The following is a 144,179-nucleotide window of genomic DNA, read 5'->3' on the forward strand; positions in this document are numbered from 1 at the left end:
ACGTTGAGGAGAAAATAGTAAATAGATGGGCAATCTTAACGAAGTTTTTTTTCTGTCTAATCGTGGAAGATCTTTTCTACAGAGCTTATCTACTTTTGTGACCACATTCTCTACAATGACAAACATCTCGCTTTATCACTGACTTACTATCTATGTTCAGGCAATATACCTACCCCTTATTTTCCTTAAGGGTTTTGCTACATGACGCCTTGCATTTTTCTTTGAAGATGAAAAGCACTATAGCCACATCATACTTTTAAGACCGAGGCCCACAGTAAGAATTAACGAAGTATTTCTGGAGATAAATTAATAAAGGATAGTGCAACTTATTTGAATAGATGGTGTGCATTTTCAGATGTACAAAAAGAACGTCAGTCTTAGATCTTTTCTTTATTCTACAGTTACTTGGCATTTCACAGCCAAAAGTAACACAAGTCCTCTCTTGATACAGTCAGGGACCTGTGGAATTCCTTACTTCCATTACCATTTTGATCTGCAGGTAGAGGCCGTCGGTGTCCTGACTACAAGATCTGTATTTGTTGAAAAACATTAAACACAAAGCAGAAGGAGCAGGTCTTTAGCTGGTTGATTGCTTTTTCCTTTCCTGCAATTCTTTGCCTTGAACATGTTTCACAACTGTTATGGGTGCTAAGCTATCTAATGAGCCCTGAGTAACTATAAGAGACACCTGCAAAATCTGAGCTTTTGCCAGTCAATTACATTTCTTTCCCTATAGACCCACATGCTCCCATGCTGCTAGTAGAAGCAACGAAAAGGAAAGCCATCAGAACTTGATGTGGAGCTTGCTGCAGATCTATTGCAGTGACCATTTGGATCTCCTGCTGAGCTCACTTCGCTAGCACCAGACAGATGGGGAGCACCACAGAGCAGGCAGCGTGTTCCCTTGGACAGGCACCGTCTCTTTGTGTCTGCCCAGCAGCGCTGTTACCGGTGGGCACGACTGCAGCACAGGTAATGATAATCCTGCGGTGCTTATCCCCTACCTTGCTGCAGAACAAGGAACATTCATCAGGCATTGTCCAATGCAGATGAGAAGCAACACCTGCTTTAGTCTCCTTCGTAAAGCTACGTAAAGCGGATAATAACCTAGAAAGAGACAGTAATGGGGGCAGAGAGATTGGAAGAGTGTGAGTGAAGTACAGGAGAGCAAGAATGCTCTTTTTAAAAGCCAAAGGAGCTTAATTTCAAAATGCAATGTTGGCTAACTACAGAGAACCTTAAAAACAATTAGAAATAGCTCTATACAGACATTTTATAGCATTTTTGTTAGATAGTTTCCTGTTTGAATCGTTTTGTTGATCTTCTGTATTTCAGTACAGAAGCTTTGATCATGTTGCGATCGGTGAACACTGCTCAGTGAACAACTGTGATTCACAGTTGCTTGTTGACATTCGAGTGGAACCTGACCACGAGTTTCAATGTCAACTGCAAGTGATATGAATTCATTCAATAATCTTGAAAAGTGCTGGCTTGTAGAGCATTATGCAGCTCACTTAGCAGTGCTTATATACCAAATGTTAAAGAGTAGGAGGATATTCAAATGGTATATTATTCTCATCATATTGTTCCTTGCCCTGTCTCAAACTTCCTGCATTATCTTGCACAAATTCGTTTCACTTTTTCAGTTAATCTCCCAAATGGGGATAACACTGCAATAGTGTCTCCTTGGCTGATGAGGCAAAAGCACCAATGAAGATAAGGGCTGTCAGATAAACCTGCAAGAGACGAGACTCTCAATCAAATCCAAAATGTTTCCAGTTGAACACCTAATTGTTTCAAGTTAGGAAACTCCAACGTTTACAAACCAAGGAGTCATATGGAATAAAATGCAAGAAAGTGAAAATTACAACAGATATCAAATACAAGCGTCCCATCTTCTTGCAAGAGGAGCAAACAAGACATGCTTGCTTTGATTAAGAGTTATCAAGAAAATGAAGCAGACCTTCAGTTTCCTCCCACTGCTTAGTTACAGGTAAATTAAAAAGCAAGGTTAAAAAGCAAACAGCAGAAACTTGGGTGTATAACATTGCAGCCCTTACTGCCCACTGCCACTTCAGACATGTACTTTAACCATTATCTTTTATTCTGTGTGAGAAAACAATCTTTCATAAATTAAATAATTACTCATACAGGATTACAACTCTCCCCCTTTCACAGGAATCTGAGTCACGTCTGACATGTTTTTACACAAACATATTTTATGGTAAATATGAATCAGATTACAGTGTGAAACAGACTGTGATTGTTATGTGGCTACTAAGGTGGCTGTAGCTGGCCACCAAGTATCATGCCACTACAGAAGCACACTCCAGGGATACTTAGTTCTCTCTCAGATGATGGAGCATGAGCCTTAGCTGGGAGAATTTCTCTCTTTATTCCAGAGGCCTGTAGAAACCCCAAACTATTGTGTGTGCTGCCAGAGAACAACTTAAAAGACCTAAGTGACAGGAAGGGATAACGAAGCATACCTGCACTTGGCACCTGGTGGACCTCATCACCGCAGCAGATGGAATTGGCGAAGTCGTTGACGTGTGCAGTTTCAGAAAGCAAGAAGTCAAAAATCAGCAATAACCCCATTGCCCATTATCTCAGCAGTCCTCAGATGCCCCCGTGTGACTCCTGTGTGCACTACAACGCTTTAGTTTTAAAGATGACCTCTAAAGAGCGCGGTTGGGGAAGGAAAGGTCTTGCAAGTAAATGGAGTTTGCATGAACATGTTACATTTTATGTTCACTGGTGAATTGGGGAGCACTCAGTTCTTCCCAGAGTGGAGTCCGGGGAGAACACAGCTTACTTGCCACAGACAATAAAGCACACAAGTAAATCTGTAAGTCTGAGGTTTTAAAGCAGCTAGAAATATTCTTTCTGTAGATTGGAATGACCCCAGTCACTTAACCCCTAAAACATATAAAAGATTTATTACATTTTATGAAACATCTGGATAGAAATCCCATATCTAAAAATGTCTCAGAGTACAACTACTTAGTGAATTAGCATCCTTAAATACTACACTCACTTAGAGACAACCCAAAAATATTCAGTGCCCTCTTGTGGTTTGAATTACGAAAGAAAAATTCCTAAGAGGAACTACTGAAGTTTGAACAGTCTCGTAACTGAGGTGGCACATAAATCGCACCTTCCGTGACACTACTGCCACAACTGTTACCCTGGAGAAAAAAAGCCACCATCTTCCTACTGGCTTCTGTCCACACCTGCAAAAACAGAGAACTTAATGCAAGGCTTTCTAAAAAACAAGTGCCTATTGCTGTTAAAGAGCAGATCTGCCTGAGATGTTTTTGATTTTAAACATCATCCTGGTCTCTCCAATCCAAAAAAATATCCTCCCCCCAAAAGAAAACAACAAAGTAAATGCTTCTAGCATTCAAAAAAAAAAAAAAATCCAACTAGTAGGACATTCAGATTCTTTCAAACTGCAAACACATTCTGATAAATATAAACTCCTCCAGTCATAGAAGTAAACATGGCAGGCGAACTCTGGAAATTATTGATGCTAAGTTCCTTAGTTACTCTATTTACCCCTGAGGCTCACATCAGCCCCAAGATATTGAGGGTACAGCCAGAGGGCCTTATAAAACACACAGAATATGAGACAATACTTAGTAGATAAGTAATAAAATCTTAGCTATTTAATTGCTGATTACTTTAAAAGACAGAAAGGGGAGTGGGAGGGAAACAGGCAGGGTAAACTTATGAGAATTGCTGTAGGCAAATACATACAGAGGAAAAAAGAGAGAGAGAAACACAAGAGTAGAGAAAGAATATAAAGTAATAGTGAGGAACACTTTTCTCAGTGACAAAGCGTCCTCATAAGCTTAAGCAAGTTCATAAAAACAGTATTCTGTCACTAAGCCCTGGGAAATGACCTGCAGCTTCATGGAGCTGAGGAATGCATCCTAAATGTGTACAGAGGATTTAAGGCAAAGATTTAAAATGGAATTAGATGCTTTCCACAGAATGCATTTGGCAGTGATGATTTTCTCCCCCCCCCCCCTTTTTTTTTTTTCCTTTTCAATTTCCTAACAGCTTGGGAGACGGTGGGGGTATAAAAATAAAATTTACTTTCCTAGCTCTTTCCTGATCATGTCCACAAAAATAGAGATATATGACTGGGGGGAGGGGTGGGGGGGGGAGGGGGGCAGAGGAAAATGTTACAGATAGAATAAGGCTGGTTAGGGCTGGAAAATGAAGAGATTAAAAGTGGTCCTTCCCAAAGCAGACCTATAGTTTAAGGAGAGTAAGAAACAGTACAGATCTACTTTACTCATGAGGGAAAAAAAAAGTCCACACTTTGACCCTACTAAAAGTCTAGCAATTCACTGGGAAGTGGCAATTTTAACATTATTGAAAAGCCTTCTCATAGTAGAGGCCCTGAATTTTGTCTCCTATGTGTTCTCAAACATACCCGCAACAGGACACAAGAGCAAGTTTAAATGCACACTGTACTGAGAACAGACCATGTAGTGTTTGTGCCCTTTCATTGCTAGTTTCTCCAATTCTAAAAGAACCCTGAAGATGCTTTTGTCAGATATTCTTGTAGCTCTGCTTGCCTACAATAAAACAAACCTTGGCTGCCAGGTTCTGTAGTCATTTCACAAATGGCACGGTCTTTACAAGACATAGAAAAGTACATATCTCTTAAGAGCGTCCGTGAATTAGTGTTTGTTTCAGCACAAAACAAAAGATATAAAAAATACACTAGGTGTACTTTTTTTATAGCAGAGTCCTCACAGACACTCATGTGTTCAAATCTCACCGGACTCAAAAGCCCATCTAAGAAGAGGGACACATGAACGCTTCCCAAATACAGAAAACCTTCTAGCCCTGACCACCTGTCAGAAGATGACCTGGGTGCACAAAGTCCCTCTCTCTCCTTCGAAATGAAGCCCTGGCTTAGGACTGGAGCAGGACAAAGAGGAGTTCTGCAGAGCTCACGTATCCTATAACCAATGTACTGCCAATGAGAATTAAACACGTTGAGTGCATTCTCTCTAAATAATGAAATACGCATTGCTATAATAAAAGAAAATTAAATGGTATCTCTAGCAAAGGGCTTACAACCAGATTTACGAGATACAATAGCCCATTTAGAGTTCAGAAAACTACATTCTACGGGGAAAGGAACAATAAAATAATAAAAAGTAAATTTACAATTTTTTGCTATATTTCTAGCATTCAAAATAATACATTAACTCAATTTCATAACCGTATTAACATCTGTATATCCTTAGAATGTAAAAGCACAAAAAAAACCCCAAAGGATTTTTCAGCTCAGAAATACAGGGCAGAAGGATAAATCATCTAGATGCCACCTTGCTGGTCCAATACTGCAACCACCCCAAAACTTATTGACAATTCTTTCCTCAGAAAAACATTACCTCTTCTTAGCAAATCTACCTTTAAATAACAAGGTTTTGCTATTGGCCCCAAGTGTTACATACCTCTTTCTCTCTCCTTTTAGGAGGTTATTTCTGTATTAAAATCACATGGGACAGCAACATATGAACATGGGAGGCAGAAAAGAAGCATGGATGAGTTTTGTCCAACCTATCGTCTTTTCTGCTCATAAAAAGATCTTAAGATGTGATATAAGATAACTTGTCAGCTCACGAGAGGATGATGAGTCACAACTCTTTGGTTCCAGCAGCATAAGCACCATTCTAATCATTTAAAGTGTGAAGGCATAGAACTGACCATGTAATTAAGTTCAGAAAACATCTGGAAAGGAAGAAGTAGCATCAAGGAGACTGATCATCTTTATTATGCAACAAAGAGACAAACAGAAAATAAAATACTTTAATAGGAGAAAAAATAGAAGGTACAATTCAAACATAATATACCATATTGAAACCATACACAATGCAACGTGAACATGAAAACATTGTTAAACAGCGATTTTCTAGTAAAGATTGCATGTTTCAAGTACAAGCATCACCCATCACAAATACACAGCTGTTTGTGTACGTCCGAGTTTCAGTGAGAAAGATCATGACCAGCAGCAGCATATTTAAATAGATTGTTTCATTTTCATTAAACGCTTACCTAGTGAATGTATTGATGTAATCTCTTCATACTAAAAGTATAAAATCCTAAGCAAGGCAGCGCCTGCCAATACAGATTTTAACATATGCAAGTAAAGAGCATAAACATTTTGCAAGGTTTTTTTATTGCATTTATACACATTTGTTGCTTTAAAATGTGTATTCAAGTCTCTCAACATTTAAACATGACTAAAATGCTCAGCAACTGTGCATCAAGTGAGAACTAATTATTGCTATAGAAAAATCTGTTTCCCAGAGTTTTAAAATAGGTGTAATTTCATTTGCAATTCTCAAGACATGTTCAAGTAATAGAAATAGCTAGTTCCAGTGTCCATGAGGCATTCTGAATCTGTATTGGCTGTAGGCATTTATTACCAGATCATATAAATATTTTATTGAATCTAAAAAAGTTAACTAAACTTACATATAACTATTAAATTCCTTAGGAAATGTATGCAGTAATAAAATCACCACGGTATGCGTTTTTATTTTAAAAAGCTAAAACTTTAGCAACAGGCTATCTTGAAATTCCTTTCTGTCAAAGGGTACTATTTCATAGTTGGCTTTATAGAGGAAAAAAAGAAAGTAAAAAATCCAAACAACCTTTACAGTTGGATCAGTGAACCACTCCAAATCAGTATGTGGTCACACAAGCACTAGAGCTGACAGACGAGTGAGAATACGCAGACAAGAGTACTGGGGGCAAAGAGGGAAGTTGAGTATAAGATCAAGGCATGGCCTGCTGCCAAAATACTGTATTAAGCCAGTAACAAAATGCAAGACATGTTAAGTTGTTATAAAAAGGATATAACCTTTAGACATTTCTGAAATAGCCAACTTTCTCTGTATTTTAGCCAGCTATGCCTTCAGTAATGTTTTACACTCTTAAAAAACAGAAGATAGAAATGTCAAGATACAGTGTACAGTGTTTTAGTTCCAATGCTCAATATATTAGAACTAAGATTCAGTTCTGAAACCCATTACATTGCAGAATGAGGCATTTCAATCTTACCAGTTTTAGAATATGAAATATCCCAGTATTTCATAATACTGGGATAATAATCATAATCTATTTGGAGAGCAAATGGGAGCCAGGACACAAGAAGCAGATTGTACTTTGGCTGCACAACTGTTATTAATACACATAAATCACCAACTAGACCAGGAAGATTACTGGGGATGGTCTCCACCATGTATACAATACCCATTAAGAACAGTAGTTTGACTATGGGCTATGGCAACACAGGATGAAGAGTCAGTCCTAAAAAGTATACATTCAGAACAGTCTCTATTTAAACGTACAAAATATAAGCTGTGCAGCTTTCTTTCCCCTTCTCCCCATTAGTATTAAAGACCTTAAAGTTTTTTACAAGCGGATTTTCCGTTTGAATTCAAAATTGCATTATTGCTCTGTTTTCTCCGATTTTACTGATGGTCTTGCTGGGAATGTGGAAATCTAGAATAGGAACTCTTAAAATACGTTGGTAACTATTTTAGAGCAAGTTTTTCTTCTCAACTGTTTTTTCAAAGCCTTTGGATACAGGGGATGTCCAAGCTTTAAACAGTCTTACCAAAATAAACAAGTTCATTTCTGAGTGTTGGTAGTTCTGAAGCTAGTTAGTTCTCTAGTTACACAGCCTTCCATGAAAGACAGAACAGACCAAAACTTGAATTCCAAATGCAACAAAGAAGTTCTTAAAAAGCTCCAACAAAATGAAAAACTAGCTGGTCACAGTCATATACCGAAAAAGTGTACCTTTTTGCATGTCATCTTGAATTGCTCAGATGAATGTATGTCATCTTCCTTAGCAGTTGGGAGTACCGGGAAAACTCCTCACCCATCACGTTAGTAAGCAAGCGTCCTATTTCCGTTATGCTCCAAAAGGGGAAAAAATAGATGTAATTATTCCTAGGCAATGGCATCATTCTTTCTCAATGAAAGGTGAGGAAAAACCTGCTCTGCATTGTTGATCTATAGAAAACAATTTTTTCTATTTCTTAAGTTGTTGTTATTTTCATTCACATAGTATTGGTAAAAACAAACCACAACATCAAGTAAAACTTTGTCCTTGGGCAGGAGAAGAAAAAAAAATTATCATCTCATAGATATCTTAGCAGATGACAGCTGAACTTAAGGAAACTCAACTGTGCAACAGAGCATCTTTGCATGTCGTTCTAAAGATACTTTCAAAGTTGTGAATTAAAATATCTGACATTAATAAAAGAAACCATGTAATTAACAGAGTAGTAAAAGTTCAAGAAAATCAAGACAATCAATCCAAAAAGGTCCCTAATTCCACAGGGACAGATCTCAATAAAGATGTCAAGTTTGAGTTTCAGCAAAATCATTTATGAAAAGTCCTTATGAGCGTGGATAAAAGTTAAGCCTGAAAAGTGGTTACTGAATACCATTTTTATTAATATACACTTCAGATCACCAACAGAATTAATGTAATTTTTCTTTCAGATAATCAGTAAGATGAAGGGGGGCTATACTTTAAAAGTTCACATGACAGGATTCTTGAACTGCATTTTGGTATTGGGCTTCTTCATCAAGCTGAAGATTCTAAACAAAATGAAAACATCATCAAAATGGACAAATACTCAAGATGTACCATAGTCCTTAGCTTAATCATTCATTTTCCACATTTTTACATAGGAATTGGCACCTAGATGAAGACTCTCCATGTTTATGAGTACTAGATGACTGTTTATATTGCACAGTATCTTTTTAACCAAGTACCAAGAGATACATGAGACAGGAGAAGAATCAGACAGTGGGACAAGGCTCATTAAGCAGAAGGGTCCATCTTCTCTCCCTGGCTCAATTACATTACAAAATAGCCAGCTCAGGAAAGCTGACTGTGTCACGCAATTCTTATAACAGGGCTTCCAACCAGCCATAACATCCTCCATTAATAAAAACAAAATGTGATCCCCAGACAACAGTAATCATAGATTGTTGAGAATAGACTGCTTAAAATGAGAAAGCAAACATGTATCACAAAAGACAAGTGGTTAACACTGCTACTTTTGAAGAGCTATCTTCCAAGATGTTAATATGCCTTTTTAGCGCAATTCTGGCAGCTTCCCCCAATCAGAACTCCAATCACCAGTTTTACATGCGCAAACATGCAAGATGCACTCATGTTAAAGAGCCCAATCCTCCATATTAATCTCCTAGCTCATCATGCCTTTGTCACAAATCACTCAACACAAAGAACAATATGCATCATCTCTGCCACCTTTAATCAGTGAGGCTGCCTATGCCTCAAATACTATGCTCATCCCACACAAAACTCAAGCAGTGTACCCCAAAGCCTGTCAAACTCTGTAGAAACTACAACACAAACCCTCCAGCTCTCTGATCCCACATGCGGAACTCAACTGGTTGGCTTGACCTACGATCCACCCACTGACTACATCTGTGTATGTAGTTCTGCATCTACTCCAAGGTCATTTACTCAAAGTGAGCCTGAAAGAAGGCAACCAGAACAATGATGTAATGACATATCTCTTTTTCACATTGCAGCCTCTCTCGCAACATACTGGAAGAGAGGCTGTAGCAGCTAGTCAAGCTGCACTTTGAGTCCTGAGAATTATGATTTAGCCATTTCTGCCATAAAAGGTCAAAAATGTCTATAAAACAGAGTAGCATCTATTTTATTTCCCCCAGAAACAGCAGTAATAAACTGTTCTGGAGGAACAAATAGTTCAGATTGAGAACGCTAAGCTAAAGATGTAAGTCATCAGTTTGGAGCAGAGCTGTTGACAAAACCTATTCCCGGTAGCACTTCATGTTGATAATAGAAAGTTCAAGAACAGACAGGCCTACTTCTGAGTTCTGTACAGAGCAGGAACATAGCATGTCCAGAGCACAAACAAGTTTGGTACAATTTTATTTGGCATTTTTATTTATAGAAAAGTTACCATTTATTCCCCTACACATCAAAGAAGAAGCAGCTTACCACAAATTCTCCGTAGTCAAACCGGTGTCTTAGATTTAGATGGCTAACAAGATTTCTAGTAACCTGGTTAGTATCTGCCCAAGGAAGAGATACACAAATAGGACAGATCTGAATTTGGAGGGGACGGGGAAAGAGAGAGAATTAAAAAAAAGTTATTGGTAATACAGAATGCATTAAAGACATGTTCTACAGGAATAACTAGTCTATTACTCATCCACTACCAAAATACAGTAAAGATGTTCACATAAAATCATAATTCTAAGTGTTCTTTTCCTCAATTGTGTAATGTTCAAAAATTACATTTCAACTTGCCAAATTTCTTAAATGTTTCTCTTAGGACTGGGGGATTATCATGTCTGTCTGGCACTCCTTTTGTCAATTTCTGTTGCTTAGAATTTAGAAAAGAAAGTGATTACCGCATCCTACTTATTGTTTGGGAGGATTTTCATACAATTGAGATGATCAAGTAAGCCGAAAGAAAAAATAACACACCGTATACAGATTAAAAGAATAGAAAACCAAACAGATTTTTCTCCTTCACTCCCTTTGATTACCTTGGATTACTTTTCAAGTAACTGTAGGTTTCACATGAAACAATAGTTTCATTACAAATGGGATTCCATAGAAACAGATCTGAATTACTAAATGAAGAAGAGTAAAAGTGTCAGGCTCAAAAACTGAGTTTGTTTCACATCAAGATAAATGAGACAGCTAAGTCAGAAATGCCTTAGAACCGACAAGAAGCTGGACAAGAAACTTTTTCAAACAAAAGTCACTCCTCAAGTTAAATGCACTGCATTAAGTATATTGTCTTTCGCAGACCACAGTGATCCTTACAGATATAGAGTAGCTATTGCACATTTAAAATTGTTCACATAATTATAATGCAAGTAGCTTAAGAAGCATACATAAGCAACTCTACTTACTACAGGAACTATCTGATAAAGATGTCTATTATTACAATGATCCAGCAAGCGTTGTCTGGTAAAATTGGCTTCCTGACACAGGGGGCATTTGAAGGTTGGGTGTCCACTGTAAACAGAAATACACAGTATTAAACAGAAAAGAGAGTTTTAGAAATAGTGTTACAGAAAGCTTAATTCATCTGTTATCTTGTCATTGTTTTCCTTTATTTTGATAACAACAAAAAAACCCCACTCTCACTGACATAGTAGCAGATCTAATCGAGTTCCGGTGCTACTTCCAAATTCAATTTTAAAGCACATTTATTATTTGTACGTCTAAATCCATTCTTCTGAGACTTAGACTTTACAAAATTCTTTTGTTGCAATTGCAGCTGCACCCTTTTCTTACTTACTGGTAACACCTTTCAGTGCAAATCCTTCAGGAAATTACTGAAAAAAACAAACTCTAATGTATAGCTGCAAATGTAGAAGAAACTACAGGGTTTTTTTAATACAACTTGTTGTAGGTGCTTATGTGTGGGGTTTTTTTAAAGTTAATAGAAGCTTGCACTATGACTGTCTGGATGTATTTCAATAATAACTATAGAAAAATAAGCAGCCTACCTTGTTTCTCCTTGAAGTATTTGATTATTAGCCATCTCGCCATTATCAGATATTGCATCACTCCTGCTACTTTAAATGAAGTCAAGAAAAAAAAAACAATGAAAATTGAGATTATTTTACTCCACTATCAAATTTTTTAAAAGTTTAACAGTGACGGGGGTGGGGAGGGAATCCATTAAGTCCCATGAATTTCAAGGCAAAATATATAATAGCACATATTTTAACTCTCAACTTTTCCTTTGGATCAAGGTATGTTTCAGTATTTAGTTACCATGGTGACCCTTAGCGGGATACTACACAACTTTATGGGGAAGTGGTATATAATATAACAGACATGTAGTCAACAAGAATAGTAATGGAGATTACAGCCAAGTAGCTCAAAAGGCATTATGAACTATGTGAATACAAGATAGGTAGCACTTTCTAAGTGTTTTGACTTAGGACTATGTAAATAGGCATTTAACTGCCATGTATTTACACAAATAATTTACAACTTTCAACTACAGCAAGAAAAATTACCTTACGCTGTGCACAAAATAAACTATTTCCTAAAGTAAGAGTGACAAACAGGACCATTTCAGAAAGTAAATCTGACCCTATATGCACCTCTAGCTAAGCCAGAAGAAACTGCTCAGACATGCTGATCATCCTAAGAACACGAATATTTACAATCACAAATATGATGACGGTATATTTTTTTATATTTCTGTGATACTATAAGCACAGATATTCTACTGTGGCATAGTCAATAAATAATGCTATAACAATAGCCAGACACTTCAGTGAAACATTGCTGCAACTAGTTCTGGTAACAGCTTAAACTTCCACTTTCAATATTCTGATGGGTTGAAAACCAAACACAGAGAAGTTCATACTGCTAAAAATAGAAAATAGAAAAGCAGAGTAAATAAAGGACAGGCTATATATAATAAAGCCCTGTGAAACTAGTATGTAAAAAAAGGTCTTCAAAAATAAACAAAAATCCCCAACCAAACCAGATACATCAGTCAGAAGGTATGTAAAAGTAAAGTTCTTTAGCTTTACTGCCTGAAAACAAATGGTAAGTGGCGTTTGTATTTTATAGTGTGTAACATACTGGAGTTCCTTACATGTTTCGTAAGAGATCCGTTCAAAATAAATTCAATCAGAAGGCAAAAGCTTGCACAGTAATGTTTTGAAACAGGACACCCACTAAAACAGACTTAGGAAAGGGGAGGGGGAATAAAAAGAGAAGGAAACTTCCCTGGCGCTAAATATTATGAAATCTGTTACAAAGGCAGCTGCTCAAATGCTGTCAAGGCAAGGAAAGCACGCCACAAATACTATACACTCTTTAGGAGAGCCCCTAGAAGACATTCCAAACCATCATGTAGAAAGGTTTTCTTCTGTATGCTAAGAGTAAAGAAAAAGACCAGGAAAAACTGTCATTTTGTTGAAGCACAAAAATATGGACAATAATTATTACAAAAAGAAGGCATGCCCTGGAAAAAAAAAGCTTTCGAGGGGGGGTGGGTGGGGGGTGCAAAAAGAAGAAGATGCATTGTTATACATAAAACTCCCTGATTACCTGTTCCCTGTTGAATCTTGGGAAATCTGTAAGTTTGGAATAATAGAGGAAACACCATATTCATCCTGATACTTCTTACACGTTTTATAATGTTGTCTCATCCACGAAAATCTAACCTGTAAATGAAATGCCAAATTATTGAAGTTATACTAAACAATCCAGGGATAGAAGGAAGAGATAATTCTGCCAACAGAAAGTAACGCATGCAGGAATTGTATAGACATCATATGCAGCAAAAACCAGAACTTGTGTCTCCCCTCTCAGCATGAACATTTTCCTCCCCGACAGGAGATCTTCGATTCCTTTTTCCATAGAGCCTCTGTCACTCTGTGAGACTGGAGAACATTCCCACTCCCCAAACCCCCAACAGCCAGGCAACTGAGAGAGCTCTCTCAGGGGTCAAAGATGCGAGTAAACTCCATTTAACTGAAACAAATTCACAGGAACTACACCTCCTACATCCAGGATCAATAACTGATGAGCTACGACAGACAGGGGCCATGAGGATGGGATAAGCACCACTGCTCCTTCAGTCTTCTCTGGCCTGCTGTTACCTTGTGCAGAGCAAAGATCTTTTTGCATTAGGTGTGTTCTGAGAATACATAACTTTTCTCTTTCAGAAAAAAAAAAGAAGGGGAAAAAAAAAAGGTGAATTAACACCAACTTACAGCTGCCTATCCAGCTTAAATGAAAGGTAAGACAATGAATTGCTTAGATTTGTCAGAAGACAGCTGTGCTGGACATGCCCTAAATCAGAATTTCAGGTTCAACAGCACTGTCAGAAAGTGCTTACAGGTTCAGAGGCTGAACAAGATCACATCTCGTGCATCCGTGCCTAAATTCCATTATAGTTCTTCTGGGGATCTGTTTGGTTCTTCCTTCCAGTTTACCAACTTGTTATTGTTTCTTTCTCCTAGCTTTTCATCCTAATGAATCATGTGGAACAAAGCAAGCAGCTCAGCTTTCCGCTAGTGCTGATTTCCACATTGGCAAAACTAAGTCCCAAGTGAAACAAAACAAACATGAAGACAACTACCAGGATTTGATGCAATTTGATGTAAACAAAATGCGTGGCTGAAATCCTACACCCATTTATATCAGAAGAGAGATTACTCTTGATTTCAGTGGGGGTCAAGATTTCACCCGATGTTCTGAAAATAATGACCTCTTTACAAAGGAAACAAGGGGAATGTAAACAGACTGATGGGGCAAGGGGAAATTACATATGATTGTGTGTACACCGAGAGTAATCGACCCATATTTTTTGGTTTTAAATTAAATTTTACAGTAGCTCTAAGCACTTTCATTTCCATAGAGAAAGTTTCTGAGGTTTTCTATATATCTGCAACTTTCATTTTCAGTTGCCTAATTTATCTTTTGCTGGTTTTATACTTATATCCAGTTTTCGCATTGTTTTGGGGAAAAACTAGCACTCCACTTAAAAAGTCCTTCTAGACAATACAAGATCCTCTTTCAGTTCACACTTGTTAGGCATACCTAGCAGGCACTGCACGCCTAGTATATGCACAAGCCATATAAAGCTAAGTTCAAACTGCTATAGGCTCTTTAGCTCCAAGACAAGAATGACACACAGTAAAACTGTGTCTGGTCAAAAATAAGAAAAATTTATCCAACTTTTTGTAAAGTTTTACTCTACCTGCTTCTCACAGCATCTACAGCCCCCAGAAGCTTTCTTCATACTGTTTTCAACATCTAGAGCCCTTTTGGGATATGTTCTTTCTTTTTTAGTCACGCTCCCCCGGCAGAGAGGACAATGTGTTCCACTTTCTCTGATAGCTGTCAAGAAGCACTTCCTGCAAAACCTAAATTAAAAAGTTACCACAAACACAGGTCAGCAAAGCGAAGAGAGTTAGATACTTTGTCCTGGAAGAGAGCTGGGTGATTATTAGGGAAAAAAGATATATATCATAGTAATAGTCTACTGAATACAAATCTTTATAAATATAAGCAAAATGAAATAAAGGTGCTTACAAAGAAGTATACGGAAATCAGGGGAACTTGGCAATGAACTTTAGGTAAAGATCTTACTATTTACTGACTGTACACCCGATTGATCATTAATGAGATATTAAATGGTGCAGCAGACACATGATACTGGAAAATCTTATCAGAGTAACTCCTGTTTATTGTCCTAAAGCAGAGCCAAAAATACTGCAAAGCTTCATTTAGCATGCGTTTCCAAAGATTTCAGTTCATCAGCTTTCGCAGTTCTCCTCGGGCTTTCTTCTCCTCGTGTTATCAACTGCCAAAGCTATTTTGCTTCTCTCCAAAGCAAAGCACTTTGTAATTAAATGTTCCTCTGAAAAATGCATGCTTTTCCACTATGAATAGATGAACTGAAAAGAGAGAACAACTATGCAATGGTCCTCGTCTGAAAACGAACAGGAAACGATAAAGTTAAAACCGCGAGTTAGGTTAGATGTGCAAGATGTTTTCACCGGCTGTGAAACTCGGCCACCACCGACCAGGCGCCCGGGGTCTTGCTTCAAGAGGTGGCTTTCCTAACTGACCCGTCCTCATTCGCTACAAAAGAAAGAGGCGAGGGAAGGCTAGGGCAGCACTTCGCATACAAGCAAACCTTACAGCCAGCTCTCGGCGGCGGCGTGTCAGTGCCCGGGGCGGCTGGAGATACCGAGCTCCGCGGGTCCCGCTGCGCGCCCCGCCTCCCGCCGCGGCTGGCTGCAGGCCGAGGGCCGGCGCGCTGGGGCGTGGGGGGGCAGAAAAGTAAAAGGCAGGGAGCCGGCGGAGGCGAGGTAAAGGCTTGTGGAGGGGGCGGGAGGGAGGAATACCCACACGTGCTGGCAGTTCGCAGTCCTCACAGGCGTTTTGAACACCTCCTGGCAGACGGGACAGTAAAAATCGTCCTCGCTGAAGCAGGCTGCTGCTGCTGCTGCTGCTGCTGCTGCTGCCGCCGCCGCCGCGGCCGTGGCGGCGGCTCCCTCAGCCATGGCAACACGTCAGAGCCGCTCCGTGTGGATCGGCGACAAGGAACAAGCCCCGCCCTGGCGAGCTGAGCTGAGCGAGCTGAGCGCCGCTCCCGCGGGGCGCCGCCGGGCAGGGACACGACGCGGGGTGGAGGGCGCTGGGGGTCCGGGAGAAGATGGCGGGTGGGCACCTGGCACCAGGTGGGAGGCCGGGCTGCGGCGGAGGCGGGTGGGGGAGCGGGCCCGGCCTGCGCGCCGCACGCCCCGCCCCTCCCTCCGTCTCTCCCCGGCCCGGGAAGCGCCCGCGCCCCCGCCCCCGCCCCGCGCTCTACCTGGCGGTGCCCGGGGAGGGAGCCACTGCGGCGGCCGCCGCCTCCCAGCGGCCCCGCCGCAGCTCCGGCCCGGCTCCCGGCGGCACCCACGCCCCACCGCCGCTCTCCCGGGGCGGGCAGGGGCGGGACCGGGGCCTGGGTTTCCATGGCGATCGCCTCCCGGCCCGGTGGGGCTGCTATGACACGGCGGGGCAGCCTCCCCTCCCTCCCTCTCTCTGCTCCGCCCTGCCCGGGAGGCTTCCCCGCTCCGCCTACCGCTCTGCGCCGGCCCCACCGCCCTCCTGGGGCCCGTCGATGCCGCCGCCGCGCACCTCCCCTTCCGCAGGCGCCGGGGGCCGCGGCGCCGCCGGGTAGGGACGAGGGCCCGGCGCCGGCGCGGGGGCCAGCTGCGGCGGCAAGCGGTCCCACCCCTCAGCGTGTGCCCGCCGGGGCCGGGGGCCGGGGGCCGACGCCGGGGCCCCGGCGCCGGTCCCCGGCTCAGGCCGATCACCTTCTGCACAAATAAGGCAATAATGAAACCGTTTCTGCTCTGTTTTTCGTTTATTTATAGATCGACTAATACCAGCGGTAATTTTATGCGGTAGTTTCAGTGGTATTAGTAATATTTGGGCCAGGATTTCTACCTCCTGAATGATACTGACAAAATCTTAATTCAGCAGTATGGCTATGCGCTTTTCTTCCAGAATAAGGAATTACAAAAATATCATTATGGTGAAATCGTAATGCCAACATATTTCTCCGGGTAGAGGAGACTTTGGACCTGTTAAGCGCATCTTGCACTGGCCTCCTTTGAACATAACTCTTGGCAGGTAAACAACAAACAAAATGCTGGCAAAATTTTAAAAACAAATGGATTTGTAGAGATTATATTTTTCCAGAATATATTAATCTGTGAAGATTATGTTAAGTCATAATAAAAAAAGATTCAGGCTAGGCCTGGTCTCTCACCCCCTATCAAAGATGTGGGACAAGGGCTGAGGAGAAATGGGTCCTTCACCTTCATTTTCCCTGTCTCCTTGGGACTGCAGCTGTCCATACCATAGCTAGATGTTCAGAGGAGATCACTAGGTGGGGAGATTTCTGAGACCTGTGGTTCACCTATGCCTTTAGCCTCCATTTCAAAATTATTTAGGCTTCAGATGTCCATCAGAACTGCTTCTTGTACCTGCCAGTGATCAGCAGCAAGAGGCAATGCCCACACCAGCATCTGGGCTCGTGGTTTGGAGGGGAGAGAGGGAACTGCAGGAAAATGAAGCTGAAGCTCAGGTCTCTCTTCAGGTGAGAATGAGGGGCGAAGCATCCTGTGATTCTGTGAAGGATGCTGCTTCTGTTTTCTTATTCAAGATCTATCCCAATTACTGTTAGCTAAAAATGTTAGTATCTTCCTAAGCAAAAGCAGAGACAGCAGAGCATAAGCCAATGACTGCCTTAAATACCTTCTTTTTAGACCACATGGAGGCAAAATTTGAATACCTCTAAGTACCAGGAGATCTGAAACACTGAAGGAAAGCACATCCGAAGTGATGGGCCTGACGTAAGAGTTAAGTTGCCTGGGCTGGGATATTTACTGCCCATGCTTCAGGTCAGGAGAAAGTCTGGTGGAAAAGGAGAAATCCCTGGGCAGGGACCTCCCGGGAGAGGACAGGCCTGGGATTTGAGACATTGCGACAAGATGTCCTCTTGTAACTGTGGCTGTGCTAGCTCAGGAGGTTACTGCTCCCCTGTGCTCATCACTGCTCTGTTAGAGGCTGCTAAGGGTTAGCTGAGCTGTTCATGGGCTGGCAAAAACCCCTACTATTTAAAGTGATTAACTGATTATCTTCTTCCCTGAAATGAAGTAGGAAGCCAGGCCAGTAGATCTGAGTAGGCATGACAGATAATGAGCGGCAGTAACCTCTTCAACAGTGCAAGTACAGCCAGAAGACAACACAGAACTACACCTAAAGTGGTAAATAGCCTGCAGAACGCTTCTTGTGTGTTTTTGTGTCAGTTAGGACTATACCCCAGCTGTATAGCCAGCTTCAGGTGTGCCCTATCCATGCCGTGACAGTGCATTAAGAGGAAGAATTACAGAAGCCTCAGTTCAGATGCTACGCAACCACCTTGCGTTACTCATTGGGAGAGAGGCAGCATGGCCTTCAGCCTCAGCGCAAGAGAGGCTGGCAGAGATGGGCTTCCAAGTCTTTTCAGTCTTTCTGTATGACTTCAGCAAAGCATGTCCTTATGCCTCAATTTCTCAATCTGTAAAAGGGGAGCAGTTTTTAATCACCAAATAAGGCTGCTGTGAAGTTAAATTAATTACTGCAGGTAAAGAGGGTTACGTTCTTTGAAGGCAGGTGTTAAACAAAAGCAGAGATTTATTACTAAAGGAACATGATAGGCCCATTTGAACTTTGTTTGGGAGACTGCAGTATTTATTGATTAGTAGCTTTTGGCAGGGGGAGAAATTGCGCGGATGACCTCAGGGAAGTAAACTACAGGAAAGTGTGTGTGAAGGCATTCATGCTCTTGCTAATGTTATTGTAAATCTTGATCCTTTAATAAAGCTGTGACCTTGGAGTTGACAACTAGTACGCCACGGAGCAATATATAGCATGGCACCAGCCTTGTAAATCTTATGTAGTTTTTGCCATTGACATAGACAACATGTAAAGAGAAATCGGGCAGCTGAGGTTTATGAAACACATTTACTTGAAGGAAAGCATTTTAAATCAGACTTTTTAGATCAAATTAAACCAATGGCCCTGCCAAATTTTTATTCCTCGTGACAAAACACGTTTGTGAAATGCAATCTCCGCAGTGAAAACCTGTAGAACTGCTCATAAAATTTTGCCATTTGCAGGGGGCAACTGCCACTGAAGAGGTACATTTTAGATCACCTTTGCACAGCTATTGTACAACTTTGTACAACTACTTTTTGTACAACTATTATTTTGGTTGCTTTCTTGACAATGCTGCTCCTGCTGCAAGAACAGCACATTTCTTTGCCAATACGAAAGGGGCAGGGATTTGTTCTGTGGGAGCCCTTAAAGATGGATGTGAGCAGAAGGGGAAAGAGAGAAAGCTGTGTAACTGCAGGGGGATCAGAAGGTGCCACGTGCAAGGGGAAGGACATCTTTTGCTCTTGCCAGGTGTATCTGTATCTCTACTGACAAAGAACACTTGGAGCCACAGACAAAACGAAGGACAACACTCCTACGGTATAAAAAGTTCTCTATACATTTTTGGATGTGCAGGAAGCCATAAATCCAATAAGTTTTTCCTTATATTTTTGGCTACTTTGCTTTGGCAGACCAGATTTTTTTTTTTTTTTTTAAGTTACTCATGTTCCCACAAATTCCGCCCTTTGGAGAAGCGCTGTCCATCTTTCTGACTGAGGAGTTTTCATTCCCAAGGACAGTTCTCAAAGAGAAAGCAACTCTCCCAGGCACATGAAACATGAATCTTTCTCTTCCCAAAAAGGAGCCACTTTCTGATTCAAAAAAAACCTAGTAAAGACCTAAAGTCTATTGGGAGTTTTCTTGTTAACATGTTACCATGTGATTAAAGCTACTTTAATCACTGTACGTGCTTCTTTGCATGAACATGAATTTTAATTTCTTATAGATCAACTGCATCTTTGAAAGATACTATGTTATACTGTACATGTAAAAAACTATACATACTTTTTTTAACTTACATAGTAAGAATACAGGTTAGTTAAAAGACGCTGTCAATCTCTTGAACAGATTTCTATTTATTATAAACATAACATTCACTTCTTGCTATCCTTTCAAGATGGCTTTCACTTACCAACTTTGCTAATTTTGAGTCTCATCTTGCACTGTAAATGGAAACTTATGTGCAGTCCTTGAAAGTAGGTAGTATGCCTGATACTGTTTTGAGGGGGCATTTGTTCCAGTTTGTTTGGTCCTGTAGCATCTGAAATGTTGCTGTTTGTCATCTGCCTCCAGCATTGCATTGTCATCATCAATGTACACAAGACTGGCCTGCTCCTGGAACGGAGCTGCAAACAAATAGGAGAGGCTGCCGTCAAAGCCAGTATATCTGTATACTGGACCAGCAGGGAGTTCAGGACCATTGTATTTTAGGTAGAGAAACTGACAATATTTTCTTTTATCCTTACAAAAAAAGAACGTATTTTTTAATGAAACTGAAATTTAATTAGGAAAAATAATTTAAAAACAAAACAATGCTTAAGGAAAAAAAAAATTAGGTCCATGCAGGTTACTAACACTCCATTAATTGCAAAAGGCTAAATTTTAATGAGCGTGTTTATCTACAGAACATGTTTTTCCACTCTTCTGCAGTAGTCCCTACATGCTGTTTGGATGATTCACATGCACATATTCTAAGAATGACCCATCTAGAACTCTTTCAACAAGAACTTCTCCAATAGTATTTATCTCCTGAAACAAAAAAAAAAGGATATTTTATTGAATATCAAGATAGTAATTAATGTGTTAATAGATTTAATTTTGACTGCTTGAGTTACCAGTTAACAAAATACTGGTTTCAGTGGGTTTACATCCACGTTTAAAGTTTACTGCCTAACTTTCTACTCCTTAGGGGTAAACACTGCAACATAAAGCAAGAGAAATCATTACGAAACTTGAAATAAATGAGAATGTCAAATGCAGAAACAGATTAATTCAGTGATTATGCAAAACAATGCTTTTTATTAAAGAGTCCAATTTGGTGATGCATGTTATATACTTAAGTCTTAGCTGTTCTTTATGAAGCTATATATGTATGAGCTATCATTAAAGTGCTATCATACGTAAGTCTGTTTCTGCCATGTGCATGAATTATAGGTTCAAATTATTAACGTGGTTTTTCACCCCTGCCCTCCATTTGGACATCATTTTCTTTAGTACTTTTGCACCATTTGAAAAAAATAATGTTTTATATCTGTCTTTGGGATTTTGTCTGGATGAGTATCAAACATAAATACAGGAAAGCACTAACTAATATTCTTGGGAAATTCTAACAGTATGTTAATGCTTGTGCTGCATTTTCTATTTTATAGCCCACTCAGACAGCAAACAGCTGCAGCACCTTTCAGAAGTACAACTGTGTCATCTTAGGTTCTTACTGAATAAAAACGGATTGTTGAAACAACTTTCATTTAAAGTATGTTTCCATTTGAGGATCTCCAAGTGTTTTATAAACATGAGCCAGATGCATAATACCTGTTAAGAAATGAGAGAACGGAGTACCTTTCCCTTGTCCCAGCGTTGACAGCAACAGAACTGAGGACAGAATCCATAAGTTGGCACCTCTGAGTACCAGACTATGCTCTTTCTGCATACATCTGCCACACTTCGTGGTGCAGTTACCTGCTCAGTTGTTTTCATGACTTCTTGATTGTAAAAGGTAAAGAAATCAAGTCCAGTAGTTTGCAAATACCATTACTCACTATGTAGTCTTCATAATGGTGTGTATGTCTGAGTTGAAGATGCCTTATAAAATTTCTGCTGACATAGCTTGGATCTCTCCCAGGTGTTAAACAACAAATTGGACAACACTGTAAGTAAATGGAAGGAAGTAATTATTCAGTTTTCAGCTTGGAGTTCTTACAAAAGAAATATTATCAGTGTTTAAAAGAAACAGAAATGTGAAATAAGTGGATCTGTTACGGCCAAATGGCATTCTCCAAGCAAGACGAATACTGCTAGGCACCATGCACTTCCAGATCAGCTGTCAATTATGCTAATCCCTGCTGTGTAATTCGTGTCTGCAGACATCCCAAGGATTGTCAACCGATATAGATCTGATGGTTAATATATTCCCTCCCACTACTAACAAGAGAATAGTCATGCAAAAGCATTTGTTTTATCCAAAACAAAATTTGTTTATCATCCAAACAATTTATGTATCTATTTGTTTATCATCCAAATAATAAACTAATAACAAATAATCCTTTTTTTTTCTCATCCAAACCATTGTTTGGACAATAAAGTGCTACAAGAAACATACAGGATTCCTCTGGTCATCAATAACAAATTAATTCAACTGTGTGGTTACAACAGAAGTGCCTAAAACACTTCATCAAAAGAAAAACTGAATTATTTCCTGTGGGTTCTCTGTAATATAAAAGTTGCAGTTGTTGCAACATGTATTTCTTCAAGCAATATCATGATAACTGTGCGCATGCTAAAAAGATGATTACCATGGAATACACCATGTGTGAATGTATATTGTGTGAATATACTATTTGTATACTAAAAAAAGCTTTATGATACGTTATGGTAATAAACATTATGATACAATTCACAAAAAAAATCCTATGCCTTTTTTAGAACTAAAACTCTAACGTGTTCATTCTAAGTTTGAAACAAAAAGGTTGAAACAGCTGTGCCAAATCACTTTTTCAGGTACTCCTGAAATCCTGAAACAGGAACTCCAAAGACATTTCAGAATTCAAGGGAAGGGTCAGTGTGTCAATAGCAAACAAAGAAGTGCACCTCTCAGCATGTTCCCTCTCTTTGCTTTGTATTAACGATGTGGTGTCTACACTTTATAAACCAACTAAATGCCAATATAGTCAAAGTAGTTATGAAACCTGTATGACTTAAGAGATCACGTTTTAATTTCCCTGCTTCTAATTTTTACATTATTTGTAGGCAAACATAGTTCTGAAGATTGTTTTTTACATTAAGTTTCAAAGAAACGTGCAACAGAACGACTGTAAGGCTGTATAACGCATATTACTCGCGAGTCTCTCAGGATCAGCTTGTATATGCAACTCTGGATTTAATAAGGAATTTAATATTTTTCTAAGTTTTAAGGCTTAATTCTGCCCTACAGCTACACAATACAGCTATTTATGAATAAGAGCATATAGAGTGATAGATGTGATAAAAATTATTGACAATTATTTCAGTTGACCAAAATAAATACAGAGTCTTATTTGAAAAATACAAAATTTGGCAAAATGTTATGCATTAAAGCATTAACTCTGATAAAGGTGAACACAGTATACATTCGTGAGTGAATACTTACTTTAATTTACTGGGAACTCTGGCTCCAGGCTAACTTACTAATACGATCATGGTTAAAGTGACGAAAACTAACCTGCAATGTAAAAGGGAATGGAGCGGGTTTCCCTCATCCCACCTGCTGTGGGAAACAGGAATGTCGGTTGATTTGTCTACAAGTCCTTCTGTCTGTAACCTCTCCAAAACACCTCTTCTGCGAGATGTGAAAATCGGAGTCTAAAATGCCTTGGCAAATAACGATCAGGGAAGTAAATTATTCTTGTCGAGATCTGAGTCTACACCCTATGGACCTCAATCCTACAAATAGGGTCGCAGTAAGACCTTGCAGCCTTATGGACCTCAAAATTAAGCTATTTTATGTCAAATTCTCTTAACTTTAAAAAAAAAAATTAAAAACCCCACTACAACAGACTGCTATATAAGGCCACATAAGCATTCTAACCCCAAAACCCAGGTGAGAATACACGGCAAATGCTGCACGTGAATCTGAGTTAGGTCAGTAGAAATGGCACATGTGGGATTTAAAAGCGGGGAAGTCACGGAACCTGATAATGCTCATTGTCTTGGCTGTAAGTAACTGTGTGTTGTATCCGTTGTAAGACTTCCTACACCATTTTCAGTGCTCCTACCAGTGCTCACAATGATAGGAGTGCTAATATTTTAAATATTATGTGCATGCACACTGGTCTGTGAGAGGGGGAGAGGGAATGAATATAGGTATGTTCTTCTTTCACTGTCAAAACCAATTAAACAATTAATGTATTTTCTCTTTGACTAGTCTAATATCTCCTATCAGTCATGCTTGCTAGAATTAATCAGTTTAACATGTGAATTCAGTAAAATATATACTTAGGTACATTACCACTGCTCTCCTTTCTGATCTGTGGTAAGTGAGACAGTGGTCCATTAGCTCATCCTCATCTACTTCGCACTGGCAATAAGGACAGGAATATCTGGGAATGAGAGGTAGTATATTGTTAGTGGCTGGAGATACAACGGATACATTTTTAGTACTACAAGCAATAAAAGAAGTATTCAGATTTATTTGGCCAGATATCATTAGAAGCTTCTTTTGCCACAGCTAAAATGCAGCATGGGTGTATGACGTGTACCCGGGTGCGACGTACGCTTTGCTGGCAAAAGGTCAGCCTTGCTAATGGATGCTGCGAACACTGCACAGAACTGTGCCAGCATGTCAGGATATTGATCCAGAAAAGCACTCTTAACATAACCATGACCTTAGAAAATAACGGATGAAAATACCGAACAGTACAACTACAGACATTTGATAAAAGCATAATTTAATTGCTGTGATACACTTGGAGCATGCGTGAACAAACTACCAATACTCAGGAGCCCTCATTAAGTGTCAACACTTTCTCGCAGAGGAATCCTACTTAGTTTTCAGTACAGAGTATGGTCTTGCTGCACGGTGGAGACACCGTTTTCAGGTTAGTGCGGTTTTCAAATGTGTATGAGTAAATGTTCATGCTTTTCTGACCATCAAAAGAACAGTAACGGAGAGGGCGATAGGTCTTCTTAGCAAGCAACCTGAATAATATGTCATTTAGGAATTCAAGTAGCAAAGAGTATAGGCTCTTTAAATTACATATACCAAAAAAGCATTTTAATAATTATATCAAAATTGTTCCTATTTGTTAATGGACAAAACTAAAGGGCATTGAACTTCAAGACCTCAGTCATTCTAGAATTGCTACACACCTAATCGATTGCTCTAACAGGTCCTGCCCTGAAAGAGAATGAAAGGGACAAAGAATTTGAACTTTTGACATATGAGACACATATATTCTGTAAATATATATATTCTCTCTATATACTATAAATATATAAATAAGAAAAGCTGTCAGTCTTCTTAATTCAAAACTATTTCTGAAGAACAAATTATTAGATGAGAGCCAATTAAATTTAGATTATTATTAGTCTTATTAAATTCTGGAAATAACCAACATTTTCAAGGAGTTTTATTTGAAAGTAAACATAATTCTTCCCCAAGAAAAATATTAAAAACTGCTGACTTGTCAAAATGCTGTTGTTTCTACAAAACCGGTCACATGGAGCTAAATTCTATCAAAATCATATTAACTGCAAGTAAAATGTATTATTTTGTAGTCGTACACACACAAAAAAAATTAGTGTCCATTTTAAGCACTATTTGAGTATTATGATTTTAAAATATTAGTAAAGGATTCATGTTCCATTCTATAAAACAGGAACAAGTTCCAATTTAAACAAAAAAAATCTGAGAATTCTTTGACCAGTCTGACTTTACTATGTTGAGATAACAAAAAGTGCTTTTGCAATGTCATCATCACTAAGGTCTACCTTGTTACAGCATCTCCAAGCTCCTGTAGAGGTCCATATTTTCCTATATATTTTTCACAAGTTCTTAAATGAGCTCTCATTTCACTCAGACATACCTAAGCAATGAGAAGAAGCAGCTTGTTACGCTTTATACCATGACACATTCACGCTAATACATCACTAAATATTTTCTAGTTCAAAGCCTTATTACAACATTGTGGCTATACCCAGGGAAGAATACGCATCTCCTTCTGCTACTGGCTCAGTTTCTCACGCATTATGTTACTGGCTCAGTATTGCTCTAATACATTTTATAATAATAACATTCCTCTTATGAGAGTAAAGTGAATTAGAGTGAAAAAATTATTAGTTTGTGGTGATTTTATTTGATCCTTATGTTGGCCCTTAATATTTTGGAATGAAATTAGGGAGGCAATAAGGAAACATTTCCAGTCCAGGGAGGGGGACCCTCCCAGTTCACTTCTCGCTCTGTTTTTAGTGGTGAAAATCTAGACCAACTCTTGTTAAAAACAAAAATTTTCCAACTTGAGGGCTGGATTCTGACCTCAGTGAAGTCATCAGCAAAACTTTTTACAGATTCGCTAAGAGTAAGATTTGGGTTTTATATTGCTGCTGCTACTGGCTATTTCCTTTAACTCAGAACCTCTAAATAACAAAACTGGTGAAGCAGAATCATGATGTATTTCCTATGACGAGAAACAATATGAAATGATAAGAAGTCAGCATGTTGAGATATTAAAATATTATTTGCACAGAAACAGTGCAGAGACATTAATATTACTTATAGGTTATTCTGTATTTTTAACCTTTAAACATTGGTGACCGGTTCCAGTGAATCTTGGTGAAGAAATTTAAAATAACCCTGTCTCAGATGTCGGTGCCACGGCTCCGCTACAAATATCATCCTGACTGCAGATGCAGCAGAACGAAACACGCTCATGCCTCAGCCACTTAATTGCGATTTCCGCTCCCCGAGTGGAAACTGCAAATGAAATTAGATTTATACTAACACAGCAATCATGCGTTAGCGTGACTGAGACACTGCAGGAGCATTTGCCAAGGGTAGTCTGCCAAATATCAGAAGCAACATACAAAGGTGTCTTGACACTATAAAGCACTAAATGCACTCTTCTTTTCAACGTATCTTAGTGGCCTCACTGATGGCTTTACGCAAGAAATACAGCCAACACTTTCAGCCGTAAGATTATAAACCCCTGCAGATATCCATACTCAGGTCACTTCTTGTGCGCTGCCACTGAACAGCAAAAGGCAGTACTTAAGCTCCACTAAGTATTGAGAAGCCTAGCAAAGCCATAGGTAGCTCAGCACTTCTTAACATACCTGTTACAATCGAGTTCCTTCTGCAAAACCCGATTTTAAAAAATACTGAAATTAAATTCAATATTTAACTATTGTTAATATCAAGGTGTTGCAGTTCATGCATTTCATTGTTAGTTTTAAGCAAATCTTTCCCAGATAGAAAATGCATGGCAAAAAGGTAAAGGTTAACAACAAATAAACATTTTTGCTGCTTTTCTTATGTTCTCTGTAATTCCCCTGCAAATAGCAGTCTTTCTGAAGTTCACACATTTACTTGCTGGTTTACATTTAGTGGTATTTTCACACTGCTGTGGCTAGACAAGAAAGATTTAACAGTATTGTTTTGCAGTTAGTAAGACAGAAGAAATTATAAAAACCAGATGTGAAACCATTCAGAAAAAAAAATGAGTGTGTGTCACATTTAAGCTGTACAATCTCCTCCCACAAAACAACACAGGTATAAAAATATGAGAGGAGAGCAGGACTGAAGAGTGTTCATTATACAGAAAGAGGCACAGAGTAAATATTCACAAACGTGGGAGAAAATACTTGGGTTTATATGAATTTTCAAGTAAATGTATATTAATTCAATCTTGGTTAACTTTTTCCTACTGAAAACCTTTTCCTTCCTGTCCTCCACCACAAAGTCCTGTTAACCTTTTACTCTGCACCTTGTTTTGATGAAACATGATTAACATGTTCCAGTTCAAACAGTAGCATTTAAAACTTCGTTTGCATGCGAGTAAGTGATGTTTCAAAAGCTTTACTTAGATTTAAGGAAAAAGGCTCAGTTTAGGTAGGTTTACTGAAGGGGGGGGCGGGGTGTTTGGAGGGGGAAAAAAAAATCACAAAATTTTATATCTTTGTCCTGTATTTTAACAAATGCAATTGTGGCCAGGATTTTTACAATTAGGTAATCCTAGTATATAAAAAAAAGTGATTTGTCCTTTCTCCAGCCAAAGCCAAAATAGGGAGTCAAGAAGATTCAGCTCCTCATAGGTTTAGGCTTGAGCTTAATATTTGCAATGGCACTGGCAGAGAACTTGATAAATCACAAAAATTTATTCTTCCATCATCATGCTGGTGGAGTTTCTCTGTTTAGACACGCTCTTAAAAAGGGTTCTTAATAGTGTTAGTTCTCGTGCATGAATACATCTCTGGGATTATTTAGTAGTTAATGTTCAAGCCTGCCAACCTGTGTGTCGCATTCTGTGCAATTTCGGTATGTGCTTTCCATCTTCTTGGTAATATCACTGGCTGGAATTCCTTCAGAAGGAAGATAAGCACGGCAGTAAGGGCACGTCCACGCATTATTCTTTAAACTTGCAGAAATACAGGAATGGCAAAATCTATACATAGAAAGAAACAAAACCAAATGTGATAATCCCCCCAAAACATGCTTCAAGTAAGGCAGGGTATACAAAAAAAGAACTAAAATTTTGCACAACATAAGATCCCCAGTGTAACATTGCAAGGTATTTGTTCTTCTTAGGTTGTATTGTTAAGAAGATTGCGGGTATTTTTCCTGCAGCACTACTTGCGTTAAGCAGAGCACTGAAAAAACACAAGCTGAGCATCCTGGTACCACTGAAATGTATGTGACTGTGAGGACTGATTTCAGAGCAGAAGCGAGGAACTCATCCCCTGTGGGCCAGGCAAAGCCTGCAGTCCATGATTTCAAAACTTGCTATTACAGCAAAGATTATTTCTTTTTTCTACTGTTGCTGCTAGACAATGTCACAAATACGCATACTGATAGCTTACTGGAAGTCTTCCTGAGCTCATCAACAGAAGAATACTCCATGCTGCTCCTATGATGGACAAGAATCCAGGCTGTTAAGATGAGGGAATTCCTCCAATACATGATGAAGTCAGGAGTCGGAGAGTTACACTCTGAGATTTTAGGCAGCAGTCGCAGGGAAAGTGTTAGGCTGTTGTGTGGTAAGCGATTCGCTGACCTAGCCATCACTGGGCTTGGACTGGATAAAGGCATACCTACCTCTGGGAGTGTCTTAGCCACTTCACTTCTCTGGTTTTAGGAATAAAAGCAGATTGGATTAGTGGTTACTGCAGCTGCTTTTGAAAGCTTTTTGTCAGTTACGGATATGACGGATAAGCTTTGGTTAATCTGCCTGTAGAGGTTTGAGACATCACTGCCCTTCACTATCTGAGCACCATTGCAAAGCCCCAGTGCTAATGGGACAGGAGTCAGCCTTCCTTTGCATTAGATTATGGCTCCCCATCACGTCGAGATAGGGATCTGAAGGGTCTCAGGTAGACTGACAGCCTGGGGCTGCAAGGAAGGACAAAAGAAAGGATGCACACTGACTGCCGGCCCCTCTGGCTTTGGAGGAGCTAGAAGGAGCTGCTGTGCCAGACTGCAACCCACAGTGAGCACATTGCTCGGCCCGGGTGAGTGTGTGGACAGCAGATACCTAAGGGCGAGGAGGTGGCAAAAGTCCTTGCACCTCTATGATAAATTTGCACTTGTGCCCCTCTGCTAAGTACCACAGCCCTACAGCAGAAGCGGCAGGAGCAAACTTGTGCCTGCAACCCCCGCTGCATGAATGCAAAATTTCACTGAAATAAACTTCTGACTTTGCACTAAAACAGGTAAGGAGCAGGAACATCTTCTGTTTTGCCTGTTCTGCTTGGAGATTTAAATGCAGTAGCTTCCAGAAGAGAGGCACCTAAAACCATAAATCACTGCAGTCATGGTCGGCAGATCACTCAAACCAGCAAGCACTGGTGGTCATGCTGTGCCAGTTTAGGATGTTGCCACTCACGCCATCCTGTGCTGTCCCTCTCTTGAACGTTACCCACCTTTCCTTCTGTCTCCTCTCCCAACCCTCCAGCCCAGCAGAAGGTATCACGTGCTTATCTCTCAGATAATTCTACTCCGTTTGGCATTTTAGTGCAAATCCACCTGCTTTCCCAGTTGCTGAAACGCTAACCTTTGCACCAGAGCTGCTAAGTCACAGGTCCACATTGCCCACACCAGCTCTGCTAGGCAAATAGCGACTCCAGCAGAGGAGCGGAGTTGGAAGCTGAGGCAAAACCTGCTTAAGCCGCTGTAAAACGACTTGCCAAGCTTGCCAGTGCACTCTGCAACAGCATTTCTAACGTACTTAACACCCTGTGATCGATCTATAGGAGGATTTCAGGTGTAATCTCTTCTTTGGAAGACTTCTTCATGTAGCTCCATGGAGCCGGAGCCGTGTAAAATACAATCAAAGCCTAAGTCAGACGGAAGGTGGTATTTTGCAGTTACTTCACAGAAGTATAAATGACTACACAAAGTGCAAAAAGAGTACAGCCAAGACCCAGGATGCTCCCTGTCCAAGCATAAACTCTGAATTGGTACACACGGTTTGCCCTCGGGCAGGTTTTAATTTAGATTATTCCTGTACTTTAGACAGGGTTGAAAAGGTTTCTTTGTTTCCCTGACAAACAGAAGAGTCTTCTATAAATAACCCTGTACAAGGTTCACACGTGCTGTTTGAGACCTTCCCCCTGTTAATGCTACAAAATATAAAATCAGATTACCCTTTGCCAGATTGTTCACCCTCCCCCTAAAACTGTTAGTAGCAGAGGAATACATAAAAAAGGTAATATAAAGGATACAAGGATTGACAAGGAACACTTACACCCACGCATCATGCACAAATAGTCTTTTGTTATTACTCAGTGATTTGTTCTATTGACAATAAAAACAATTTGAAAGAATTTCAGGTTCAGCAACAAAAAACCCTCCACCTTTAACCCAATTTATCACTCTGCTTTATTTGCTCAGTCCATGCCTAAACAGGTAAAACAAATAAACAAACAAAACTTAAAACAGTGCAGGTAGGTGAAATAAAACCTAAGCGTCTCAGGATATTGACCCTGAACATTGCTGAAGCCCTGCTTCCCCCCCCCCCCTTCTGTTTACCCTCCAAACAATTGCCTCAAGTCTCTAGTTAGAGGCGGCATAACACTTCTCACATCCAACAAGAGATAATACATTAGTTCTTGAAGACACTGAGGATGCTGTAAAACAGTTGCGTTTTTTGACATACATACACGTGTATGTCTCAGCTCAGGAGCACGTCATTTTCCATGATCTGTGACCTGGAATAAATAATAAAAACAATCCTTCCCAGGTGAATAGCAGAAAAGGCACAGCTGCTTAGCTGGATCTCTGTTGAGCAGGAACTCTGCAAAGTTGCCTATAGTTTCTGAGGCCAACAAGTGGTCCTGGAAACTGAGAAGGGGCCAGAAACATGCTAGGAATCCTTTTATCATTTTTAATTTTTGTTTTCTTTTTTTTTTTAATTTTTCCAAAATTATTCGTAAACACCAGCTTAAGCCATGCTCCTTATTGCTGTTATCACTAGAAGGATGCCTGTGCCAGGTGCCACGTTTGTAAAGTGACTCATTAGCAGATAGGTCATGTTCTTGCATTTTACAGCTGCGTATGTTGCTCTCCACTGATCCTAGGTGGGATCGTTATGCTACGCTCGCATCTGGACAAGACTGAGATTAGGGGCGATAGTCCAGTTACGGCTCACATTAAATTTGTGGTGAAGATAACCATTGGAAATACTCGCTTGGAATTTGAACCAGACGAACACATTCACTCTACAACAGCTGGTTTTACCCATTGATTGTTTAAGTGCTCCAGAATAACTGGCCTTACCCTAAAGCAGCTATCCCAAAATTGAATTTCTGGCATATCCTACCCTTAGGCAGATTTAACTGGGATGAATCTAGACGTATTTAACAGGAAAAAAAATTGAGCGCAGGTGTCACAACCTCTCTCTGCAGCCAGCAGAGAAACAGGCGCAACTCAGTGACTCAATCTTAAACGGGCTGACCTCGGCGCTGCTCACCTGCGCCCGCCGCCTTCGGAGGGCTCTACCCCCACCTATGTGTAAATTACTGACGAAACCCGATTGCTCTATTTTCGGTCAGTTCAAAGCGGGCTTTCCCCCTCTCCCCCGCCTTTTCCCTCAGGCCTCTCCCCGGCCGGGCCAGCCCCGGGTGTCCGCACCCCGAACCTCTCCCATTGCCAGACCCCAGGGGCGCTCCGCCGGCAGGAGACGTCCCGGGGCCGGGGTACGGAAAGCCCCTTCGTCCGGGGTGGCGGCGGTTCCGCCGCGGGGCTCCGGCCCCGGGCACTTACACGTGTCCGCAGGGCGTCCGCACCGGCCGGTGCAGCACCTCCAGGCAGACGGCGCACTCGAAGGAGGGGGCGGGCGGCTGCGCCGGGGCCGGGGCCGGCTGCTGTTGCCGCCGCCGCTCCCCCGCCGCCGCCCGGCCCGCGCCCCCACCCAGCGCCGAGCCCATGGCGCCGCCGAGCCGAGCCTCCCCCCACCTGCGGGAAGCCCTCGCTGGCCGCCGATCGGCGCCGCCCCGGCACGGAGAGGGAGCCCCGCGGCGGCCCCGCCCGACCCGGCCCGGCCCGACCCAGCGCGCCTCTCCGCCGCGGCCCCGGCAGGGCGCTCCAGCCCAGCGGGAGCTCAGGTAGCGGCAACGCTCCCCCGTGCTGGGGGAGTGGCGGGGGGAACCCCCTTTTTTCAACAGACTTTTACTTCTCTGAGTGCAGGGGTGCTGCGGCTGGGGAGGGGAGCGAGGTCTTGAAGTATCCACGGGGTAGGCGGGAGCTTGAGTTTTTCAAAGCCTAAAAAGTGTCAAAATCAAATAAACACAGCGTATTTGTTGTGCTTCCCTGTAATGCATGCTTAGAAAATACTAGTATTTTTAAGAGAGGTTAGAAAGCTGGCAGTGATGCTGGTTTAACTACCAAGGCGTGTGACTGTTGAGGACAGATGCAACAGACAAGGCACTTAAAATAGTGGTAGGTAGCGGTAGGTTGTCTTGAAGCTGACAATTCAGTCGATTACTTTTAAAAATAAATTTCCATTAGCACTGGAGATGGCATTTTCTCAGATGTGGACAGCAATGGCCCACATTCATTGTGCCAGCACGATGGACTGTCAAACATCACTGTCAAAGAAAATAGGGAAAGATGTGTCGGCTAAAAATGATAAACAATGACAATAGATACTTGGAAGAAATTTCTTTTGCTCTCTCTATTTGTAAAGGTTATGAAGGACCTTGATTCTCTGTTTTACCTGTTTTCAGCCTCTTCTTCACCTAGTACTCTGCTGATAGCTGTGATGGGGATGTCTGTGGCAAACACCACCACGGGGCAATGGAAGACATGAGGCATGTTCTTGTGTTGGCAATGGACACAAACGTAGCTTAATTTTAACAGAAGTTAAGGTGCCCAAGGGCTGCTGAGCCGTGGAAACAAAGCTGTGATTTTTCTTGATGTGTTCTCTCATGTCATGCATGCCGGTGGAGATGGGGGCTTCTCTGCCCACAGTGGAAATGACTGCCGGAGGAATGTGAAAGACCCAAGGGAGAATACTAGAAGGAGTTGAACATGTGCAAACATCGCATGGTAGCCTTAATGCAGCTGTCAAAGCAACCTACCAAAGCAACTGTTGGGTTATTTTTGCCTGTTTGATGAATAAAAATAAACGCAGATTCCTTCTAGGTGTCCCCAAGTATGTGAACACCTGCAGAACAAAGGTAGTATTCCCACTTATTTCTACAAGTACTGGAAACGTTACGATACCTTTAGTAATGCACGTAAGTGAATTGGGATTCACGTGGCTAAAAGTTGTATCTGCTCTATTAGGTACAGCTGGAATAGGTTGCAATATATTTTGGGCAGTGTCTTTTTTATTATGACAGATTATTACTTTTTCCTTTAATATTGAGGAAATTTGAATATAGAAGCAGAAAAACTAATATCTGTGCATGTCTCAATATATGTATATATTTTCCAGTATCCAATGTATTTTCTGTAGCTTAATATTTTTACAGCAGCAAAGTCAAGTATGACCCACTTTTGAGTAGGAAATAAAACGGGAAATGCGGTAGATTTGGCAACTCCAGGATGAAAGCATCATCAGCAAGTTCAGTATCTTTCAGTTTGCATCTGGCCTGCAGTAAAACTAGTAATCTCCTGACAAAGTGATTTTTGTGGAAATTTCCATCACAAATTTGGTTTTGGAGCAAGATATCACCATTTTCTGGGCCCAAACTCTGCAGTGATGATTATCTCATGTAAACAGCTTTTACAGTCATGTTATTAACTTGCCAAATCAAATATGTAATGACAACAGGAGGATAGCAATATTTCCTGTGCTTGTACTGTTTACTCATATGCTACCCCACTGATGAATAATAAAAGCAGATCTAAGAAGAATTATATTCTCATCTTAGGTAAAAACCACAAAAATCAGGACAGCAATATGCATTGTTCTAGAAACTGCAACAAAATATGTTCCAGCATATGTGAAATCTTGTCAGTCAGAATCAAGTCAATGGATTTCTTCTGTCAGTTACTGTTTTTCTTTAGTATCAAATAAATCACGAGGAAAATGGTAATATCATGCCACTGGCTGAACTCTAATTTTGTCTATTGCTGCGTTACATTTGGTGGCACTTGGTTAAGATTTAGATCTCAGTTATACCCAAATTTAATTTCTTTGCATATCATTGCATTAATAATATAATGTGATAGAATGTCATTAGCCACTGTAAGATAATTAAGTGCAAAGGTCATAAAAGAAAATCAATCAGGGACTAAAACTGTAAGTTTTTTCTGGTAAATCAGACACTCGTTTAAAATCTGACTTAATGTAAGTATGAAAAATGTATGAAAAACATTAAATCATGAAGGATAAAAGTAAAATGCTTTTTAAAAAAGCATAAAAAAATCCAAATAAGCCCTTAAGTGCCTGTCAGTAATCTGTGAAAATAAAAACGGCATTGTCATTGTTGACATATGGAGAATGGAAGTCTCAAGAAGACAGCAGTAAAACTGATTTTAGGAATTACGGTAATTTTCCAGTACCGAATAGGTGGCATACAAACACAGAGACCTGACCGTGGTGGGAAGGGCTGGAATGATCACAAGGCTGGAAGCTTGTGGTGGCGTGAAGATCAGTACTCACAACCAATTACATCAAATAAGGGCAGACAGAGTACAGGCTCAGCCAAGATCTGTTACATGTGCACATGTTTATGGCTGAGTAGGCATTTACAGCTGTGTATGTATTTACTTAGATACACACATACAGATAAATTGTCTACATCTGCTTGATTAGTTTCCTAGAAAAAAAAATAGTTAAGAAATAAGAAAATCTGAGAATGTATTAGAGAAGAAACTTAACAATATTAATGAAAATCAGGGTGTGTGTCAGAAGGCATTATTGGATAGAAAGTGTTCCACAATACTTTAAATATTAAAATGAACAATTTTATTAAAACCCCTTTCAGGAAAAGGAAGGAAAGACAATAGTTATAAGTAGATAGCAATCACAAGTATGTCAATAAAAATTACCAAATGAAGTCAAAGAAAATTAAAGCCTAGTAAAACTAGGGATAATAGAAGGAAATCTAAAGTATAAACGAAGGTAAAACAGCAGCTAAGGCTCGGTACTAGATTGATAGGAGAGTGCCAAGTGCAAAGAAGTGTTCAACAGTTAGCTATGGTGTTTGGCAAGGAGCAAAAGGTTGTATTTATATCTAATCAGGCTATTGGATAATTTGCCTGCCCATAATGACAATATAAGTATTAAACCATATTAATTAGGAATAAATAATCTAAAAGGAAGGCAGAGAGAACTTTTACCTAATAATCCTAGAAGAGTTGGCTATCTTGCTGTTAATTATTGTTAATAATTCTGAGCATACAGTGGAAGTCCTCCAATGCTGGACTCAAGCGACATGGTTGACCTCATAAGTTATAAAATGTAAAAGGTGAAGTTCGGTCAATAAAAGCATATTGATGCTCAATAATATGGTTTTAGAAATAGGACTTGGCAAGCTGAACTCAGGTTGTTCTCTGATGAAGTTACAAATATAATTGGTTTTGGTAACTATGCTGATGTAATACACTTCTGTAGAATATTTAACTTAGTCTTTCATGGCCTTCAGACTAAAATAAATTAGCATTATGTAGTATGAATAAGGTACACAGGAAATAAGAAATGCTATATGACAGTTCTTACAAAGTAGCATCTAAAACATACATACCTGATCTTAGATAATATTCCTATGAATAATCTGGAAACAAATATAAACCCACTAAATGGCTGTATTTGCAGATTCCGAAAGCACAGATGAAGTGATAATCATGATGGTAATGGAAATTGCACAGTGTGATCTGGATTCCAGGATAAATGGGACTCATTCAAAGAAAGTGAATCCTAAAAAGTCAAGTGCAAGCTCATATATCTAGGGGGGGCGGAAATTGTACTATACTTCTAGAAGAGTAACTAGTGGCCGAACACAACCGAGCAGCAGGGTGGAGAAGCAGTGTGCGCTTCCCTGATAGCACTGCTATCAATGAAGGCCGATGACTTCTGGTGGAGATAACAACAGTAAAAGTTGAAAATGAGGATATTTATTGCATTAGATTCACTGCTCTAAGTGCAGAACAAGTGAGGGAACCTCTGTTTAATGCGACTCACCTAAAAAATTTCACCTAAAATTTTTTTTCTTAATCAACAGATAGAATTAAACCCTTCAGCTTAGTTGTTGTTTATCTGAGTGCTGTGCACTTTTCACACAAATTTGAAAGAAATAGCTGCGGTACACCACTGTTCAACTAGGTCAAAGTTGGGCATTTATTGATTCATATCAGACGGGTTTTGGTACTCAGACAAAATTTCAATATTTGTCAGTTCTTTATTTTCTATTTTGAGGGCTTTGAGCATCGTTAAGCTAAGTATTCTGGAGAGTCACAAAGCTTTAAGGGGCTTGTTAGCGCTGGAGTGACAGCGATGCTCATTCACGAGTTTTTAGACTGATTCCCCAAAGAGATTAAACAATATCCTCATCTTCTCTGCGTATATGTAAATCTGTCTGGCAGCGCCTGCCCTTGCTAGAGCCTCCACCTGGTGATGGAGCTGCTCTGTCGAGACTTGAGCCTTCTCCCGTACCTCACCCAGAAACGGTCCCAGCCCCATCTGTGACCCCTGAGCTGCCGTAGCTGCTCCAAAGGCCAGCGCGGAGCCTCCCCAGCACCTCTGCAGAGGCACCCCGGGGGCCTCGGGGACCAGACGTCCTCACCCCGTACTCCCGGCGGGGAGGGCGTCTTCGGGCTGGTTGTTGGGGCAGGCCCAAGGAAAGAGGGAGAAATACCTTCTCTAATGAGAATACCTTCTTCTAATGAGAAGGCTCTAGCAGGCAATAGCTCGAAGAGGCTGAGCGTGGCCTGCTAGCTGGTTTTATTAGCTCTGCTGGCAACAGCAACGGCTATCAAAGCCACGGTATTTACTGAACACAGTCTCCGTTGAAAGGATACGAGCATAACCTTGAGAGAGAAGAGCTGGGAACATCGTAACATGATAAAACACTAAATAGTTTTCCCTCTTGGGCTCTTAATGTGGCTTCACTGTTCCTTCCATCAAGGCATAGCATATTTCAGATAACCCGTGCCCACAGATAATCTGCACAAAATTGTGTTAAGGACATGGGGGTATTCGAAGGGGGTGAGACACAGGGAGACAGTTCCCGAACAGAGGCTCTGGGATACGTTTCCCCTGGTGTAACCTGTGTGTGATATAACGAACACTGCAGCTGAGCCACAGAGCATTTTCCCACCCACACATAAGCCACGGTTTTACAATTGAAAATACGTGTTGAAGCACAACAACGGATGTTTGTTGACTGGCCTAAAAAGAGCACACCGAGCTGGCTTTCCTCCTTGTTCCCTTGTCCTAATTAAAAATGCTAAGATTGTAGAGGATTTCCTCGTATGAGTTTCCTGTCATTTATGCAAGTCAAAAAGAGGCAAGTATTTCCCACTCCCAAAAGGAGACACTGGAGCATGCACGTACGTCAGGCAGCCGTGCTGTTGCCTTGAAATGTGAATTTCAATTTCAGTGAGCTTCCTTACGTGATGACCCTTCATCTATTTACCTGATTTTAATGAAACTGTGGTATAAGAAACTAATCTTTGACAATGATATTATTCGGTATAGCTTTCTAAAACCTTAATGTCTTAACCTTTGTTAGAGTGAGTCATAACATCAAGTAATTGGGTAAGGTCAACTGAAGTAGGCACATGCTGCCTGGTGACAGTATGTGTTGCCATGAAGCTGGTTTTATACAATCATGGTGTAATCTCTAACTCCTGCTTGTACCTTGAGGAACTATAGAGTTCCCCCAAGGAAAACCCCTATGAATTCAGCTAAAAAGATAAGCCATACAAGCACAGATATTTTTAATGGTTAGCATTTTAAGAGAAGCTTTAAAATCTTTTTGTTAATTTATGAAATTACTTAGCTTCCATGCTTCTTTCATGGAAAAGTGGCAATGAGAAAAACCCGTGCCTGAAATTTATTTTTTGTTATCAACATATAGGAAAATAATCTATTTAAAGCCAAATAACTTTAAAAACTTCCTTTGGTATTTTGATTTCCCTGTTCCTTATAGTTGTCTCAAGCTCCGATCCTATCTGTAGCTGTGGCTTCCACACAGATTCACCGACCGTCCCACCGCAGCCACAAGGGCCTTCCCTCCTGCCTATCCTTCATTTACCCACCCTCAGACTATTGCTCTGTCCTCTTCATCTAACTGAGATTTGGGCCCAATGCTTTTCCCCTGTGGTATTGCCCTTCCAGGTGCAGCTTTGTACACTGGTATGTTTTTTCCCCCCAGTGTTTCTTTGCAAGCTAGTAACCCACGTCCGCTGGCTTAGCTTCCTAAGATTTTTCCATTGCTTTTTCATGTAGTATTGCCTGACCAGTAGCGCTCACGGCTTTCCTGATCAATTTGAAGTAGAAATTACTTGTAACGAGTAAATTGATTTTCTTTCTTTTTTTCCCCATGCGAGAATGCATGCTTGTGCGAATGTTCCATTTTCTGTGTACCTGCACTGCATTTTTCCCTAAAGAAGCTTCCCCCGGAAAGGGACCGGCAGGCCTGCGTCGGTGGCTGGCTGAGGGATCTAGACCGCTTGTTCCACCAGGCTGGGTTTTTGGAAAGTGGACCAGAGCGAAAAGAAGCCCCAGGGGCAGCATGAGCAGGGGGGAAAGGGGAGGCAAGCTATTTATTTAAATTATTTAAAATATTTAAAAAGAGTGTAGCCACACAGACCACACTCAGATTAGAGGCGTTACACCTCTTTGCCAGTCTCAGCTGAGGAGTGTATGATGACTTTGATGAAGTATAGTAGGTGTAGATCTAACAGGTAATTTCTGTTGCTAAGAAATGAGCTCATTAATTTTTTTCACCTTAAACGGGAACAAAAGTTGAAATTTTGAAATCTCCTACCAACTGGCATTTTGGGGGGAGAAAACAACTTTGTCTGAAGTCATTTGGAATGTTTACTTTTAAAAAAGCTTCTGTTTTGACTTGGCAATGTCATGCTTTTGGTGTGTAATTTATGCTGTAATGTGAAATACCTTTCTGAATTAAATGGAATTACTAAATGTAAAAACTTAAGCAGGCTGTTTGGAAGTGGTTCGAAAGTTTGGACTTTACCTTGCCATGGCTGGTACAGGACACAAAACGTGGAAGAAAAAGAGATTATCTCCTGTGATCATGTCTTTCCAATTTGGGAGCCAGCACTGTCAGACTCAATCTAACACACTCCTTTTCCTTCCTCCATTTCCCTTCTTTCCCAAACAGCAAAAATATAATTATCCATTTGATTCTAGTTCCTAGCAGGGAGGATGGTTCTCTCTCGTGTTGGCATTGTGCTGCCTGGAAGCTGCTGGAGTGGAGTGCTCTGACTCTGTCTCCCCTTTGCCCCCCTTCTCTTTCCAGGCTGAGGACTACATATCCCTATAGCGATATATCTCTCTATATAGATATATAGGACTATATCCCTACAAATAGTAGAGGAACAATCACGTCTTGCGCACTAAATTTAGTGACTCCTGGGATAATTCAGATCAGAATTAATTCCTTTATGCTTCAAATGATAATGTAGCAATTGAGAAGTTGAATAACATTGCAGAATAGAAGTAGTAGGTCTTACATGCAGCAGAAAGATTTAAAGCAGAATAATAAATATCAATAAACAAAATTACATGTTCTTTGTTTCCCTGTTGTCAGCCCTTTGCCTCACCCTCATAATCCGAGGAAGCAGCTCTGGTGCTTTCAGTGCAGACAGTAGCAGATGATTGATGTTATCCCCAAAATGGAGCCGAGAGAACGTAATATATGGCTATGTCTACATTAGCAAGTAGCGTGTCCTAAGAGGAGTGGATTTTGTAGACTGGAACAGCTGACACTTTTCAGCTTGTGGACTGGACTCCCATTAGCAGTTTGAGTGCAGTAGCTGTGCCCATGGAAAGCATTTTCTAGTTCAGTTACATCTAAACCCATTCCTCCATAGAACCCAAAGTGCAGTGAGCAAGCATGCTTCTCATCCAAACCAAAATAGTGCCAAAGTTATATCCTGCGTATTGCCTCTGCAGGTCCCGTTCATGCTGTCTAAGGAATGTTTCATCAACTCCAGGGTGGTTTTGCAGACGGCTGAGGTCACTCACAGCCCAGGCTTCCTTTGAAAGGGCTGGTCCCACCTCCAGCCCAGAGCCATGGCCCCTTTCTCCTGTTTGTGCAGCTTTGGCCAAGTGGTAAGCTGGGCCACTTCTTAAAAATAGGGTTAATTTTCAGGTGCGTTAGTTCATTGCTCCAGGTAATTACGTGTCCACTTGTGAAAGACTTATGGAGGTACAGAGGGGTAGCACGAGGTGGAGAGCAACTGAGGAGGGTGGAACTGCCTTTTTTTTTGCTAGTACGTGAGGCTTAAGTTGGCTTCAATTACTTGTGAAACTATTCCATAAGTAGACACCCACATGATGGCTCCTAAGATAAATAGAAATGCCCAGTAGTTATTTTTATTGCTGATTTTATTCAGCAAGCACTAGGGTCGAAAGAATTATTAAACTGAGTAAAACTCATAGATTTTACATGCTATTTGGACTGTTTTGTCTTTCCCTAAACTCTCCAGACACACAGAATGAAAGGAACATGTAACTTGAAGAAACCTTTTCCAAGAGAATTTTTGATAGTGCCATTAGTAAAAAAAAATCTCTTGAGTAGTGTTTCTCCTTCACTTTTCTACTGCTCTTCAATTTTGCTTGCCAACCGTGATAATTTACAGTCACGGAGAGTCTAAACAGTGTACTTTCTAGGAATACTGCAAATTCTATTCATTAGAACCCGAATAACAAAATGTTGGTTTGGAAATATTACTTCTTACGCCTCTTTGCATACAATAAAGGCAGTTTTAAAAATTTCTTTCTCTTCAATCAGCCTGTGGTGTGATAGATGAATTCCATCTCTTGACTATTGTGACTGTTAAATTTTAGCAAGCTTGAGACGGCCTTTCTATGGCTACTTAGTTGTTTCTAATGCATCAAAATACCTTTTGCAGTGAAAATCTGCACTGTTGGTTCAAAGACTGAATTTCTTTAAATGATGAGGAAAAGTTTATTTAGTCTTTTTGCTTTGTTTGGTCTCTTAAATGTGGTAAAAGAAATCTGTTTGTGGGAAGACAGAGAGGCGATTCTAATCATAGGAAAGGCAGGAAATGTCAAATTGATTTTATCCCCTGGAGTAGTATCTGGCGAACAATGGAAAACTCTGATGTTATCATCCCAAGGAATTTTATTATTATTGTATGACTTTGCACTACATAGCACTTTATTTATGTAACTAAAAACCTGGGAGAAATACTCTTTGTGAGCCAGGAAAACACTGATTGCTAAGTGAGAATGTACTGTTTGGCTCATTTTCATCTTCTCTTTCTGTCTCCAAGACTAATTACTTAAGTATGTTGAAAAGCAGAAGAAAATCCAGTTGAATACAACAATAATGTGCCACCATTCCCTTTTGAGAAAAAAGATGAGAAAAATTTAGTATTAAGATGTCTTTGCAAATTCCTCTGCATGAAGCACATTGCCGTTTGACTCAATGGTAAGAGGTAACTGAATAGCAAAAATTTGTAAACTCAGTATCTCAGCTCTTTTAACAACACAGCTTGCACAGGTAACATGAAAATTTATAGCTTCTCTGTGGACATGAGTAACAAAAATCCATATGCTAGAAATATTGCATCTGGTCTTAAACTGCAATCAAACCCGACTACATTAAAAGCACCTCGAGGACATGATGGCTTCTCAATCCCGCCCTGCTGCTGTCCATGCTAGCAGGCAACAGCACCACTGGCAGCGGCCGTGGCAGCCCAGGGCGGCGGGGGGCATCCGTCCCGCTGGTGTCATGCTGATGACAGAGTGGACTCGCAAGTTGCCTTGCAATGATTTATAGGAAGGTCAGTTTTCATACATGGCATGGTACGGTCTAATTTAATGTAAATTTTTTGCAAACTGAACTAAAAAGGTAGGTTTGAGTCAGGATTTATTTAGTATTTTGCTATATAGCATGGTATAAAAAAGAGAGCTTTATGTTAGATAGAAAATACTGTTTATTTTCATGGCATAGCAAGGAAAAGCTTTTTTTTTTCTCTTTAATTTAGAGGCTTTTTGTGTGAATTCACCTCAGGTGAACAGGTGTAGTATGTTCATGATTACATCATTAAAAGTTCTGAAATCACAAATCCACTTGATGATGCATTTTCACATCCCCAGCTCTCACCACATTTAAGTTCTCTAATTATTGCCCCAGTGATTTTTTTTTCGTTTTCTTTAGATGGCTTAAATTTGACATCACTCTGACAGCTAAGCTCAGTGAAATCAGAGTAGAATCTAAGGAACTGGTTTTAATCAACTGGTTTTAATTCATACTTTTAGTTATTTGCCTACCTTTCTGTGTATGTATACTGTAACCAGAGCTTGCCTCACATCCACATGACATGTACCTTCGTGCTTTCGACCACCTACAAGTTGAAGCTGTGTACTACCCATATACTAAGCCATATACTCCAGTATACACGTTGATATCGGGCCACGTTACACGTAGGGCTTTTGCACGTGACTAAGACTGCAAAAATAAAACTGGTTTGGGGAAATTAGTTCAAATGGTGCCTACACATTAAGAATCAGTTCATTAGTCCTTTGTTAATTTAGCAACTCAGTTTCATCAAGTGGGGGCAACATCCCCAGGAATTCCTCTGACAAAGGCCCCCCCAACATCTGGAAGATTATTCAACTACAATTTAAAGAAACGTACAGCAAAGATGACTGATTTAAGGTAGAAGTCTCTGAGATCATTAGGAAAAGAGAAGGGAAGTGTGAGAGAGAATGTGTGTGAGAGAGCGAGCTTCACTTTTTCTTACAAGGAAAGTGAGAAGAATTCCTGTCCCTAAGTTTTGTGGTGAGTGCAGCCAAGGTCCCTGGTGCTTGAGTTTGGACCTGCTTGCTTTCCTTCCTTTCTTCTTTTCTTCTATTTCTCTCTCTCTTTTGTTATGTGCAGGCCCCATATTTATATGAAAAACTTACATTGATTCTTGTGGAGTCTTTTTAGATTTACATCTGTTAATTGAAAAGAGGCTCTTGGGGCAATACCAGCAAAGAATAAAAGATTGCTGTTAATCCTGGGCTGAGTCAGGGGAGTGGTAGATGGCTGCTTCTATGGGGAACAAAAGAGAGGTTCTAGAGAACTATTACCTTGGAATTCCCACCCAGACCAGGATCATCAAGAGCTACCAGCTCTTCCTAGCTCTCCCTAGGTACCGGGAGTTGTTCACAGGAGCTGTATTATCATGCCTGGAAGGAGAACTGCATGACCACACATTCCCATCCCATGCCCATCAAAGGCATTGGGATCCCCGAGTTGGCAGGGAGAGCGTCCCATTGATTCGGAAGAGCTGGAGACTGACCATCTGCTACCATCTACCCCTCTTTACGACCCACCCTGAGGCATGGCTGGGCAAACCTTACCGTTTAACCCTTGCAGCTTCAGATCCAACCTTCTGCTTCAGCCAGCGTGTCTGAGAGCCAGAGGATTGCCTGGGCCGTGTTCCAGCCACCATGGGCTTGGTACATATGGGCTTGATACACACTTGAGGCCCCTGGCACAGTTCTTACTGCCTTGCTGTGTAAAATCTTCCTTCAGAATTGTTTTTTTCCTCGTCTTTTGGGAAAACGTGTCTTGATTCAGCACAGGATGAGTTGTTCTTTCTTCTGTCCATGTGTGTTGCTTTTGTTCGTCTTGCAAGCTGCAGAAGGGCATTTCAAGAGCTTTTCCTGATCTATGGGAGACAGTGAAACTCAGAGGGCTACTTGTGCATGGCAGACTGCAGGGACCACAGCCTCAGGCACCACGGCCTCACTCTGGCAGCAGTTCACCTTCCACACCAGTGACGCTGGTGCAGAACAGCTAACACAGAGGATCACATTGTCCAGGAGGCTTGTGAAGGCCAGAAGCAAATCCAAAAGCTGAGAAATCAGGTTCCCGGATTAACCTTGAGGAGTTACCACATGATACCTAACTGGCTGTAAATCTACACTGGTACCTAACTTGCAATGATTTTTTTGTGTATCAGTGTGGTTTATTAAAAAAACCTCAACCAACCAACTTCCGCCCCCAATAAGTAGCTTTTTGTGTGATTTTAGCTAAATCTTAAAATCTCCCTTCAAGTTATGCTGGAGTGAATTGCTGTTCAAAACATCACTTCTGTAACTCTGCAAAAGCTTGAACTGAGCAAAAACTCAAATGTACTCTTGAAGTTTGCAGGGAGCTGGGTGTCCATGATGTAAACTTTCAAGGATGTAGTTTAACCTGTAACTAACTTATAGGGAAACAGACATGTTCCATATTCGAATAACGGCAAATGAAAGCATTGGATTCAACTTCAGATTGCAGCATTTGCAATTCTATATTCTTTTTCCTGTCTTAAACCTACACAATACAAATACTATTTTATTAACAGGTGAAAAAATACTTTCAAATAAACTTCCTCAGCAGCAGCTCAGTTCAGCAGAAAGCTCCCACTCTCTGGCTTGGTGATCTGCATAAATTCTAAGGACCAAATTCCTGATCTGGGTAACTAGAAAATGTGTACATGTTTTCATACACAGAGAATAAATTTTGAACACAAAAATGTATGTTTAGAATGCAGAGCTGCTCTAATGAAAAAACACAATGCATTTACAATTTCCCTCTGTAATTGCTACTGAAGATTGCTAATAGCCACATGAAATTTGAATTTCTGCCCAAAATTTGAATCGAAAATTGAATCTCTGCCAGAAAGACATAATGATGGTCAGAATTTTAAAATATTTTTTCAGGTCAAATCATGTGTGAACAGGATCAGGACTTCTTCTGATCCACTTCAATCTACCAGACGTAATTCGTGTACTGTTCTGAAGCAATGGATTAAGAGGAATGGGGGAGAAGCACTGTTCTTCCAAAGCACCCATGTGGAGGTCATACTTTAAAGACACTTTAAAGTATCTGTGAAAACATTAGAGTAGCTCTGGGGAATTTCCAAATGTGGATAAGCCATAAATATTTGCAAAATGTTGGCCTTCACCTTGTTCTAAAAATCTATCAAAGCCAAAATATTTTTTTCTGCAATATTTAGTAGGTTTTGAATAACATTCCTAGGACTTGCTGAAAAACACCAAGTTGTATGACCTATTAGTTTTTTTCTTACTGCGGACATTGAATTAATAACTAATTTTTCATTCACAGAGAAAGTTGCTGATGCAATTGATGTAGATGAATGAGTTAACACTGATTTCCAGATTACTGAATTTGTTAGGGAAGACAGATATTATTTTTTCAAGTTTTATTTGGTTTTCAATTAGGATGTATTAATTCTGTAATATCAACTATAAAAATAACCTCATCTTCCTTTTGCCTTTTTTTTTTTGGTTCTTATACACAAAGTTTTACCATGGAAGTTAGTTGCACATAAAGAATACTTCTGGCAGTGGGAGAAATAATGAGGCTTGGCTTCTTACGCCTTTGTAAATCATGCATCTGAAAAATAATGTGAGAGCTCCCATTGAATCTAAGTGATAATAACATCTCTGCCTCTGATATTTGTATTTAGGAAGAAGTGATCTCACGTTTTAAGTCTTCCCTCAGAGTAAGCTCTCTCCTGTACTTACCTGGCTCACTTCAGTAATTCGTAAAAACTTCCTGGCAGGCCTGTCAAATACTTAGAAACTGGCTAATGATTTCCAAACTTTCCTGACGAAATCATGCTCTATTATAGTGTTGTACAAGCCCTGTCCTAAGGACCGTCCCTGACAGCATGTTAAAATCCAACCGTACTACAGTACTCTGTATTTGTAAAGAACGTATTCAAAATTACTCATTCTTAATTGCCACTAATAATCACTGTTGTCTTCCTTCCATGTCACTTCTTCACTCAGGATACAAATGTAAAAGCAGGACTTTGTATAATAGCATGCTTTAATAGGCGAATCTCGAAAATGAAACTATTTTGCATTATTTTCATTTCATGCATACAACTGAGCAGTGACAGGTCTGCCAGAGAAACCCCAAACAACTCTTTACTTTTTAACCATTCTGGCTTTTTTTTTTTTTTTTTTTATAAAAACTCCAGAACTGTTTTTCTGGGGGGGTAATAGCTCTGCATTAAACCCCCCCTGAATTCTCACCGCCTAGGAAAGCTCTGCAAAACCCTGGCTGATCCAACTTCTCCCTCCTCCTCCACCTCGTTTAATAAGCAGTGCCTCCGCCGGACGAAAACTCGGCCCTGGCTGCCCAGCCACGGCGGGGGAGTTTGCGTGTGGGGTGAGGCGAGCGGTCTGCGCTGCGGGGCGGCACCCCGGGCGCTGAGCCCCGAGCCACGGCGGGGGCAGGGGGGAGCGCAGCGGCTGGGAGTAGGGGCCAAACGCCAGCCCTCGGCCTGCCGCAAACCAACTTCCCGGCGTCAGGGCGAGCCCCCGGTGGCAGCTGCCTGCCGCCTCAGCCAGGTGACGGCCGTTGCCGGCGGTTGGTGACGGCTCCCCGCGCCCACCCCCTCGGAACGCATCAACGGCCCGTGGGGGGGTTGGGGGGGGAGCACACACACAAACCCGCCCTCGCCCGGCCACCGTCGCCTCCCCCTTCTCAGCCGCTTCCGCCCGTGCGCGCCCCGCCCCGGCCCCGCCCCTTTCGGCCAATCACATGAGTGAGCGCGGGGGCCGCCGGGAGCGGGCGCTACCCGAGGGGCTCGGCTGAGGCGTAACATGGCGGCGCTGGCCGGTTGCTGAGCGTTCGGTGGCCGTGGCGTCGGGGCAGGAGCGGGAGCCGCGGGGAGGACAGCGGCGGGCGGACCCGGGGGGGGGAAGCCGGCGGGGCCGGGCGGAGAAGAGCGGAGGAAGGTGGCGGGGCCGGCTCGGGCCCCCGGGCGGCGGCGGCGGCGATGGCCCAGTGCGTGCAGTCGGTGCAGGAGTTCATCCAGGACTCGTTCGTGCCCTTGGTGGCCGCGCTGTGCAGCGAGGAGGCGGAGAGGCTTACCCGCAAGAACAGCCTGAGCTTTGCCGAGCTGGTGAAGCCCTTCTGCCGCCTCACCTCGGAAGGTCGGTGCCGGGAGCGGAGCGGGGAGCGCGGCTTGTTTACACGGGGCGGGGAAGGCGGCGCCGCTCCCTTCCGCCCGGGGGGCTCGGGGTCCCGCCCGACCTGCCGGAGCGGCTGTCGCCGCGCCTCCTCTGCCCGGCGAGGCTGAGCCGAGCGGGGACGGGAGGAGAGACCCTTTCCCCGGGCGGTGGCGGCAGCTGCCGCTTGGTCGGGTGTTACCGGGAGCTGTGACAGGCTTTGCGGAGACGCGCGTTTGCCGGGGTTGCCCCAGGTGGCTGTTACGTCTGTTTCATTTTATTTGATCTATTCTTCTCTGTGGAACCTTGGAAGTTAGGCTTCTCCTGGAGACATCACAGAGCGCACTGCTGAAGAGAAAGCTGTCTGTAAATCTAGCTCTTCCAAACGGATTTTTTCTTTCTTTAAAACGACTTTACTGTTACTTCTCTAATACTTGTACCTGACTCGTGTTGTAGATCTTCTTGGATTTCACAGTAGTGGTAAGACTCTTAGTAAAGTACCTAGTCGCTGAAAGTACGGTTGGTCTTTCAGAAACATTAATTGTAATTTCAGTTGCAAGGTTTTGCGTTCTCTGACCTGTAGTTTTATTGTATATACTTTTTTGTTGATGTTTCTGTAAGACCTGTGCAAAGAGAAGGTGGGAATTGAGCTGGTTATGTGGCATAAGTGAAATGACCATGTAAAGTAGCAGTGATACTGGAAATTGACCACTTAAGAGAAACAATAAGATTCTCTTACTGCAATGCTTTATCTTACTATTTTTTTTTTTTTTAATTAATTTAACTAAGCTATGCTTTTCAAGCCACTGCTCATCAGGATAGGATGCAGGACAGCAATTGGAATAGAACTGCTTGTTGGAATAGCAATGCAGTAACACTTGTCAGATTTGGTTTCTCACAGACACTTAGATCAGACTTCAATCTCTTCATGTCATGTGTTGAGGAAACAGTGCAAGAAGATGAAGCTTGTACTGTCACTTGAGTTAGATTTTTGCATTGCTATTTAAAAAAAGGGCACCAACTTAATAGCCAGTACATGTTAAAAACTGCCTTAATTCTGTGGCAAGTCTTGATAACTTATTAACCATAACTTGTTCATAAACGTTTTTCCCTTTGTTTAGCAACACTCATGAGCTATGTGAGAATGCAGCAGAGAAAAATAATAAATGCTGAAGCTGACATCCTTGGAGTTCTGAAGTTACCTAAGTATCTCTTTAGATTCTTTGGTGAAAGGCCTTCAAAATGCATCTAGCAAACAAAACCAGGCAGACTATTCAAAATGAAGCATTCACTGAAGAGTACTTAATTCTGTTGTCTGTATTCTGAAGGCAGCAAACAAGTGATATTTTACACCATGATATTCAAATGAAATAATTATGGTTCTCCATTCCAGCTATTGTAACACTTAAGGAACTTGCAAACCTGAATCATCCTCAGTATTCCCTGTGTAAATGCAGACCTCAATAGTATGTCGATGCTTATAAACCAAACTAGTCTTCACCCTCTTCTAATAAAGGAGTTAGTTATGGCTAAAGATTAGACTCCCTCCCTTGATATAACGTAAGACTTCGAGCTTATTACTTGAGAGGCTGATGCTGACTCGATTTCTGCATTCTTCTAAGAACTTGTGAAGGAAAGCTCCGCTGTTTGATTTTCATAATTTTGTAGTAATTTTTGATGTTTCTGTAATTGGTCTTCTGCAAGCTCTGTCATGTAATAATATAATTGAACACCCTCATGAACTGCACACAAATCCCCGTGATACAGTTTTAATTTCCCAATTTTGCAGCTGTGGCCATTGTGATGAATCTTTGAGAAGAGGCATCCTTGCTGTTCTGTGTAGGCTGCCTAACTTCAACAGTCTGAACGATCCCGTTCAAAACTTGACCCGAGGGTCAGGGAACTAAGAAGCTGAAGCTTGGTACAGTGGGTTTCGTTGCTGCACTACTCTCTGTGTATTCTGATTGAACAGGCTGCAAGCCCAGCTGCAGTTCTTCACTCCAAGTATGACTTCCTCTTCTAGCTTCATGGAAAAAAACCTTCCTGCATACTATATGTAACTTCTTGTGGTGAAAGCCAGTGTGCGTGAGGGTAGGGAAAGCAGTACTAGGCATTTTCTTGAGGCAGAAGAGTAGTTCAGTGCAATAAAATTTCTCATGAATTTGCCTAATGGTAAGCAATTTCTCTAGCTCCAGAATTTGTGAAACATGCTTGGAGTCTGCACAAACACACTTGCATAGTGACACTGTGAACTGTATCCTGTGCACAAGACCCGGAAACATAGGATACGTTCTTAAATTGCTCTACTTAATAGGTTTGACCAGACTTAGTAGTAAATTTTTTCCATGGTGCTTTTCATGTCCAATTAAGGGGAAGAGAGGCATGATTAATGATCTGTCATGGTACAGCAAAATGTGTGTATATGCACATGCCTCCACAACTGTGTGTTTCACTGCTTATGATTGTTTTGATGTCTTCACTTTTAAGCACAGTTTTTTCTTAATTACTTGATTAATACTCCTGTCTTTACTTAGTGGCTATTTCATTGAATTTGTAATGTAAAATTGAGTTGATTAGTATCTAATCTCTTTAGAAATAAGCTGTCCCTTGTACTTGTGCAAAACTTTAAAGTACATGCGTTACTTCCTGAACTCTTTTATAATTTGAAGAGCTCAGTCACTGGTTTGCTACTGCATTTTAGAGTTCTGTTACAATACAGATTTTTCTCTGAAATTTAAGATTTACATAGCATATGAGCCTGCTGAAGGCTGCATGTTCATCAGCATTCTCGCTTAGAGAAGCAGTGCAGTTATGAAATGAATCTCTGATTTATGTGGAAAACAGTTTTGATATACAGAAACTAAGCTGATGCAGTTATGAAATGAATCTCTGATTTATGTGGAAAACAGTTTTGATACACAGAAACTAAGCTGAGCTCTCTACTGTGCGTGTATCAATTGTCCTTCACACATTAACAGAGATGTGAAGGCCCAGACCACCGCTTGATTCTTCAAGTAGTGTTGCACCACATGCTTCTTGTGGTTGCTCAGTCCAAGGAGACCAGATTATATATAATTTCAAGTAGAACCCCACAAACACACATACTGTAGATGTGTGTGTGGGGGGGCACCTGCACTAATCAATATTAATCTACTCATCAACTTCTGCCTATCGGTGACTAGCTAATGTTGGTGTAGCCAAAAATACCCTTGCAGTATAGCAAATTGTGATAGTAGGAAATCCTGAGCACAGGTTCAAAGTGCTCCTTACTGTAATTTTTAGCTTCTTGACTTACGTAAGTAAGTCACTTCTTGTTATTGATGGAGAAATGGTTAAAAAAGCGAGAGAACAACTTTACTGTCCTGGTAAGTCTTGACTTTAGAGAAAAACAAAACCAAAACCCTCCCCAAACTTCCATTTTTCTTTGATAAAGGAAACCCAAAGTATATTGTGGGTTTTATACCTTCACATTTATTCTCAAAGTGGCGGTCTTTCTTAACTATTGTGTATGTTAGTAACAATTGATGCCTAATTTAACAAATGTATATATTGTATAGGTAGGATTTCTTTAAAATAGCATCCCATTTTTAAAAATACTATCTGAACTAATACTGTCTTGGTGTGAGGGAGAATTATAGTGTACACTTCAACTAGCAAGTGTCACTTTAAGATAGCCTTGGTTACTCTTAAACCAAAGTGTTTTATGTCTTTAAAAAGAAAGGGGGGGGAGGGGGAAGCTTCTGATAACTGTATCTGATTCTAAGCCTTAAATATGTGCTGGAAGTAAGGAGGTATAATGAGAACACTGCATTTATTTGATGAGCTTAGTTTGATGTTAGGAATTCCTTGCTCATGAGTGTTTTAGTCAACATCTGAATATTTTCAACTTCTGATGAGAAGGATCTTGTTCTGGTATATGTTACTACTCCCACTTTTGGCAAAATACTTTCTTTTGAAGTTCTTATGAACGCTTGAAGGAAATGTATAACACTATAAACTTTTTATTAGGGATTAAGGTGAGAGCTTTGTGGGGTTCCAAGTATGTCCTTTATGTCAATCCTTAGGAGTGCACATAATGCTAGAAGCATCATCTGCGTCGTGTATGGAAATGTGTTTGCTTTTCATTATTATGGCTAAGAGAGACACCAAGGATGAGTTTTAGTGTTATAGCTGCACTGATAAAGGCAAACTGGTTTTAGTTGTTTGTCCCTCCCACTTCCTTTTATATTTGATCTTTTCAGTCATCATGTGGCAGTAGGGTTGATAATTTACCTATATGATAAGATGGGGGGGGAAAAAAAAGGAATTCCCCCCCCTTCGGCTTTCTGATAGAAATGCTGAGCTGGATGAATTAAGTTTAGCCAGCACAATTGCCCTCCTCTGTGTTGATACAGCCTTATGATGAATCAGTTCATTCTGAAACTTATAGCTGAAAAAACCCACAGATTTTTAGGTCGTTTTGGGCAGGATCGGTTCTCTAAACTGCTTCACTGTGTTTTCCCATGAGCTTCAGTGCTGGCTAAAGGTTGGGAGTGAATGTGTGACTGAGGAGGGTAGAACTGTGCCAGTCCAGACTTGAACTGTGATAGAACTGTGACTTGAACTGTGATAGAAATCTGCTTTAACAGCTAAGATGGACTGTAAACACATCTAGTGTGATCTGGCTTGGGCTGTGTAGTGGTTACTTCTGAAAAGGCTCATGGAAAAGGTGTGCAGTGCTCTCCAGGCTGGAGGGAACCGAAGACTCTCTGTTTCAGACCTTCATGGTGTGAATTTGTGGTTAGTTGAAGACGACAAGAACAAGAATTTTCCTTTGTGCTGCCCTTTATATGCTACAGTGTGATTTGTGAAAATAAAATGCAAAGGAGTTGAGGGCTGTACTGTGGGGCATATGGTAGCACCAGGTGTCTTAAGTAGCCATACTCAATGTGTCCTGCCTGCACTTGTAGTCTGGCTTGCTTGGTGGTGCTTGTGGTTTGAAAGAGGGAAAATGACATGAAAAATCAGAGCAGACCCAGAATTGAAAATGTCCGCTGAAAATGTCATGAATACTTTCTTTAAAAACAGATGGCTTGAGGGAGCAAGTTTCACAAAGATTCTACAAAGTGAACTCTGCATTTACAAGTCATGTGAAGCTCAAATTATTGCTTATGGTAAGATGTAACTTTGTAAGATACAAAAGAGATTGCAGCCTAATCAAATTTTAGTGAAAAGATCAGAGCTAGCCTTTAAGTAGAAAGGTGGGCCAGTACACATAAGTGTAAAAAAAATCCTTAGTTTTCTTGTGATTAATCATTTTTTGCTTTTCAGGAGACTGAGACTTTTTTTGAACAACAACAAAACCACCAAAACAAAACCAGAGCAGGTTCTTAAGAGCAATCACGTGTTATTAAAGAAAAAAGTGAAATTTGCCTGTGGTGATTTTTTTTTTTAAACATATAGAAAATAAAGGCACCCGATGTATAGCTGTCAGAATTATATGGGATTTCAACTTTAACTTTCCGTTAAATACTGTTGTTCATTAATCATCTTGCTGGACTTTGCTGCTGCCTTGTCCTTTAGGCTTGGCATTGACACCTTTGCATGGGCTTGGGACTCTTTGGTGGTGTTTTCTGTCTGATGGCTTTCTTGGAGAAGTTGGTCTTAATGGGAGGAAAATATTTTTTGGATAATTAACACAAAGCCAAACAAGCATAAGCTACTGTGTGCTAATAACATAAGGCTGGTATCACCCTTTTAAAGGCTCATTTTAATAATGAATCTGTTTCTTTTTTTGAATATTATTTTCATTGGTAACAATCTACTTCACTTTTTCTAAATAAGCACCCTCTCCACACCAACAACTTATGTGCTTGCCAGCTGTTTGTAGTTCTGTCATAAACACTAGGTCCATGGACACTTTCGCTGCATTGTTGGGATTTTTTTTGAGGCTGCATGCAATAATCCACTATTTGTCTGGAAGAACTCTTATGCATAATTCTGAAATCAATATTTAATACTCATAAGACTTTTTCTGGTTTTTCAACAAGCATTTAAATGTGAATCAGGAATTGACTTTGTTTTTAATTGATTAATTTTAACCAAAAGTTTGTCACTCAAGAAATGTTACTTCAATAACATTCTTTTAAGATAAATCAGTTGTGTGATGCTGTTTGGAGAACAGGGTAGTTCTAAAACCATTTCTTAAAAAAAAACAAACCAAAAACAAAACAAAAAAAGAACCAACCAAAAAACCCAAACCAAACAAATTAAGATAATCACACTGTAGTATTAAAAATGAAAGGATATGTTCATTTTGGATGAACTAATACTATGCTATCCGTCTCAAGTTTCTCGAATGCTATTATTGTGTACTGGGGTTTTCTTGGAAACTGGTGATTCCTTGGAACATGAGATGTTATGTGAAATCCATATGTGGTTACTATAGGCTTTCTGTGCAAGTTGAGTACGTTCCACAAGGAAGGATGTGCAATAGAGTAGGGCATGGGTTTTGAGTACTCTGAGTGGATATTCTTATAAGCTAAGATCCTATGCTACCTTTTAATCAGTCTGCCTAGATGAGCCCAATGTTGAACATGGAGTGGGGGGAAGGCAAGAACGAAAAATTACTTCAATTTTGATACTCAAGTATTATGGACTGTTATCTAAAATCGATGATGGAGAGGTTTAGCGAAGAAAGTAATCTTTAAAAAAAAAAAAGAAAGATCTGTTGGAGAAATACTAACTTATGGTAACTATTTTAATTCTCTGGTTTACTCCTCAACCAAGCCTATTTTTTTTCTTTTTTAGTTCACATGAGAGATCCTAATAATCAGCTTCACATAATTAAAAATCTGAAGATTGCTGTCAACAACATTATTACTCACCCACCTCAGCCCGGTGCCATTCGAAAACTTTTGAATGATGTTGTGTCTGTCAGTCAGCCTGCTGAAGGACTAGTAGCTAATGTGATCACAGCTGGAGATTATGATCTCAACATTAGTGGTATGTAATGATAATGTATTTTTTGTAACTTAAACTGGAATTTACTGTAAGGTTTCTAACCTTGATTTCAACTTCATGGCATGTATTAAAATTACTCTGAGAGTTGATCAGTTTTGAGTCATTGTTTTTACTGAAACTTCAGATTTATCAAATAGTTTTGGTTTTATATAATGCTAAAAGAGTGGTTGAACTTAATTAATAATTCTTAATTTAATGTTTCCTAATGTTGTAATTCTTCTGAACTTGTGTTAAATCATCATATTATTTTAATATAGAAAATACTCATACTTTGGTTGTGTTAATAGCTCATCAGATGAGAGGTTTTCTTGTTACAAAACTGATATACTGACTTCTTACATTGGGCTGAATAAATATCAGAACTTATTTATATTGTTGGTACTAACGTACAGCTTTATGTTGAACTTAGTCCTCGTGGCTTCTTTTGTTTTTCTTTTTACTTATTGCTTAATACATAGGTTGTAAAGTTGTCATAAAAAGCTTAAGGAAAAAAGGTTTTGAGGAAAGGTGTGTGATTCCTTGTCTTGTTTTTTTTTGCCATGAAACTCAGTGCTTCATATTTCACTGTCAAAATGGCTAGAATATTCTAAAAATGTTTTTCTCAGATCTCCAAGAGATAAGGCATTGTGAATAATACTGAATGAGACCTGATCTTGAGAGCTGAGAAGATTAAACCCCTCCCAATTAAGACCCTAATCCATTAAAGCCTTTGAGTACATACTTAATTCAAAGCACGTATGCATTGCCCTATTTAAACACGAGTAATTTATTGTACTTAAAGTTCAGCATGCAGTGAGGAATCTGGCTCTGTTATAGCAAAAGACTGATGAAGTTTCATGAGGATTAGTAACTGATATTGTAGTAGGTTGATTTTTTTATGTTGATGATGAAAAATTGCATAATTCTATATCTTTGATACCTAATTTACAGGCCACATCCTCAACTTGATGTGAAATATTGATAGTAAAGGAAAAGACTTGAGCCTGGAAATTCTAGTTTTTGAGAGCTATTGGAGACTGCACCCTTTCTCAGTTTCCATGTCCTTGTTTATCTGTGAAATTGGTGAATTGCCATTTTTTTTTTGAGGGAAAGTCTGTTTCAAGTCTAGAGATTGGAAGACCTTAAGAAGGCAGAATGGTTTCAGTGAAGACACTTTCCATAAGATTTCTAATGATCTCAGTTTAGAAGTGAGGTATTGGAAGAAGGGAAGAAAAATAGTGGCTATATCGAGCCATGCTGCTTAGTTGTAGAAGCAAATAACTCGCCTTTTGTTTTCCTTATTTGCTGCTGGAGCCTCAGATGTACAAATTATCATACTTGACTATCTTCTGTCTCTCAGTGATTAAGTTCTTATTTCCATTCAGGCTGGCTATATGCTTATTTGACAGAAGGAGAGATGTATAAGCTGTTTAAGATCATACAGAAGGACAAAATCATGTAACAACTTTGTAGTTTTGTGGTACCCGTTTTGGGGCTTTAGCACAAAATACTGGCACGGTGTTCTTGATGATGAAACTTAGATCCCATTACATTGTAGGAGGATGTGAGGAAGTCCCTAGCTTGTCAGGTAGAGTTCCTTTTCTGCTTAGAAAACTATGAGTATTTATAAGAAACTTATTTTTTTCAACTTTGTTAGAGCATTTTATTGAAAACCAATGGAAGCATTCATTCCTGGCAATGAAACATAGTCTTTTGGCATGGAAATGTGAAAAACTCTAATCTGTTCTTTAATTTGCTCTTTTTCTTTTGGTGAATTAGTTTTCTAGGATAGCAGTATTAAAACATATTTCCTTAATCTCTAATGATGATCAAGTGCAGTCTATTTTGAAGGAAGACACAAACATTGTTTAAGAAGCTCATGTATGAGTGTTTCCAGCACTGGGATCATGATCCTGCTCTTTTTTTAGAAAAGTTTTGGAACTGCTGTGGTGAATTGGTTTAATCGTTTGTAATCCTTTTTTGTTACACTTGTTTAATAGTCTCATAGTTCCATAATCATCTTGTACTGAGAGACCTGGCTGATTGCTGAAAGGGTGTTTATGTTCAGCCATGCCTGCTTCTCCCATGTACTGGCGCATATGGAGAGTGGTGAAGAGTGATCCCACTAAAGACTTAAAGTTTTTTCTTCTCTCAAATAAGTTTTCAGCTGGATCACTTCTCTGGCTATGTTTGTTCAGTGCTGTATGATGCTAATGCTGGCATGCAGCAATACGATGGAGATAAGGGAGAATGTTGGGGCAACCACTTTCAGCAGCTAACATCATCAGTTACTTTAACTGTAGTACTACATGCTGAGAAATCTCAAAGTTAGCGTCTTATATTTATAGTATCTTCCAACTAGAAAAATAGACATTATATCTAAATATAACTTAATTCTTACTACTTTATAGATTTCCATTTTTATTCAAGCCCAGAATTTGGGCTGAACCAGAAATTAATACTGAATTCTAAAATACACTGTCAAATGTTGAAGAGCCTGAAATGTTCATGATTAAGGTTAGCTGGAATCAAATGTCTTCAGTCCCTGATGGGCCTACATGGTATAGATTTTCTACTTCATGCTACCAGAGCATAAAAACCAATAGTGTGTTTGCACCTGACCCTTTTTAGTATAATAATATCATGTTTTTTCTATCAGATCGCTCAGTTAAAGCTAGTGTTCCTTGGTACAGTAATTGGAAAGAGACACTGATGGAACTGAACACATCCACGTTTTATTCAGGTATTTTTTGTGGTTGGTGCCAGTTTGCCAAATTGCCCTTTATTCCTTTTCCATGTGCCCCATCCACCTTTCCTTACCATCTGCTACAACTGTTTAGCACTTTTCTTGGCGTAGATGTGTGTTCCTCCATTTTTTCCCCCCCTAAATGAAAAATTGTTGGTGATGGTTGTTTAATTTTTCTTTTAGTCACATTTCTACTCCTGTTAATCTAAATCATTTGGTCTTTCAATACAGTCAATAATGCAGAGTGGTGGTGGGAAATGACCTGATGCTGTAAAAGCACTGTCTTGTTTGATCCTATGGAACTTTATACTGTAACTGTTCTGTATTTCAAATGTAAATACTTTCTGCTTCTCTATAGAACTCCCTTCTCAGGGGATAGTAGTGCTTTTCAAATTGGAACTAAAGTGCTGACTGTACGTAGAGCACATATGCCTCTGCTATATTGACGTTCTTCTGGAGTATGACTCTCTTAAAAAAAAAATCATCTTTCTAATAAATTTTCACCTAGTTTGTAAGACTTATTGCTGTCAAAGTGCATTGGTTATTGACCTCTCAACTTACAGAGAAGCTCTGCGTTGTGGTCTATAAGAGCCAGATTTTGATGTTTCTCAGTTTTAGATATTAAAGTTTATGGCTTCGGTTAGTAATAGCTATCCTTTCAATAGTGTCTGTTCAGATGCTGCTAAATGCCTTCCTTTCTGAACGTGCTAGAGTACCAGTATCTGTGAAATTTGTCTTGGTCAGTTGGGTAGCTAAAAAGTACAAAACTTCATGTAGTAGACTTCTCATTCGTAAGCTGTTATGTTATTACTTAGCAGTTTTTTTCTTATCAATTTCTAAATGCAATAACAAGTTTGCCTGAACTTCAGTTCAGCTTGTTTAGTATACTGGAAATGTTACTGAAAAAATGCAAAACATACAGATCTGTGTACCTAAATGACACAGTATTGCTATGCACTGCTATAATGTGTTATGAAATGTTACATCTGTGAAAATTTTTTCAAGTATTGTTTTTGTTTTGAATGTGGTGTATGTTTATTATTTTAAGTATCTACTATAAATGATTACAGCCCTGTAAATGCTCTTGAGGGAATCTGGTTGCCTTTGTAGCCACTTCCAAGGTTCTTAATAGGCTGAATGAGAAAGTGTGGGGGGGAACCCACCCCAGAAAACAAAGTAGTACTTCCCTGTTTGTGGCTGTGTCAGATTTAAAAAAAATTTTTTGCTGTGGTTCAGCTGTAAAACAGAAATGGAAAACTGAAAACAGCTTGAAACTAAAATGTGGTTGAAATTTCTGGCTTAAGTAGTTTAGCATTGTTTGGTTTGAACCTGAGTTACTAGAAGGCTTTGTTATACTTGCGAAAAATATGCATATAAGTCACTTCTCATTGTTTGTTTTTAATAACAAGCTGTGTTTTCTTCAATTTAAATAGTTGGCATATTTACATGTAGGACTTGGTAAAGCCAAGAGCTTTTTATAACCTAGATGAGTGCTCAGAGAGCAGTTGCTAGAAGGGCTATAATCAAAAGCTAGAAGTTTGCCTCCTATGGATCTTTTTTATGTGAAATGTGCTGACTGCTAGACTGAGTTCAGTTATGAAGTGTGACTGTATCTGTCTTGTGTGGATGAAGCTGATGTAAGGTGGCCTGACAATGTAGGATTAAACAAAATGCCTTAACTTAATACACTAGAAGATAATTCCAACATAAAAATGAAACTCGATTTCCTAAAGTCAGCTAAGAAATCAAGGTGGTGGTTTTTTTTTTTGGGGGGGGGAGGGCAGGGGAGGTTTACAAAGCATTGGAAATTCTTATATGAGTTAAATCAAGGAATGTGTCTTTCTTGGGGCCATATAAGAAAATCCCTTCAGGAATTCTTATTAATGCATTTTTTCTGTACTAGTTATTGTTTTCTAGTTTGCAGGTGAGTTATACTGGATTCCACCTAACTTCAGTGTGAAATCAGGTTATTGGAAGTGGACTGATTTTGCTCTTTTTTCCACTCAAGGGAAGGAGTTGGAGAATTGAGATGGCATAAAACAGGCTTGAAAGAAGAAATAATACTTCATTGCTTGACTGATAGTTGGAGTGGAAAGAAACAAACAAGATTTTTAAGTTCACATGTTGTTCGGATGTCCCAGACATACTTGGTTTCCCTTGATTTGTTACTCTTAGAAAAATGAAATCCCTATTGTAAAAGGGCATTTGAATGTGGCAGGTTAGCATTATAAGGCATTAATGGCACAACTCGGATCTGAGCTTTTAGCTTTTTGGATCTCTGCTTTGCCAGCTGACAGCTGAACTGTTTATTTTAGCAGGGCAGAAGGGGACTAGTGTCAAGCCAAGTCACAACACTTGCAAAAAGCTTTAGACAAACGTGGTAATCCTTAGTTCCTCTACATACCCCAAAATTAATTTTGCTTCTCGGTTAATTCTTACATCCCTAGCCAAGGCAAATTCAATGAATGTTAGAAGATTTTTTTTTAATTTGTTTTTTCTTTCCCAAGTGTGTACGTGTGTGTGTTTAAAAGGGTGGTAAGGAGTAGTTACTCTAACAAGGACTGAATTCATGTGAGCCTGCAATATTGAGGAAGTTAGTGCTTAAGATACTATTCAGTTTCACAGGATTTGATTCAAAGTGTTACTGCTTCTCCCACCTGTGTATATTTTAGATGCTTTCTCCTTAGACTGTTCCCCCTTCTTTCCCCTGCCATGCAAACCTTGTCAGAGTTTGCAAGCTTCACTTTTAGGTGTAGTCTTTCATATTTCCTTTTCATAAATGAGTAAACAGAAGTTTCACTGAATATTCCAATTTGTCCTATCTTATTGTGTATTCCAGCTACTACTCCTTGGTTTGAGTCTTACAGAGAGTGCTTTCTTCAGTCCATGCCTGCATCAGATCATGAATTCTTAAACCACTATGTTGCATGTATCCTTTGAGCGTTACAGACCTCTCTAGTAAAGTCTGTTACAGCTGGCTGCAGAAATGTAATGTAGGAGACTGAAATTTTGCAATAACTCTTTCTGCCGTTATGATTTGAAATATATCTTTTTTTCAATATGTCTAACTATACAGACTAATGTCATAAGGGGGTCAGGGGTCTACAGGGAAAATAAAAATATGCACTGTTTCATGATGCAGCTGGTGTTTAGCTTTACAATAATTATAATGCTGCAGGTTTCATAACATGCTCTGTTCCTAACTCTTTGCTGTACTTTATCATTTTAGTATGGTGGAACAGGTATGTTAGTAGCCATTAGAGAGAACCATTTGTGCAGAACTAACTTGGCAAAATATTGATTCTGGCCTTTGACTTCTGAATTTTAGTAACATTTAAAGCACAACTTGCTTTCTGGCTTCTCTGAATTAATGTCTTTGATTTGGTGAATAGATGTAGCAGAGCAGGATGTTCCTTATTAATGATTGTGTGGCTGCATTGCGGTAAAAATCTGAACGCTTCTGCTTTTTACTCAGAAGATGTTGCAGTGTTTATGAATACTGGCTGTTATCATTGCTCAGGTGATACCTTAAAGTCCCAACTCTCCTTGGAAGTTGAAAACTAAAGTACACTGGGGGTGAATTTCAGTTTTGTTTCATATTTGAACAGTTGGTCTGTATCTAAAATCTTAAATGAACTAGCAACTATTACATATCAGCTTAAACTTGGATTCAGTGTCAGAATTGGAGCAAACTCCAAACTCCTGTTTCATCTCGTGTTACAGATGTTAGTTAACTGACTGTTTAAATAGTGTTTTTTATCAAGACTAAGGCCAAATTTTAATTGCACATACTTTTGTGGTAGTGTGTTTTACAGGCTTAGACATTGTACTCATCTATGTTATTTTTATACACTTCCTATTTTATTATATAGTCAGCGGTTGTTCCTGCGTTCTTTTGGTAAATGTCCTTAACATGAATTTAGGTATGCTTGTAGTTTCTTCTAGTGAACCAGAGCCTGTGGAGCAATTTCTGAAGCTGTCTCAAGAACAACATCGAATTCAGCATAGTAGTGATTACTTATATCCCAAGTGGTTTATACCAAACACACTCAAATACTATGTGTTACTGCATGATGTAAGCACAGGAGAAGAGCAAAGGTGGGTCCTCTGCCTTCAGTGAACTTACAGATGAACTCTTTGACTGAATTGTTTGCGTTTATAAATTCTGTTGAGATTAGACATACAACAAGATTCATTAACTAGTATGCTGACTATTATTAAGGCAGATTTTCTTAAGTATTATTTTTAGATCTACTTCTTGTATTCATATAAAATGAAAAGAATCAGTTCTAGCTTCTTGAGGTAGATGCTTTCTTTGCTAGCTCACTGAACTAATTCTCAAAGATTCTCACTCTTGCATAAAGGACTGCTTTAAAAATAGGAGAATTTTCCTTTTAGTCCCTATGATAATAATCTAAAATAGCTTGTTGCAGTACACACTAAGAATAGAATTGGTTTGATATCAAGACAGGGTAAATGTTGTTTTGTTTTTTCAGAGCTGACTCCATTTATGAAGAGATGAAGCAGAGGTATGGAACTCAGGGTTGCTATTTGCTGAAAATAAATTCTCGGGTGTCTAATAGAGGAACAGATGAACAGATACCAGATCCTTGGAGTCAATACCTTCAGAAAAACACTATCCAGAACCAGGTATTACAGTATTGTAAAAACAATTTATAAGATGCATATGAAAGCCCGTTTTAGTTGTGTTAAATTTTGCCTTAGTATTATGTATGTGTTTCTACAGAATGGGCTAATAGGCAGTCAAGATACTTCTAACATAGCTATGACTTTTTGTGAGGACATAAGATGAATCCTTTCTCAAAGAACTGCCCTCTGTGCTACTTAAATTAATGGTAAGGAGCACTGAAATACTAGACTGTCTGAAATAGACTGACAGGAGCACTGAAGACTTGTGCTTTATGTGCTGACAAGAGCAAGTAACCTCAGAAGTGTCCTATTCATAGTAACTTTCTACCTTCATTTTGATTAATTTTCTTCACTCTTAAAATTCTTTTTTTTTCAGGTCTTCTGTACTTCACTAAGTGTGGGTGTGTTGTTTTGTGGGAGTATGTGTGGTTTTTCTGGTAACATCTTGCAGTCCAGTCTGGCCTGTCATCTTCTAAGATGGCAAATGATAGTGTGTGTTAGCTCAGTTCAGTTTACCATAAATGTCTGTATTTTTGGCTTCAAGACCAAAAATATTCCTTCTTGAGTTTGCTTTTGACTGACCTGCAGTTTTAACTGCATCTGATTAAAAGGTTTGTTTGTGGAATCAGTTCTTTACCAAATCTGTCAAATCTTTACCAAAGCTGTCGCTGGAAAGTCAAAACATCTCATATTCTGTAAGCTAAGAGGACCAGTGGGTAATGTTCCACCATAAACTGATTAGATCTTTTTCTTTTTTCTGCCCCATGTCAACTGTCCAACATAGGTGATTTTTTTCTTTGTATGAGCTTGTTCAGGAATTGCTTTAGGGAGCATATTTTCACTGCTGTAGGCATTGCTGTGTAAGAGTTGGAGTTGCTTGCTTTAATTGACAGTGAAGCTGTTTGAGCAAGCCAGAAGATGCTTGCTTAATTTGATGAATATAACTTTCATCTTTACAATAGGACAGGTTCTTAAAGCCTCACAAACTACTTAAGAAATGAATATATACGAACAAACATGCTTTCTTAATAATTCAGTTAACTGTTATTAAAGTTAACAACTACTGTTGACTGACTTTTGTGTGTGCTCTAGTATTCTTAAAATTCTGACTACTTCTTTTTCTTTTTTTTTTTTTTTCCCCGGCAGGATTGCTATGAAGATTGTCCTTATACTGTCATTTCAAACAAGAATACTGATCACTTGATATCAGATGGCTTAGACAGTGAAATTAAAGGTATTTTTATATCTTCTGTCAAAACATTGATGTGATAGCATTCATACAGCTGTCTCAAGTCTTGGCCAGTAATCACCTGAGTGATTTGTTAGGGAATTCAAAGTAATTATTTTCTAAATGCTCGAAGATGATATAACCTGGTGTCCACAAAGAAAAATGCTGTGATGCCAATCTGCTGGATTGGTGGTAATTGGTAGATGTATTTTTAATGACATGGCTATTGATGTACTGGGCTTATCTTTTGTAAGATTAAGCATATTGTCTGCTATCTCCGACAATTAATAAAAAGTAACATAGGATTAAGTGGTTAATTTTCATCATAATAGAAGTTCCGGTTAGTGTAGCTTGGAAGCTGAGGGTTTTTTGTCTTGTTCTTGGTTTTAAATCTGGAAATGACAGAGTAGTGACTTACAAAGTAAGTTGGCTGGAAGAACTTGCCTCGCAATTGAGCTTGTGGATGGCAGAGGACAGTAAATGAAATTGAGTGCAAATTAATGCATGGCCTTTTTAAAATTTTTTTTTAAAGGCAGCTGTATAGATGAGAAGCATCATCAAATAGGGAGGATGTGGAGGTACCCCACACTCTGGCCTGACTCAGCCCAGACTTCATACCTGACTTGAAAGGCATGGGGAGACCTAGCGTATGTAGGGAGAGCCCGCAGTTGCCTAAAAAAGCGGCTTTCTAGGGCCTTACAGCCTGGATGTGGTCTGCAAGCTGCTGTTTGAACTTTACATACCCAGCTTTACATTGCATGAGTAAAATCCATTAAGGATTTGCTTTCATAGCTCAGCTTTGCTCCGTGCTAGCTAGGGCCAGGTAAAGCAAGCTGATTTTCTTATATGGAAAGGAAAAAATAAATAAGATAACTATTTAAGTCTTAAAGCAAAACAGTGTCTCGGTCTAGTTTGGATAGCTAGATGCAATGGTAGTCAGCAGCCCTTCTTACTGAACTAAGAGGACTTTGGAGGAGGTTGTTTTACATCATAATTGCTCAGAAGGGCATGGAAAATGAGATTTTTTTTTTTTTAACCTTAAAACATAAACAGAAAAGAGTGGATGGATCCAATGGAGCCATTGTAGTAATTGCTGCATTTCCAGTTTCTCATAAATATTTGACTTTGATTTTAATGTTTTCATAGTTTTCCTTCAATGTTGTTGATACTAGTCAGCGTACTTGGGGATTCTTTGCGCTGTAGCTGAGAACCAAAACCGTACATATTTAGCCATGTTGTAGTTTCTGAGATTCCCTGAGCTTTCTGAAGAATTTCAGGAGTGATGTAATACTCAGGTAGTGCTCTGCTGCTGTCTGCTCAGCATTCATCTGTAGTGCAGAATAATTGGTGAATAGCTTTGCTTAACAGAATTCTGAGTAAGGAGAACTCTAAAGTAGGTTAGTAAAAATGACATTTAAAAAACAAAATGTGTAAGTAACTTTACATTTACTGGGGTTTATGTTTCAATCTTTCAATAGATGGCCTGTCAAATAACTTTAAGACTCACCCCCTTCAACTGGATCATCCCAGCGGCAGTTTGGATAGCCCTGATTACATGAAGGCTACTGCATCATTGCAAGACTCAAAGAAATCAAATTCTGGAACACCTCATGGTGCTTGTTTAACACTCACAGATCACGATCGAATTAGACAGTTCATACAGGAATTCACATTTAGGGGACTTTTGCCACATATAGAGAAGACAATTCGGCAACTTAATGATCAGGTCAGTTTACTTTTAAAAACACTTTGTGCCGTAATAAGAAAAAACAGTTAGGGTATACAACCAGTTATCTAAAAATCTGTTTTGAAATTATTAATTCCTTCTGCATCTACTGATTCAATGATCTTATTGAAAACTGTAAGTAAATTTAAGAGAAATAGCTAAAGTTATAATTTTTGCTCTATTTGTCTTTTAAAAAAACAAAACCCAATTTGTATCAACAGAGCTTCAGTGCAAGGTGGCTTCTTGGTGAAAGCCTGTCTGAACTGTTATCAAGGATATCTATCCTTGCTCCTAAAATCTTAATGTTTCATGCTTCTGGATGATTCTGGCACGGGGAGCAAAATGTACTTTTTGTGTTTCAACATTAGGATGCACAACTAAAGTTAAGAAATGTATTTTCATCAGTAATTGTCTGCAAAAAAGCTGCATACTTCAATTGCTGCTTCTTGACAGGGGGAGAAATGCACGGTCACCCTAAGTTATGCAATTCTGTTTTGATCTCAGCAGTTTTTGCAACTGAATATTCTTCTCTCGAACTAGGATTTTTTGGAAGTGTGATAGTTAATATCATGCCTATGTTAAATCAAGAACATGCATTAAAGTTATTTTCATTACAGTGAGGTCCTTTCTTTTGTAAATGTTTCACTTTTATATGGTTTTAAATAGCTGGAGAGATGGATTGACTTACATTAGTAAAATCAAATTACTGTATTTAGCATTAGAATTGGACCCAAATATCAGTCTATTATCTGAACTCTGTATTTTGATTGAATTGTCTATTCAGGTTATAGTTTTAAGTATGAGGGGTTTTGATACTAAGTATCAGATGTTGTAAGGAACTCTCTCCCTGAATTGACTTTTGGGAGTTTGTATATGCTGACCATGTTTATGTTTGGAAAGTTTTATGAAGAAACAAAAAAAGTGCATATATAAAGTGTACCAAACAGCCTTACCATTAGGAATGTAGTAATACATTTCTAGTCGTGGTAAGAAAAGCATGATGTTACGATTTTTAAAATTATCTTTGAAAAGAGATGTAGTTTGCCTTAGATCTTGGGAATGGCAATTCCAATGTGGAAGTTTCCTCGTTAGTGGAAATTACCTAAAAGAATGAAGTGTAACCTTGCTTGCAGGTATGACTTGTACACTTGACACTTGAAATTGATGTTCACAGTGTGTTAATGCTTTATGTGGGTGGTGACAGAGAGAATGTTCTTACTTGAAGTACGTATTTAGTTTAGATTTTAGGTTGGACTAATCCCAGAAATCAGATATTCTGTTAGACTTCCAACAGATACATCAAATGTTTCAGTTCTTAAGATTGAGATGTCTGCAGTTTACAGCAGCAATAGTGAACCTCAGCTGTCTGAAATAGAATAAATACATGAATTGCAACTTCTTTCTCAGTATCAGTGATTCATTCTAAAGGGGCATGCTCTTGGCTATTTTATTTTTATTCGTTTCTGTTTTATGGAAAAAACAGAATTTAGGAATAATAAAGCTTGGGTTTTTATATTAGTTTAACTTGCATTAGTATATCTCTTGCAATGTAGCACTCTAATTTAGTGTCTTTTTGCAGTTAATATCCAGGAAAGGCTTGAGTCGATCACTGTTTTCTGCTACTAAAAAATGGTTTAGCGGCAGCAAGGTTCCAGAGAAAAGCATAAATGAACTGAAGAATACTTCTGGTCTGCTGTAAGTAATTTAAGTCCTTGCCTTTAGATCTAAACTGAACATGTACCTCTTTTTTTTTGAGAGGGAAAGCCTGTTTATCTGATGGTGTTCTGCAAAGTGAACTAAATCAGCAATATTGTAAAAGACACTAATTGTAGAAATCATGAAAAGTACGATGCCTAAACGTGTACAATAAAGGAGTAGCAGAACTTAAAGAAAAAAGGGGATAAAAGCAACTGTTTACAGAGCCATCTTCCTGCTATATTTACAGTGAAGCTTTTTAAGTTAGAAAGAACATACATTTTTAAGAGTAATAGTAATAAAAAGAAGCTATGGTCTGCTGTAAGGGATTTTTTAAATTGGTACAAGCTTTTTCTTTTCTTATTTAAGCCAAACCCCATGTAGAGGTGTTTTTGTTCATGTAACTATGTAATTTACTGCAGTTGAGTATTAAGTATATTGCTTTTGCAAGTGCGTTTGAGAGCTAAATTAAAGGGAATTTAATACTTTTTGCACCTGTATTTTACGCTAAAACCAGGTTTTAAATTTTACCAGAATACTCATTCTGTATTCTTTGTAACTTCCCTCTATGAATGAGGACGTGTAATCATGAAAAGCACTCTCTTCAACGGTCTTATCTTAACCACAGACGTCTAAATAGTTCTTGGACATTACCTAGCCAAAGTTAATGTCTTTAACACTTACATATAGCTTTAAATTCATATGTTGTGTGTCTTTGGATTCATAATCAAAATGTTGTTAATTTTGGCTTTCTACGTTGAACTTGTAAGCATGGTTTGCTTCCTACCAAGTTTGACTAACAAGTGTTTGTGAAAATGTATTTGATCTTCACTGCAGTGATTCATATATATTTGACTAACCAAAAGTTAGACTGCTTGCAGAGAACAGGAACTTGCCTAGTGTTTTGGCATAAGGCATAGTTTTTTAGTGGATTTTTTTCTTTCAGTAGAAATAGGGAGAAATAACAACTGCAGCTAGGTGAACAGTCAGTCTGATTTTTTTTTTTCCTTCTCATACAGCTCTGTTTAGCTCTAACAGTTAATCTTAGCAGTTTCAGTGATAGCTACTTACTTTTTTCCAGTATTTCTTGGCTAAGAGGAATGCTTTCTTTGAATGTTAGTGGAACAGTGAAACTTGTTAATCGGAAAGTAGGGTGTGAAACCAAGTTACATGTGGCAGAAAGGAAGCAGCTTCACTTTTCTTAGCTGTTTTTTGGGTAAGGCTGAAGCAATGCAGTTTTATTCCTACTTCGTGAATAGAAATTAAGATGAGAGGGGGTGACTTTATAGACCATGTCTTGCTCTATTTATTAAAATTGTGACTTTGAATTTAAATGTTTGTATTTATAGGTATCCACCAGAAGCACCAGAGCTTCAAATCCGGAAAATGGCAGACTTGTGCTTTTTGGTGCAACACTATGAACTTGCATATAGCTGTTACCATACAGCAAAGAAAGACTTCTTAAATGATCAGGCAATGCTTTATGCAGCTGGAGCACTGGTTGGTACTTTATGTAACATAAACATTCTGTGAACTTCTCCTAATAATCTCTAATATTTGTCTGAAGGTAACAAAATGCAATCTCTTCCGTCCACCTCCAAATCGTAAGGGTCTTGCCAAATTTGCTGCATATCCTTAGCAAATCCTAAAGTGTTCTCAAATCTATTGGCTGCTGTTTTATGAAGAGAATAAAGGTGTGAATAAAAACTAAAGAGTTAATTCTTAAAATGTGAAGTATGGAAAGGAGAATATCTAAAATGCAACCTCCAGTGAAATGGATCTTTAAACTTGTAGTCTGATAACTCAAAACCAGGTGTAAAATAATTTTATAGTATCTCTTTTAGACTTTGGCAATATACTTAATTTGCCAGGAAGTCAAGACCATGTCACTATAAATATGGTATTGTACCTATTTTTTTTTTGTTAAGACTCTCGAGGGATATAGTTTGAGTATGTCACTGCTGAACTTCACTGTAAACACATACTCATTCATTAATTTCTCTTGAGATTGAAGGTATATGTGACTAAAATAATTTTCAACAAGATAAATGGGAACACTGAGGAAAAATAAACTTGTTTTAACAATTTTTAAAGCTATGTTTTGTAGACTTTAGTCTGGTTAACTTGATAAAATTTGAAACTTTACATTGTAGAGCTATGGGAGCATTCTTGTACACTGTCCCATCCTGATGTAAAACATTTACATAAATGTGTATTTTTGCAGTACAGACAGTTGCTCTGCATTTGGATAACCTGAAAAGTTATCTTAATTCCTTAATGAATGGTTTGTGGAGACCTTAATTATGAATTTTTGCAACCTACAAGTCTTAGTCTTTACTTACTGCAGAAAAACTTTGGTATCCTATCTTCACCCCATAAGGAAAGAAGTAAAATTTCAGAATGCATGTTTACTAGAGTTTCCTTGGAAGCTGAGAACATAAACTCATTTAAGCAAAACTCAGAAAACAATCCCCATCACAAAATAGATGGTAGTGCTACTTTATCAGAAAGATTGTTCCTGCAATAGGAAATTATGTCTTGGACTTGTAAAGCAGTACTGAATCAATGCTTCTGCATAGTGTTGGGGGTACCATCAACTGAAAACACTTCTGTGAGTGTGTATAACTCTCTTGCTGCTGTCTGGTTAATTAAGCAGAGACATAAATAGGCTATTTTATTAAACCTTTTATCAGTTAGTGTGTTGGGTACATTTTTATATGCCAGTAACTGATTAGATGAAGGTCTTGAACTAGTAGCTGTCGAAACGTGTTCCTCAGCATTTTGAGGTTTACAATTTGTTGAAAAAATTACTGAATTTCTCTTTTAGGAAATGGCAGCAGTATCAGCCTTTCTTCAGCCTGGAGCTCCTAGACCGTATCCTGCTCATTATATGGAAACAGCGATTCAGACCTATCGAGATATCTGCAAGTATGTTCATTGAATCATAGAATCATTAAGGTTGGAAAAGACCTCTTAAGATCATGAGTCCAACCGTCCAAACCGTTGTTTACTTTTGTACTGATCCAATGAAAGTTGAAAGATGTGGTAGCTTAGCTTTCTTCCCCTGCACAGTGATAGTGCCAGATGACTAAAAGATCACAGAATGATGGTAACTTTTTAAAGAGTAAGATATTTTTGTTTATCTAGGATGACATGGAAGGGGATCTGTGCCGTTCTTAACAGAGTGCTTATTAAATTTGTGTATTGGATTTACCTGGTAAGATTTTGGTAGTGGGGTGGCTGCGGGGATGGCTTCTGTGAGAAGACAGCAGGAGCTGCCCCCATGTCCCACAGAGCCAGTTTTCACCTAGCCTGAAAATGGACCTGCTGCTGCCCAAAGCTGAGCCTGTCAGCAATGCTGGTGGCACCTCTGTGATAACGTACTTAAAGGGTAAAAGTCGCTGCGCAGGACTAAGAAAATGAGAGAAACAGCCCTACAGACACCAAGGTCAGCAAGGAAGGAGGGGGGACGAGGTGCTTCCCTGCAGCCCGTGGATGAAGCAGGTTGTCCTCCTGTAGCCCATGGAGGACCACAGTGGAGCAGGGATCCACACTGCAGCCTGTGGAGGACCCAATGCCAGAGCAGGTAGATGTGCCCTGAAGGAAGCTGCAGCCTGTGGAGAGCCTATGCTAGAGCAGGTTCCTGGCAGGAGCTGTGACCCGAGGGGAATCCACATTGGAATAGTCTGTTTCTGAAGGACTGTACCCCGTGGAAAGGGCCCATGCTGGAGCAATTCTTGAAGAGCTGTATGTGTGGCAGGGACCCCGTGCCAGAGCAGGGGAAGAACGTGAGGAGGAAGAAGCAGCAGAGATCAATGTTATGAACTGACTGCAACTCCTTTTCCCTGTCCCCCTGCCCCACTTGGCGGGAGGGGAGGTAGAAGAGTTGTGAGTGAAGTTGAGCCTGGGAAGAAGAAGGAGTCAGGGGAAGGTGTTAGTTTTGTTTTTATCTATCACTATCCTATTCTGTTATTATTTGGCAATAAATTAATTTAATCTTCCCCAAACCAAGTCTGTTTTGCCTGTGACTGTAATTGATGAGTGATCTCCCTGTCCTTATTTCAGCAGTGAGCTTTTTAATCTAATTTTCTCCCCCGTCTTGCTGAGGAGGGAGTGTGATAGAGCAGCTTGGTGGGCACCTGGTACCCACCAAGGTCATCCTACCACAACTTGTTTCTGACTGTTGGAGTTCTCGTTTATCAGATCATTTAGTTGGTTGGATCATTTTAGTTGGTATTTTTATAAATACAATACTGTCCTCAAAAATGCTCTCTAGCTTTGACTTTTGAAAAGCTGCTGTTACGGTAGGATAGGACACTTAATGCGTCAATCTGTATGTGGTTGTTTTGCAGGGGATGAACTTTCATATTTTAGCTTACTTTAAGAAGGATAAACAACAGAACATCAATCTGATGCGATATAGAGAAAATTTGTCAGATTTGAGGTGAAAAGTTTTCCATGGTTTATTTTGATAATTATTTATTAATATATTTGTTTTTTGCTTTAGGAACATGGTTCTGGCTGAACGCTGTGTGCTCCTTAGTGCTGAAATCTTAAAAAGTCAAAGCAAATATTCAGAGGCAGCTGCTCTTCTGATTCGTTTAACCAGTGAGGTAAAACACTTAATAGCTTTTTCCACTCTTGCCATCCCTCCACTACTTACCCAAACACTTCTAGGTTACATTCTAATTCTTGTCCTATGATATTTTCTAGCCAAAGGTAGCAAATGAGCCAGCATAAAGCATGAAGTGAAGAAAACTCTGTTTACACTGCAAGTGAAGAAACTAGTACTGTTACTCTTTTTCTTTCTAGTCAAGTAACTTGCTTGACTTCTTTAAACGTGCTAAATGTGCATTTGTTATCTTTGGCTTTATAACTAATTTTCTTTGACATCTGCTTATTCTTGTATGGCATACTTTCAGTTTAAGAACTCATGGGTTAGAAGTATTAGCATGGCTTGCCAGAGTCATAATGGATACTATCCTACATATAATCAGAAGTTCTCTATAGTTCAAGTAACTAAAGCATTACTGTAGCTCAACTGTTATGAATCATTAGAATCTTATTGTGTAAGTGAAAGGTAGTCTGAACACTTCTGTAATATTAATTGGTGGAAATTAAGCATGGAATTAGCTTCTAACAGCCCAGAAAGTGTCTTGCTTGAAAAGGAGTGAAACAAATGTAATACCAGTAATAGTATAGCATCTTCTATGTAGCTTGGAGGAAAGTCTAACTGGCAGTTGGTTCTGGCTTTGTGGCCAGCTGCCCTAAATGTGATGCTTCTGAGACTTTTCCTGGGACAGATTAAGCATGGAATAAATTTGCTTAGTTCTTTAAGTTTCTCAAGTGTCTTTGTAGCTTCATTCTTGCCCTTTCAACTTAAGCTTGCTACCAAAATTATGTGAGCAGTATAAGTTATTTAAGCAAGAAATTTAAATACTATTGGCTCTGCACAATCATTTTGCGATTTAAAATTATATGTAGTATGCTTGTGTTGCCTTTTGGCAGTTGCAAGGAAAATCTTCATAGGATACTATATAGGTGTCTCAGTATATTTGTATCCAGACAAATACTTGACATCACTGATAGAATGGAGTTCAACTGTGGTAAAATCAAGTAGATTCTTTTGTGATTGGTTAAAGTGATATAGCTGTGCTTGGCATGAGAGGAAAAGGGGGTAATAATAAGAAGTTGTGCATTGTTAAGAAATCATCCTTGTGATACAAATTCACTAAATTCCATTGCTCCCTCTATTTTTTCTTCATCCTGTTAAAGGTCTTAATTTTTGCTTCTAGCCTTAATATCTGCAGGGGGAGGGAGGGGAAAAGATAGCAGAGTTCTTCAGAGGTATTGGTAAGTGTTAGAAATGGTAGCATGAGTAACTGAAAAAACCAAAATATTTCTTTTGTCACTCATACTGAAACAGGTTGATATATAAATCTCTCCACTGGAAAAAAAACCGCCATGTTTGGTATTGAACACTATACATGTAACAAAGTGAAAAATACTTTTAGTCTTATTTTCTTTTATATGCATGCATATAAATATAATGTTTGTATATAAAAGAATCTTCAACTTCACAGCACAGTTACAGCTTACTGTCCCTGTTAGCATTCAAACAAGGCCACTGTTATCTTTGTTTGTATTCAACTTTGAGGCTAATTCTGCTTTTTACTTTTAAATAGGATTCAGATCTTCGCAGTGCACTTCTGTTGGAGCAGGCAGCCCATTGCTTTATAAACATGAAAAGTCCCATGGTTAGAAAGTTTGCATTTCATATGATATTGGCTGGCCATAGGTTTAGTAAAGCAGGCCAGGTAAGTATTATCTTTCCGCATGGAAAATATGCCTGGTATTTGATGCTCACTCTGAAAAACATGTTAAATGTGTCATTAGTCTGGAAAAAGATTCTTAGCTTCTGACACTTTTGTGTTAGTCAGAAGTATTCAGCTCTGTGATCTTCTGAAAATGACTTCTGCATTGATCAGCTTAGCCTTTATTTCTGTATTTGAAGTAATAGTGAACATCACTGACTTGAAACTTAAGTGATGTGTGTTTTCATTTCTGGTCTCAATTTTATACACAGTGAAATACAAGGCTTTTTATTTGGGTAAAGGAGTATTTTTACTCTTGAGATGAGAGTGAGTTGCAGATGTTAGGGATTTGTTAAACTCTTAATTTATTAGAATAATAGCAAAATTTAGATATCTGTTTTTCCTGGTGCCTTAACCACATGCTTTTTAGTGGAGGTGCAGGTGTGTGAACAGTTGCTACAAGACAAACTAAAGCATCTCTTTATGGCTGCTTAGACTTAAGTAGCAATTAAACCAATACAAATCAGATTCTTTTTACTTCCATTCACATTCCTGTGTAGGCAGCTCTAACTGTGGTAAATAAAGTCAAAGTTTGTTGGATATAACTTGTGTGCTTTATTTCTGCCTCAGTTGTGGGATAGACTCTCTAAACAGAGCTTGTGCTTGATTCCTGCTGAGGTTAGCCACCGCAGTTCAGTTATGGGACTGCCCTTGAATACTGTCAATTTCGGTTTACTGATAAGCTGCAAACCTCTGATAGAAATAAATTTGTATTGTAAATCAATACTATAGGAGAACTCTGGCATCAGAACTCTGTTTGAAACAAAGCCCTGTGGTCTTGGGGCGGGGGGGTGTTCTCCCACCCCACCCAACCTCGTTTTTACCATCCTGGTAAAGACCAAAGAAAGTATTGTTGTATTCTTGGCTTCTGTGTTTAAAATCACAGATGTGAAGAATAGTAGGAATATTTTCCGCCTCTCCTTGGTTTTCTTCATGCAGTAGTTTCCCTGTCTATTGTTATGACAATACAGTACTGACAGGGAGCTATTGAATAGAGGTTTTTTTATTTATTCTCTTAAATCTCACTCCTTTGCCTGGAAAAGTGCATGCATTTTGTAAAGCTTTGACTTTGTCTTCATGTAACAGCTCTCTTGTTGTTTGTGTCTAATTCTTGTAGGGATTCTGGTTTCCAAAGAATGCTTTTTTGGTGTTAAAGTAAATGTAGGTTATTTTCTTTCCATATCCTTAGAGGCACCAAAATATTAAATGATACTGAAGAGAAGTCAGACAGGCTGCTCAGCTGCATACTGCAATACCATATTTTAAAGTGTCAGTAGTATCTGCTGATGTTAAGGATTTACTGCTTGTACTCTGCTGTCATCACCATACCAATCTGAACATATCTTAGATTTTTCCCATTACTGCTGTAAATAAGGGAATGCTGTTCCCTTTTTTTAGAAGCTGAGACTTGCCTGTACAGTGAATGCCTATGCAGATGTTCAATACCTAGACTTGGGATTGAATGCCCAGGTCCTGATGTATGTACAGGAAAGGAACTGTGGAGCTGATTGGGAGCAGAGCATCTATCTCCCAATGGCTGATGTGATTGGTAATTTTGTCTTGTATGTACTGTAGGGCTGTGTTTTGTTTGTTTGCTTGGCATGGATTTTGTCCCAAGTGTGTCTACTGAAAAAAAATTACTGGAAGTGTCACACTGAAAGTTCAGTTACAGAAGTGAAATGAACTGTGTTAAATCTAGCTTATGTCCTGAGGCTTGGCAGTAGAGCTCTGTAGACTTTAGCAGTCAGTCCTAAAGCAACGCAGAACACTTTTAAAAGTAGTCTTCTCTTATTGTTTGCTTTTTTTAACTTACTGCCTGTTACACTAGTCTTTGAAAACATGAACTTAATCTGCAGGCTAGGCTATGTACTGTAGGAACCAACACTTCTGTGCTTAGATTAATGTTGACCAGATGCTATGAGGTATAGTTCTGCAAACATTACACTTAGCATAGTGGGCGTGGGGGTGGTAAAAGCTTCAGGAATTTTTCTGACCTACTGTTCAGTCTTCCTAATATTACAATTACAATGAGTGGTTAATGGAATTATTTGAGAAATTAACTTGTTTGTTTTTCCTTGCAGAAAAAACATGCCTTACGTTGCTACTGTCAAGCCATGCAGGTTTACAAAGGGAAAGGCTGGTCTCTTGCAGAAGACCATATTAACTTCACTATTGGTCGCCAGTCCTTTACACTTCGTCAGCTTGACAATGCTGTGTCTGCCTTCAGGCATATTTTGATCAATGATAGTAAACAACCTCCAGCTCAGCAAGGAGCTTTTTTAAGAGAGTATCTTTATGTTTACAAGGTGAATGACTCTTCATTGTCTTTATTCATTGAGTAATCAGTAATTTTATTACCAGCAATTTTCTATTAAGTCATTAGGTGATTTTCTGTCATACCTGCTTTGTTCCAGGGTTGTTTATCTAGTTGATATGTTCATTTTTTATTTTAGGCCTCAAAAAACCAAAATATGCTGCATCTCATGTGTGTATTAAGTGTACTTCCACTGATGGGTATTAGTGTGACTCTCTGTATGTGTTTTTACTGCAATAAAATGAACTCTTCCTTTTGAGGGTCATGGCTGAATTGCAACTTGTGATAGTTCAGTTTCTTTTAGAGGAAGTGGATCTCGTTTGTTTTGATCAATTTATAATGATTTTTGAGACTTTTGATAATAAATGTTTAATAAAGACTAGGTAGCTCTGTCACCTTTTCTGGTACTATTAAGTACTCCACATCCATGTTGTAGTGAATTTTATTCTTTAATAAGGGTTTTTATAGATCAAGTGACTCATCAAGTTCTGTGATCACAAGTGAGTGATTCTGGATTGTAGCGTACCATTATGGGGTGTTTAGTGCTAATATCACCATACAACTTGCAGCTATGGAGTTACTTACTGTCTTTTAAAGCTTGTAAACAGAATTTCTGTGGTGTTTGCTAAGTTACAGTAGACCTTACTCAAGACTGGTATTTGAGTCCACAGCTCAGCTGTGGTGAGCCTTGTGTAACAGTGGTGGTGTAGTGACTGTAGTTTGTCAAATTCTGAGTTGAGAGTCAAGCTTTGCATCAAATAAAGCTTGTAACAGATATGCAGCCACAGCAGTGATTAGAGTGCTGGACTAAAATAATTATTCTCCTTTTTCCATAAAGATTTCATGAACTTTAAACTCTTACTGAAGAAAAAAATACTACTTCACACTGTCAAAGCAGAAGAAACTATCAAAACAATTAATTGAAATGATTCATTCAATCTTAAAAATACTGTGTGCTCAAACATTGAGTGCTTATGACTTGGCTTCCTTATTGTTCAGTCATTGGTAATGTATAGCATGGACGTCATGTATTTGCATAATGGCATAACACTTTTTCTCCTTTGCTCCAGAATGTAACCCAACTGTCACCTGATGGTCCCTTACCACAGCTTCCTTTACCATATATTAACAGCTCAGCAACCCGTGTTTTCTTTGGGCATGATCGAAGACCAGCAGAAGGTTAGAAAATTTTATGTAAACAGATTGAAGTCCCTTATTTATGGAACCAAAATATATGCAAGAGTTGGTGTTGTTTAAAAAAAAAAATAATCTACCATTATGTAAAAATTATCATTATGTAAAAAATGTGACAAGGTAACTTAAATAAGATTTCAAAAGAAAAGCTTAAGCTTAGTATCTGCTTGCTAGATGTTTTCAGACTTCCTGTGTAAATATGAAATCCACATACGCGGATGTGCTGACTTCCGTTATTTTGGAAAGCTTCAATGCAAGTCTGTAATGAACTTCATGAAAGGGATTATTAATGCTTTAGCAAATGCTAGATGCTAGTGCCAATGCTAGAAATTAGCTTTACAGTTAACTTTCTCGTGGATGAAATGTTTGAAACACTGTGATTCCTGAATGTGAAGTAAGCTGAGTGGAAATTCTTTATATAAACCAGGGCTGTACTGTGGGGCTGTAGTCTGTCATAAAGTAAAAATAATCTGTACGCTGAGTATACCATGTAGCACGCTAAAATCGTGGAATTCCACAATTTGCCGATAGAAATATACTCAAATTGTCCTCAGTGTTGTCTTCCATGTGTGTATTTCAAAACATCTTGCAATTCACTGACTTAAATCAATTGTAACATAAAAATGACAGTGACTGAGAACTTAAAATATTTTAACAATACTTACCAAATTGCCAGTGCAGCCCTCTGTTGCAACTGTTGCATGCCACTGTTCTTATCTTCTAAGATTGCCTTACTCGTACTAGGTGAAAAGCAGGCAGCTACACACGTAAGTCTGGATCAGGAGTATGACTCGGAATCATCACAACAGTGGAAGGAACTTGAGGAGCAGGTTGTTTCTGTGATAAATAAAGGAATAATACCTTCAAACTTTCAACCAACACAGTTCTGTTTAAATCGCTACTCAGATAACTCCAGATTTCCACTTGCTGTGATAGAAGGTAAAGTTAAGATTTATACACTTCAGAAATAAAGTGAGTTAGATGAAATTGTACAGTATTTCCTGTGTTATTGTAAATTTAAACCAACGTTCCTGTGCAAGTTGCTTGCACAAGAATGTATTGAGTTAGGTGAACCTTCAGATTGTGGTGGGGATAGCCTGTTGTCATTATTTTCCTGCACTTTTTTAATAGAACCAATAACTGTAGAAGTGTCCTTCCGAAACCCTCTGAAAGTTCCACTTCTCTTGACTGACCTTTCATTGTTGTGGAAGTTTCAACCTAAAGACTTCAATGCAAAGCATGATGGAGAAACAAAAGAGCTGGTAAGGAAAGCTTCATCCTTTTTCAGCCAAACCGAACAGCTGCACTTATGGAGTATATATTAACTTAAGTCTTCAAAATTCTGTAGTGTGAAAACAGCTGGTTTAAGTGTAAATTTAAAAAAAAAAAGGCAAAAAAAAAGTAGCTACTGAATTTCTTTATGCATTGTTTAGACTTTCCTAGATCCATAGGGCACAAAGCAGCCAAGTTAACAAACGTACTATAATGCTTAATGCAAAGCAAAATACTTCCAACATTTCATTGTATGTGTAGTACATCTATTTTGAGTCACATTAGCCTTGACCAGCAGAAATTACTTGCAATGTCAAGGCATATTATCAAATACCTTTTTCTTACTTGAGCTACTGTATGTAGTGAAATGGGTGTTCTGAAAAACTGTGCTGGTATGACATAGGAACATCTTGGTATCTCGATTAGAAGAAAAATGAAAATTTATTGTATTAAAAATTAATGTTTTGAATACTTTAGATGAGTTACTACTGTTAAATTAAACATTTCAACTAATACTGCCAAACTTCCCTCTGAAGGACTGTTCTCACATTCATATTTTTAAGGTTTTAATATGTTCTAATACTGAATATTACAGTAAATTCCTTAATTTGGTTTCCTGGCCAAAAGCATTTGGAACATAGTGATCTCTAAAGGTGCTGTAAGTGTTTGCCAGAGTTATAAACATGGTTTCATATAAATAAGTCTCAAGGATTACCATATGCCTTCCCTTCTGTGCTGGTCTGAACTGCTACTTTAATGATATGATAAATACTTCTGTGAGTATCAGTGAAATTGATTGGGAATGGTTCCAATTTATAGTGATAAATCTTAAATTTTTACTGAGCTCTCTAGCTGCTTCTTTAACTTGGAAAGCCTGAGAAGCTGGGCATACAGCACCTGCTGGTCCTAACTGTCTGCAGTTTGAAATTTGTATGCTTTTTTTCCTTGAACACTTTAGGAAGGGTGCGGGAAGTAATATTTGTGGCACTTTTTCTGCCTAGGAGTAATAGTATCTGAAAAGCTGTTTCTTCTTTTCAGGGAACGTGCGATGATGATATGATAGGAACTGAAGCAATAACAGAATTTTTAATTAATAGCGAGGAGTCAAAAGTGGTAAGTACTATACTTTGCTTTAAAAATAGTCTTTTCAGTGTTGAACTTCAGGGTGGAGTTCAGACTTCTTGTGATCCGAACTTAATGCTAAACTTACAGAAGACATTACTGATACATGAAGTACTAGAACTTCTGAATCTCATCAGTGTGTATAAATATCTGAAGGGAGGATGTGACAGGACAAGAGACAGTGGGCACAAACTGAAACATAGGAGGCTCCATCTGAACATCAGGAAACGTTTTTTTTTTACAAGGATGGAGACTGGCACAGGCTGCCCAGAGAGATTGTGGAGTCTCCATCCTTGGAGATATTAAAAGCTATTTGGACATGGTTCTTGCTGGCTCTAGGTAGCCCTACTTGAACAGGCGAGTTGGACAAAATGACCTCCAGAGGACCTTTCCAGCTTCAACCATTCTGTGATTCTGCCTCTGTTAAAGTTCATTTTTGTTACAATTTAGGATTCTTTCCTAATGTAATGAGCACATCTCAGCTGTGGACTGGTTTGGTAAATTCTGTGTATGTGAAATTTTGAATTCAGTAAATGACCTGTAGTTATTGTATGCAGTTACATCTAACACGACTATGAAGTAAATGTAGTGTGAGTGTCTCTAGCAATTGGACATTTAAATGTAATAATACTTTTTTCTAGTAGCAACAACAACAAAAATTTAACGTATCTCCACAGGCAAGACTAAAGCTCTTTCCCCATCAAACAGGGGAGCTACATATTCTGGGAGTCGTTTATAATCTTGGCACTGTTCAGGGTGCTGTGACATTAGATGGGATAGATCCTTCTATTGGATTACAGACAGGTAAGTGTATTATTCCCTTAAGTTGTGTGTCTCTGGAAGGGAGAGACATGGCTTCTACAGAGTAGGACTAAATTGTAGTGCTTAATGTTTGACTATTATGATGCAAGGCCTTCCTTCAGGTGAGGATGTAGAAGCAAGGGAAACAACTGGAACAGGAAAAAAATGAATTGGCACCTGTAGGAATCCCATGAGAAAGGAAGTAACCTCTGCCAAACCCATACTTATTGTTGCTTTTAAATCTGTGGAAATTCTGAAACCATTAAAAAAAAATCAAAATTTAAATATTCCATCTATGCCATGTTGAATCTATAACAACTTTCATTGACTCTTTTGCCATTCATTTTTCTTCTGGGTCTTTTCGCTTTGTTACCTTTCAACTTTTGTCCAAATGTTGCACTGAAGTTCTTTGCATAGATTCCCAAATTTAATTTTGGCTGATAATTATTTTTGTTCAGCATCTTGGCTTTATTTTGGTTCTCCTTCCTTTATATTAACTTATAAATGGCTTATTAATTGCATGTTACTTGATCTGTTTTGTTGACTCATTCATCTGAAACTGTCTCTCACAGGGAAAATGTAGTTGTTGGAGGAAATGAGGATTAAAGCATGTGTTTGAAAGTGTCTAAAAGAAATAATGAAGTTTGTTTAGCTATCTACGAACTGGAAACCTTTGGAATAAAAAACATTTGGAGAGTGGTGGCCTGTCTTTGAAGGAAATAAAAATGTTCTGGGTGACTTTTCCAGCTTGGCAGAAATTGGGAAAGGAAATAAATACATCACCTTCATGCTCCGGGCTCTTTCCCCTGCCCCAATTGTAGTCAAACTATTAAAGGGCAGAGGAAGGCCACAGCAACTGATAACTGGCTGGCTGAACTCGCAATAGCAATGCGTTATGTGTGACAGTAAGCTTTGAATAGTTCTTTCTCAGTGATGCTGCTTAATCAATGAACAGTGCATGTGCCCAGTAACGGAAAAATCAAAATGATATTTGAGAATGATATTTGAGGTTGCATAGGGAGCTTTGGATCACTTCTCAGAAAAAAGTTAGGAATTACTTTTTAAAAAAAAAACAACTTTAAAAAAATTGTTTCAGGAAAGTTTGTCTCCAATGGGTTATCTGTACGAGGACGACAAGATTTAGAAATCCAAGGGCCTCGACTTAATAACACAAAAGAGGAAAAAACTTCTATAAAATACGGACCTGATCGACGTTTAGATCCCATTATTACAGAAGAAATGCCTTTGTTGGAGGTATGTAGCTACTTTCTATTGGCAGTTTTGAGCAAATAGCTGAATGCAGAGCTTATAAATGTACTTCTAACAATGAAGTCTTAGACTTTGTTAATGCCTAAATCTTTCCAGTTAATTCCTGATCTGTCAGTGCTGATCTTGTATTTTTTTTCCCAAGTGAAACTTGAAGCCTCCAGATCAATATCCTTCTGAAATTGTTATATTCCCTTTAGAATTTTAGTTGGCAACAGCTTTTGTAGCCAAATTTCAAGGTGGGGGGGAACAGACAAAGAAGCTTTTTCGAGTTTGCTTGCCACTCATCTAGAATAGTTCTTCAAGTTGGTTAATTAAAACACAGTGGTTTTCCTTACTAGGGTTATTAAAATGGTCTGACTAACTGATTAATGACAACACTCTATAGAATAGAATATTTCAGTTGGAAGGGACCTACAGTGATCATCTAGTCCAACTGTCTGACCAATTCAGGGCTGGCCAAAAGTTAAAGCATGTTATTAAGGGCATTGTCCAAATGCCTCTTAAATACTGACAGGCTTGGGGCATCAGCCTCTCTAGGAAGCCTGTTCCAGTGTTTGACCACACTCTCGGTAAAGAAATGCTTCCTAATGTCCAGTCTAAACCTCCCCTGGCGCAGCTTTGAACCATTCCCACACGTCCTGCCACTGGGTACCAGGGAGAAGAGCTCAGCACCTCCCTCTCCACTTCCCCTCCTCAGGAAGCTGTAGAGAGCAATACAGTTTATATGTTGGTTGTTGTTTTCATGTGCATTTGTAACTTGGCTCAATGTTCAGGTTTTTCTTTTCTCCTGTTCTCTCCCATACAGGTGTTCTTTATAAATTTTCCTACAGGGCTTCTCTGTGGAGAAATCAGAAAAGCATATGTAGAATTTGTGAACGTAAGCAAGTGTCCTCTTACAGCACTGAAGGTTGTGTCCAAGCATCCAGAATTTTTTACGTTTGGTGGAAATACTGCTGTTCTAACGCCACTAAGTCCTTCAGCTTCTGAAAACTGTAGTGCTTACAAGACTGTTGTGACAGATCCTACCTCTGTGCGTACAGCACTGCTATCTTCAGCTTCTTCTGTAAACTTTGGGGTTGGCACAGGAGGGCAGCCTGAAGTAATATACGTCCCACTTCCTGATGCTGTTCTTCTTCCTGGGGCTTCAGTGCAGCTGCCAATGTGGTTACGGGGACCAGATGAAGAAGGTGTTCATGAAATTAACTTTTTGTTTTACTATGAAAGTATTAAAAGACACTCAAAAATGTGGTAAGTTTTTATCTACCTTTTCCTGTCATACTTATTAGACACATTATAAACATTGCAAGCATAAATGTAAATCTTACTGAATTTGTCAGTTGCTGTGATGATGTAAAAGGGCCTGTTATCTGCTATTCTAGCAATAATCTTTTTCTACTATATGATCAAATTTCCATATGAAATTACATAGCCTACATGACTTCCACCAAAGTGGCAATTATTAATATAATTTAATAGAAGGAGGGTTAATGGAATGCTGTTAATGCAAACTGTGTTCATATTTAGTTTCTCTGGAAGCACATCTTTCTGAGGGGGAAAAAAAATCATGATTTAATTTGTTTTTGCATGTTATAAACCAAAAGATTTTGTTCTTAATTAAAATGTGGTTAGTAATTGTATTACGATGAAAGTTATTCTCTTTGTAGGGGTTAAATACCAAGTTTGACTTGCATGCTGTTATATAGTTCATTTTTGGACCATCCTGAGGCAGTGGACAGTGAAGTTTGACACCATAAGCTAACAAATAGTGCTTTCTTTGAACTTTACTTGAAACATAGCAAGTTGACTTTTTATGTCACTTACGCCCAAGTCCCACCCATGTCCGAGGCTAAGAAGGCTCAGGAGAACTTTGAGAAACCTGTTCTTCAAAGGTTCTGGGGTGAATAGGCCTTTGTTCAGAAAGTGTAAGAGATCATCCTTCAGGAAGCCTTAGTGTAGCAATCTAGCAAACAGCCAAATTCAGAAATGAAGACTGTCCCTTTTTATCCCTTTCTTTCACTCTTCTGCAAATACTGTTCTTACATTGCTACCTTGTAGCTGTTAGAGCTCATAGCTACAGCTGAGAAGAAGTTGCAACAGGCTTTATCTAGATTTAGTTTTTAGCCCACTAAGAATACTGTCCACAGACTTAATAGATGTTACTATTTAATTTTCTGGGAGAGAAATTTATTATGGAGCTGCTTGTACTGGATTTGTTTGTCTGGAGAACGTGTCTCTGCCCACCTTCAGAAGCAATGCAGACTACAAGGAGTGGATCTGTAATCAGGGCCCGGGACCTTGTGTTGTGGTTTAACGCCAGCCAGCAGCCAGGCCCCGCACAGCCGCTTGCTCACTCTCCCCTGGTGGGGTGGGGGAGAGACGTGGAAGGGTAACAGTGAGAAAACTTGTGGGTTGAGATAAAGACAGTTTAACAGGGAAAGCAAAAGCCACGCAAGCAAAGCAAAACAAGGAATTCATTCGCTACTTCCCATCGGCAGGCATCTCCAGGAAAGCAGGGCTCCATCATGTGTAATGGTTACTTAGAATCATAGAATCATAGAATCATACAGGTTGGAAAAGACCTCTAAGATCATCGTGTCCAACCGTCAACCCAATACACCATGCCCACTACACCATGTCCCTAAGGGCCTCATCTACACGTCTTTTAAATACTTCCAGGGATGGTGACTCCACCACTTCCCTGGGCAGCCTGTTCCAAGGCCTGACCACTCTTTCAGTAAAGAAATTTCTCCTGATGTTCAATCTAAACCTCCCTTGGCGCAACTTGAGGCCATTTTCTCTTGTCCTATCGCTGGTTACTTGGCAGAAGAGACCAACACCCACCTGGCTACAACCTCCTTTCAGGTAGTTGTAGAGCGCGATGAGGTCTCCCCTCAGCCTCCTCTTCTCCAGGCTAAACAACCCCAGTTCCCTCAGCCGCTCCTCATAAGACTTGTGCTCCAGGCCCTTCACCAGCTTCGTTGCCCTCCTCTGGACACGCTCCAGCACCTCCATGTCCTTCTTGTGGTGAGGGGCCCAAAACTGAACACAGGATTCGAGGTGCGGCCTCACCAGTGCCGAGTACAGGGGCACGATCACCTCCCTGCTCCTGCTGGCCACACTATTTCTGATACAGGCCAGGATGCCGTTGGCCTTCTTGGCCACCTGGGCACACTGCCGGCTCATGTTCAGCCGGCTGTCAACCAGCACCCCCAGGTCCTTTTCCTCTGGGCAGCTTTCCAGCCACTCTTCCCCAAGCCTGTAGCGTTGCCTGGTGTTGTTGTGGCCGAAGTGCAGGACCCGGCACTTGGCCTTGTTGAACCTCATACAGTTGGCCTCGGCCCATCGATCCAGCCTGTCCAGGTCCCTCTGCAGAGCCTTCCTACCCTCCAGCAGATCAACACTCCCGCCCAGCTTGGTGTCACCTGCAAACTTACTGAGGGAGCACTCGATTCCCTCATCCAGATCCTTGATAAAGATATTGAACAAGACCGGCCCCAAAACTGAGCCCTGGGGAGCACCGCTCGTGACCGGCCGCCAACTGGATTTAACTCCGTTGACCACAACTCTCTGGGCTCAGCCGTCCAGCCAGTTTTTTACCCAGCGAAGAGTGTACCTGTCTAGGCCGTGAGCCGCCAGCTTCTCTAGGAAGAAGTCTTCTACTTGGGAAGACAGATGCCATCACTCCGAACATCCCCCCCACCCCCCCCCTTCCTTCTTCTTCCCCCTAGTTTTATTGCTGAGCATGACGTCATATGGTGTGGAATATCCCTTTGGTCAGTTGGGGTCAGCTGTTGCGGCTGTGTCCCCTCTCAACTTCTTGTGCACCCCCAGCCTCCTCGCTGGTGGGGTGGGGTGAGAAGCAGAAAAGGCCTTGACTCTGTGTAAGCTCAGCAATAACAAAAACATCCCTGTGTTATTGACACTGTTTCCAGCACAAATCCAAAACATAACCCCTTACCAGCTACTGTGAAGAAAATTAACTGTATCCCAGCCAAAACCAGCACACCTGGTCTCTATACTATATGTTTTCAGGATGATGGTGGGGAGCAGGGCTACTTCGGATGAGCTCTGGTCACGTGGACTGAATGTCTGCTTGTGGCTGGAACTTGTTTTCCAGGCTAGTTCTGAGAAAGAAACCAAGTTCATGTGCTGTGAGACTGCTCTATAATGTAAACTTAAGCCAAGTAAGTTGAAGGTGGTCAAGAGAGTGCATCAGTGGCATATTCTTGAAAACAAACTAAAAGTCATGCAAATGCACCCTTTGTTTAGATTTTTCTGTAGCTTCTGAAATGCCAAAGTTTACTTTTCATTTGGTTTTAAGCTGGTCTGTAGGAATAGGGAATTTGTCCGCCTACAATGTAGTTATTTTTTTCTTCTTTTTTTTTTTTTTTAGAACAGAACTTTTTTCCTCTGAGCTTATAGTATTCAGAAAGGAGGTGTTTCAGAGATGAAAGATGGTTGTTTGGGGAATTAATTTGTTCCCTACTGTATTGAAGTTTCCAGGGGAACTTAAGTGATGTGATCTTGTTTAACAGTACTCTTTGTAGACTAAGCATAGCTTTTAAATTTTCAAAAAATGATATAATTTGTGCCGCTTGAAAGCTATATGGACATCTGTATTTCTGTCTGAAGATTAACTGCAAAACTGTTAAGTTTACTTCACATAATGTCACAATCTACAGAACAGAGTTTAGGAAACCACAGATTTCCCCTCCCAAAACAAGTATCGCGTGACGTTTCAGATATTTAGTAGGTAACGCGTATGAAATTTTTACATGCCTCTAATGTTTCCAAGTGGAAGTTATGGTAATACAAAGCTTCTATGTGGGAAAAGCTCATGTGTTTTGATGGTGTCTAAGAATGGAAGTTTACTCATCACTAGAAAAACAAGAAGATAACTTTTACAAAGGGCTTGCTGGCCTGGAGGTTGAGCATGTCTGGAAAAAGGCAGAGTAGTAATGGTTCTAGAAGTAAACTTGCAAGATTCTCAGTTCAGGGGAATTTGTTGAATGAAGTGGTATTCTGTCTAAATGCTTTTTAGGAAATGTTTATGCGGGAGATGTGACTAACTAGTGAGTCTTTTATGGTGTATTTACTCAAAAACTCGTGTTTTCCAAAGCATGTGGTGGCATTAAATACCTTAATGACATCCCTGTGCCAATACATGCCTCTTTGCTTTCACTGTGCTAGTTGTCTTATATCAGAAATATTTCTGATGTATTTTTCATCATGGTAACATATGAACCTTTTTCTCCAGTATTTCAAACTGGCTAAGAAACTGCATGTTTGAACAGCACCTACCCATGCAGCATGATTGTTAAAAATAATAGTTTTGATAGGAAGTTAAAAAGAAAAGTGTCTCTTTAGTGGTTGAAAGGAATAAATTGTCTAATGGCCTTAGTATTGATAGCAAACATAAAAGCTAAACTTCTTGATGACAGGTTCTGGACAGCAGTCCTGGTTGTTCAGAATGTCTTTTTTTTTCCTTTCTTCCCCTCCTTCCTAGTCACAGAGTATTAAGGCACACTGCAGTTATTTGTACTAGCCGGTCTCTGCATATTCGAGCTACTGTCTGCAGAAGTAATGCACTTGAAGATGAAGAAGGCAGAGGGGACAATATGTTGGTGTTTGTGGATGTAGAAAATATCAATACTGTAAGTTCTTATTTTTAATAATAATACTGTTCTAAAGCTTCGCAGATGTGTAAGTGTCACCAGTAGAACCAAGACTTAAATAAAAGGTCTTTTTACAACTACTTTGCAAACACTAAGTAAGCCTTGCATATTTAATCATTCCAGTTACTGTTGGAAAGAGAGTACTAACATTAAGTTATATCTCAACTCTCTGGAAGTCTGCTATAACTATCTCTATCCTAAGCAAATTCCAGTACTGTAGTTCAGAGTCTTTTTTTCTTTTAGGAAAATTTATTCCAAATTCATGAATGTTCTTGATGATCACAACTTTTAAGATAGTTCTGAATGAGACAACCTGTGCACCCTGCAATCTTCCAGTGAAAACACTGGTAGAATTAGTGGTAATGTGAAGTCAAAATTTAAGCTCCAACTTGAAGGAAGCTTCTGTGTTTACATTTATTACCAAACTCTAAAAGACATTTTTGCAAATATAATCCAAATACAGATATGTCTGTTGTGATCTATTGACTTAGCAAAGCAGATAAAAATATTTCAATTTTTCATACTATGCTAATTTAAATTTACTCATTTTTTTGGTAAAGCTGCTCCCACTTTTTCAACCACAAAGCAAGGTAATTAAATCCTCTGTTTATAGAATTCCTAGACACTTAGCTGGTAGTGGAATCACTGAGCTGATTTGTCATTTTGTTTTAAAGGTGTGTACACTCTTTTTTTTCTTCAGCTACTAAAGTGAATATTGTCCGCTCCTTCTTTGAGGAGGAAGGAATGTTTTATAAAGCACTTAACAAGTTAACAGATAACATTGTGCAAGACTTAATTTTCCACTACCACCTCACTCTTTCCAAGAAAGGAAACCAACCCCAAAAGCTACTTTTCATTGTTATATATTTAAAAAAAAAGTTATTGAATTTCTGACCCTTATGACCTAGCAATGTTCCTAAAGTAATCTTAGAAACTAAGTGGCCTTGCAGACAGTGTTCTGCATTGGAGTTAAAAGCCTAGGTTTTATTATAGTTGTCTTAATCTAAAATAGTAGCTTGCAGGTGTTACTCTGGGGATTTTTGTTTCCTCTTTGTGTGGCTTTGTTTACTGGAATTGGAGGTTGCTGTGAGCTGGGACTGTTGTTTTACATTACAGTGGGTCTTAATCCTCTTCTTGTCTCTCCTTAGTACTGTATTGTGGATGGTGTGAATAACGAGTTAAATTAAGATTCTAACAGTGCCACCTTGCAATGAACATTTACTATGCGATGTAGAACATCATAATTGTGATTGGTCTTACTGACATAATTTTTGTTTCTTCCTTAGAGTGAGACTGGTGTTAAAGAATTTCATATAGTGCAAGTTTCAAGTAATAGCAAGCACTGGAAGCTTCAAAAATCTGTTAACATCTCTGAAGACAAAGGTGTGTATCTTTATCACCAAAAGGATGGCAAGTCTAGCTTCTGCCTGACAAAACCAGTTAAAAGAATCTTACAAGGAGCTGTATTTGGCTTTCAGAATAATTAGTTTCTAAAAACTTTGTCCCTTTCAAACATACTACAGCCCTTCTTTTGTTAGTTTCAAGAAAAGTATATTGACAGCTAACTTAATGAAGTCTTAAATTTTAAAAATGTGCTTAACTTACAGATAAATTATTTCTGCAATGTAGAAAAATCCATGTCTGGTTTGGCTCAGCTCATAACTTGCCTTACAAGAAATATGTTTCAGTGTTCCTTTACTTTTAGTTGTTTATATCAGTGTTAAATTAACTGATCAACAGAATATTTGACAAGTGCTCTCTTCAGTTATTAGAAATATACCAGAATTGCTAGTGCTGTATCCTGCCATAGTTAATACAAGCTGCTAATTTTTGAAAAGGCTAACTATGCCAGGCAAAAAAAAATGTTCTGTTATTGTATCTAACAAATGGTATCTTTACTTGTATGCTGACATTTTATGTACTTAAAAGTTAGTCTAGACATGTATTCCTTTTGTATTAATATTGAGAGTGAACCAGTCAGATAAACTGAATCTTTCGTCTTCTGTTCCTTCCTTCTTTCTCTGTATCTCCTTTATGTATTATGGCTCACTTCCTGCACTAGAACTAGATGGAAGGGGTCAGCAGAAGATGCATCTTCTTTACTACCATGCAGTCACAGAAAATTAATCTTCTTTACTATCATGAGGTTGCTCTGCTTGATTAGTTATGCTTCTTGAGTATCATCAGTGTGTCTTTTATTTGTGAAGTTTAAAGGCTGACTTTTGCCTAATGAGGAGGGACTCTGATTATGTTAAGGGGGGAAAAAATCTTGCAACCTTTTTCTTCCAGATACTAAACTTGCTAGCAGAGAGAGAGCGAAGTTATGCTTTAAAGCAGTAAGATGCAAAAACTCAGAAGGTAAGTTCTCTCCTGAATGTGGTAACTTCTTGAAGAAAATACTATTTGGATGCTGTATGCTGAAGTTGTGACTTCTCATGATACTGAAACTACGCCTTTTCTTTTTATCCCTTAGAAAATCACACATTTGCAGACATCGTCTTTGGAAATGAACAGGTAGGTGAATTGGTGCAACTGCATATTTTGTCTCGTGCAAGGTATCCCTGTCATGTGCAAGCATCCCAGTGAAAGCCTTTTTTAAAATACAAAAATGGGAACAGTACTTTCATAGTTCGGAAGTTGAATTTTGCACGTGAAAAACTATTGGTCTTCTAGGTCAGCTCTGTCTTTTACAAAGAGAAGCTAAGGTAGCATAGGCTAGTGGATGGTCTGGAATTTTAAGTTTCTAGCTCCATAGCTGAACTACTTTGGGAGTGCATTGCGATGCTAACTTTTTTGCTAACGTTTTTCCTTCCTTTCCAACTCTCGAGAGCAGTTCTTTTGAATATTTCCCAGTCTTCTAGTTTTCTAGTAGAGATCTGTGGATGTCAGATTCTTGTTCTATTGTTTTTTTCTTAATATTTTTACTAAGATAAGTTAAAAATTCTAATTACAGCTTATTCTAAAAATAATCTGGAAACCTCTAATGAGTGTAAGTACCAGAATTTCAAAACTACTCATGTAGGTTGCAGTCAGTTCAGGGAGTCTGTTTCTTTGGTTTTTCTTAAAGTTTAAGATTCTAGACTACAACGCGCTTTTAATCTTTTTAAGCATAAGGTATTGTCTGAAGAATCCTTTTAGCAAATGATCTTGGTACAGCGAATGCTTTTTTAAAACCTGAGGAAAGTAGGCCACTTGCATCAAATCAGAAATGTACATTAGCATAGTGAATTTAGTTAGCTGGATGTCAGATTGCTTATTTTATGCTGAGTGTACATTTTCCATATATGTATCCAACTTTTAAAAGCCAAAGGAAACCTACTCACTGCCACTTCATTTTATAGGCATATACATTGAAGTTAGGACTAAAAATCTGAGGTAGATGATCCCTCTTTGCATTTTTAAAGTTGGATGAGCTGCACAAACTTCAGCTTTCTTGTAAGAAAATGTTCTCTAATGGGGGGGTGGGGAGGGGGCCCTGCCTTCTAGACAGTTACTCCAAAAGCAGATTGTCTTCCTGGGTATAAGTATTCTGCTAATGCAACAATTAGCAGCTCTGCAACAGCATATTCTGGAAAGCCTAACATTTTTGAAAGGGAGGGATTAGGAAGCTAAAGTTTCTTACTTATTCTGCTGTCTCCAAGTACCATTGCTGTTGGTCTTAAAACCACTGCTTTCTTATCAAGCTTTTAGTGTTGGAAAAGCTCAGCACGAATGATGACAAACTTGACAAACAGCACAGTACTTCTGGCTGTGCCACTTACACGTGGGGAATATGCTGTGCAGTCGATTATCTTTGCTATTGCTAGCAAAATGTATGTTCCTAGCTTTGATAAATAATTCTAGCTAATCTGAGGGAAATATTGATATGCAATAATGACTTGCATGTGAGTTAGTCTGTGAGTTAGTTGGACACTTCAGCTCTCTCCACTACACTTGATATATCACAGTAGGCTGTCTGGTGGTAATAATCAAAGCCCTTATTTCCAAGTTTGGTATTTGCAGTTTTAGGCCAATAATCTATAGCCCTGTTTCCCTATGTTACCTTAGACAGCTCATTAGGTAGGGCTGATCTCTAACAGGGCAGGCATGGAAACCGAGACGTGTGGCATCCTGTAGGTTTGCAAAGGGAAGCAAAGCAAGATAATGGAACTGAAATGCTACAATGATGAGCTCTGTTAGAGTAACTTGTGTCAGCTTGCATCCTGTTCTGAGAGCACTCTTTCTTTTTGTTCTTGCAGATAATAAGTTCAGCCAGTCCTTGTGCAGACTTTTTTTTTCAAAGCTTATCATCTGAATTTAAAAGATTGCATGTGCAATCTCATACTCATGCATCTCAAAGGGCTGTGAAACAATCATTTGATGAGACAGTCAGATTGATACAAAGATGCAGTGAAGTTGATTTGAACATTGTTGTACTGTGGAAGGTATGTATGGTTGTGGCCTCTGTGGTAATTTGGCCATGAAATATGACTGTTAGAAAATAATATGGCATTCTGAACTTTCAAGCATACTCATATAAAATTTAGGGATGAAATTTTTTTCTGAAACAGGCAAATAAAATAAAATGGTGTCAAGAAGCAGAGAGTCCTAACAGCTGTTACTGTAATAAGTATGCTTAAGTGGTTTTACATTACTCTGGATGCACCCAGTTCTTATAAGTTCTCTTCTTAAAAGAGAATATTCTGAAATCTTAAACCAAGAGATCTGTTAATGCTTGCTTTTATCATAGGACTGTAGGAGTGACCCAGTCTGCTTTGAAGAGGAGGATCTCATTTACCAGAAAGCAAATATTAAGTAGTGGAAACTGGCAGTCTAAACTTCAGCAGTTGTCTATGCTTGCAAAATTAAAAGCATACACATAAAATATATCTCATGCTAGCCTTTAGATTTTGAACAGTACAACATCTTCCACTTAAATTAGGGGGGAAGTCAGTAGTTCTGTATTACGAAGCTTATGATCGTTTCTGGTCTGCTAATGTCTTTGTATTATATTCTGTAGGCATATGTTGTGGAAGACAACAAACAGCTTATTTTGGAGGGCCAGCATCATGTTGCCCTTAATACAGTTGGGAAGGAGGCTTTTTCATTTCCTCAGAAGCAGGTAATCTAGTGTGAAGTTTTCCTTTACAATTGCTTCTTTCCCAAAATGTGGGACTTGATGTGTTTTCTTGTAAATAAGCAGAATCACTTTGGGTGCTTTTGTAGAATTTAACATGAGATATGTGTTATTGCTAAATAATTCAGACTGACTTCGATTAGTCATCTATATTGAAATCGCTAGGCTCAGTTTAAAGATGAGAAAAGCAATATACAAGTAAGTATACTGCTATGCAGTTGTTGGAGTAAACTGTTCTGTGGTATTTCAGGGTAGAACTAGGAGCTTATTAATGGAACTAAGTCAAAGTTAATGATTATTTCATAATAAAGTTAATAATAATTCCACCACTTTACTATTATTTTGAGTGTTATAAAATCAATTTGCACAACTTTTAAGTGAAGACTTTTAGTGTAAAATGTTAAAACAGCGGAAACACTGGAGCAGTTAAAAAGACATTGAAAACTCAATTGGAATTGATAAATTAATAGCATATTACTTCACTTTGAAGTTTTATAGCTTGTTTGATTGTTCAAAGAAAATAGCATTTGTAAAAAACTGATGGATGTCTCCTGGTACATGAATCAGTAACAACTATGGAAGCTATAGATAAGTTTCTGTAAAAACATCTATGCTAGATGCAATTTATGTGTGTGAAGAAGACTAATGTGCAAAATAAAAAAAGAAACAAGTCTTGTACTTGTTTAGTCTTCTGCTGAGCAGTACATTGCTGTTCCTTCTTGCTTTGGTGCCATTCTCATTCTGTTTTTACCAATGTTGCAAACATCATATATAGCTTTTAGTGAGCTCTTACTCAAAGTTGCAGCAAGTAGTACTAGACATTAATTTTGTCAAGAAAACAATATAAGACAAATGTGTGTTTCTATACATATCATGCTATAGCATAAGTAGTGAATTACTTTGAAGCTGTGTACTTGACTTTGGTTCATAAGCCTCTAAGTATTTTTACATCATTAAGATGATATTTCCATTTAGTTCTTTGTGCTATGAAATAGATGGGAATAGATTGAAAGGGGCATTTAGTTTGAGCTAAACTGGGTAGTGTTCATTGGTACTGAAAAATAGGAAAATTTAACTTCTAACCTCTGAAGATGATTTTTTCCACTTACCACCCCACCTCCTGCCCCTCCCCCAAAAAACCCTTTGCACATGTGGGCTCAAGCTATGCTGAGCAATACTAGGCTGTATTAGTCTAATGACAACTGCCCACTCTGGTATTATCTTTCCTGTCTTAAGTAGATCACACTGTAGACATCTAAAGTTAAGAGAGAAAACACTGTGGACTTCTGATTTCATTGAGGTCTGGTCTAGCAAATGGGTGGGAAGAGAAGAAGTAGAAATGAATGACATCTACATCCTAAAATAAACAAATGACTGAACATGCTAGGGATAGAAATTTACGTTTCTTGTTGACTGCACTGGAACTTTAGTTGTCTGTGTCAAATTCAGTTTCAAACTAAAAAAAATGAATCCTGCCACCAGCAACAAGGAGGATCCAGATGTACCCTCAATTTGTTTTGAGGAATACATGCTACTATATTAGCATTCTCTGTCTATAATCTGTTTCTCATCAATTATTACTATTACAACTACATTCAAATAGATGCTACATTTATTATTGTGTTCACTTTCTTCAACATGAGGAATATACTTCTTTGAAGCATTCTGTACCTTGGTTGGAAGCAAAAATGGATCTGTGTTGTGATGCAGTTGAAATCTGGCATAAGAGTAATGGTGGTTGTTTTTAATAAATGTGTAAATTCTATATTCTCATGGTAACCAAAGCCCAGATTTAACTTGGATTTTGAGAGCCTGTAATCTCAGTACTGCTAAGGATTGAGAAATTTCATATGCTCATGTACTACTATTTTTTTTTTAATTGGTACTTTATACTATGAGGAGAGTAGATATACCTCACCTCCCATCTCAGAGGAGTTTAACAAATTAAGTGATTTGAGACTTTGCAGCAGTTTACATCGTTCGCTCCACATTTAAGAATTAAAAGAATCCGCAAAATAGGATTAAATGAGGCTAGGTAGAGAAAATAATATACTTAATCTATTAATGATTGCATATTGTCTTTGAATTATCTTGCTCTTGCATTGAAGTTACACAAGCAGTGAAAAGCTGGGGACGGGGGGGAAATCCCAAACCCAAACATTACTTATAACTTAACATTTTCAGTACATATTAAATGTAACATTCAAATAGCTTGTCTTGTAAATCCGTATTTATTCTCTAAGTCATAAACAGGGTTGGAAACTCTAGGCTGTTCCTGAATGTCTTGTGCTGACAGTATAGCAGTTGGTTGTTTTCTGTGGTCTAGACAGCAGAGGGAGATGGAGTTGCGTGCTTTTTACCAATGCATGTTGGTTACCAGTTCTTAAATGATAAAGGGCTGCTCAGATCTGAAAAAATAAATTTATTTGCAGATTCTGAACAGGGTGTCACCTAGGATGCAAGAATCTGCTCCCTGCATTTCTTGCTGTGTTCTATTTGTTGCTGCTCTTCAATGACTTTCTTCTTGACTTGAACTGCTTCTTCATGCTGTTGCATCCAGCAAAGGAATTTTTGTGTCTGTCTTGCAATACAGCCATCCCCAACCAGGAATAGTCTCATAATAGACATGGAGAAAACATAAACAAGATTTCTGTCTGCAGCCCCTTTATTTTTTTAGCCCACTGAGAAATGACTCAAGTCTTAGCTGAATTCATCAAATAACTATGTTGAATAAATCAAGATAGCTTGCTTTATATTTTGGTTAAATTCTGTGTACTGGTTGGCTTCTGCTGCTTTGTCAATTATGGTATATCTCAGACTAATTCTTTGCCAGCTTTTAAGGATTTAGTTTGGATTTATAGAAGCTTCTAGAACTGTTCAGGGAAACAAAGCTGCAGTAAAGCACTGGAGTAGAAGAACAGTAGATCTGTATTCATTGGTGCTGTTTTGTTTCTCAAGTTCTTCCAGCAGTTGCTGGTAGATTGGTAGTTGGGTGCACTGATATAAAGTCATCTTTATCGTATGTCCAAGCTAAGGTGTTAGACTGCTGACTGAGATGCAAGGACAGGTGGTGACTTCTGCTTGGTTCATTGTGGAACACGCAATGCATACAACAGGGATGTGGAACAGGCAGCAGGATGTGATTATTCCTGTATCGCAGTAGTATAACTTGCCATAGCATTTGTTAAAATCAAGATAAAACCTCTGGTTTCTATAAAACACAAGATAGTGGGGCTTGGGGAAGGCTTAAAATCTTTTTCTAGGTAAAATTTCTGTATGTATCCACATAAAAAGAAAGAAAATAACAGTAAAATTCTGTACAAAATTTAGTTGGATGATCGAATGCCTGTGTTTCCTTTTCTTCCCATGTCTGTTCAAAATAGAATTATGAATTCTAAACTTTTTTCATTCTAACTAGGACAATGATATCTATGTGTTTGAAGCTGACTGTTTTTCTGTCATTGGATACAGATTTTTTTTGTTGTTGTTTACACTACAAGGTTTTTTATTTGTTTAACTAAATATCACTGCTTTTGAGCATAGGTTACTGGACACAGTAGACTTATCAGGTGATGTGATAAACTACTTACATCTTTATGTTCTAGAAGTTTGGAATCATAGCACATAGTATGCTGAAGGAACACTTAAAGAATATTGACTCTATTAAAGCATTTCTTTGTTTCATATAGAAAGTTCTCTGAATGATACGGAAAACATTTATCTTCCTATCCTTTCTCACTTTTATTTTTGAAGAAATGGCCTTTTGCTAAAGGTAGAGAAAAAATGTTAAATATAGTTTATTTACTTGAATCAGAAACACAAAAGCTGCCACAAAGTGATACATTATAGTCACTAGCAACAATATGTGAAGAATAGATCACATAAGGTGTTAGTAAAATGAATAGGTCTGAACAGATGTGTTAGCAGTAGTAGTTTGAGTCCAACTAGTAAAAGCCTCACTAAGAAAAATAAGCTGGGTATTTGTAACTAATGGCTGTTCTTTTTTTGGCAGTGATACTATGATACTGCTATGGGTTCTGTTTCTCTTCTGAAAGTGCTTTCAGGAATCAGGTCGTTTTAACTGAAGGTCAACTTATGATTGCATCTGAAATACAACTATTCTGTCTCTTGTTCTTGACCTCTCTACCTTAACTTAGTAAAAGAACAAAAACTTCAAATACTTTAAACATCCATTCATAGTTAGGGCTGTTGATCAATATTATTTCTTATTGCTCTCTCCCATATTTTTCTAATCTGGTGAATTCAATCCAAAAGATTCCAAAGGAAGAGCACAGTGAAATATGGTGGGGTAAAAGTAGTACCGTGGGTCCGGGGCATTTGCCACGCTTCTGATTGGCAAAGACGTCACACTGATGGAAGGTGAGAAGCAGTCTAGTAGAGGCTTGTCACTTGGGCATGCTGGCATGCTGGGAATAGTGCATCCGTACTTCTGAAACACATTAGCATGTGTGTGTAAACTTAGTTTTGACTGAAGTCTAGATGAGATAGTGTCTATGAGTGTGTTTTAGATCAGGTGTACTTTTTTTAAGATACTGTCTTCATTTACAGACTTCTGTTTTCATTGTGAAGTGGTCTTGTAATGCACAAAGTGGATACCTTCCAGGCAGAATTAATCCAGATGTGCTCCAGGACTGCACATGATGTGCTTCTGGGCTGCTCATTCAGTCCTGTGGATTAGACCAGTGCTAGCCCGAAGTAAAATCCATAAAATGCGTACAGCATGGATGCAGGCTTTTTGGCAGTGTTTCATTTCAGAGGTGATAATTTTTAGTAACACTGCTTCTTACTATAGATGCAACTTAGTGAGGCAGCAACAGTTTGGTTGGAAGTAGGAATTTTTGAAAGGTAGGAGAAGGTAGGGTTTAAAAACTTTATTTTTTTCTAACAGTGAATTACTGGAAGTGACATCTAGTGCTAGTTCAGAAATTTTTTTTCTGCAGAATATGTGAGAAGGGATGCTTGAATCAAACACAAATTGTTGGAATGGATTTAAGGCTTTTTTAAAGAAGATTGGTGGAGGGAAAGCAGAATTCTTAAGGGTAAATGTGAAGAACTGAAGTGTTTTTCACTCTATTGTATCAATTAATGTACCAGTTACTGTACCAATTTGGGAGGACTGGCTTATGTTATTGTCATGAATGAAATATTCCAAATAGCTGAAAAACTTTATCTGCTGCTTTACCCATTGATGGACTGCAGAGCTGATGATAATATTTGTGTTTTCAAATGCATTTTTACTGTCTTAGTAAAATGCTGTTCCTGGAGTCGTCATTTCTATAGTTAGGAGCTAGAATGAATATAGATGAGTTACATGGTGAAGGAAACCAACTTAAAACTGAGGTTTTAAAATGGGAGTTCTCTGATCTAAAACAGGAAAGGGAGAAAGACACATCACTTACAATCTTGCTTTGTCTTACTCTTACTCTGTTGCTTTCATATATTCTGCATTTACTTACTCTTAGTATTGTTCAAGAGTTTCCTGTTTAGTTTTCTTCTGTGCTGTGCATATTGTCGCCCAACATATTGAGCATGTTAATAATCCTTTTGGCTATGTGTAACTTGTGATTTATGGGGCAAATATGCTGAATTTCCATACAACTTGGAAATGAAGTTGTGGTGTCTTAACTTTTTCTGGTGTTTTAAGAGCACATTGATCCAGTTGCTGAGAAGATTATTTTTGAAATGGAAAACTTTAAGTTGTCTAATATTACGTAGAAAAATCCTTTAAAATGGCTACATATGAAGATGCCATCACTTCCATCCATCTGATGGAAAGGAAGAACTTTTCAGTTTGAAAGTGCATTCTAAGAGATTAAGGAATGTATTATGGGCAGACCTGTCTATTACATCTATCAGATAATGCAAAAGATGGTTTAAATGGTGTAAATTTTGGCTTTTCCAACTTTTAGCTTAGTATAGCTGCAGGCAATACCTAAAACCAGTGTGAATGACTAATATGCAATTTCAGAAGTGTAAGTAGGCCTAATATATAACTTTGTTTCAAAGTAGCAAAACATCAAATGTTAAAGGTCCTGGCTCTTTTCTAACTTCTGAATAGGTGAAGACGTTGAGATTATTCTACTTGGAACAGCAAGCTTGTGTCTAGTTTTCAGTATATTTGTTTGAAGCTGGCCTTTGTAGATGGCTTTGGGCAGCAAAAAGCTTTCTAAAAATAGAAACAACTTTCCTACCATCAATTGCACAGTTTATAGCTCTTGGCAGGTAACTGTGGGAGCAGTGTGGTTCTGGTGCTACTGCCTGTTGCGTGTTTCTAGTCAAAAACCAAAAAGCATAAAAATGCAGCTATAACATTTAAAACAATAACAAAAAACGCTCCCTCCCCCTGCCCGTACAGTTCTTCCACACTCTTCTTATGAAGTCTCTTCCAGTCAGGCTTATCTGTACCTCTGCCAGTATCTATGGATGAAACCTTCAAATTCCACCTTAATCATTTTTTAAAGGGAGTATCTTAACCATTGTTGTGGCCTTCTTGTAAGCAATATATGGTGCTGTCTACTGGAGCCCGTGGCACTTCTGGAGGCTTTGCAAGGAACCATAATGGGTCAACAAGCAGACTTTAGGTGTCAGAACTTCTGGTTTTGCCTTTAAAAAGGCAATACACCATTTGGGCTTGTATTGCAGGAGTTCAGCAACAAAATACCACCTGTTTAATTCTTAGTTTTGTTTTACTTTGTTTCTAAGTGTAAATAACGAAAAGTCTTGAGGCTGTTATCTGCTTGGTGCATATTCTTGAAGGGAAGGGTACAGGTGCCCAAGTAGGTATGGGCATCTTTTTTTGTAGCCTTGATCCGGTTTCCCAAGCTCCAGAGTAGGGCAGGAGTTTAATGCATCCTTAAACATAGCATTTCTCATTAGCTGTCTCTAGGTAGCTCCCTGATCTGTATGCATATCTTGGTTACCATTCGGATGTGCTTAATTCTCTGCTGAAGCATTAGGTAAGAGAATCATGTACTAAATGTCATGTCTTAGCCTTTGTTCTAGGTACACAATTACAAAAAAACCTAGACTTTGAGCAGCTGAACTTGGAGACACAGACATCTTTTCTGAATCTGACACCCAGAGGCTGGCTGGAATTAAGGTTTAGCTCTGTGATGGTAAATGGTTAATCTTACTGCTTTCCAGTCCTTCAATAGAGGTCTAATATTAGAACTAAAGGTTTGAAATATTAACGGCACTCTGCACTTTCACCAGTAAATGTTCCTGCTACATTTCATGATGTTCTTGTCTGTTTGTAGAGATAAACCTTCGTATTTGTCTTTTGTAGGGTTTTAAAAAAATACTCGGGAATTCTGATTGGGAGGACTTGGAACAGGTAATTGACTCTAGGGCAAACTACAGTGTGTAGGATATTGATATGTGGTTGAAGAGGGCATTGGGTAATTGGTTGGACTGTAATTTGAGGGGAAAGATCAATTTAAACGAAACCCTATAATCTCATCTCTGGAGGCCAGTGTGTTTCATGCTGTCAATTTTCATCAAGTTAGATACCTGTAGGGTAGGGTGGAAATTCCAAATTAATTCATCGCTTAAAATGTATTTCATTGTTACTGTGAAATATCTTTTTTTCTTCTCAAATTACTTTTAAAAAACCCTACTCTTCCTTTCAAGAGAAAAGAATTGCAAGCCTGATAAAACATTTAATGTCTTCCTGGTATTGCCAGCACAGGCAAACAGTGGCTGAAATGTTCATACATATAGCAGAATGCCCAGTGTCTGTTATTTTGAGACAGGTTTTGTTGCCTATAGTATTTCTTTTCAACTTAAAAGGTGCAGTCCATCACCCTTAAACAAAAAGTATTACTTTGTTACACTGTCCTGACTTATTGGTGGCTTTTTTAAATCTTCTTTCACTTGCTTTTAGTAGTTAGTCACACTTATTGCTGCAAATTCTTTTTTTTTTTCTTCTAAGGGTGGACTTTTTGCAGAATAGATTTATAAGGGAATAATGAAAGGCAGCCCCTTCTCGAATAAATCCTGTTTGCAAAACAGATTAGATGATGTTGGGCAGAGTGACAGTGGTGCTGTAATGCTGGACCAAATGCAGCCTGATGGCCTCATTTGGTGTTGCCTCTTTCTGTATCATCTGATTTATTCTGCTTCAGAGATTGATTCTGCCCACAGGGTTAGGATGAATCCCAAGTAGTGTGTCAGTGCTTGACTTGGGCTTTTAGCTGGGGGCAAAGGTAACTTTCATATCTGCAAGAGCTTGCTATACAATTTTTAAGATACTCTGCATTAGTAAATCCTTCTGTCATTGTTAGCATGTTCCTATAAACTTCTGTTTGCTTTACTTTGGATCTGTTTTGGGAAGCTTGGCTATTGGCTTTCCTGTTGTGAACTTCCCAGGGCAGGTGATGAATTTTTTTTTTTTTAAGGTACAGCTGCTGAATAGGGAACTGTGCAAATACTGTCCCTTTTTCTTAGAAACAAAACAAAACCAAACACTAAAAAACCACTGCAACAATAGCATGCTTTTGTGAAACTTGCACAGGTAGTGTTTTCACAAGCAGCTGTGAAATCTGTCTCAAAAGACGGTAACTGCTAAATCATATCAGTTCCTCCTCTACCATGCTTAAATACAAAACACATCGGATAAAACTGTAAGCTTTATGATGGTGTAGACTTATTTCCCTGGAGTTACTGTTCATAATGGAAAATTGTAGCTTCTGTGACTGAATTTCTTGTGTTGTGTTGCACAGTACCTTATGTCAATATTTTAAATGTCATTCTGAATTTGTGTTTCAGGAATTACCAGAAATGGTTCTCTTAAAGTTTTTTCGAGCAGAAAACACACCAGTACCTGCAAGACCTACACCGGAGCAGCTTTCTAATCTTATCAAGACAAGTCTTCATTATCCAGAGTCTTTCAATCATTCTTTTCATCAAAAAAGGTTCGTGCAATGTTTTCTTTAGAAACTTTTGAAATATTGTTTATTTGACATAAATCCTGTTGAGAGATGCTATGTAGGTTATGATACAGAAGATAAGTCTAGTATGCAAGGTGAAATCTTGCTCAATTCTTAAACTCACTGCTTCAGAATTGTGTAGGTAAAACAAAAGTTTCATGTAGAGAACCAGGCTGTAATACCACAGCTTACAGTTTTAATGTTAACTAGTAATGTTATCAAACTTCCTGAAAGAAAAATAAATACTCTGCTGCCTTTGTTTATTTTTGGTGTCAGAGTGAACAGTGTGACTACTTGGAGGAGTTAGACAGAAAGTAAGTGGTACTTTTTAAGTCAAAAGAACTGCTATGTCTACAGCATCTGACTTGCCAAGATTAGCTGCACGTGGTTCTGATTTATGTCAGAAGGAAAGGTGGTAACAGTCTAGATCACTGGGGCTTGTCTCCTGGAAGAATATCAGAATTAACCTCTGTCAAAAAGCAGACTGCTAGAGTGAATTAGTTGGAGCCTGTAAAATCCATGAGTCTTTCAAAATTAAGATGATCTGAACAAAGTCCTCTGGATTCATTTTCAGGTATGAAATTAATTGTACTTGAAACATAGATACCTATTTAGGTTTGAGTTGTTTTATCTGAGAACTCTACTGTTATACTTTTTTCTAAAATTTCAGTTAATATAAGAAAGTTGCAAAAGAAAGGGATTTCTTTCTTTATAAAGCATAACATTTAAATGTTCTATAAGGTAGCGTATTTTAATGACAGTTACAAAGCATGCATTATTCCAGTAACAAGTTCATATCTTATTCGTTATAGTTGCTAATTGTTCTTTTCTTGTTAGTTAAGTTTAGGATGTTTAAACTGTTAAGCAATGGCAAGGAATTCCAGTGACACAAATCACTTGTTGCATACATAGAGCTGTTTCAGCTGCAGTAGTTTGTGTACCCGCCTGTGAATAATATCTTGGGGTCTTTCTTGCTGCAGCATTATTTATAAAAACGATCATACTAATTGTGAACAAGCAGAATATCAATTAACTGTATTAGTTTTATTCAGGGTAAAGGCTTAAATTAACACCAAATATATGTGCTGTCTGTTCCATTTGGGTACTGTTCTGGCTAAAACTTTAGGCCAGATGCCAGCAATTCCTCTACAGGAGACAGTGTGGAAGAAAAGTATCTAGACAAAACGTGCTGAACAGTAGTTCAGAGGGTAGCATAGTGGACCATGTTATCCCATTCTGAAATTCCTCTTGTCATAACAGTAGATTTCCTGTAAACTAAGGTATTGTTTATGCTTTTACTAGTCTTTTCTTGGCTGGACAAAGGAAGGTGGTAACTTCGTTTGGCTCAGTTGAGCCAATGCCGTTTGCCTCAATAGCTTTTATTATTGGAAACTCTAGTCAATGTAAGTGATTATATTGCTATGTACGCTGTCTGACTGTTGCATAATAGACAACTAAATATTATTTTTATATTACTTGAAATTTATTTTAACTATTAAAGAGTATAATCAAGAATATCCAGAGTAAGACTTTTTTCCTTTACTCCTTCTCTTCACAGCCTCTGTCTGGTACCTGTCACTCTCCTACTTTCCAATTGTTCCCAAGCTGTTGTAGATGTAATGATTGATTTGCGGCATAAAACAACAAGGTAATAGTGAATGTTAATAAAACAATATTTTCTGGGAATGCTTCCTGGTTTGGGGGGAGTCTTGTAATGTTTTAACTGTATTGAATATCTAGAATAGGATTTTTTTCAACAGTGGCTTCTTTGAAAGAATGGAAGGCGATAGAGGCTTCATACAGTCAAATAGGAGTCTTCAGTCAGTGCTTAATTTTACTTTGCTTCTGACTATTGCTAAGACAGGACCTTGAATTGTGACTCTCGAATAGTTAAACTCTTCAGATCTTTTCTAGGAAAGTGGAAATGCTTTTGAACTAGTGAAATACAAGCTTTGGCAACCTGACTTTATTAAACATATGTTGTTGGGTTTTCATTTTTAAGATGCCAAGTAATTTGTAGAAAACAACTTTTGGATTTTAAACAAGTACTTCCTCCTGCAGTTTGGCTTAGTGTAAAATGTCATAGAACCTTAGGTATTTTTAAGTCTTCCCCAGGTTTATCAGCTGATTCTTATGATTGGCTTTTTGCTTAGAACTGTACTATTATGTGCAAAAATATTAGCACTGAGGAAACATTTTGTGAATTGTTTTTAAAAGTTTTACTAAGGATTCTGCGGGAGAGAGAATGCAGTACCATGATATACCATTGTTAATTCCTCCACTTCTGTTAAAACAAGGCAATTTAACTCATAATTGGGGTGACACCACCTCTCCCCTGCCCCGCCAGTAGACATAATGCTACTTGGTCTGCTTACCACAAAATAGACTTTGTGGGATCCCTGATGGGGATCTTGGCAGAGGGGGAAGGCAGATCCTGAAGGACATTGAGGTAGGCTTAGTCATGAGGAACATTTGCTTCTTCCTGACAGCCTGTCCAGGCAGGTAAGGAATTAAAAGCCCAGGGCCTAATACACAGCTTCAGAAATAGAGGACAGAAGAGTTAAGTCTGTTTTATTTATCAGTTAAGATTAGGAAGCTATTCACTGATCTGGTGTGTTTTCACAAGATGGTCATGTTTTGTAACAGTGTTGTAAGACTAGTCTTTGAAAGGATAGCGTAGTCATGTGCCTTGTAACTTCCTAAAAACAAGCAAAAAACCAAACACACCTCCCACCCCCAAACCAACATATTAATGCAATGTCTATAAAGCAGTGTATATCCATATTGACCATTTGTGTGACGTGCTAGCTCATGGGACAGGCCCAAGAATGCCTTTTGTAGGAATTCCAAAAACTACGACAATTTGGATCTATGTCTATAGTTATGTGCCTGTTATATAAAAAGCTGGGAATGCACTGGAATTCATCATTATACATATATGTATAATTGATGTTCTGTATGTAGTGTACAGTATATTGGGAACCAAAGAAATGTTTTCAAGATTTGTACTGATTCATCTGAGCCAAGGGGGAGAGTCGTTGTAAAGGAGTGTGTTAAGTATGAGTCAAAAGAACACTAAAAAGTATTTGTCAAGAAGTAAGGACCCAGAGTTAAGTTGATGGGTGGAAATAGAGATCCATAAGGATACCCAAGGGTACCTTAGGCACTCTGTCTCAGAGTGTGTGTATGTTTGTGGGGATGGGTGTCTGTCTGTTTGTGGATGTAGATGTAGTAGGGAAGAGAACATACAGACATGACCACCTTTTCTGAAGCTGCAATTAGTATCTTGATAAAATGTTAAGCACAGTTCTGTCTATCCCTATGATTGTAACTAGCTTTCTCTTGCTAGAAAAACCTTAATCTCTTATAGATAAGGGTGGGGTGTGTGCGTGGGGGAGAACAAAGAAAGCACAATGCATTTGGGGAAGGCAGTGACTTAAGGGAAATTACTGGAGGCATGCAGTCAAAAAGACTCAGCAACTTCCAAGTCATCAAAGATGACTGACTCCAAGGACTGCCAGAATAGTAACTTAAGTTTCCAATTCCTCGCTTTTGAAAAGGAGTTTTCAGAAAGCATAAACAAGCATCTCTTTGTAAGGGGCCAGTGACGGACACATAATGCATTCTGAAATCTTGGGATAACTTGAGGTTGAGGGAATCGTGTAAAGTGGTATGTATGCTTCAAATACAGAGAAATAACTTTGTTACCTTCTTTCTCAGCCCAGAAGCACTAGAAATCCATGGATCTTTTACATGGCTTGGGCAAACACAGTACAAGCTTCAACTTAAAAGCCAGGAGGTCTATAGCTTGCAGCTGAAAGCTTGCTTCGTTCATACGGGTGTCTATAATCTTGGAACCCCCAGAGTATTTGCCAAGCTAGCGGACCAAGTTACTTTGTTTGAAACGAGTCAGCAGAACTCCATGCCTGCACTGATTATTATCAATAATATCTGACCACTTCCTGAAAAAAAAACACACGAAAAGACAAAATAAATGGGATTCTTTTCTTATATTGCTGGTTGACATTTTGCTGCAGTTTTTGGAAATAGCACCTCAAACATCTAACTTGTTAATAAAATTGTGTAGGAAAGAAAATAGCAAAATATTCAGACTACTTGTCAATTTGTTTCTCAATGCAACGCACGTTGGACTGAAAATACATTTATCCTTTTATAATGTATTTCTTCTCTGGTAATTAAGGTATTCATAACACAAAATACTCTTTAACTCCACATCTGAACATATTTGTATGTCCTATGCCCTGTCAAAAATGCAGCTTGACTGCTGTTACAACTCCAGCATGGTGTGTTTAATATTTGTGGCTGTATTAGGATATGGTTCAGGAAGAAACCCTCATTGGCTTTTTCCTGTCTGAAGCCATTAGTCATGATAAATCCCAGCCTTACTGTGAAGTTCAATAAGGTGTCTGAAATCCGTTTCTGTTTCTCGGTTCTTTAGTTTAAAATCTTGTTTTGAGTTTTCATGTTTATGGAAATCGGTGACCTTTCAAGGTTTACATACAAGTCCCACCTAAGGTGTTTAAAAAATAATTTCTTCAAACAGTTTGACTATTTTCTCCTTCATCTCAACACAGAATGCACTATTTCACAACCATGAGATTGTCATTTAAATTGTCACTTGCTTTATTATGTAACTATAACAATTGATCTGTTTTAAAAAAAAACCTACTCAAGATTTTCAAGAAATGTATTATATTTATAACAAATGTACTGTAAATAGAATAAAACATACACCATATTCACTGTATGGACTTGTGGCCTTTTTTCTTCCTTTTCATACAGCCGTAGCAATCTACAGGTGCTGATACTGTGTATGTATATTATATACTGTCTTCATTCTGGCCCTCTTTGACAGTTCCTGTCCTGTTGCCATGTGTAGTGTTGGCGTACATTGAAACTTGTAGTGGCTGCTGTATTTGCCTTTCGAGTTCTTATCCAGTGTTCCCAGGTACAACCCCCAGAATTCAGCTGTCTGGGAAATCTCAATTACTTGCTACATGCTGGGAGCTTTTAATTTGAGTAATAGCTGCTGAACGGAGGGAAGGCTACGTGAAGCAATCCAGTGCAGCAAAACCAGCTAAGAGTTAGGAGTTACGGTTTACGATAGTTAGGGTTAGCTGAGTACAAAGGAAATTGAGCACCTGAAGAAGCCTAAGACTTCTGACAGCCTGCTGTATCTTGTGGCTGAAGGCAATTCCTTCATAGGTCAACATTCACTTATGAAATAGTACATCTGCCTTCCCATGCGTATTTTTCTTTTTAGACAAGGTTTCCAATTTTACTTGTATGCAGTACAACTGTATGACTGTCTCCAGGTCTTAAAACTTCCTGAGAAGTCTTAGAACCTGTTGACAGCACATGACCTTTTGTAGTCATACCTAATGACTGTGGATCATGTTGATTTATCAACAGAATACTTGAGTATTATCTAACAATAAATATATTGCTTCTGGGGGTGAGGTGTTTTTTCCTGCTGTTGGGCAGATTGGAAGACTAATCTTTTTAAATGATTCTTGGCATTGTAGCCTTATGCTGTGTCATCAGTCCTCTTTCTATCTTGGCACTCCTTTAGGGAAAGAGAAGTCATTATTGATGCCATTCAGCTCTCCAGCTATAGGCCACAATGTTCTAAGTCATGGTTGGTGTATCTTTAAGACTTCTTCAAATACTCGAGTGGCACAAGTCACATTATTCTGATAGAGGATGTTTCCACAAGAGTTTTGTGAGATATGGGTCAGAAGTTTAACTGCTTTTTTCAGCCTGTCAGAAGAAACTGGTAAGAAGTGGTATCTCCTGTGATTTGGAGGTTGCATTGCGCAGTACAGAAACTACCGGGCTGTGCTGTCCTGGTGACTGGTGTATTACTTGTCAGTGATCCTAACTTTTGGATTAAGTAAACCAATGCTTGCCACTTCTGTTAGTGCTAATCTAAGTAAAAAAACTGTGGTCAGACACATTACGTAGCTTGGCTTGAAGGAAATACTGTGTTGAGAACGACCCTTCTTCATGTTGCTGAGAATGTTTATAGGGTTATTGTGATCTAATCATGTGGAAAGAAGCTAAAAACTGGAGTAGTGTTTTATTCAGCATGGGTAAAATTAGCAGCCTCTTCAATATGCAATTTTGAGATGCTTTTCTATGTTTGCATATCTAGACATGATTTTTTTCGTATGTATACCAAGTATTCCCAAAGAGTTCTTGAAAATGCAAAGCTTAGCGGGATAGGCTGTCAGCCCTATAAATAAGCCAGACTTCGATTTTGCTGTAGACACAATATCATGTAACTAAAAAAAATCCACCCCAAGCAAACCAAACTTTTGCTGTCTTCCTACTTAAGTGAAATCTTCCCTTTATTCTCTTTACTTATGTGACAATGACAAAAAATACTGAGGTTTTTAACTTGTTATATTCTAAGACCATTTGCTGAAAAGCAGTATCTGTGATTCTTAACTTCTAAAGCTTAACATACTGTTACAGAAGACTGCTGTCATGCTGGGTCCAAGGAATGACTCTGTTTGGTAACCATTAAAATGCTTTATTTCTGAATTGACACTGTTTCCATCATGGTGTGTTGCTAATTATGCACATTATGCTGTGTAAAAAGCATGGAGTTGTTCAAAATAGAGTTTGACACGTAGTCATTGGCGTGTCAGAACAGAAGTCTGCTATGTGTTCGCTTAGGTAAGGAGCGAGCATGGAGATAGAGCTAAGCCTGTTTTCTTCATGAATTCTCACATGGAAAACTGCCATGTGTGGACCCATAGAGATGATGAAAAACAGCTGTATTGAAACAAAAATTATCTGGTCTTGCTATTGAGCAAGTATCTCTGCAAAGGCTGAAACTCTGCTCTTTGCAGAACAATACTCCTCCAGAAGAATCCCATGAACCTGCTGTAAAGCGCAAGAGCATCCTAATGCACCTGCCACAGCCATGTTACAGAGTAGACCAAAATACTGCAGTTTATTTTGAGATAGCTAGAAAGAGCCCTCAAAAACGACTAGATCCAGGGGATCTTTGTTGTTTTCAGGAATCTAATGAATTTTCTTCTTTTACTACTTCCGTAACATAAAGCCATGAAACTTGCCAAGCTGGGGTTTTTGGTGAGAAGTAAAACACCCAGTTTCATTCTTGGCATGGTGGGGAATTTGGGAATAATTTAGTCTTGTATTACATAAAACACAGAAATAATTCCATACATTAGTAGACTTTAAAAAAAAAAAAAATTAGGCTTTTCATTTGGGCTGTGTCACAAACAAATTTGAATTCATCTCCTGAAATGAGGTGAATTCTGCTATTACTTTCATACTTAGGGGCATGCATGACTCCATCCTGTCCTATGGGAATTCAGGTGCTTCTAGACTTCTTTGCCAAAAATTGGTGAAATGATGCATTGGCAAATTACTATTTTTCTGCAATGCAAATCTGGAGTAATAAGGTTTTATAGTGTCTTCAGTAGGCTGTGAATGTGATATAGAAAGCATGCAACATTTATGAAGGCATAGTTTGAGAATGGAGAGAACATAAATCCATGCAGCTGATGACTTTCAAACTTTACATCACTTAAGTTTGAGAGTAAATTCAAATATTTGAATCCATTGTGCGCATGAATAAATGATATTCATAGTATGGCAGCTAATCTGTTAGGAGGACTGAAAAGGAAGGGACAGGTTTAGAGAAACTGTGGGAAGGAGAGGGATGGGATCTCACAGTTTGAACCAGACAAAAAGGAAGCAACTGAGCAGAGCAGCACAAGGGCAAGCCCTGGGAGACAACAGGCAATACCTGTTTGCAAAAAATGTTTAAAAGTCTGCATGCATCTTGAAGCTCCATTTAATTTGTTGCTCCGTTTGTCAATCACACATTCTGGAGTAATTATAGTTGGTGGTTACTAAAAGAGATAAAATCTTTAATTATTTTGTGGGCAAACAAAGACTGCTTTTAATGACTCATACACAGTTAGGTTGCTAATATGGCAGAAGGAATGCCTAAAGGAGTGCCTAGAATCTCCTATGTAAGCTTCACGAAGAGGCTCCATTTTGTGCTTCAGTTAGAATATGTACCTGAAAGGAGATTTCTTTGATTCCCCTTACTGTTATAGGAGATGTCTATGATGTTATAGCAAGGTCTCGTGCCTTTTCTGGTCTCAAGCATCAATCCCCATATACCTTCTCAAAGATGGTAGAAATCATACCAAATGTAGTATTCCCCTTGAATTGTGTACTTTATTCTAAATTTTTTTTTAGAAAGACTGATGATGTCATATAGCTGTGGAGTTTTCAGAACTTGTTGCCTCATCTTAACTTTTAAACTAAACTCCTCTATGCATCGAAACAGAAAAAATAACCTTAGCTTAAAATTAAAGTTTAAATTATTAATGATGGAAACTCATCTTTAAAGTCTCTATCTTAAACTACATCATTTAAATCTTGTTTAAACATTCCGTGTAATGGAATAAGGCCTTAACTAGCAATAAATACCTAAAAGTCATATATATTGCAGATTCACAGGATTCTAAAACAGTTGTCTGAAATAGTTTATAGCAAAAGCAGTATTAATTGTTGTCTAACTTGTAGAAAAATGTCTATTTCCTTACTATTGTGGTTGGTTTAATTTTAATTGACTATTACTGTCTTACTAGAAAAATGTCTACCAAATTACTTTAAATAAATACATAAAAAATCCATCCATACAATGCATTGAGAAATTCTACAGAATGCTCGGCTTTCACAGTACAGTTAAGACAGGTAGTATTCTCCTGATACTCAGCATGAGTGAAAAGCGATGCTTTCTGTAGGAGTTCGTTAGAACTTCAAATTTGGAAGTTTGGAGATAATTGGTCTTTGTCACACAGCCTGGATTGATACTAATTAGTAAGAAATCCTCTGAAGTCCACTTATTTTAAAAGCTGTTTCCTAAAATTAAATATAAAAGCTGCCATCTTTCTGAAATCATGCACTTGTACTGGAAAGACTTTTAAACTATCTCTACAGTGAAACAAGTAGGATTAGCCACCTAGGGTCAGTGAAAAATTTAGAATGAAAGATGAGGAAAAAAAATGTGAAATGATGTCCTTTTTCAATTTCAAAATAATAAAACTTTAACTTTCTAATTAGAAAAGGACATTGAGCTAGTTTCTCCATCTCATTTTCATAACAACAAAACTTTACTAAAAAAAAGGAAACTTCTCTAGTTACATTTCCCAGAGACTTTCAAAAATTCCACTCAAAATATTTTAACTTTTGCACCTCACTTTTTAGAGTGATAAATGAGATAGGGAGTACCTTGTAAAAATCAAAAGTAAGATCAGAAAGACATCAGTGATGCCCAAAAATGTAGGTAGTTCCTGGGAAAAGCACCATAGACATATACTGAGGTGGTTACAGATAAATCACAATAACTGTAAAATGTATCCACTACATTTTAAGGTATATAGCACATTATAGGGAGGGAAAATGATCTTATCTCCATCAAGAACCTGACACTTGACTGAGGGCTGCTTTAGTTCAGGTCCATTCCTATCCTTACAGCTCATGTAGTTTCTTCTGGTCCATGCACTATTTGAATCTGGAGACTCCTGTTCCTCTAGCAAAGATGACCAATTCTGAGGTGGAGAGATGCAGTTGGCATCATGTGCAGTCAAAAGATAATCACAGTTATGCATTCCATTTATTTCAAACAGAACAAATTCAGCAGGGACATGCTCCTGAAATCTATTGTTTTCCCATAACTCAAAAATTGGCACCCAAGTATTTTTTATAATATGCCAGAAGAGGACAACCCAGATTTATAAAGTTGTATTTGACCTGTCGATTGTCCTGCTGTTTTGTTTTCTAGCAAGAAAGTGCGAGATGTGTATGTTATGGCTGATTCTATAACCAAAATTACTTCCCAGTGCTGCTTCCTGAATGAGGCCTTTGTCACATGCTGTTACATTTTTTACCATTCTGATGTGCCTTGTAGGTGGGCAGGACACTGCGACAAGTGCAATCAGGGGAGCCACATCAGTAAAACCGACTGGGTTGTGAGGGATGTCCACAGTGACAGTAGACATCTCTCCATCACATATGCCAAAAGTCAGCGTCTGCAAATTCAGAAAAATACTGCTGCTCCAGAACTATACGCAAGAGGTATTTGGTGTTTCCAAACATGTAAATTCACATGTAAATCCTACTTCTGTTACATATGCACTGAAAGCCAGCACACGGGAGTTGCTCAGTGTCACCAAGGGAGCGGACCTTTTGCCTGGTTTGGGCACAAATATGGCCTTCAAAGTCAGACTTTCATGCATGTCAATGTAATAAATCTTGTTCCGGAAGACTCCTGTGAGGATCTCCATGGTGCAGGACTGCTGAGATCTCCAGACTGCTAACTGCAAGTTGAGCTTGCAAGTTGAGCTTGCATTTACTGAAGTCATACAGCTGAGTGAAATTGCTAATCACAGGGCTGAGTAAGGTCAGCCACCCTCTTTCTTCAAACAGCATCCCTGCGTTTTTCAAATCTATGCTGTCATTCTTGGCCACGTGCCGTAGAAGAGGTGTCTGTCCTGGGTCAAGACTGCAATCTGGGAGCTGCTAGCAGTCACAAGTAAGAAACTGCTGTCAGGGAGGGCAGTGCTTTGAAAGGTCTCCAAGGCATGACAGTCACTTCTTCCATGATCAAGCCATTGCTGACCGATATAAGTGAAGCATCTGTTGTCCAGAGGATGATGAAACCCCTCAAGGCAAGATTCTGGATACTCCAAAGCTTAGCAGGGCCTTTGGGCAGCAGGTGAAAGGTGGTACAGCTATGGTTGGACATATGGCTGGTTTTGGTACCATTGTATCTGAAATAGGCCCCTGCTGCCTTCCCTGCCCCATTCTCTCTGCTTCTGTCGATCAGCAGGCCGGTCACGACAAAGGAGATGAAACTGTAAGACCCCGAGCAGCACTCCTCACTCTCTTGTTCTGGTCTCAACGCGTGTAAACGTGTAACCCCCGTCCTGTGAAAGGAAGATGTGGCTGTCGGACACTGAGCGCCTGGTGTCATAAGCAAAAAGGGTCCAGCTGAGCTCCTTGCACTGGGGGTCTGCTCTTGCATAGCAGCAATGGGTATTTGAGAGTTCAGACATGGGAGATGTGACTCCTGCTGATGGACCCACCTGTTGAGGCTCTTGAAATACACGTAGACCCGGCCATTGACCACCATCGAGACCCTGTCCTTGTGCGTGAAGCCAAAGGCGCTGACAACGGCTTCCTTGGTCTCAAGCTCTTCTGGGATGGAGAGCGGGGAGAGGCTGCTCTCAAAAGCATCCAGGCTGATGAAAATGTCCTTCCCCAGGTACACGGCCGCCTTTGGCTCCCCCATGCCGGGGCCATGCCCCTCGCAGGGGTGCTGCAGGACCACGGGGCTGGCACTGCAGTCACTCACATAGGTGCCTCTTCCTGGCTTCATGTCATGGCCGAAAGGTATTGAGTATGCCAGCTGTGCGTGGCTGCAACCCAAGCTGCCCCCACGGCCCCACAAGCAAAACCACAGACACAGCTTGGCCACCAGCGCCCACCAGGGCTGAGGCGCCATGTCCCCGGCGGCTGAGGGCCAGTGGTGGCAGTTGGGGCAGGGCTGGGGCTTCCCCTGGTGAGGCTGCATGGCGGTTAGCCCACTCCTCCGGGCCTGAGAGGCTTTTCTGCTGATGGTCGCGGAGGGCAAAGGTGGAGGAAGCGATGGCGGCTGCCCTGGGTGCTGCCGAGGGGCTGGCCGCAGCACCTGGCTGGCCTGGGGTGGGGATGTGCTGAGGGGAGGAATTTTAAAATGAAGAGGAGATGCCTTCAAAGAGGTCTTCTTCAGCAGGAGGGTTTCCTCATGGACCTTCTCTGCCACTGCCTGAGCACAGGGAAGGTATTTTTGTTAAGCAGCTGCACTATACGGCTTCATTTCTGTGTGCTGGTCAGCAGGTTTTTTTAATGTGAAATTAAATCTGCATAAATATGTGATCCAAGCTTAGGTTTGAGCACAGCTTTTGCTATCCCCTTGCAGGACAGCCGCTAACCAGGGGTGCTGGGGGCCTGCGTCCTGTGTCTCACGAGGTGACCCGGGGTGCGTCCCTCGTATTCGCTGATGCCCAGAGGGCAGCAGCACGGTCCGTCAGCTTTTGGCTCTGCCTTTTGATCACATCTAGTGTTCGGGTAGCGCAAGGGAACCAATACAGGTTAGAGACCTGCGTGTCTAGACAGTGATTTTATCCTAATTATTGAGAGGGGAGGGGAACGGCCCACGGCCACACTTTTTTACTGGGTCTTATGATGTTACCAGCTCTCCTTCAACCATCTGAAGCTTAAACCTTGTCCCAATTAACCACTAGCTATTGCCAATAATTGCACAGAAGATATTGGCGGGGCTGGTTGTTTCTCCCTCCAGCAGCACCAGGGCAGTGCTGCAACAGGCAGAGGGGAAAGGGAAGGCATTGCCCAACCCCGTGGAAGTGGGAGATGTGACAGGAGCATTGTATACCTCCTCAGTTATGCAATATTCTTCTCTCTGAGAAATATATTTAGTGGTTCTACTAAACTACTAGTGGTTCTAATTACTACTCCTCATGTCTTTTCTTATCGCAGTGGGAAGTTGGAAGATTGCTTGATTCTGCTGTTGCCTACTGCATTCACCGAGCATTTTATCAATAGCTTTGTGAGATTTATCGATGCTGTCTTTAGTATTGAATTCCTGTCTCAGGTGCTATGGGAAATATATAGAAATTGCATTGCTGAATATAGGTGACTGCTCTACCTTTGTATCCAAATTAAACGAGTTGAGCACTGCTGCCATCTAGTGCTTTCTGCTTCTAAATGTCTGTTCTTCTGTCTCAGTAGGTGGACATCACTTTTTTTTTCTTCTCAGAGCTGGATACTGGAGGTGTCAGGAGGTCCATACTAGCTACAGGAGAGACTGTGAGATCTAGGAGTCTCTCAGTCAACCTCTGTGAGTGAGACAACTGAAGGAGTTGGCTACTAGAGGGACCAGGAGGTCCAGGCCTACTACTGTGGAGACCGTGGGGTCTGGACATCAACCAAGAGACTCATCTGTCTGTCTCTGTACGCAAAGCAACTGGAGAGGAGAGGATCTAAGAGTCAGCTGCCAAGTAGACTGAGTGTCTAAGGCCAGTTACTGGAGGGATCCACAGTGTGTGTATGTCTGTCTGTGTGTTGGAGTGTGCCAGAGGGCTCCTTTGTACCAGCAACTGGAGTAGGGCTGCGGGCATTGGCTGCTCACCTGCCTAGATGCCTGCAGCTGGGGGAGATCAAGGATCCAAGGGCCAGCTACTGGGTAAACCAAGCGTTTAAAAGTACTTGCTGAGGTATCCATGGAGTCCCTCTGCATATATGTGTGGGTAGCTGGGAGTGAGGGGGTCTGCATCAGCAAGTGGAGTGGGGCTGTGGCCTTAGGGCTTGTTCATGTGTCAGCAACTGGGGATACCTGGGATCCAGGGACCAGCTACTGGACAGCCGGAATGTGCGAGGCCAGCTGCTGGAGGGGTCTGCGCTGTATGTATTTCCCACTAGCAGACCTTCATCCTGATCAGCCATTTGTGTTTGTGTGACTGCTACGTTTTCTTTCTGTTTTGATCTGTGGGGCTGGCCATGTGAAATATGTATTATATATACGCATGTGTCAGTGTTTGTGCCTGTTGGGAAAACGTGCTCAACCTCGCTACTGGCTGAAGCCGAGAACATGGAGCTGCAGTAGCCTTGCATCTACCAGGACAGGTTCAGCAACTCCTAACAACATTTCAGAATCATTCAAAACTTAAGGTGAAAGAAAGGTGGTGTGGGGGGGGGGGTTGAATGTAGAGAGAGCTCGGTTCTATAATCAGAAACTTATGAATAGAAGTGTTGAGGATCTATTTCTCTCCCACTGAGTCCTTACAGAGAAAGCCAAATAGTATTATTACCCTTCATGTCATAGGTAAATATTACTGACTCTAAGGATTCAAGACTTGAAGCTAACAAAGCAAATGAGCACCAATTCACTTTCAGTTTTGACTACGACTAGGTTTTGCTCAGATACAAATTCTCTAGTGACCTGTGCCTCGAAACATCGACTTTTCCATAATGTGTTCCTTGGTTAATATGCTTTTAAAAACTTTAGTCCTAGCTTTGTTTACTAAGTAGCTTGGGAGTCCTCCTGGAATTATTGGTCTTCCCTCAGGACAAAATACATCAGAAGATTCCCTAAACTATGTCTGTAAGTGCAATTTCTTGTTTGGGAAAAGTTCTTAGTATTAGGAAGCGATACTGTTTCTTGAAACATATATTCAACTGCACTTTGATTTCAGTTTTGAAATAGGGATTCGCTAGATTCAGCAGCAGAATACAGAGGTTCAAAGTCACTGTTCTTTGCCAGTTACTTACATTGTGTGTTGCTCCAGAAGAAACAAACAAGGTGCTAATATAAATATGGAAGAATTTTCACTTTTAGTGTTTAGATTTGTTGACAGAGTTCCTGTTTAGTAGAAATTATGCTCAATACCTGTGGCCTGTGTGGGTCCCACTGCATAGGTTGTATTTTGAGCTATTCTCAAATAGATACTCTTTCTTATGTGTAACACAGACCCATATACGTATAGCATGTTCGGTAAGATAAAAAGATAAGTAAAATAAATTGGTTTAGGTTGTGAGAAACACTCTGTCAAAGAGCGAGAGTGAGTGGAAAAAACCTATGCCTTGGGGAGGAGGATAGTGTATATGTAGTATGATGAAAATGGAAAAAAAAAAAGAATTTCTGTGATGGCTTTCATTATTTAAACCTGAGGTCACAATAGCTACATAACGTGAAGAAGCTCAGTGATATATACCAAAGCTTTCTCACTGATCTAAAGTAAGTTTTCCTTCCACTGACTCAACCACAAAATCAAGATTTCTATTATTCTATTAGTTGTAAAATGCAAGTATGGCTGCCTTACTGAAAACAGTAACCCTGCCAGTGAGAGTGCTTGGAGGAGAATGGAATCATATGTGGTACAGTCACGGCTACGCTCAGATTAATGGGGACAGAATTTCTCTTCAACTTTGTTCCCAAAGATAGTCATGAAATATAAAGCCCAGCTTCCAACTTTACTCAAAAAATTTAATTTTAAAGCTCATTTTCTAATTCAGTATCTACTGTGATATAGAGCTGTCTACACTAAAGTGTCATCTAGCTCAGGTGTCGGAAGTGAGGTGTCTGAATTGCAACGGATACAGTAGAGACTCCTAGATGTTTTTCACTTATTCTACCCCTACTCCAGTGAGATAAGGGGTTATTTCTGAGTATATTAAAATATAAAGATGTCTGCAGTAATGGAAATCCACTGAGGGAACTTCAGCCTTTCTTCATATGCACATTGCCATTATTTCAGTCACTTGAAATCTTAATGTTTGCTGTCTTTTCAAAATTACCCTTGAATAATTTAATGGACAAAATTACTTCTCTAGAGTAAAAACTAGACTGGAATAGAAGATAATAATTTTCTCAACACTTCTGTTTTTAAAACCATGAATGCTGATTAAACGAATTCCAGGACTGAGTGATTTCCTGATCCCATTTAAATCAAGATTTATTTACTATGCATTTCTATCAGTTTATAGGAGTAAATCATTAATTTGTAAAATGTCACTCGGCTAATGAGTTCTGCTAATTGCTTTAGTGGTAGCTGAAAAAGTGAAAGATTAATATGGTTTAAAAAATGTTGCTTATAGACCATAGCAGTGTATAAATCAATTCAGCTGATGTTTGCTAATGTTATTCCTTTGGGTTTTCCTCTTCTTAAGTTAGAATAGATGTGGTGGTCTCCTCCTGATAATTGTGGTATAGTTCCTTACCCTGTTTCCTCCAGGACAATGAAAATTCTGCTCAAAAAAACCTGTAACTGTAGATTTTTACTTACTGAAGGAAATAACTTAGTGATAGTCTTTAAATAGATGCCTCATGATCCCTAGGTATTTTGAAGCCCTAGGATGAAGGAGATATTTCTGTATGTTGAGAAGGTTGCAGAGAAAGTAGCAGCCACTTCTGACCAAGAAAATAAATACTTCTTGAAATTCACAGGCAAAATATTTCTTTCCTCCTATCCTGGCGAAGAAACCATCAGGCGATATGGCCAGCTTTACCTGCAGATGCTACTGCCGGGGGCATGCCAGAGGGAGAGAGAATGATGGGCTCCACCTCCTGTAGTTGCTGACACCCAGGGTGATATTAATGACGTTTGCTGTTGCAGCTAAAGCCTGAGCTCTTGGACTCAGATGATACTTTGAGACTCTCAGCTTTTTGTAATATGCACTGCTAGCTCTCATGATGTCAGGGAAACACTTGAAAACGTGATCTGAGTGTACCAAAAGCTCTGCAGCCATAAGACATGTTTAAAAATAAAATAAGATAAAAAAATCCCTCCCTATTGCAATGCCATGGGCAACTGAAGAGAGCTGCTGGAGAAAGGGCAGTGGCAGCTCAGACCACTTCTGGCTCTGCTTGGGAGAAACAGTGGGAGGCCTATGAGGGAAGACTACCCCAGAAAGTTTCCCTGCTGTGACAGAACCAATTGAACGCATCAGTCGACTTAAGGGGACAAGGCTCAGGAATCACAGCTGATACCATTTTTCATCTTAACATCTGTCCTTAAGGATCACAGTTTTTATTCTCCAGACCACAGAGGGGAGATGTCGCTGCCTTAGAGGTTCATGTTCTGTTTTCTGGCTGCTTTTCAAATCCACTCTCTTCCTTTGTAGGTCAAATGAGCCCTAAGTTCATTTGGATGAATTGTATCCTCAGCTACACTAAAAACATGATTGAATTTAATTATTCTTCCACAGATGCAAATTAGAGCAGTATTTTTAGCATTTTACAATATCCTTTCTGAGGGTGTGAAACTTGACATTGATGAAGATCGCCATGAAAATACATTCATTTTCTTAGCATTGAGAACTTCCCATTAAAAATGAGATGATTAAACCCCTTTCAGTGAAGGGCTTTACACAGTGATGTGCTTCTGTTACACAAGACAAATGAGAATGTATGCATTAGGATGACAGTGGAAGGGCAGGTATGTAGTGGAAACCTTCTTCACTGTGCTGCCACCTTCCTCACTTTGGCTGCTGGTATTAGTGGAAATGAGGGGCAGTTGTGAAAGAGCAGCTTCACGGCACATTTGGGGTTTTTTTGGGTTGGTTTTTTTTTTTTTTTTTTTGGTCTTGAACAGTATCCTTACAATTAAAACTTGTAAATTTAAGTGTAGGTTTGAAACTAGCAGCCTTTGAAATGTGAGTTGATGCTCTGCCTGAGCTGTCAGTGCTCTGTATTACCTCAGCGTGAGGCCACCGCGTGGCAGGGAGGTGCCAGCCTTGCGGAAGCCCTGCAGTGCCAGGCAGCTCTGGAAGAAAAGTACGGGAACAAGAGCTCAAGCACCTGCTCTTTTGTTGATCGCATGAAACAATCCCAGAGCCAGCTGTGGGACCAGCACACCAGCTTTAGCATCCTCAGGAGCAGATGGGACAGCAGTCCAGAAACCCCTGCTTGCTAAAAGAGCTATGTTCCTATACTGCCTGGTGGTAAATGAAAAGGGGACTGTGCTCTCCATATTCTTAGAGTAGTTTACCAAATAGAACTGTTTGCTGCAAATATATATGGTCCTGCTCATTATGAATGCCCTGCATCAACTATCTTAGTAAAAATCCTATATGCTGCTGTAGACAGTTAAGTTTGTTAAATAGGTAATTATTCTCGTCAGGGGTGTTTAGCCAGGTATAGCTACTTAAGAATGATAATACAATTTCAGCACGGTCTTACTTACACAGTAGCTGTATGATGATACATTGACCAATGCAGCGTTTCCAAAGACACTGAAATGAGAAATAGATCCAACACTGACAGCACCACAGTGGGCACTGGCTCCTGGCTGAGGAGAAAAAAAGTCAATATCTTCATTTCAAAATGTTGCTTTTATGCATGAAGAGTACAAACCAACTGTTTGACACACTACTATGGTTTGACACTGGATAGCGCTGATGAATAGAGTTTCTGTGTCTATGAAATGAATTGAAGTTTGCCATATTTCTTTAAGCACCAACGACAAAAATCCCCAAGTCCTTTTTGGTTTAAATTTTGTCAAAGTCAAGGGGAGATTTGTCCGAACAAAAATGGAATAAAATCTTTAGGTTTTGGACTAATAAGCAGACATGATCATTCCCCTCCCTCCAGCAATTTTCTTTCTCTTTCCCTAATATCTTCAATTTATTCTTCTGCTCATAATTCTTCATTTTTGGTATAATTTTTAATTTTTTTCATGGTTCCAATCCATGCCTTAAGTGATAAAACAATACTAACAACACTTGTTTTAGTCAATGTACAAGAGGCTGAGATTAAAAACAACTTCATTACAGTCAAGTATTTCTAATCTTTCATTAGCTTACGCTGCTTTTCTTCATGTTATATGGGGATGCAACTTTGTAAACAGATGAGACTTTGAAAAAATCAGCAATAGTACTTATAAGATTTTTGAGGAAAAGTGGTTTGTTGTTGCAACCCAGAATTTTCATAGGAAAATTCTTGACTGTGCAAGAGTATAATAAAGCACAAAAAAAGAACATATTGACCATAAATTATAAAACAGACAAATCTATCGTTAAATTAAGCTGTAATTTTTATCCCTAATTGCCTTTTTCCTTTTTTAGAAGAAAACACATGTTTACATTTTATTGTATTTATTAAATGTTATACTACTAAGAACATACAAATGTACAACTAACAACACATGATTCCTGAAATAGAACTGGCTTCTGTCAATTCTTATTTCATATTTGATTATAGTTGTTTATACTTGGTGTTAATTTTTGCAAAGGCACGATACTGTGATATGTTTTAGATAAAACACAGAATATTTTAAATTCAGAGTAATTTTTCTTTGTTTCTTATATGGCATATACAGCTCAGTGATTATAAACCTCTTCAAACTAGTCCTGAAATTCTCATTTTAGTGTGTTTGTTCTTGAGATAAGGCAAGCTGTCACCAGGCAACTAAAAGGGGCCTCGGGGGCAGGGGGGCGGAGGGAAACAAATAAATACTTAATCCCAACTAAATTTATTCTGCATTTTTTTTGGCAAATATTAGTGTCCTGATACCGGATCTAAGAGGAAGTGATGAGGTAAATGAGAACTCTGAGCAGCGGTCGCATCTGGGGTCTTAGGAAGAGAAAAGGGTGGAAAATGGTATCTGAAAAGTAGCATAGATTTACTATTAGAAATCACCTATTCCCACTTTGTTATCAGAATGGAAGAAACAAAGATATAATCATCATTCCTCAACCTGGACGGGAAAAGGAGATGAACATAAAAGCCTTGGGCTCCCTCTCCCCCAGATTCCTGTAGAAGTATCAGGAAAGAACAATGGTGGCTGATAGGCTCTGGTGGCCATTTCTGGCAAAACCCGAGGAAAATGCTGATAGAGCTTTTCAGAAGCTAATGCACTTATATGCATTTGACTTGTGTCCTATTATAGAGAGCTTTAGGATTTTAGCTGTTTTGGAGACTAAATCTGTATCATCCTTTATGCTGCTTTAAAGAATATTAGGCTGGAGATTAGATGGCTTCCAGCAATGGTTGATGGATAATCACAGAACTCTTTAAAATTGCTGCTCATGACGACTGTCTTCTATAAAAGCAAAACGAAGATGGCAAAACAAACCTAAAAATTACTGAAGGAGAAGTATTTCTATTGTGGCCCAGACAGAAATCTAAGGCAGGCAGTTTTGGGCAGAACTTCATAAGGTGAAGAGGCAGACTGAGAACCAGGGGAGGTAGTGACTTTCTGCGTTCCTCGTATTCCCTCTTTACTATATGCAAGGGGAAAGAAAGGTCTCCCTGATATTTCTTTTTTCTTTCTTTTTTTTTTTTTTTTCTGGTAAACCACTAGCATTCCATTGAAGTATTACTTCACTTTAATCATCAATGCAAATCAATCCAAATTCCCTGAATACTAATTCAGGTCAAAAGTGACAACAAGGTTATGTAGTTTTCTAGGAAATCCAGTTCTCTTTGAAGCTGTTATTTTTGGGAGGGAAGGGATAGGGCAAGACCTGTTGGAGGAACACCCCTCTAAAATGACAATTGTGTTGCAAGAAAACAACCCTGGATCAGAGGCCACTAGCCCTGTGTGAGCAGATCAAAGTCCCGCTGCTATTAGCTACACCAAACCATCTCAAATTCAACAGTACAAGCAGCAGTGGAGCCAAAATCCCATGATGAAGAAGGACTGTGATGTTAAACCTGGCTTCAATGAGCATCTTTAATTTTGTTTTGGATTCAAACTTCTTCATAGTTTTTTACAGGAATGTTCATTTGTGGTAATTGGTGATTATTGAACCAGTCTGATTAGGATCACTAAAGCTGATGAATCTTTTGCTCTCCAGGAAGATAAGCTCTATTTAGTCTGGCTGCCCACAGCTGAATTCAATGGGAGTGATAGTCCTAGATTCATAGATGTATTTAGGCCCATAATATTCATTTATTTATTCATCAATACTTAGGTTATTTGAATTTTTTATATTACATTTTAATGATCAAAAATGGTGCATGATGAATCTTTTTTTTAAAAATCATTGCTATTTTATATGTGTGAAGTCCTCTTTAGATTAAGATCCAATTTCAAATAACAGTTCACACGATTGTTAAACAAATTGTTTTAACAAATTGTTAAAAGATGTGGGAGTCTTCATGAAAACTGTGTGAAGAGGTTACACTTTTCTGTGTATATGAGTGCAGGTTAGCTTTAGTTGTAGCTTTTGTTTACCTCATGGTAAGTAATTTTCCTAGTAAAGAATAAGTTTAGATTTATGAACATAGAGTCCTTTCATCTTCTTACCTGACATCTTTTGCATTAAAAAAATCATTACTGATCTCTCTTATTTCTTATATTTTATTTAACTATATTATAACAAAACTGATGTCTTTTATGATACTAGTGCTACCTAGCACAAATATTTTACTTCTAATTGGCAGATTTTTAGAAGTGTCTTCAGCAACAAAACAGGGCAACTTTCGATGAAGTGCCCAAGGAAATTTTATTGCAATATTTTATATCAGCAAAATATTTGGCCTTATGAACCACTGCAGAAAATGCTTTTGAGGTCATAATCCATTTTCTCACTAATACCCTTCTAGATTATGCTATTTAAAAATCATTGCTCAATGTGGACATATTTCCAAACTATGTTGGTACATACTGATAGAGAAGAACAGGTTTTAAAAATACCTTTTGTAGGCACACATATTCCATTTCTTCCAATGCATATCTGGTGCTTTATCTTTTCAGTTGTTTCAGTTGTCATCTTTAGATGCCTAAACAATGCTTTGAAAATCTAGCTTTCTAAATTTATTTGTAGTACCCTAAAATGTTCAGTTTCTCAACTGCATGTTTCAGCAGCTTTTCACATTATTTCAATCAAGAAAAAAATGATTAGCACTGTTGAAAGATCTATGCCAAATGATTCACTGCAGAATTTGCTGTAATACACAACCCTCTTCTGTGATAAGAGGGGCATTTTGTTCCACTGGGAACGATATTAAGTACTCAGAGTGGATAAGTAAGTATCTATAGGTCCTTTCATTCCACTTTGAACAGTGTTCTGTTGCAGTCTTTAAACAATAACCTCTCTACATACAAATAAATACTGAGCTTAGAATTAACATATTTTGAATGAATGCCTGTGACGATACCAACTTTCTGGGTTCTTGTGGAGAACATGTATATGCATATGGATGTATGTAACCCTTGATGTCCAAGGAACCGGTAGGTCTCATTTCACAGTGTGTTCATAAGTGCAAGTCCAATAAAATCTTTAGTTGAAGAATGACATTAAGAGCCTGACAAATAGAGAGCACTGAATATTTAAATACTCAGTATGTGCTCTTGCTAGTGCCACCGTATAATTGTATTTATTTCTGTAACCCCAGAACTGTATCCTGAGACGGGGTGGTACCTTAAGTTTGATGCTTTCAAAACCAGTAAGTTTATATGAGAAAACTGTGATTCTCAGGCCTGGGGAATGTCTATATTCAGGCTCCCATTTTAGCCATTTGTGTTTGCTAAAGAAATAATTAAAAAGCCATGGAACCTAATGTTTGGGATCAAGAGAATGCTTTAATTTTATCCACACAATAAAGCAAAAAAAACTCCTATAGAATTACTTATATTTACTGACAGAGTAGTCCAGCAACTTGTTTTTATTCCAGAACTTTATGGACAGAGTTTAGCAGTTAGTCTGGAAATGTGCTTTTACTAGACCTATTCTGCACAGTGAGTGTGTGTTTCTCTACATAGGCTTTTGTTTGCTTGCATTTACCTTTAACTGGCCACCTAAATAATTCAAAATATTTAGCCAAGCAGCTGCTAAAATATTTAGCAATATATTTAGCCTATATTCCCCAGGGAAATCTGCCAATCCTTGCCTGACGTTGCTATCTTTCATTTTATGTGTGTGGTTGGGGCACAGGAGGAAAGTCTAGAAGTGATAATTCAGATCCCTGACTTTAGGATCACCGAGATGCCTCAAAGGGAAGAATATACAGTATCTTTTTTGCTTTATCTTGAGTAATGGATTGTCATTTATTATAGTCTACTTATTCACATCCAAAAATCATCACTTCAGATGCCAGATGTCTCCTCATTTGCTGTATTCAGCAGAGGCAGATCCTCAGCTGGTGAAAACTATGGTAAAATCATTCAGGTAAATGAAAGACCGTCCTAGTACTGTCCTTATGGATCTTCAAGGCATGCAACAGAGGTGGATGATGAGAATAAAATGATGGTTACCTCAGCACATTTTAACAGTAGAAACAATGTGGATATATCCCATTCTTTTGGTCTCTGTTTCTGTTTTTTTTTTAAAAAGTTTGATTTTAGTTTTGAAAAATGTAAATATGTCAAATGAGAGAGATCACACAAGACTGTAAACCATAAAAATCTTCCATGTCGTATACCATTTTATTCTTGAATACTGCAGAACGCATGGGTAGGAGACTTTGATCCTATTAGCACTGCATGAGTGAAGTGGAAGTCTATAAGAAAATGGAACCTCAGGTTATGCCAATGGGAAAGTCAGTTACATAAGTAATTGTCTACAAACAAAGGAAAAAATATTGTTTATTTTACAAGGAACTAAGGTCATACATGGCTAACTGGAAAACAGGGTTAGCCCTTTGCATCAGCTCCTGCCAGACCTGCCTGCAGCATTTTTGGTCCCACATTACCTAAGGACAAGCAATAAATATACTCTTGTTCTTCCATCCATCAAACATACCCAGCTCCTGTCCGTTAGGATATGATGTAGTCGTCCTGTGACACGGACTACTCTGAGGGATCTGGTATGGGTTCATGACCTGATTCTTTGGAGCACATCACAATTTTTTCTGTTTTCTCTTATGCAGAAAATAGCTCTCCAGCTGTACACATTTTCCTAGAATGTAGGTACAGAACTTCCAACTATTTCTGAAATTATTTAAGATCCAGAGGAGATTTAATGTGAGGATCTGAATATCGCACAACACCCAACACTGCCTGGTGCTGGTTTCTGTCCAGTGAAGATTAGATGACTTGGTAGACCATGTAAAGACTCTAGACAACTTGTTCCAGGCACTACAGATACTTACCCCAAATGAAAGACCTAAGAAAAACACAACTGCCTGATTACTCTGAGGACTTGCAGGCCACTGGCAAGCCATCCATCTCATGCTGGACCTGAGTCATGATATGCATCCTACCGAAATTTTTAACACGTTGTGACTACTACTGCCCCTGTGTTATGGATGGAGGAAAGGAGGCAGCAGATTAAATAAGTTGATCACAGCCATAGAAAGAACTGGTCTCCAAGCCAGAGCTACTGTACAGAAGACTTTATTCTCAGTTGACTGCAGCTCATAGTAACTTCTGCCCTTGGGCCAGTTCTTGTCAGGTGCAGAGCAGACATCCCTCAACTCTAATTTGCTCGTCGGCTGCCATCAGTGGCAGCAGCAGCACCGATAACTCCTGGTGCTGTCCCGGCTGCATGTGCGTGCAGAGGGCTCGCTCTTCAGTTCAAACAGCACCCGCACACGAGGTTGGAGTGGCCTCTGTGCCGCCTCTTGTTCTTGGACCACAGTTACAGAGCTATAGCTTAGGGATGGTTTTGGTTCCTTAGAAGAGGAACTGGAGCTGGTGAAAGTAGCTGCCTTGGAGAAAATGGTCAAGTTGAGTGCATGGATAATATGCTAGGATGGGATTTGAATTTAATTCCCATTTTACCAGAGGCGTCTTTTGGGCAGGTGCTGTCCCAAATCCTCTAAGATTTTAAAGCACATAAACCACCTGGAAGTTAATGATTTAGACATCTTGAGGCTACAGAACCTGCACGTCTTTCACTTCCCACATTTTAAAAATAGCAGATGGTGTTCCTATTTCATAAACATAAATAGACCAAAAATTAATTGGGTTTGACTGTAAAATATCTTAAATAATTTGTGTTGGCTTACTTGATCTAGAATGGAGTCTACAACACCAGTGAATAAAAGGATCTTCACTCCACGGATTTTAAAAGCCAAAAATGAAGCACCCATGAGAGATAAACAATGGTTTTCTGTGTGGATATCCTCCCACAGAAAAAGCTAACAAATCTTCATTAAAAAGGGGAAAGACAGATTGATAAATATACCTGGACTGGTAAGTATGAGGCCAAAGTTACACTCAATTTAATGAAACTGTCAGACATACAACTCCTGAGTAGTTAACAATCTTGGGTCTGTGATAAATTCATGGTCTGCAAAGTAGAAATAAGATGATAATTCTCTTACAAAGTCTGTGAGTAGTATATACATTTTACATTTCTCAAAGCAATGCACTGGATTGTACATTATGTTTTATGTTTAAATAGCAATGGTTTGTTAACTGGTTAAAACTTACTAAGCAGTTATAGTCTCCTTCATCTCCCAATGGGCTTTAAAAAACAGTATCTAACTTGTTTTTCTCTAGATTTCTGTCCCAGAAGTTCAGGGTGTTGGCTACAGCAACATTACAGTATAAAGACTTGTTCCTACAGTGGCTAATTTTAGATATTTTACTTTCAAGGAAATTACTTAAACCATATTCAGATTATTTTATGGCCCGCCAAATTGCATTTCAAGTAAATTGCACAGAAGTAAAACTGTGCAAAGATGATTAATAAATAGCAAACAATGTTTGAATGCTATGTGCTTGATTTGAGTCTTGCATCTGTTTTATTCACATGAAATACCATTGACTTCAATTGAATTACTCCTGATAGAAACTGGACTGCAGTAACCTCCTAATTCTGCATTTAATGAAGCCAATGGTAGATTTTATTGGATACAGCATCAGTCTCTGTTTATGAAACAGCATTTCTCCGTGCTTGAAAGTGCAAAACTGAGGTGTGCCAGGATTTGCCAAGGATCCACTTTGAGAGTGCTCTGCGTGGCTCTTGGAGAAGTGTGAAGGGAGGAGGCGCCTACCCCCTGTCAGATGCCTGCCCTCTGCTCTGGCTGTTATTCCACAAATGCCTTGGATGCTGGCAAAGCTGGGTTAAACCGCCTATACGCTCCTGCCTTTGGCTTTTTTTCTAGTTGTAGAATATAACGGTTTGGGATCTCTGTGATAAATCACAGCATTAATTAAGCAAGGTTAAAAGGACTCTGCCTTTTTCTGTTGTGCAACGAGCAGGGAACACCTGAACCAGTTTCACTAGAAAGGATGTGGTTGCACAGCAGCCCAAGCAGAGTCAAGGTTGCTGTGGTCCTGCTCTCAATGACCTGTTTCAGGGACATGATCTAGTTGCTCTTACAGGTTTTCCAATCGCTGGCATTCTCTGAATCAGCTCGCTGCCCCAAGAGGTGAGGCAGCACTGCAGCTGCACCGCTTTGCATCAGCTTTAAACTGGTGTGGATCCTAATGCTGAGAAAGAGCAGGGTCTTCATTGCCTCCTCTTAATGCTGTACAGACCAGCGTTCAGTAACCACTGATAAACTCATTACGGTAGCAAGGATGGACTACTGCCGTACAGGTATTTCCATCTGGTCCTCTTTCATTTCATGACAGGATGAGGAACAGCTGTTCAAATACAACCCGAGCAGCCAAGTTTCACCTTCTGCCTGCTGAAGTTTAATATGGAGAGGCAAGTAGTGACTGCTGCAGCTGCAGGGGTTGAGGATGAAGCCGCATGGCTCTCTGTGGAAGGAGCAAGTACTAAGGGTTACTAAGATAAGGAGAAGTAGTCTTGGAGATCAGTGAATCTGGAAAGGCTCTGGTAACAACCGGTGTGGAGGTATAGAAATGAACTGTTTATCATGGTAGTATTTTGTGAACAGCTGCTAAAGAGTGCTTGGATATCTGCAAGGTGAAGTTCAGAGGGTGGTGATTTTTTGGAAGCCAGTTGTTAGAGTTGGTCAAGTTTTCAGGTGTGTATTAGCTTTGAAAAAAATATTTATGTTTTCTGGGAGATGTGCTTGTATTTGGGAATTGTATACCATTTCATAATTACGCTTGTAACATCAACAGTCTATGTGACTTCTTGCTTTGTAGGAACTGGAATAAATTAATATAAATGCATATCTCAATGGAGGGAAAATAAAAAAGGGAGAGAAGGCCTTGATTTGCATCCTCCTCTATTTCACTGTCATATTTTGATGGGAGCAAATGTGAACTCCAAAGAAAATAGTTGCATTTTTTGTACAAAAATCTGCACAAGAATGTTTTTTTTTTTTGGGGGGGGGGGGTTAACTGTATTTTTTTTTAATTTCTTGGAACTATATGGCTAATTAGGAGCAAGAATTTCAGCTCAGTGCCTGTGAATTGTGGCTTAGAGGAGACTCAGAAATGATGCTGTGTGGTTGGTGGCATTGCTGACATGCCACCCTCCACTGCCTTCTGCCTCAGCGCTATGCGTTGCCTTTTTGGGGGCAGTTTCTATTTGCAGAAATGTTTTGGGTTCTGCTTGTGCTGAAAGTGCGACAGATCCAGCTGTGCTTGGTGCCAGATGTGGGTTGTGGATGTGTGCGCGCTACTTTTATAGCTTTGCTGTGTTTGACCTGATGGCCTCCTACAGAGCCTGGGAAGGCTAGAAGAGGTTGGCTCCAGCAGGTACTTCTGCTCAGGTGCTTGTGGAGACCTGGGTCCCTGCAGAGGCTGTGGAGCAGCCCTGGTTCCAGTGCAATGGGCTTGAAGTGTGGGGAGCCCCAAAGCCCTTTGTGGCAAGAGGGAGAGTCAAAGTCTGGCTCAAGTGTGCTTTAGATCTGCCTTGGTTGTTATAATCAGATAGCCTGCCTCTTCACCTCTCTGTAGGAGGGATGGGCTTTTAAGAAGTACTGAGAACACACGAGTTTTTATGGTGAAGATAAAGGATTTTGTTTTGTTTTGTTTTGTTTTGCCCCAGTGCTGTGGAGTCCAGGGTGGAGATTTTTCCCAGTGAGACAGGAACAGCTACAGCTCTACGCTGCGTGTGTCACATCATGTGGATGTAGGGGCGAAACATCCCCGCAGTTTGGGACGAGCTGGGACCTCAGGCGGCTGCAATCGCTCAGCTCTGGCTGGGGCTGCTGCCGCCGCCGGGCGTTGCTTCCTCCCTCTCCCGCAGCAGTTCGGAGGACTTTGCGTGCCGCCCCGCCGGGCGGTAGCGCTGCAGCCGGGCTCTACCTCGCTGAGGTCAGAGGACCGTGGGGGGCGAAGAGGGGCCCGGGGCGGCGGCGGCCGGGCCGGGGCGGCGCGGGGAGCCGCTCGGCGGGGCGCGGGGCGGGGAGGCGGCGGCGGGGGGCGCGGGGCCTGCCGCCGCTGCCGGGACCGCGGCGGGCGCGGGGGGAGGCGGCTGCCGGCTGCCCGGCGGAGGTGGCGAGGTGCCTTGGTGGGGTCTGTCCGGCTCCCCAGCCTGGGGAGCGGGGCCCGGGCCGGGAACTCGCGGCGGGCGCCGGCACTCGCAGGGTTCAGGTGCTTGCGGGGGGCTGTACGGCTGTACCTCCCTCCCCTTCTCCTCCTCTCCTCTTACCGCCTCGCAAAGCTGCGAATGAATGCCAGTTACTCAGCTCAAGCAGCGCATCCGCTTTTTGGAGGGATGGGATGCTCAGATGCTGAACACTTCAGGACGGGGCTCTGGCTGTCAGAGCACTTATCAAGTGCGCGCACGTAACGGGAGCGGAGGAGAGGAGCCGCCGGCTGCGGGGGTCCCCGGCCTGGAGCGCTCTCGCTCACCGCTCTACCTCCGGCTGTACCGGCTCTGCCTCCACTGTCGCCTGCCTGGTGGCAGCTCTACAGGTGCTCCTGCTGTAGAGGTGTCAGGGGACATTCACCGCTGCTTCATAAGATGCATTATATCTGTGATGTAGATATGGAAGCTATGGAGCTTTTGAACAGATACATATCTCTTACATATCTTCTCCGTTCGTGATTGATTGTTCCGTGTTGCCGCATTGCCGTGATGGGAATGTCAGTTCTGGGATTCAGGGAATTACAGGAAAACTGTAGATTGAATTTAAGGAGGCTACTATCCATTGAGCTAACGCCAAAAGCTTGAATGCATTATTTCTTAGTCTCTCAAAACTTCAGGCAAAGAATGAAAACCTGGAATTTACTCTCCTAAAATCCCATTATCTATAAAAAAATTAAATGGGCTGAACTGCATGAGTTTAGTGCTCCTGAGATTGGTAGAAGGGCCAATTTAATTTATTCTTTTTGCAGTGGCTTTGAATATATATTTTTTGAATGTATTGCTGCTTGTGACAGCTTAGAAAATAGTTTCTTTGAGTCTGAATATTTGTTAGCAAAGTTGAGATTTGATTAGTGAAGGTAGAGGAGATGGATTTGTTCCTCATTTCTTCACCACCTGGTTATACTTTGACCTGAAACAAAAAATGATTCTTAGCTATTAAACACATCTCAGCTGTGAGTTTCCAACTTGCTTTTTGTGACCAGCAAATCTAAATTCAGTTCAGGTGAGTTCTGATTAAAAGAAAGTTAAACACCAGGAAGTGTGGTATTATTCTCATATAGTAATAGATAACTGGTTTTGATATTTGCCTGCAGTCCAGCTTCAGTTTTTCACTGGTAGTCAGGAAATACATAGTTTTTTGAATACGGACACTGTGTAGCACTGTGAGATATAGTCTTTGTAAGTATTAGTGGCTTATGGAGGTATCTCTGTTATCTTTGCTTGGAACAAGTGGTTGTTGCCCTGTAAACAACCAGAAGGATTTGGACATGCACTGAACATCAAGACTGTTTAACAGTGATATTGCTAAGTGATTCTGAGCTAGTTTGTTTCCCATATTTTCCAGAAGTTATGAGATGCTGGGGGAATATGGCAAATCCAACCATTTTTAGTTGACTGAGGTTGGTGTCATCACAGCGTTTACATCCTTGGAACAAGGCAAAATCTGTAGGGGCCAGTAATGCATATATTTTTAAACTATCTGATAAAGACAAAGCCCAGCAAATTGTGAGTGCTGGGAATTGTGTCTACCTTGGCTTTTGCTTCAACTTGTCATATGGTAAAGGGATAATGTCACTTTTCAGAGCAATATGTACTAATCTTTTTCTACACAGAGAAGCAAGATCTGTTGGGTGAGAGTGAGAAATGTGGCAGCTGTGCACAACTACTCACATTTGGGCAGACTTTCTCAGAACTCTAAAAAGGTTTATAGACAGGGAGTCAGTTCAAAGTGTGTAACTACCAGGCGGTGGGATTCAAAGCCTTTGTCTGCCACATGTAGGGTGCGCATGGCCTCAGCCAGGTTCAGGATGCAACAAGGATGTTCTGTGAGCAGTTTTTTCCTTTAGGTTGGGGAATTGCAAATGATTCACTCTGGCAGAGATCCAATTTCTTAGACAGAGTATGGAAGGAAACCACTCTGTAAAGGAGAATTAGCTGAGGTGGCTAAAGACATCTGTTGAGGAGTATAGCGTTAAGCTATTTTCTCCTTTGCCTCACCATCCTCCTCTTCCCCCAAAACGAAGTGATTCTTCAGGAATAGATATGGAAATACCTGGGAGGATATATAATCCAGATGGGATTAGTTTTGCTGAAAATGTATTACGTGGTTCCCTTTAGTGCCCTGTAGTGTTTCTCTATAGCACTGTGCCTGGAATCACTGAAGTCTCAAGAAACTCTTAGAGCTCCAGAAACTGCCACTTCTGAGAAAAACCTTGAAGCAGCTTTCCAAGCATCCTGCAAGACCTCAGGGCTAACAAAAATATCATATGAGACATAAGAAATGCTCCCTTAAGTCAGAGAGACTTAGACTTCTTACTCCACATAGTAAGGAGTCTTCAGGCAGCAAATGCCACTGAGCCTGATGCCATGAAGAAGATCTGGGAGCTCTGTCAGAGCTGCCCTGGAGGAAGGTCATGGAAGGAGAGTTCTTTATAGTTTTCTCCTGTGACTTGATGCAAGCCCTATAATGTCAAGATACTACAGCCAATAAAAAGTTTTAACAAAGGAGTCTGAGGAAGAATACTGAAGAGATGTGTAATCTTCACACTTGGCTTTGAAGTACAAAAAGGTGCCAACTGGAAAAAAAAAAGTAAAATACTTCGGGTGGGCAAGAATGTAGAATAAGGGGCAGCTAAGAGGAACAGTTGAGGACAATGACAGACACAGAAATGAAGCAGTTAGATGAAAGGATTGACCTGTCCTTTTAAGAAGCTGGACAAGGTAAACGAGACAACAGAAATCCTTGATTATTTAAGTAAAGAGCTTGAGGGAGAAAATTGAATGTCTTAAGCCTTTGGTGTCAAACAATGTCTTTTAGGATCATAGAATCACAGAATACTTCGGGTTGGAAGGGATCTTTAAAGGTCCCACCTTTAGTCCAACCCCCCCCCCCCGCAAGGAACAGGGACATCTTCAACTAGATCAGGTTGCTCAGAGCCCCGTCCAACCTGACCTTGAATGTTTCCAGGGATGGGGCATCTACCACCTCATTTTTACACCCTCATTGCAAAAAATGTCTTCCGTATATGTAGTCTAAATCTACCCTCTTTTAGTTTAAAACTATTCCCCCTTGTCCTATCACAACAGGTCCTGCTAAAAAGTCTATCCCCATCTTTCTTATAAGCCCCCTTTAAGTACTGAAAGCTGCAATAAGGTCTCCCCAGAGCCTTCTCTTTTCTAGGCTGAACAGCCCCAACTCTTTCACCCTTTCTTCATAGCAGAGGCATTCCATCCCCCTGATCATTTTTTGTGGCCCTCCTCTGGACCTGCTCCAACAGGTCCATGTCTTTCCTGTGCCGATGGGCTGATGGACTCATGGTGTGAGAGCAGTTGTGACTCAACTACAGACAGGGAAGGCTATTTCCTGGTCAGCAAAGACAGATGTGAAAGCATGCATGAACACCTTTTCTAAGAAAACAGCTATAAGCTCCAAAGAAATGAGGAGAAGTCACAAGGATAAAAGAGACATTCTCTGGGGCAAAATTACTTAGCAGGATAGGAAAGGATGGTTTTAAAAGAGAGACTTTGCTGCGGTTAAACTAATGAGTGTTTGTTGTAAGTTTTCAAGTTTGATTTAGAGAGACGTCATTATGGACAGTGGCCTTAGTAAATTTTAACCATCTAAAACCAGCCTGCAGTTTAATGTAGAGAAAGAAAAAAAGCTATGTCAGGTATTGCTACCAGCCTGGTGATGGCAGTGCATGGGTGGCAGTTGGGACCTCACTTTTTGGGAATAAATCCACATCTTTCCTCTCTGTGGAAGAGCATGCATAACGTGTTTCCAGTGGTGATACAAAGGAGGTAGTTGTGGCCTGACTGTGGCCTGTGGTAGACTGTGACAGATATTTCTGGTAAAATACTGATACTGAGCTAGCCAGTGAAGTACAGGATGGTTTAATGGGAGTGGAAGTTTGACTGGTAGGCGAGGAGGACAGGGTATTTCCACACCCTTCGTAAATAGGTTAATCCTGGAAGGGGACTGGGAGAGAAGAAGAGACAGACAAAACAAATCTTTTGTAATTTTATTTGGAAATGGTAAATGGTGAGAATAAAACTGGCGCTGAAGAGGTGTGGATGGGTATCATGGTATGGAGAGACCTGGTAAACTAGAAGACAAATTTAACTTTGAGCATGGACTAAGGAGTAAGCAATTATACAAGCACATTGAGGACCCCCTAGCCAGCTATCACAGTTCAAGAAAGAAGTTTGGTAATCCTAATGATCAGTTCTCTTTAACATCTGCTCAGTGTTCAGCAGCAATCAAAAAGAAAAAAAAATATTTAGGAATAGGATAAAGACTGGAGAACTTGATTATTTCACTCTGCATTTCCACAATGTATTGGTACTATTTGTGGTTCTGGTCTCTGCATCCCCAAAACTATGTAGCAGAACTAAAAAAGGTACAGTAAAGATCAAAGGTATGGAAAAAATTCCCTACAAGAAGAAGGAACTTGCTTGTAACTCCACTCCCAGCCTCTTCCCCATTTCTCAGTACTTTATGTCTACCATTATTTTCTGTGGGCGAAATGCCGCAACAATGAAGCTTCTAGAGAGAACCATCATTTGGTTCATGAACTGATTTGCTGGTTTGAGGTTGTGGACCACTGAGCTGGGCCTGCTTCATAATTTGTGCTTTCTGCAAGCATTTTCAAATGATGCGTTCACGATTGTACAGAGACTGTACCAGATCCCTGTTGAGAATGGTGAGGTTTTCTTGTGATGTTTCCCGTCTCTCAGACTTCAGGAGCTTCCCCAGCCCTGCCAGGACAGCAATGTGCAGAGGTAGCTAGGCTGTAGTGTGTGCAGAGTTAGTAAACGGGGTGATTTGGCTGTTGGCATGCCCTTTATATTTCATTTGGGTAAAGAACAGAAGACACAGGCGACTGCAGAGTTGAGTTTTGTCTCACCAGTAGTATTGGCACAGAGTAACTCTTGAGACATGATGGATATAGAAGGAAAAAAACAGCCCAACAGGGCCTGTGAGTTAGCTGCTCATTTATACAGGGATTTAAAAAACGAAGTTTTAAAATTCCTTGCTTTCAGAGAAAATGGGCTTGTTTGGTGGGGCTGTTAGGCACCTGTTCCGCCTGTTCTCTTGGTGCTGCGCAGTGTTCATGTCAGCAGTGTAACTGCTGGGAGGGGTGGCAATTTGATCAGTGCATGAGTTACTAACATTTATAACCCACCGTGTCTTTTAATGATCTCTGTTAAACATGGGGGGAAAAACTTTTGATGAAAGAATGGAAAATCTGTAAAACTACCCATGTCCAAAGCCACCAGTGACTGCAGAGAGATTCCAGTTTTTATAAACAGAATAAAAAAGCAAGCAGAACTTTTTCTGAATTTGTGCCTGGTTAGGGAGCAGCGTCAGTGTAACAAGGATTTTATAGTGCATAAAGAGACTGAATGGATGTAATGTGAAAACTGTAAAATGAAAAGAGCAATTGACTGAAGGTGACTAACTCCAAAACTAAAATTTTGTATCTGCAGCTCCTGCTCCCTGGCATCTTAAAAAGCTTTGTGTATTTCTGGTTATTTTTTAAATGGATGATAACAAGAAGGCACAGCGTGTCCTGCATTTTGACTTTGCTTTTTTTAGTGGTTCAGATCATGAAGAGTATGAATACATGCTTTAGAAATCTACCCAGTGTTTGTGAAGTGATTGCTAAAAACTCACTCTTTCCCCTATGTTCAGTGATGTTTTTCAAAAATGTCCTGAGTTTCCATTATGGACTGAAATTCTTTCTTCTAGACCTTCGTGACTCTGGGTGCCTGGATGGTGTGAGACCTATGAAAATTCGTTTTGTAAATTTTTTTTTCCAGGAAGGACACAAAGAAGTCCGTGGATAATTACTACCTCTTGATTTTTGAGGAAATCCTGGAAAATTGAAAGATCTTCTTGAAGTGGGAAAATTCACAGCTATGCCAAGCATATTTGTGAGCAAACTGTTAAATACGATGTGAAATTTCTCGTGAAAGAAGATCTCACTTGGAGGGTGGTGCAGGAAGAATGACCTGAAGTCTAGTACACCACTTCTCCATGCAGTATCATGATGGCTCAAAGGTGAATTATATCCTATTACTTGCAGAGCAATTTGTGCACATCTCTCTCTTGAAATCTCAAATCATTCTGGTGGGTAGTAGAGGTGCAATAAATTTATCAATAAATGGGAGTCTTCAAGACGCCACACTGAAATTATAGGTGAGTTAGAGAAATACAGAAGATGATTGGTAGAAACTATATTCTGTATCTTGTGGTGAGACCATAGCTGATTGACAGCAGAGTTTTCTGTATTTGTGCCCCAGAAAGCTCCTTGTGGAGGTCAGGACCCTGTATGTTGCCCTGGCCACTTGAGGTGTCCAGTTGGATGACCAGAGAGGGAGAAGCCACACATCTGTGCCCGTGGGCTGCAGAGGTCATAGCCACAACTTTGAGAAGACTGACTGAAGGACAAAGTCCAGGGTACAGAAAAATGAAGGGTTGGGGGCCTAGAGAAAATACCACCTAAAATGAAGGAATGAAAAATATTGAAAAAGGAGCTGGTTAGCTCAGAGGTAGAAGTGGGAGGGGGATATAACAGCATTTTATCTATTATTTCAAGGCTGTTGCAAAGAGGAAGGAGATAATTTATTTTGGGTAGCCATCCTGGACAGGTCAGGAAGATGTTAGGAAAAACTTTCTAACAGTAACATATTTCTGAGCCTGGTAGGACACTAACACTGCCATAGGAGACCATGGAGTCTCCGTTACCAGACACTTTTAAAAATGGGCTACAAAAGCATCTAGCAGAAAGGGCAAAACTAGAGCTGATCATACTTTGTCATCCCATGGATGAGATCCACACTGAACAAACAGAAGTTAGGACTGTTTCTGCAAAAACAGACAAACCCAACCATAAGGTTTTGCATGTGGAGTGGGGTGAGTGGTGATCTTCCAACTGGAATAAAGTGATCACTGCATCACACATAGGTTTCAGTTGAGTATGTGGGAAAGAACTTAGCTGGCTGAGCAAATGCTGGTCTTATAGCATACATATAAAAAATTTCCAAATATATCTACCCTTTCTGAGTTTGTTAGCCTGCTAAATAGTTGAAATTTTCTTAATTTATGAAAAAATTTTACAAAACATTTTTGGAAGACATAAAACATTTTTCTCTGTTCTTTTTCCTGATGACTTCATAAGATCTGCCTAGGTAGCGGTCTTAGGTTGTTGCAATTACAAGGGAATATACTACCAAACTTAGTGCATGCACTCTCATAGGCAGAATGCAGTGTGTTTTAAGGTACAACTGTAAGATCAGCTAAAAGTAGAAACAGTCTTTGCTGCCTGACAATTGCATTAAGTATTTTCGTAAGACTATATAAATACCAAAAGCAAAATATTAGCTCTGATGACACTGGAAGGCCATTTTTTACCATCCAGTTTTAGTGGGACTTTTGTCCAAGTATAGGCATTCTGATTCTTGTTCCCATCAGAGAGTGCCTAATGCTTATCTGCAACTAATAAGCTAGAATCATTTTTATGGGCCTAATTTTATAAGTTGTAGATATCCCCAAACAAAACAAATCTGAGCTAAACATTCTACTTAGTGCGGTAGGTGTACCAAAGAAGCAAAGGAAAAACACAGGGACTTATTCAACACTGGTTTTCCCCACTTATCAGCCAGAGTACTTAGTTCTGAAGAAAAAATTAACAAAACTATTTTTTTCCTGAAAAATCTCAAAACCAGATTTTTTTTGTGAAACTGTACTATTTTTATGTAATTGGAGAATTTCTTCATGCCTGGGATTTCGCAATGATGGAAGAAAATAGAGAAAATGCTCTCATTCCTCCTCCTCCTCCTCCCCAGCACAGTCTTTGGCTTCTTGCTTGAGGCACTTTCCTGGATGGATAAGACTCAGGTTCACCTACGGGGTCCTTCGCCTAATTTGCATGAGGAACTTGCTTAGGCTGCTGTGGAAGATTTTGTAGCATGGAGCAAAAGAAAACTCACGTTCTGTGAACAGCTTGCCATAATTCAATGACTAAGTTATCACCCAATTTATCTGAAGTTTGAAGCCAAAAGTGGGATCCAAATGTTTCTTTTGGCAGGTGAGGATAGAATTATGTCCTTCTTGCCATGTAATTGTACTTGGAGAGCACATTAAGTCTGTTTGCAGACTTTTTTACATGTCTGATCTTTCTCCAAGTACTGGACTATTTATGCATTTGTATACAGAAGATGAGCAAGGAAAGGAATTTTACTATTCCTTCTGGAAAAAGGTTTGCTGCGAGTTGCCTGCTACTGCCAAACAATTCACTGAACGACAGGATGGTTGAGATGGGAAGGGACCTCTGGGGATCATCTGGTTCAAAACCCCTGCTCAAAGTAGGATCACCTAGAACAGGTTGCCCAGAGCTGTGTCTAGCCAGGTTTTGAATATCCCCAATGATGGAAACTCCATAAGCTCTCTGAGCAACCTGCTTTAGTGTTTGAATACCCTTACCACAAAAAGTTTTTTTTTCCTTCTGTTTAAACAAGACTTTCTGCATTTCAGTTAGTGGGCTTTGCCTCTCTTCCTGTCACTGGGCACCACTGAGAAAAGCTTGTCTCCCTCCTCATTACTCCCTCCCCAATGTATTTATACACTTTGATAAGATCCCCCTGAGCCTTCTTGCCTCCAGTATGATCAGTGCCAAGTCCCTCAGCCCCTCCCCATATGCCAGATGCTCCAGTACCTTAATCATCTTCCTGGTCTTTCCTTGCCCCTGTTCCAGTATGTCCATCTCTCTTGCGTACCGGGGAACCCAGAACTGGACTCAGCACTCCAGCTGTGGCCTCAGCAGTGCTGAGTAGAGGGGAAGAATCACCTCCCTCGACCTGCTGACAAAGCTCTGCCAAATGCAGCCCAGGAGGCTGTTGGCTCATGTTCAGCTTCCTGCTCTATCCCAGGGGCAAGACTTGGCATTTCCCTGTGCTGAACTTCATGAGATTCTTGTCAGCTCATTTCTCCAGCCTGCTGAGGTCCCTCTAAATGGCAGCATGACCCTCTGGTGTATCAACTGCTCTCAGTTTTGCATCTTTGCGGACTTACTGAGGGTCCACTCTGTCCCAGTGCCCGGGTCAGTAATTAAACAGTATTGGCCCCAGTATCGATGCATGCAGTACTCCACTAGTGACTGGTCTCCAGCTGGACTTTGAGTTGCTGATTACAACCCTTTCAGTCCACTAGTTCAGCCAGTGTTACATCTACCTTACAGTCCACTTTTCCAGCCTGTACTTCCTGAGTTTGTCCATGAGGTTGTTGTATGGCAGAGTGTTGAAAACCTTGCTTAAGTCAAAGTAAACAATATCCACTGCCTTCCACTTGTTCACCAAACTTGTAATTTCATTATAGAATACTATTAGGTTGGTCAGGCATTATTTCCTCTTTGTAAATCCATGTTGACTGCTCCCAATTATCTTTTTGTAGTTACTATGTTTGGAAAAGGTTTCCAGGATTGTTTGTTCCTTAACGTTTCTAGGGATCAAGGTATGGTTCCCCAGATCCTCCTTCTTGCCCTTCTTGAAGATGGGAGTGACATTTGCTTTTTTCCAGTCCTCAGGATCCTTCCCTCATCACCATGACCTTTTAAAGGTAGAGAGTGACCTCTCAGTAACATCTGCCAACTCCCTCAGCACTCATGGTTGTGTCTGATCAGGGCTTGTGTATGTCCAGTTTGTGTAAATGTTCCTTAACCTGATTCCCCTCCATGGGGGGCAAGTTTTCCTGGCTCCAGACTCTTCCTCTGGTCTCCCAGGGACCTGGGATTGCTGAAGACAGGTCTTACCAGTAAAGACTGAGGTGAAGAAGGCATTGACTACCTTGGTCTTTTCCATATCCTTTGTCATCAGATCCCTACCCCATCCAGCAGTGAGCCCACAGTTTCCCTAGTCTTCCTTTTGCTGCTGATGTACTTGCAGAAGCCTTTCTTGTTGCCCTTCAGGTCCCGTGTCAGATTCAACTCCAGATGGGTCTTGGCTTTCCTAACACCATTCCTGCATGCTCAGACAGTGTCTCTATATTCCTCCTGGGTCACCAGTCCCTGCTTCCACCTACTGTGTGCCTATCATTTCAGTTTAGTCAGGAGCTCCTTGTTCATTCACGCTTCATTTCCTGCTACTCAGGAAATTAATTTGGAGGGGGTGATCCTTGAAAATCAACCAGCTCTTCTGGACCCCTCTTCTCTCCAGGTCTGTATACCATTGAAGTTCAAGGTTGTGATCTTGCTTTTTGCCTTGCTGTTTGCCTTGTTCCCTTCTCTCAGAAACCTGAACTCCACCATCTTATAGTCACTGAAGCCAAAGTTGTACAGACCTTCACATCCCTGATCAGTTCCTCCTTGTTTGTAAGTGTGAGGTCTAGCAGACTATCTCCTCTTATGGGTTCCTTGATCCGCTTTTTCAGGGTTACCATCAATTCATGTCAGAAACCTCCTGGATTGCATGTGCCCTGCTGTATTGGCCCTCCAGCAGACACTGGGGTGGTTAAAGTCCTCAATGAGGACCAGGTCCTGCAAATGTGAGACAGGTAAGGAACAGGTGTCTGAAGAAGGCCTTATCGACGACTTCTTCCTAATCAGACAGTCTGTAGCAGACATTCACCACAACAGCCCACACTGGTCTACCCTCTGATCCTAATTCTGTGACTCACTTCACAACCGTGTCTTTCCCAAATGCCTCTCAAGCATGCACAGGAGTGGGTGGGAATGGCCCAGAAGAGTTGGCCTGGCAGAAGCAGCATGCTTTTGGCCACCTTCTTTCCCTAGGGTCCTTCACCCACCTCTTCCTGCCCCTAATTGCATGTGTGAATGTGTATTGTGCTAGAACAAGCACAGCAGAGCCTTTGAGAAGGAGGAGTGGGTTGCAGGCTGATGACTTGCTGCATGCAAGCTGAAAGCTAGTTTGGGCTGACCAGCTTAGGCTCTTTATGTTAGTTCTTTGAAAGAAACGTGATGTGTTGGATCACCTCTCCTCTGGGACACTGATGAAATAGAGACAGCCGCGCTGCCCTGGCAATAGGGCTGCAGGGCAGATGATCAGACACAGAAGAATAGCAGGTGAGACCTGGGAAACTGCAACATTCAGCCTTTTTGAAAGGACTGAACTGTGGAAAGCAAACTTTGTTTTTTCCACTCTCTGCTATCTCAGCTACCAAGTTATTGATCTGGGGATATGTTCAGAGACATACGATCTCAGCTGCAGCACAGCACTGGAGCACATCTCCCTCTCCAGAGAAGCCAAGGTGCTACAAATGTTTGAGATCCTAAGAAGAGGTGTAAGAGACTGTGGGGGCGGGGAGGAGCAGAGTGAGTGAATTTCATGCTAAGAGCTTTTGTCTCTTTGCTTGAGATGCTTCTCTGGCTGAGAGGTACTTCTGGCTGGCATAAGAAAGATGTCGGAGCTGACCAAAGCAATAGCTTCCTTTTTAATTAAACAAAAAACACTTTTTTAAATAGAAAAAGTATTTTTTTCAGTAGAAAGATAATGTTCTGATCAGCTGTTATGCAAACAGTCGTACTAAGGGTTTCTGTGTTAGGATGAATTGAAGCTTATAAGAGGGTATTACGTGACTGGACATGTAACTTCTGGGTTACATGCAGGGGCAACTATGACATTAGGCCAAGTGTTTGGCCAGCCTTTAATATATATCTTCCCAAACAGAAAGGTTTTGCTGTTTACAGAGGAATGTTGAAATGAACGGGGGGATCATCAGTACATCTTGTGCCGTGGTGATACCGTGTGTGTGGCATCTTTTGGCATTGGATAACAACAAAAACAAGTCTGGCAGTATTTGTGTTTGCTATGATTGCTCATAGCTGAATGATGCTGGCAGTTTCTATGTTATCTGAAGCCGAAGAGTCAGGCTTTGCCTTCTGCCTATTAGATTTGAATATATGAATTCAGTAAATAAGCATTAGGGCTGTCAGGAACAGTTCTTGTCGGTAGTGATCAGGATTCATGCATGGCATATATGCGTTTTCGTATCCTCCAAATCCCAATAGCAAATTCTTGCTGATAACCAAGACTTTCCATGTCTAAAATATGCTATTTTTCTTCAAAAATCCAGCCTTCCGTCAGACATACAACCTTTAGATAATTACTTGAGATTTGCCAAGCAACTATATATTGTGACCCCGCCTGTCATAGGCAGAAAAATCACTTTGTGCTGTTTTCCAGCTAAATGGGAGGTGAGGGTTCTGGACTTGCCAATGTCAGTGTAATCGTAGAATCATAGAATCATTAAGGTTGGAAAAGACCTCTAAGATCATCGAGTCCAACCGTCAACCCAACACCACCATGCCCACTACACCATGTCCCCAAGCGCCTCATCTACACGTCTTTTAAATACTTCCAGGGATGGTGACTCAACCACTTCCCTGGGCAGCCTGTTCCAAGGCCTGACCACTCTTTCAGTAAAGAAATTTCTCCTAATGTCCAATCTAAACCTCCCTTGGCACAACTTGAGGCCATTTCCTCTCGTCCTGTCGCTGTTACTTGGGAGAAGAGACCAACACCCACCTCGCTAAAACCTCCTTTCAGGTAGTTGTAGAGCGCGATGAGGTCTCCCCTCAGCCTCCTCTTCTCCAGGCTAAACAACCCCAGTTCCCTCAGCCGCTCCTCATAAGGCTTGTGCTCCAGACCCTTCACCAGCTTCGTTGCCCTCCTCTGGACATGCTCCAGCACCTCCATGTCCTTCTTGTAGTGAGGGGCCCAAAACTGAACACAGGATTCGAGGTGCGGCCTCACCAGTGCCAAGTACAGGGGCATGATCACCTCCCTGCTCCTGCTGGCCACACTATTCCTGATACAGGCCAGGATGCCATTGGCCTTCTTGGCCACCTGGGCACACTGCCGGCTCATGTTCAGCCGGCTGTCAATCAGCACCCCCAGGTCCTTTTCCTCTGGGCACTCTACTCACTGCAGTGGGACCAAGATTTTTCCCTACATCTCCGGCCTGGAAAGGTTGCTTCTGAGCAAGGTATTCTCTGGTAAACAGACAGTACAGAGGCTCCTGTATTTATCCTAACATTATCTGCTTATAACTTGGAGTCTGAACCCACTCAAAGTAGCCAGAAGATCACAGAAAAGTTAGTGAGTTAGTTTGTCCAGTGCTGCATGCAATATTCAGCTGTAGCAGAGACTCTATTTCCAAAAGGTAATAGATACATAACTTGCTTAAAATTGTTACTGCTTATTTGCACATCCTTATTATAACTGGAATTCATAAGCAGCCATTTTACAGGTGTGACGGTGTAATCCACCTTTCATTGTGTTTATGCAGAAGAGCCACAGAAGCTGTGTGTGTGGTATACTTCTGAGTCTGACAGCACACTTGCTATCAGTTTAAACTGGCACTATGCTTTTAGCTCCAGAGATTCCTAATGAGATCCCAGAGTATTTAAACTTGGCAATAGCATTTCTCCAATAATAATTTTAAAGATTAATAGTGTGGAAACGCTAAGAGAGCTCTTAATTCTTTCAAATGTCTTGTAAAGAATTATTTAAATACACTATTATTAGGCTACCAGCTTAATCTTTTTACCTAAGGCAGAGTTTGTATAAGCCCTATTCAGGTCTTCTGATTAAACAGTGATTGAAATGCTCAATTTCCATTACAAAAACTTGTGAACCTGTGGGCTTGTGGACTCCCCCAGCTTGTTGCACATACAACTTGGTTATTGACCTGTGGGAAGGAAGAGACAATTCCTGCTGTTGCTTCCTGATAGGATTTAGCATGCTGCTATAGGATTTGCCTCAAGAACCAAAATTGTGGTAGGATTCATCTGAAGATGAAAGCAAATCCTCTGCCAGTTCTGATGAGTGTTAAATCTTCTCCAGGTCTAGCAGAAGAGGAGGGCTCATGCTCAAAGGTGGGATGCAGCTCCAAATGATAACGAGTATAATGTCTACACGGATGCTAGGTACATAAGCTCCTCTGGCAGGCAGTGGAGATCTAATGATTGAAGTCAGTGGCATCTAGAAAACTGTTCTACTGACGCACCTGGTTTAGGGTGAAATGAAGAGCTTTCAAGGCTCTACCGACTGTATTCACTAGATCTCCACTGAGTGTAGTGGGAACTGAAACACCGGCTCTTTAGCTCTTACTCCTGTAAAAGTCCTGGCAAGAGGGCTTACTCTGCTAAGAGATAAAAAGGACTGACTCTCACCCTTTGAGTTTTAACATGCTCTTTCAGACTTTGGGAGATTCAGATGCTCCCCAAAGCTGGAGCTATGACCACCCTTGCTCTGATTCTCCTGGTTTTTCTTGGTGTGTGGTTTTTCTGGTTCTTTAGATCAAAGGTGCTGCTTTTACTTGTATCTTTGTTCTTAAGGCATTAAAGAGAAGGGAAGAAACCTACTTGAGATCTCCATGTTTAGCAAAACATGAAGTAGGATATGTGACAGTAGATGATGCTCAAGAATATGCAGCAGTTTTTATAAATGTGATAGTCACGGCTGGGATCTACAAAAAACCCCCAAACTCTCTAGTTAAAGGAATTGAATAATTCATACATACACACAAAATCAGTAAAGCTCCATTAATCATAATGATAACATGAATTATACACCTCAGACAGGGAGAGTTCAAAAAAGGAATATTTAATGTTATTAGTACAAAATGTTCTTTGAATTTTGTGTTTGTTTGTTCATAGAATAGGACAAGGGTGGCTTTCTTTTAATTATTTTTAATTCATTAAAATAACTGCTGGAAGCAAAGGAACACAAAATCTTCGAAAATCCAGGCTAATATAGTCTGATGACACAAGTTTGAAATCCTTCTTGTGAACGTCCTGTCTCCCCCACAGTCTTACTGTAGTGCCTGAAGTGTGGCAAAAAGAGTAAGAGTTTCAGATAAACGCTTCTGTACTTTTTTTATCCGTGTATTGTTTCAGAGAATAAACAGTAGAACTTCACTGGAATTGCTGCTAACTGACTGTTTGTGTTGATCTGAAATCTGTTTAATTGTAGTTGATTTTGAAAGAAAATATTGTTGAATAAATAGTTCATTTTACAGGCTTTGAATACAAATTATTTGAATCTAAGTTTGGTATAGATGTGCCAAACTTACTTAATGTCTTCATGTGCTGGGAAAATGGTTAAGCATTGCGAGTCTGACGGATTCTCTGCTGCTCCCACCTTCCAAAACTGAATTGCTGTGAAACAGAATGGGATTGCACAATACCTCAACCAAAATTAAAAAAAAATAAAGCTACATTCAAGAGTAAATGTGGTTTCATCCAAATTGTTATTTCCCCTTGTCCCGTAACTGGGTGTCAGGTTTCAGTGACCAAGATTGTTAGAAAACATAGAGCCCTGGGAGGGTACTTTAGAAACTCCCGAGGAAAGTAAAAACTTGTCCCTCCCATAAGAAATGCAAGCCTGGCTTGATTCACAGTGCACGAGGGTGAAAGTATTGATGTAAAGTAACCCCATTCAGGATGT

The 144,179-nt window shown here is 39.7% G+C and overlaps 3 protein-coding genes across 9 annotated transcripts; 1 reads left to right on the plus strand and 2 right to left on the minus strand.

Moving 5' to 3' along the window:
* Positions 1-5,772: 5,772 nt before the first annotated feature.
* On the minus strand, positions 5,773-16,467 carry RNF138 (ring finger protein 138). Of its 5 annotated transcripts, none has more exons than XM_075141917.1 (7): positions 15,959-16,467; positions 14,802-14,967; positions 13,145-13,260; positions 11,578-11,643; positions 10,975-11,080; positions 10,049-10,156; positions 5,773-8,646 (listed from the first exon to the last, which is right to left on the minus strand). In XM_075141917.1, exons 1-7 carry the CDS (start codon positions 16,111-16,113, stop codon positions 8,578-8,580), a joined length of 786 nt encoding a protein of 261 aa, XP_074998018.1. In that variant the 5' UTR covers positions 16,114-16,467; the 3' UTR covers positions 5,773-8,577. The 5 variants fall into 5 exon arrangements, with proteins under 5 accessions (XP_074998018.1, XP_074998021.1, XP_074998019.1 ...); XM_075141920.1 differs by having other exon boundaries at positions 5,773-7,956; positions 10,049-10,122; positions 11,578-11,646; positions 15,959-16,465; XM_075141918.1 differs by having other exon boundaries at positions 5,773-7,956; positions 11,578-11,646; positions 15,959-16,464.
* A 4,100-nt stretch (positions 16,468-20,567) lies between these two features.
* Positions 20,568-32,413, minus strand: RNF125 (ring finger protein 125). Its single transcript, XM_075140728.1, has 6 exons — positions 32,250-32,413; positions 28,281-28,434; positions 25,766-25,860; positions 24,285-24,375; positions 21,841-21,948; positions 20,568-20,830 (listed from the first exon to the last, which is right to left on the minus strand). The coding sequence occupies exons 1-6, from the start codon at positions 32,411-32,413 to the stop codon at positions 20,738-20,740; spliced, it is 705 nt and encodes a 234-aa protein (XP_074996829.1). The 3' UTR covers positions 20,568-20,737.
* Positions 32,414-45,953: 13,540 nt separating this feature from the next.
* Positions 45,954-105,498, plus strand: TRAPPC8 (trafficking protein particle complex subunit 8). 3 transcript variants are annotated; one of them, XM_075141922.1, is made up of 31 exons: positions 45,954-47,604; positions 54,409-54,603; positions 57,260-57,343; positions 60,186-60,275; positions 61,270-61,444; positions 61,843-61,996; positions 63,143-63,230; positions 64,703-64,950; positions 66,530-66,645; positions 67,995-68,145; positions 69,473-69,573; positions 71,153-71,258; positions 72,831-72,962; positions 75,101-75,325; positions 76,404-76,512; positions 77,272-77,466; positions 77,659-77,789; positions 78,838-78,912; positions 79,599-79,725; positions 80,819-80,976; positions 81,797-82,239; positions 86,498-86,645; positions 87,953-88,049; positions 88,956-89,024; positions 89,140-89,180; positions 90,905-91,090; positions 91,666-91,767; positions 99,089-99,136; positions 100,570-100,715; positions 102,289-102,378; positions 104,451-105,498. In XM_075141922.1, exons 1-31 carry the CDS (start codon positions 47,448-47,450, stop codon positions 104,683-104,685), a joined length of 4,422 nt encoding a protein of 1,473 aa, XP_074998023.1. In that variant the 5' UTR covers positions 45,954-47,447; the 3' UTR covers positions 104,686-105,498. The 3 variants fall into 3 exon arrangements, with proteins under 3 accessions (XP_074998023.1, XP_074998024.1, XP_074998025.1); XM_075141923.1 differs by lacking the exon at positions 99,089-99,136; XM_075141924.1 differs by lacking the exons at positions 57,260-57,343; positions 99,089-99,136.
* Positions 105,499-144,179: the final 38,681 nt, after the last annotated feature.

The sequence above is a fragment of the Calonectris borealis genome, chromosome 2, assembly GCF_964195595.1.
Source record: "Calonectris borealis chromosome 2, bCalBor7.hap1.2, whole genome shotgun sequence".
Classification (NCBI taxonomy): domain Eukaryota; kingdom Metazoa; phylum Chordata; class Aves; order Procellariiformes; family Procellariidae; genus Calonectris; species Calonectris borealis.

Bases quoted from the DNA above. Each gene is read 5' to 3' on its own strand.
- RNF138 (XM_075141916.1), bottom strand. From the start codon at position 16,113: ATGGCTGAGGGAGCCGCCGCCACGGCCGCGGCGGCGGCGGCAGCAGCA. The intron at 14,968-15,958 runs GTGGGTATTCCT...TTTTTAATTTAG, and splicing joins ACTGCGAACTGCCAGCACGT to GTTTTGCAGGAAGTGCTTCT. The intron at 11,647-13,144 runs GTAATCAGGGAG...CTTCATTTAAAG, and splicing joins CAAGATTCAACAGGGAACAG to TAGCAGGAGTGATGCAATAT.
- RNF125 (XM_075140728.1), bottom strand. From the start codon at position 32,413: ATGGGCTCGGCGCTGGGTGGGGGCGCGGGCCGGGCGGCGGCGGGGGAG. The intron at 28,435-32,249 runs GTAAGTGCCCGG...TTCTATGTATAG, and splicing joins CGGACGCCCTGCGGACACGT to ATTTTGCCATTCCTGTATTT. The intron at 20,831-21,840 runs GTGAGTAATGGT...TTTTTGTTTCAG, and splicing joins ACCATTATGAAGACTACATA to GAGATAAATACTATTGGAGA.
- TRAPPC8 (XM_075141922.1), top strand. From the start codon at position 47,448: ATGGCCCAGTGCGTGCAGTCGGTGCAGGAGTTCATCCAGGACTCGTTC. The intron at 54,604-57,259 runs GTATGTAATGAT...TTTTTCTATCAG, and splicing joins TTATGATCTCAACATTAGTG to ATCGCTCAGTTAAAGCTAGT. The intron at 82,240-86,497 runs GTAAGTTTTTAT...CCTCCTTCCTAG, and splicing joins AAAAGACACTCAAAAATGTG to TCACAGAGTATTAAGGCACA.